Source organism: Protopterus annectens, chromosome 1.part1 (genome assembly GCF_019279795.1).
Source record: "Protopterus annectens isolate FY-2018-M chromosome 1.part1, PAN1.0, whole genome shotgun sequence".
NCBI lineage: Eukaryota > Metazoa > Chordata > Ceratodontiformes > Protopteridae > Protopterus > Protopterus annectens.
The window spans coordinates 58703044-58847222 of record NC_056726.1 but is presented as its reverse complement, the minus strand read 5'-3'; the positions used below and the strand labels follow the sequence as shown (position 1 = coordinate 58847222).

Here is a 144179-nt window from a genome sequence, read left to right as displayed (position 1 = left end):
GGGCATTGTACTCAATTATGGGCCTGATGAGGGATGAGTAAAGAGGCACGATGACCTCCCCTGATCTAGATGTGAATACCTTCATGATTAGGTGGGCTTTATGAAATGTTTTTCTAAACACTTTGGCCACGTGGTTGTCAAATGAGAGATTGCTATCAACTTGGGTCCCCAGGTCCCTTATCACTTCTTCCATACTTAATGGGTTACCACCTATGTGGTAATTTGTGGGCACTTAGTTTTTGCCAAAGGGGATGACTATACACATTTTTGCATTTAGCTTGAGGACATGGCTCTGGCACCAGTTGTCTGTTTCTATGAGGCCATTTTGTAGGATGCTTGTGTCAGCTGGAGGGTCGATTATGGCGCCCAGTTTGCAGTCATCTGCAAACTTGTTCAGCCACAGTCCTTCTGTGTTGGCCTGTACCTCCGAGAAATATATACCAAACAAGGGAGGTCCCATGTTGGCCTGTACCTCCGAGAAATATATACCAAACAAGGGAAGTCCCAGGACTGAGCCTTGTGGGATGCCACTTGTAGCTGGTTTGGGTCTGACATGGCTCCAGCATTTCTGACCAAGTGGGTTCTGTCCTTGAGCCAGTTTGCCACCCATTTAGTGATATAGGGGTTTATATTGAAGCTAGTGAGCTTATCTATAATGACCAAGTGGGGTATTGTATGGAAGGCTTTTGCGAGGTCCAGGTAGGCTGTGTGGACCACCTTCCCCTCGTCAATGGCCTTGGTGACTGTTTCAAATGACTCAACCAGGTTTAAGAGTCAGGATCTGCCCTTAACAAAGCCAAACTGGGTAGGATCCAGTGTCTGTAGGCCCCCAATATCTTTATTTATGAGGTCCATGATGATCCTTTCCATAGCTTTGCAGACCAAGCTAGTCAGGCTTCTGGGGCAATAGTTTGCAGTATCCATTGAGGCACCACCTTTGTGGAGAGGGACCACTGTTGCTGTACACTGCTCTTTGGGTACATATCCTGTGGTAAGGCTGAGATTGAACAGTGGTTTTATGTTTGTGTTCAATTCTTCTTGGGGTTCATGTTGGACACAGCCCAGGACACTGCCTGGTCCCACTGATGCTGTGTGTTTTGCTTTGGAGAGGCTGGCTGTTACCTGAGCATCTGAGATGTCAGGGGGCCAGCACTCTGCTGAGATATATATTTACCCTTTTGCTGGGGAGGGGGGGAGAAGTTTGCACTGAATCTGTCAGCTCGGATGTTGGCAATGTCTGTGGGTTTGGTGTATTGTTTGTCATTTTGGATTAATTCTGAGCATATCTTGGAGTTCCCACCCAGGTTCCTAGCATAACTAAAGAAAGCCTTGTGATTATCCTTAGTGTCCTGTACAATCTTTATCTCAAAGATGGCATTAGAAGATTTTATGTGTGGCCGTAGTTTTTCAATAATACTGATCAGAGATGCCTTCCCTTTTTGGGATTTTGCTCTATCATATAGTAGCTTCCTCCTTGTATTGTATGTTTTTTTATGGCTGGGGTCCACCAGACAGGATGCCTGCCTTTGGAGAATTGGATCTTGGTTTTATTTGGGATTGCATGATCCATGCATTCCTGAAGGTGTTCATAGAATGCGTTTATAAAGGGTTCTGAGGTCCGGGCCGTATTTTCCACAGGCACAGGGGCTGTGAAGGATTCCACCTCGGTTTTGAGGAGTGTGACATTTGCTTTAGTGAAAATTTTTCATTGTGGTTTTCTGGCCATGGGCTGGGGTCGGGATATGAATATCCAGTGAGATTACTCTATGGTCTGATCTTACCAGTGAGGGATACACTTCTGGTCTTGGGCATAGAGTCCCCATGTTGGTGATGATCAGGTCCAGTATGTTTTCCCCTCTTGTGGGAGTGGTAGCAAGTTGTTCCATAGCATTTGAGTTTATAAATTCTAGGAACCTTTGGTCTAGGGTGTTGCAGCTAGGGTAATGCTCCCAGTCTATGTTTGGGTAGTTGAAGTCGCCCAATATAATGGTGTTTGGGGAGACCTTCATATTTTCATGTGTTCTCTAGTTAGCCAAGTGTGGTTCCTGGGTTTAGGAGTGTGGACTGTAGCAGGCTATGAACTGGAAGGCGGTTTTACCCACTGTTAGTTGCACATGGATAGTCTCTGATGCTTCATGCTGTGCCACCAACCTGGAGGTGTGGGTATATTTGACAAATATTGATACTCACCCTCCTTTTGTAGTTTGTTCCATGTTTTGTGGCTGTAAAGCATGGTATGAGGTGTAACCTGTTAGTGCTAGGGTGCTCTTGGGAGCCTTGAACCAGGTTTCTGTTACTGCACAGATATCAACATTCTCCATGCTGAGGAGAGTTTGGAGTGCATGCATCTTGCAGTTTAGACTTCTGGCATTGAATAGCATTACTTCTAGTTTCTTATCCCTTGTGATACCTATGGAGGTGGGTTTGTCTTTTGAGCCTTACCTACAAAAGACACTATGGGGGTGACAAGAGCCTTTGGCAATATCCAACAGGCCACAGGTGACAGGTGGAACCCATCCCTAGTGAAGCATCATGTCTTGTCGAGCATGTCATCCCAGGCTGACAGACATTGGATCCCCTTTCACTGACACCAATACTTAAGCCAATTGTTGTAATTGATCATCTTGTCTTCATATTGTGGCATCATGTTTGGTGAGGGTAGGATGATACTCAAGGTCATCAAGTTTGCATATACTACATGGTGGTAAATGCTGTTTAGCACTACCTTACATTGCTTAACACATGGCAATCATGCCTCAGATGGTGCTGCAGGGCTGCCTATGTCGGATGCACATACTACACTCCCTGCACATGTTTGAAAGCAGGTTGTGTCAACTTAGGCATCCCTTTCACTAAATGTGGGAGTCAGAGAAAGGTATAATTTCCAGGGTTCTTACTGAGCCAGTGTATGTGCTATGCATTGCCTCTTTGCCAAGGCCAAGGCATACTGGTCACTCCTCCTTCTGCCTACTGGGACAGGCTCAGGTTGTTCCTCCTCCGAGTCATGCTTTGCCTGTGATGGCTTTGGCAATGGTGGGGGGCTGTTTGGCCCAGGCCTATGCTGGTCCTGCTGCAGCTGTTTTTGCAGAATCATATTATGTAGCATAGCACATACCATGACAATTTGGGTACATGTAGTTGGTGAGTATTGCAAGGCTCCACCAGATGTGTCCAGGCACCGGAACCGTGACTTGAGCAACCCAAACACACGCTCAATTACATTTCGTGTTTGTGCATGTGCTCATTATGGCATTCCTGTTCAGGTGTGTGTGCATTTCTGATGGGTGTCATCAGCCACGGCTCCAGTGCATAGCCAGCATCCCCCACTAAGTGACCATGTGGGATGTCCCCATTGGCAAATGTCTGGTACAGCTGCGTCAGATGCCAGATATGGGAATCATGGCAGCTTCCGGGGCAGCCAGCACACACATTCATTATTATGCCCTGGGCATCACACACGACCTGGCAGTTGATGGAGGGGAAGCCCTTGTGGTTAATGTAGGCCCTACCCCGCTCACCAGCTGGTACTTTGATGCGTATATTCGTGCAGTCTATTGCACCCACTACCTCAGGGTATTCTGCTATTTGCAGGAAGAGACGCATATTGCTGGCCAGTACCTCACGGGAATTGGGGAAATATACATGATCACCGACATGTGCTGACATGGCATCCAGGAACTGGTGCAGTACCCTGGATGCTGATGCCTGTGATATCCCCATCATATCACCAGTTGGTCTCTGGAAGGTACCTGTTGCTAGTATTCTTAGGCCAACACATACCTTGGTTTTCACCGGGATGGGTTCCCCTCTGTTGGTTCTGTGTGTGAGGTGTGGCCTGCACAGCTCAACAATTTGCTGCAGGAGGTCTCTGTCCACTCTATAGCGCTCCACTATCTCCAGCTCATGTAACCCCTGGTAGGTGACCCTGGGCCTATACACTCTTTTCCGTCTCCTCACTGTGGGTTGTCCGGCAGCATTTGCATTGTCACCACCCTCAGCATGTTGCATATGTCGCCTTATAACAGCAATGGCAGCCCCTAGCATTTTTTGTCTGAGTGAAGCTTTTTCAGTTTTCACTTCTAGTAGCTTACTCCAGTGTTGCAGTGTCTCTTGAGAAAAACAAACTGCACTGTTGTTTGCAGAGTTTTAAGTGCTGGCCTGGGCTAGTGTTCTGCCTGTGTAATTGCCTGATTCTGATTGTTTTCACCTGCTAGCTCTACTAGTATTCCCTGGTAGCTTCCTACTATTTGGTGTGCTTCCTTTTTCCTTTCTGTTTCCTCAGGGGGGAGCGCCGCGCATACAAGCACAAACACACTCACAGCAGCTCACACGCACGCACACATGCTTAGATGGACTAAAACTTGCTTATTCAGGTTACAATGTGCACACACCAGCGCAAATACGCTTACAGGTCTTTAAACAGCCTTATACATGCTTACTCCAGCTTACACGCGCCACTCACGCTTTCACACGCGCACTCTGTCTTACTCGGGTTTACAGGCATGCACACATGCGCATACCCACTCAGCAAGAAACTTTGGTGTTATCCACAGTATACACCTTCCATTTCTTGGCTTTCCCTGGCCTACCTGTTGACACACCTCTTTCCATGATGTCTAACTGACAGCTGACACATGCCACTCTGCTCCTATGAGCTTCACTACTTTCATACGTACCCCGTTGTGATGTCACCTATCTCCTACTCTGTTACTCCCCATATTCTACTCCTACACTCCACTGACTGTGCTCATTTGCTATGTAAAAGTGTGATTCACTATCCTAACACTCATTTACATAGGAGTGCCTACTAATGCTTGGTTACATGTCTTAGACTGAGCTTCTCCCCTTAGCAACCCCTACTCGGTGGCCATGTTGTCTTCAGCCTGCTATTCCCTTACATTGTAATTTAACAGTTTTCATAGATTCCACGTTTGTGGCTTTTATTTTCTTATTTTATGAGTTTTTAGCACCCTGTTTGCGCGCTGCCACGCTTAAACATCGGAAATTGCCAAAAAAAAAAGTATTTTTATTTTAATTTTGCATCTGGGACCATTTCCAATGGCCGTATATTTGGCCATTGGCATGCTTCCTCAACCATATGCAACCTTTATTTGGAGCTGACAAGGCTCCATTGTGCTATTTGCAGAATGGTACTCAGTTGTCAACTGAGTACCTTTCTGCAGCTAACACGGCTCCTACTCGGACAGGTTTGTGCTTCCTGGATCGCAAATTTACCTCATTTGCATGCCTTTCAGCTGCAAGTGAGGTAATTTGCATATCCCAGCCCTGTCCATGTAGGAGACATTTTAGGAGCTCTCTTACACGCCCCTACAAGCTGTTCCTGGATCGCTCATCGGACATGATGGCTGCATGGAGTCTTACTCTACTCGTACACTCTGTCCAAGCCATCGTGAATCCGGCAGACTGTGAATCACTGCTTCTTTTATTTACAATTTTCAGTCAATCATGATTCAGTCAAGTGAGTTTTTAGTTCAGCCACATTTGTTCATTCAGTTTTGATTCTGCAAAGTGTAATTCAGTCAAATCAGCTGCTATGTGCCCATGGTGGGGGTTGCACTCCTTCACCACCTACCAGCTCCAGGATCACATTATGTCAGAGAAAAGGCAAACAGTTTAATGCTCACCTTTTATCCGACACATTTTTTTTCTGATCTGCGCACAGCTATGGTAACTGGAGCAACATCGGCTTGACTAAATGTAAAAGAAACACCCACTGAGTAGGGGTAAGTGGAAGTGCACTGTATATACAAACCATGTATTCCTGTGCTACCTGCCCATAATTATAGCCCATGGCACACAGACTTACAATGATCTGAAAGAGATCTGTAATGATGGACAAGATTGTAAAGGTTAACTGTTTCACTCAGTGCTACATGCCGAATTGAGCTTACAAGGTATGCTAACATATTTTGCTTAAATGTACATTAAACACTGCTGAGGGCTTACAAATATTACACAGAACAGCCGCGTTGTATACTGCTTTCTGAAATTACTAGCAGTGCTAAACTTTAAAAGTAAGACTTTCTTAAAGTACAAGGTTTATCGCTGTGCAAGCAATCTGTTTAAAGCTTTAAGTTATTTCAGTATGAGAACACATATTTGTATATTTCTGGCTGGGATACCTATCACAACGCTGACTACTAAAATTATTTGAGATAATCCAATTCAAATTAGTACACTCTGGGATAACTACAGTCTTAACTAATGGGATTTCACTAAGTTGCAGAGCCTGCAATGTGATCAGAAACAAGTGGTGATTGTTAACATTATTCATAACCCATAGCATAAAGTACAGTTAACAAGCAACATCTTTGATTCAGCATGAAGCACTGATAGAGTGAAACAGTAAATCTTTGCAACCTTGTCCATAATTACAGATATATTTCAGAACATTGTAAGTTTGTGTGCCATGGGCTATAACTATAGGCACCAGAGGCTGCATTAGCTAAGTGAACTAGAAACTATATGATTGTATTCTGGCTTTAATTTCTCCAAGTCTTTTGGGTTTCTAATACCATGATGGGAACGGATTCCATTCCTAAGTCAAACTATGATTAAAGTTTGTGAAATTAATATTTCTTCATTCTTTGATGTCAGCCAAAAGTGCTCTTTTGCAGCACCTGCAATGTGCCCAGAATTGACTTCTACTGAAATTCATATGGATTTACATATATTGGTACCATATTTAAGTATAATTATAAATTATTTTTTAATAAGACCCATTGCTGCTACTCCTTTTGGAACTGTCTGGGTATCCTTTCACACTGCCCTAATTTCTGCCTGTAAACACTGGCATTTTATGACTTTACGTCTCTCTGTATGTAAAATACTGTAGTCACTATGTGTAGCAATTTCAGTGATCAATGCTACTTTTGGCTTCTTTTCATGGACTACTGTATCTGGTTTTCTTGCACCTAGTTTTTGAACTGATGGTAATGTGATATAAACTTCATCAGTTTCTATAATGCTTTGTGGCTCATGTTTCCAATACTTCTCAGCTACTTCAGTATTATAATGTTTGCATAATCTCCAATGCAACAGTATTGTCACATTATTATGCCTTTCAGCATACAGGCATTCTGCATTTAGTATATCACACCCAGCATTGAGATGTGCAACTGCATTCAGTTCTGTTTTACAAAATCTGCATTTGTCTGTTTCTCCCACATGTTCAATGGACTTTGTAAACCAGCATGTATGTAGTCCACTATCCTGGGCCACCAATATTAACCTTTCATTGTTTGGTTTAAATTCACTTCTCCTTAACCATTCCTGCATTTGGTCCTGATCGAGATGAGTTTTTTCCAAGAGTTTTCTGTACTAGCAACTATATGTTTGCATTTTGTACATTTTCTGCCTTCCTGTCTGATCCTTCACTTTATATTCTTTGTTTTTCTTTTTGACACTTTCAGTTGCTCCCTCATTCCTTTTTTATTTCCAACAAACATCTTTATTAAACTTTCACACATGACATAGGCAATCTTACATTTATACAAATGATAAGCAAACAACATGACACCACTTTAGTTGCAAACAGTATATATCACAGACACCATTGAAACAACTGTAGTTGCAAACATTATATACATTACTTATAATCTATCCAGTTATTGTCAGTTAAGCATTATATGGCTAATTGAAATATTGCCTCTTAAACCTCATCCCTGCTCTGCATATATTGTTCCCACAATTCACATTTTTTTCTATGTAGTTTGCTTTCTTCCTTTTATAAAGATCCCAGTTCCAGTTGTTTTATCTGTGTTACTATATTCACTACTTCTAGTAAAGCTGGTCTTTACTTTGGTTTCCATTTTCTAGTAATTGCTTTTTTGGCAGCCACCATAATTAGGCTCAACAAGGCTTTACTATGTCTAGGCAATTCTGATTCTATATCATAACTAAAAAAAAAATCATCTCCCAAGTCAATTCAATCCATTCATCCAGCATCTCCAACAGAGCGGTCTGCAGGGAATCCCTAAAGTCTGCCAGCTCATTATACTCCCAAAAAATATGTTCCCAGCCACCTTTTTCTTTCTCATCACACCTCCAACACTTGCTGTTCACCTGAGGAAAATTCTTTGGAGTCTACTTGGGGTATAAAAATACCTATGTAAACACTTCCAGGCAAAGATCCAAATTCTTCTAGACTTTGTTGCATATTTGGGAGATATACACATATCCCACCATTGTCTCTTTGTCAATTGCTTGTCCAATCTCTCTTCCCAATCTTTTCTAAGCTCCTCTGATCGATTCTTAAAATTATCATGCAGTATTTTATCTAATTTTACTAATTATTCATTTTCTAATAGCAAGATGCTGCCTGATTCTTATCTACTTCTGGTTTTATTTCCATTTCCACTTGACACTGATATGCTTCTGCTAAACTAAGCAGGGAAGTCATCATGTTTTAAAACATACACTATGTTTGGATCTTGTGACATCAGCAGATATGTATGCAGTCCTACAATTGCAGATCTATACATGTAATCAATTTTGTGGAAGCCCATACCTCTTTCAGAACAGGGAATATATAATTGGTATACACCAGTTTTTATAAATTATTTGATAAACATGTAATATTTTTCTTGTTTTCTTGTCTAACTGATCCAATACCTTTTGGGACAAATCAGTCTCTCCAGAACTGTAAGTTAGAATAGGAAGAGCAAATTGGATTATAGCTTGGACTTTGTTCCTATATGTCAGAGCTGTTTTCAGTATTAATTTTAGTCTTCTAAAGTATTCCTTACTGAGTTTTATTCACATTTGTTCATGTTTTATTGTTGATCCTTCACCAATTCCCAAATATTTATACACTCCCTCTTGCTTAAGTTCTTTTATATCACATTTCCATCCCAGACTGATATTTTCTTGGTACTGCAGCTTTCCTCCTTTATGGGTTGCTTTTCACATTTATCAAGACCAAATTATGTCCTTATATCATCTGATAAATTTTTGACCACTTGCAGTTGTGCTTGCAGTTCCTCATCTGATGAACTATACAGTTTTAAATCATCCACAAAAATAAGATGAGAAGAATTTAGACTTTGTTGTTTTCTGGGAGCCAAATTGTAGCCATGACCTAATCTGTTAAGTAGAGAGCTTAATGGGTTAAGGACAAGACAAAAGAGTAGTGGTGAAAGAGAGTCACCCTGGACTATCCCGTTTTCAATTTTTATCCCTGGAATAATAATTTATCCTTTGCTTAATGGCAAAGTGGTTTGTTACTGTTTTGTGGTCATTGGAATGTAATTGATCAGTATAGGGTGTATCTTATACATCTGTAAGCACTCTTTTATCCATGAATGTGCAATGCTGTCAAATGCTTGTTTTTAGTCTATTCATGCCATGCTTAGATTCTTCCCCTTCTTACAGTTCCCCATTATGACTTTATTCACCAAAAAATGATCCTTTGTCCATATGACTTTCTTTTGTTACCCTTTTGTTCTATTACCATGATTGAGTTTTCTTCTAAATGACTATAAACTTTGTCGGCATCAATTCTAGTGTACAGTTCATAAATCATTGTAAGGCAAGTTACTGGTCTATAGTTTTTAGGATACTTTGCAGGATCGCTCTTAGGGAAAAGTATTGTTTTCATGTTTTTAACCAGGTTGGTGTCTATTTGCGGTGCACATATAAATAGTTCTTACTCATGGCTAAATCTTCATGTAAAGATGTTAATACTTTTAGCCAGACGTTAGGTACTGCATCTAAGGCTGGAGTTTTCCAATTAGTAGCTTTTCTTCATTTTGTCTCAGTTTCTCTGGCCATTACTTCATCCCATTCCATATCCTGTACATTTGAACTTCTAATTCTTTCTTTTACTTCTTTTATCCATTCATCATCTTTGTTATGTTCCACAGGATCTTTATAGATATTTTCCAAAACATGTCTATTTATTTTTGGTGGTGTTTCTATTCCTTTTGCCTTGTTTCCCAATTTTCTTTAAACTTTTTTTGGGGTCATCAATAAATTGCTTCTTTTGTACTTTTCTTTATATTTATCTGCATATCTTCTAAGTTTTTCTACCTGGACTGATATATTTAGTTTATTATTTGCAATAGTATATGATAGATCCTGATCTGTTCTGATATTGTGCATTGCTTTTATCACGTCTATCATTCTGAGTATTTTTGTTGATCTGTTCCCACTTCTGTAGTCGTTTAACAGTGACACTTCTTGTCTTAATTGCTTTATAGTTTTCCCTTAATACTTCCTTGATGGCATTTGATTTCGCCCCTTCGTTTCCCTTACTGCCCTGTGTTTTTATGGTATGACTTTACCTGTTAATTTAGCTGCACAGTAATATATCCTATTTACTTCTGTTATATCACATGAATTTCTATGAACAGTCCTATTCACTGTGTTCATTTGTTTTATCAAACCTCTAACATTTTGGGTCTTATTAACTTTCTGTAGACTATTTCTTTCATTGATCTTGATATGCCTGTCTCTATTAGGTCAAGCAACTCTTTCCTTAAATAATTTTCTTCTAAACTGAGGGCAAATATTTTGTTCAACTTTTCCTGTAGACATTCTACAGAAATTTCAGGAGCATCTTCCTGTGCCATATACTCTTCAGTTTCAACATGTGTCATCCATTGCTCTTTCATATGGGAACTCACTGACCTATCACTACACAACAGTCATCAGACAGTCAAGAGGAGAGGGTAAACACTTGCACCACACCACACTCATTACATAGTCCCTCAAAACCTACACCACCAAAACACACACATAGAAACACAAAACACACACCTACATTCATGGAAGCTCTCAATAAAAATCTGCCCAAGCAACAGAGATTGCCAAAGCAGAAACACAAACATCCTCCACCCCCAACACAACCCAAATGACACATAGCCCACAAACTCAGTGTGCCACCCAACTACAGCCCATAAGGAATAACAACATACCCAACACTCTAGTCACAGGTGACTCTATAGTCAGGCACACTGATGTTCCACTCACCAGGTTAAACAAGGAGAAAGTTACTGCCAGCTGTCTGTCAAGTGCCAGGATCTGACACATAATGCACACACTCAGGTCACTCCACAACAAGTACAAATATGACTCTGCCATTGTCCATGTTGGTGTGAATGATCTGAGACATACCTCCCTGGACTACATGAAAAGAGACATGGAGGAGCTCTCCAGTCTTGTAGCCCAGCCAGATATGACCCTAGCCCTGAGTAGCATCCTGCCATCACCCATAATGATACCACAGTGCAAGGAAAAAATGATTGACTCAATAATTGGCTAAGCTTCTGGTGTTATTCTAAGGGGATCCAGTATCTGTCTGCCTGAGATGACATGATCGACAGACCACGATACTTTGCCAGAGATGGCCTGCACCTGTCGCCCTTGGGATTCCGGATACTGGCTAAGGCTCTTGCCACCCTTATAGTGCCTTTTTAGGCAAGGTTCAAATGACAAATTCACCACCATAACAGGTACAAGCAAGCAAAATGGGTAATGCTACTCAATGCTAGATGTCTAAACCTCAAAATGCACTCACTTGAGGGACTCCTTAAAATGGAGAACATCGATATCTGTGCAGTGACAGAGACCTGGTTCAAGGCTCCAGAGAGCACCCCTGCATTACCAGGCTATAATTCATACCACACCTTTCGGCCACCTAACCTGGACCAAAACCCTAAAGGCAGAGGTGTGTCCATATTAATTAAGGATATCCACACCTCCAGGCTAGTAACTCAGCATAATGCATCCGAGATTATCCAAGTGCAACTAACTCTGGGCAAGACCGCAATCCAAATTGTAGCTTGCTACAAATCCCCCACCATGCCCCAGGATTCCCACTCCTCATTTCTTGATACACTGGAAAATATTAGGGTGCAACATAACACCCTAATAATGGGTGATTTCAACTACCCTACCATTAACTTGGAAAACTGCTCATGTACCAACTCTTTTGCCCGACATTTTCTGGAATTCATAAAGTTCAATGCCTTGGATCAACTTATCCACACCCTCACCAGGGGCAGCAGTATCCTAGACCTGGTCATTACCAACATGGCAACCGGTGTTCCACACCATAGGTCAATTCCTCGTTGGTCAGATCCAACCACACGCTAATCACCCTAGACATCCACATTCTGCCCCCACCCCATTAGGGAAACCACCGTAAAAAATTCCTCCTAAGCCAACTACACGCTTGTTAAGACATAAGTGGCAAGGTTCATGACACCCATGCAGATGGACAATAGAGGTACGACTGCTGAATCCTACACAAATGCACTTTATAAGCACTTAAACGAGTGCATGGATCATGCTATCCCTAACAGAATTAAGATGCTATCCTCCAAAAAAAGGAAGCCAATCTGATGGTCCCCTGCCATAAACAAACTCTACAACAGAAGAAAGAAATTGCTGCAAAAAAGAGTAAAATCCCATGACTGGAAGAACTCCCTGGTCAGCCTCAATAAGAAGCTGAGGTCCCTCATCACATCCTCCAAAGCTAGTTACGAAAACAAAATCACCACTGTTTTTAAAGACAACCACAAAGCATTCTATAGCTATGTAAAGAATCTCAATGGCAACACTCAGATCTGCTCTGAGTTACACCGCAATGGTACTAAATATACAGAACCAACTGATATTGCAAACATCCTGGCAGATAGGTTCAGTGCTAACTTTACCCCCCTCTCACCCCCTAAAGGGCCCATCTCTATACTGGAAGAATGCAAAGTTCCTGTAATCATGGCTGCACAGGTAACCCCCCCCCCCAAAGCCAAGAACACAGCATCCATGGGACCTGACAATATCCCAGGCTGCATTCTATATGAACTACAGAATGAACTGGCACCCCACCTAAGTACCATGTTCAATCATAGCCTCACCTCAGGCTTTGTGCCCACTGAATGGCACACAGCAACAGTTATCCCACTACACAAAGGGGGATCCACCATGGACCCCAGGAACTACTGCCCCATTAGCCTGACGAGCCTGGTCTGCAAGGACATGGAACGTATCATCATGGAACTTATAAACAAAGACATTGGTAATCTCAAAACTCTGGACCCCACCCAGTTTGGGTTTGTAAAAGGCAGATCATGTCTCCTAAACCTGATTTACTTCTTTGAAGCAGCCATCAAAGCCATAGATGAGGGTAAGGTGGTTCAGACAGACTATCTAGATCTCACCAAGGCTTTCGACACCATCCTCCAATCTGAAATTATAGATAAACTCACTAAACTATGTATAAATCACTATGTCACAAGATGGGATGCCTACTGGCTCACTGACAGACCCCATACCCTGAAAGTAGCAGACTCCAAATCCGACTTCAGACCAGTGACAAGTAGAGTACCACAGGGGTAAGTCCTGGGTCCTCTACTGTTTGGAATCTACTTCTCTGAAGTACAGGCTAACACAGAAGGTATTTGGCTAATGAAGTTCACAGATGACTGCAAACTAGGAGTCATAATTGAAACTCCTAATGATGTGGACATCCTACAAAAGGGCCTCACTGAGGCAGATGCCTGGTGTCAAAGCCATAGCCTCATGCTCAATGCCAAAAAGTGCATTGTCATCCCTTTTGGTAAGAACTCTGTACCCATTAACTACCACATAGGCGGTAGTCTACTAAACACCAAAAGTGTGATAAGAGACCTTGGGACACAGGTGGACAATAGTCTCTCCTTTGATAATCACATCACCACAGTAGTCAGGAAATCCTTCTACATGGCACATCTCATCACAAAAGGTTTCTCATCCAGGAAAAAAAGAGGTAATTGTTCCTTCTACTCATCACTCATTACACCCATTATAGAGTACAATGACCCTTTTGGTATGTACCTCACAAGAAATCTACAACAACTGGAAAGGCTGCAGAAATATCTTACAAAGAGGATTACCAGCCTCAAACAGTTGCTCTATGCAGACCGTCTCAAAAAACTCCAGCTTTACTCCGTTGCATATCGCCTACTCAGAGGTATCTGCCTAACGTACAAAGCTATGTCAAACCCAGAGCTGTTGGACATACTCCACTTAAAGAAATCCCAATCCCGCCGAGCTACATGCTCTAGGGACTTAAACCTTGTCACCACAATAAACAGAACATGCTGGAGGACTAGATTCCTGTCCCAGAGACTTCCCATACTATGGAACAAACTACCTATCTATATCAAACAAAGCTCCTCATTAGCACTCTTCAAGAAACATCTTGATGATTGCATGGGAAATAGGAAATTCACCCTGGAGATCACTTCTGTGGCTCTGCTTGATAGACGCACAGGAAAATTATTTTCTTGGGTGGCGAAAGCCAGGGTACCTTTTTGGCTAGGTTTATATAGGCCCTAGAGCCAATAGCCTAGTACCTACCTATGAACTGCAACAGAGTTGCCACAGTTTCCTGTTCCTTAACTTGCTGTACAACTCCAACTGAGCTTTTATACTGGTTTCTTATTGAAGGCTCCAGATATCTTCATATGGCAACTGATCAGATGTTTCCAGTTCCACTGGTTTCTCTTTAATTTGGAGATTCATTATTCTATCCTGCTATGGTATTATCAGAGTTAGATTTTCTACACTCAATCCTTCATTTTCCAGGTAATCCATAAATTCAGTTTCTATTTCTTTAACTTCTCCATTACTTAATCCTCCTTTCTGCTTTCTCTCTTTGATTTCTTATTTTTTTTTGTTGTAAACCTTTCCATATCCAGATGTCTTTGCCTGCATTTCTCTACAAATATCTTTGGTGTTGCTCTTTTTGTATTGATTAGTTTTGCTTTCTCCTTTAGATAAATATTGCACCATATTAAATCTCTTTTTCTTTCCCATGTCCATATTTCTTCTTCAGATGTCTCCTGCTCCTCCTACTTCAACTTAGTTAGGGCACTCATTGTTCCATCATGCTGTGATATAACCTGTGTTAGACTTTCTATACTGAATCCTTCACTTTGCATGTATTCCATAACTTCAGCTTCTATGTTTTAATGTCTACTTTACTAATCTTCTGTTCTACATTCCCCCTTTGTGATCATATTTGTTGTGTTGTAAAATGTTCCATATTTGGGTGCCTTTGCCTGTATTTCTCTTCCAGTATCTTTGGGGCTGCTTTATTTGTATTGATTAATTTGGCTTTCTCTTTTGCATGAATATTGCACAGTTTTTCTCATGTCCATATTTCTTTTTTTATACCTTTCAAAAATCTGTAGATGTTTGCACTTCCTCAGTCACTTCTTTTTTACAAATGGCTCAAGGTTTCTTGGTCTGTATAATGTTTTTCATGAATCTGTTGTATTAATGAACACACATTTGCATTTGAACCTTTTGACAGCTTTTCTTGTGTAAGTATTTTTCTTTCCTCTAATTTCTCTGTTAATCTTTTTGCATATCTTCTGTATGGAAATTCTGGTCTTCTTGCATAATAATAACAATAAGTAATTTCTTTTTCATCCTCAATAGTCCACTCTGTCATCTTTATGGGTCTTTTTTGGCCTATCAGATTTTTGTAATCTTTATGGACTACTATTTCTTTCTACAGCAGAAGGCCATCTTCCCTCTAAGTATGGCCTAGCCATATTGTAAGAATGTTTCCATGTCTTGAAGAATGTTTCCATGTTTTTTCCAGCCCTGGCACCCATGTACCTACGAGCACTGGGTACTTTTTTATATCGGGACCCAGATGTCTTTTTTATTTTTTAACTTACTTCTACCCATGATATATGTTATATAAAATACATTCTATACATCAGTGATGTCTTGGTGAGATTTTGTAAAAAACAGGGTCGATCTCATGAAGCTACTCACCAGGACTTGGTGCATTCGGTTCTATTAATACTACTCTCCTTTGCTTGCTGACTTTTTCATCTCTCCATTTGGACCCCTGTTATTTTCCTGCATTCTGTGTTCCATGTTGGTATAGACTCAGTAGATTATCTGTTCATCTGATTGTTTTCTGTTGCTTTTTAAACAGAATGACAATGCATACCTGAGTTGCCTTGTTTTAGCTACACCTGCCAGATCTCTGGTAGGAGCATATATCACTAAATCTGAGATAGAAATTCAAATGACACATACGCCATTCATCTGTGGTGATAATTCTAATGCAAGTACACTGTCTAGCAGCTATAGTACACTGTTCTAATCCAAGAAGTGATGACTAATTGTTTAAAATTGTCAAAAAGTATACATACAAATAGGAGTCTCAATTTCCACATTCCCTAATCCCTTCAGTCTCCTCTGCTTAGAATGCAATTTGTGTAAACTGCTACTGCTTTGTATCCCTTTCTTGTAGAGCTCTGTCTAGTCAAGTGAATTGTTCAGTCACACAGTAGGCAAATGCAGGTGAAGGAAATAAAATCCTGGACTACAGGAAGCAGCCTCATTGATAGTTGTAGCCTTTATCCTCCAAACTGCCTGCCAGATGACATTAGCAGTTGACTAACATGTGAAATTCACATCAAATATTGAGAATAATGTGTTTAGATAAAAAGAAATTATAGTAAGATTTCAAAAAAGAAAATTCAGGAAGTCTGTCTTGAAATTGTATTACAGTTCTATTTTATCCAAATGTACTGTTGTTAGGATTTGGTATAAATTCTGTCAATCTAAACACATTTTCTTGTGCAAGCAACAATGTCATTTAAAATTATATATGGGCTTACTGTGACACATCTTCAATAATTAGACCGCACATTTATTCCAACAAAATGCTGAAGTGACTTTTCATTCCCTCTCAGTAAATATTGTTGAGTAAAATAACTAGAAAATAGAACTAACTTACTCCCCCATTGAATTTTTACCATAACAGACTAATGCAAACAAACTCATTGCCAGCTAAAGCATATCTTCCATACAAAATTTGTTTTTGCGTGTCACAGTCCTGTTACTTAGTGCCTTTCCTTTGGGAGTGTAGTTAAATGGCACAAGCATTGTATACTACAGTGTATAAAATTGAAGTTGGTCACTGTTCTAGTACATTGTCATTGTTTCCGTATTAGTGTCATCTGCTTATTTGTTCATGCAATTATGCTAATAGTGTCTTCTGAGTAGCACATATTGAGTTGCTAAAGGCTATCAATTGCATTGAGGAACCAATCTTTCTGAAAACCGTTTCTTGAAATGGTCAAACAGTGCCAGGGTTCAGTGACAGCAGTTGTTGGCTATGCTATGAAGCAACGTCAGGGGTTTTGTACAGAAATATGACACAGTCTTTTGGCTTGGTCACCTATACAAGCACAGTTTTATGAGGCTACTGGAGTGTATACCACTTTGTAGTAAAGTTAGCTATTATAACTCACATTTTGAGTGGGTAAAAGTTTCTTATAGTAGGTGTTTCCCCCCTACTGCATTTTCCAGGGTATGCTAACCTTCAAAAGCTTGTTTCTTGGAACAAACTTCTGCTTCCTGCTCTTTTACTTTACTAACTGACTTCAAAGGGTCTGCCACATAAACTTCCATCTTATCTATTCTGGGCCAGCCTTTTCAACTTATGCATGTGCTCTTGTCTCTCACTAGTCCAAACTTCACACCCCCCTCATAATATTCAATGAACACCTATCAGCAGTAATGCCAATCTATCTTACCCAGTCCTATGACAGGAATTCGTCCACTGTTAGATAGTTATACGTAGATTTTTGACCCATCATTAGCTATGACTTCCAAGAACACTCAAAACTTACCAAGATCTTTTGGGACTCAGAAAAAAGTAGCAGAAATGGCAAATACCAAGCCCTCTCCATTCCCCTTTCTTTTTAAATTCACATAATTCACTGCATTAATCCAGACAGACACACACACACACACACACACACACATATATATATATATATATATATATATATATATATATATATATATATATATATATACATATATATGTACTAAAGGTAAACCACTCTACATCAAAAATGCAAATGTTAGCTTCCTAGTATGCATGCTTGAAGATGCTTCTAGGCACATGCAAATATTACTTAAAAAAAAAAAAAACACAAAGAACATCCCCTCATGTGTGGAGGGATGCTCCATCCACAACCCTGGCTAATTATATATACTAACTCCCAGACTGCACAATTCGTGGGGAAAGGGAATATTCCTCTACCCGGCATTGTCAAACTCACATGCGTGTGGACTATTTGTAGAGATGACCAAATGTGGTCGATTAAACAAATGCCACCCAAACTGCCTGTTGATCAAACCAACAGAACCTATATATCATATATATATATATATATATATATATATATATATGTGTGTGTGTGTGTGTGTGTGTGTGTGTGTGTGCAGATCTAGATACTGATATGTATTTTCTACATTTACCAACATACTTACTCACCGAACATCTTGTGGTATGGCAAACCTTGCATCAATCACTCCATTTTGATTTTTAATCCTCTCACCTGCAACATTGCAGAATGGAAAATCATTCTTATATAATTAACATTTCCCCTTCTTTCTTACAAAGAACTACATATTTCTTACTCTGTATGCCAGGCTTGCCATTGGTTCCATATTGATCCTTTATGTGAAAACATTCATGCTAACCCAGACCTTGCCATAGGAAGTATAGCACTGACTTCACCAGCTGACTCCCTGTAAAACACTGCCAACTGCTTTACATTAGCTTAGGTTATCAGAAGGAGTATCAACAATAAAATGTCACTATGTGAACCTGGCTACAGTACTCAAAATGGCATCCTGGCCATAATGGTGGCATGGCATTAGCAATATTGTGTCAAATTACCTTTAATCTTTAATTATTTTAGAGTTTATTCCTGAACACACAAAGAAAAACAATGAAGAGCAACATAATCAGAAATTAAGGTAATAAATGACCTAACCAGTTAAAAGTACAAATGATGACTTAGTATCCTGGCACAGAAAGATAAAGCCTGAATTCTCCCCCAGATGACTACACATTTGAATAGTATAGCAGGAAGCTGATGGGAGGGAGAGACAGAAAGGGAGTAAAGTGGCAAGATCAGCTCACCTGCTCATGGAGAGGGATTATAGTGAAGCAGAACTGTGGTTAGTGACATTAAGGGTCATTCAAAAGAAGGAGCCTGCATTCTAGAAAGCACACTGGTCCTACCATGTAATAAATGAAACTGTACCTGAGGTATGAGTATGAACACATACTCCTGATACCAATACTGCAGGCCATGCACTGGCAGTGTACATGCTATCTATTTATGAGGGGTTTTAAGGAGCATTAGAAACAAACTATGTCAATCAGTACTGGCCCCAGCTATAGCCTGATGGTTGATAGTATGGGGAACCAAAGGGCCAAATGGTAAATGAGTGAAGGAAAATAAAAGAGAGAAAACAAACTAAAATGAAACATAATATGGTTTAGAATTAAGGAAATACAATTAATAATTGTCTCCCACTAGAATGAAGTAAAAAGCACTGTTTCCCCTTGGAATGAGGCAAGCTCTCCTAAAAAATTGTACTTTAGGACTTCCTGAATGAGGATCCAGATTCAATTGTAGAAAGGTGTGCTTGGTAATAAATCCCATAGCACATATCTAAAGTAAGCAATGGAACACCCACTCCAAGAGTTTAAACGAATTCTGAGAAAAAGTACCAAACTCTTATAGTGGACTGAAATGAAAGTCATTCAACGCTCCTTTATATACATACAGGACAGGGAGTGTAGGAATCAGTGTGAATGAACAAGGCTTTTACAATTTACCCATTAGCAAAAGGCAGTCAGTGAATCACCAGTGAAGCAGTTGTAAGCAGAGCTGGATCCAGCCCTAGGTAACCTAGGCAGCTACCTAGCGTCTGCGTTATCTGGGGAGTGGCCTGATTTGGCTTGGGGGGTCTATAAAATATAAAATCTCTTCCATAAATAAATATAAGGCTGGAGATGTCAAGAACAGCAAGCCTCAGAAACTTCAGTGTTAGGATGTTGTCCTAATGTAAATTGATGGAGATTTGAACAAACAGCAGATATGCAGAGCAGCCAGAGATTTAGATATAGTGTCTAAGGGACTGAAGCCAAGAGTGCAAATGGAACAGAAGACAAAACAGTGAGTGCAGAGCAGCAGAACTGAAGCATGCACGCGCACGTGTGTGTGTGTGTGTGTGTGTGTGTGTGTGTGTGTGTGTGTGTGTGTGTGTGTGTGTGTGCGTGTGTATGTACACCTCAGGCTTTGTCCCTACCGCATGGCACATTGCTACAGTCACTTCTCTCCATAAAGGGGGAGTGACTACAGACCCTGGGAATTATCACCTCATTAGCCTGATGAGTCTTATATGTAAAGCTATGGAGCGCATCATCATGGACCTGATTAACAAAGATATAGGAAATCTCCAAACTCTAGACCCCACACAATTTGGCTTTGTGAAAGGGAAATAGTTGACTTCTTTGACTCAGTCACCAGGGCTGTGGATTAAGGTAAGGCAGTGCATACAGCCTACCTCAATCTGGCCAAGGCCCTTGATACCATTTCTCACTCAAGAATTATTGATAAACTCACCAAACTAGGCATCAACCCCTATATCACTAGGTGTGTTGTAAATTTATTCACAGATAGAACACACAGTGTGAAAGTAGCAGACTCCAAGTCAGACTGCTGACCAGTCACGAGTGAAGTCCCACAGTGATTGGTCCTGGGTTCTCTCCTGTTCAGCATCTACTTGTCAGAAGTCCAGACTAACACAAAGGGACTCTGGCTGACCAAGTTCACAGATGACTGCAAGCTGAGAACCATTACTAACTCCCCAAATTATGCAGACATCCTACAGAAAGGCCTCACTGAGACCAATGACTGGTGTTGAAACCATGACCATAAGTTTAATGACAAAAAAATGCATCATCATCCTCCCCTTTGGTAAAAACTCAGTTCCCACTAATTACCACATTGATGGGAGCCCACGGAACACTGAAAAAGTTATAAGAGATCTGGGAGTGCAGGTTGACAGCAACCTCTCCTTTGACCACCACATTGCCACTGTGGTCAGAAAGTCCTTCTATGGGTATACATCTCATTACCAAGGGTTTTGCATCCAGGAAGAAAGAGGTCATCATCTCTCTCTACTCTTTCCTCATTAGACCAATTATCGAGTATAATGACCCATTTGGGATGTACCTCACTAGACACCTGCAACAGCTGGAGAGGCCACAGAAGTACCTCATGAAGAGGATCATAGGCATTAAACACATGTCCTACATGAACAGACTGAAAAGACTCCAGCTATTTTCTCTCTCGTATCGCCTACTTAGAGGTGATCTCTGCTTCACTTACAAAGCCATGTCTGACCCAGCTTTGTTAGAAATGCTACATCTAAAGAAATCCCAGTCCCTCCACACCACACACTCCAGAGGCCTCAACCTCATTACCACAATCAACAGAACATGTTGGAGGGACAGGTTCCTCACCCAGAAACTGCCCATGCTCTGGAATAGAGTTCCCATACATGTCAAGCAGAGCACCTTGCCGATCCTCTTCAAGACAGATGCCTGGTGTCAGAGCCATGGCCTCAAGCTCAATGTCAAAAAGTGCAGTGTCATCCCCTTTGGTAAAAACTCTGTACCCATGAACTACCACATAGGCAGCAATCTACTTAACACCGAATGCGTGATAAGAGACCTTGGGACCCAGGTGGACAGTAGTCTGTAGTCAGGAAGTACCTCACAAGACATCTGCAGCAGCTGGAAAGGCCACAGAAGTACCTCACAAAGAGGGTTACTGGCCTCAAACAAATGCCCTACACTAACCACCACAAAAAAACTCCAGCTTTACTCCATAGCATATCACCTACTCCGAGGTGATCTCTGCCTAACATATAAAGCTATGTCAAACCCTGAGCTGTTGGACATGCTACACCTAAAGAAATCCCAATCCCTCCAAGCTACATGCTCTAGGGACCTAAACCTTGTCACCACAATAAACAGGACACACTGGAGGGATAGATTCCTGTCCCAGAGACTTCCTATACTCTGGAACAAGCTACCCATCTATGTCAAGCAAAGTTCTTCATTAGCACTCTTCAAGAAAAGTCTTGATGAGTGGATGGGAAATAGGAAATACACCCCGGGATCACTTCTGTGTCTCTGCTGGACAGTGGCATAGGAAAATAACTTTCTTGGGTGGCGTAAGCTATGGTACCTTGCTGGATAGGCTTACATAGGCCCTTGGGCTGCTAGCCTAGTACCTACCTATGAACCTATAAACCTATAAGAGAAATTTTGATGAGTGGATGGGTAATAGAAAGTTCAGCCCAGGGATCACTCCAGTGGCTCTACTTGATAGAGGCACTGGGAACTAATGTCAGGCAGCATGATGCTAGGGCACTTCTATAGGCTAGGCTAGTAAAGGCTCCAGGGCCATTAGCCTAGTACACACCTATAAACCTATGAACCTGTGTAATTGCAGCATTCATATAATATCCCACTGGACTGCTAACAATAATGTGACATCCCCTACTATCCTAGGTCAGCATCTAAGGAGCTTCAGTCCTCACTACTGACTCCAATAGCAGGCCATCACTTAGACAGGAGTAATATTTCACAATTTTCCCCTAAGAGGACAACAGGAACACACTCTGTAACCTGAGACTGGACTGTATACTTCTGTCCACCCCAAATATATTTCCTTATTACAAACTGCAGAGCAATGTGTCCCAGGTTAAGATCTCTGACCTCTCACACCTTCTCACACATCCAAACACATATGGGAAAGCCTGACAGATTTCCAGCTGAGCCCCTTCCTCAAAATAATATGATAATACATTGCCACCAATCAGAGACTCTACATGCCCTTTTAAATGGGTGCCTAATTATGAAAATTAGATATTAAAACAAATGATAGCAAATGACCTAAAGCAGCCAGGTTTTCTGAGTGGCCCGGGAAGTTATCAAAGCAGGTATAAGCACTCTCAATTCACTAAAGAAAACTGATTGACCAGGTACAATGTAAGTTAATAAAAATAATTAATAATTAACAAAATGATTAAAAATATAAAACAGCAATTTCCAATAAACAAACAGAATGTAATCACCAAGAAAATGAAATCAAAACTGAAGGATAGTAATCCAACATTTAGAAAAACTCTAACTGATTTTTTCTATCTGACTAAACAACACTGTCCCTGATCTAAACTAAATTGTTATTATAACAGAGCAAAGGCAGGCTTATAGTTATTGGTGGGTCTATATCATAATATCGAAGTATTACAAGTTCGAATCACAAAAGATCGAACTTGAATGATCGAACTGTAATACTTCGAAAGTAAAAAAAAAAAAACATGTGAAACATAAGTTTTAAAAAAATTGCCCCCCTGCTTACAACCTTTATGTTGTTTTTCCCCAATGAAAATGCCACTGACATCATTTAAATCTTTTGATAGTTTGATCACTTGAGTTCGATGTTAAGTGATTCGAACTATTAAAAGTTCGATGATGTGATATAGACCCATTCTTGGTGAGTTCTTTTGAGTATCCACTGCAACTGTGAACAACTGACAATTGCAATTGGCAAGTGTAACTGACAACAACTGACTTCGGCAGGCTCTTTTATAGGCTAGCTGAACTGTCTCAACTGTTCCAGTTCTAATTTTCATTTCTTTTTTGAAAATCAACCAACAGCTGTTTGCTAAAGTTCCTTCTTGTCTTTCAGCCTTTGACAGTAACACATAGCAACTGTCAACATTCCAATGACATTATCTGCAGATCAGCTGAGTCTGAGACAGTTTGCATTTAGAATCTTCTTCACAAATATGCACAGCTAGAAATATAAAGAAATACTGTTCAAGTCTTTAAAACATTCTGTACAAATTATAAATCAACATGTAAGAACTTATTTACAATAGTCATGCTAGTCATGCTGGCATAAATTATACAGGTTAATCTGAAATTATGTACAAAAACTTTAGCCAGACATTCTAGCAAATTCCTAAGGATTACAGTTTGATAATGTCAGTCACAGAGTTTCATAGTTGTGTTGTACATTGTCAGTGGTGCAACAGGTGGCATACTTGCCTTTGGTGTAGAAGGCTGTGGGCTCTCTTCTCACACCAGGTAGATTGATTACTGACACTACAGTGTAGCATAAGGGGGGTACTGTACTCCTTAAATGTGCCATCCTTTGGATGAGGTAACTATGAACCTGTTGTCTGTTTATTGGCCATTCCCTATTACATATCACAAGCACACCTCTTTTTATGTAACCTAGGCAATTTATTCTTTAATAGCAGCAGGCACTGAATTTGTAGATGATGCACTGAAATGCAAAGTTGTTTGTCAGTAGCAACATCTTCATTAGCTGACAGGTCTCTTTAATTTGAAATTATTCAGATGACTTTTATTTCTGTAGAGACTGTGCATATTGACTGTAATTGGTGGATTATAGTAACAGCAGTTTGAGTGGCTTTTTATGCTTGAAATGTTTTGAAATGGGTAGCCTTGTCATTATTGGTTCATATGTTCTGTTTCAGTGCTTAGAGGGAAAAATGTTAAAAACTACAAATTTAAAACATGCTCTAACAAATGGTGTATTAAACAAAGAATAATTTAATGCAAACAGGAATGTGAATCAAATAACACATGCAATTATACATGGCACTAAAATGTGTGCAGGGGGCCATGATTTGAAAACAGCTCAAAGGTACACTTTCACTGGCCAGATTCATTTTCTGTGAATGTGGGTTACAACACAGTTTCAATGAATGTGAGTTTCAAGCATAAAAAAGTTTACTGTTGCTCATGCTAATTTTGTTTTCATTGTGGGACTGTATTGTTTTATTTAACACATGGCTATCGGTGCTTGTGCTATAAAATTTGAAGTTTTAAGTTAAATCCAAATATCTGTAATCATTGTGGAAGTAAAGAAGAAAATAGTATGTACACTGACAGGCTTGAACAGTGTTTTATGGTGACTGGGGAGAGAGAGAAAGGCAAGTAATGTGACACTGGAATGGCGGCTGGGCAAGGATGTTGGTGGGGCATGTGGGGAGGGCTGATCCATTACCCTGCCAGAACCCCATTTGTCCATGATCCAGCTCTGTTTGTAAGGTGACTAGAACAAGAAGTATTGGTTAGTATCCTTGTTGCAAAACTCAGAACACACTGAAGGTGAGGATGGTTGGGTTGACATCTAGAAGCCCAAGGTAAAGAATATAGTACTAATCTAGGAGAGAAGACAACATTACCATTGCTAAATCAGAAGAGGATCTAAAGTTTTCAATTTGGTGGTTATTTATTTGGTAAAACATATGATGAGCTGAATACAGGGTCACAGATTTTAGCCCAGGATCATTCTTAGACTTTGCAGTCTTGCTATAAATGTTTTCATCACAGAAAAAAAATGAGGTGAGGAGGTCAGGAGAATGCAAAGGCCAAGAAGTGGTATACTTGAGCATCACTTCAGCCTCCACCAAGCTGAGTCTTGTCTTATTATTATGTATAAATTGTAGGATTTAATGTGGGCTGTCATTAAAGATGGAAAAATGCAGACAAATCCTCTTCAAAAAAGGAAAAGTGTAACTGAATATTGTCATTGCAAAAGTGATATATCTCTCCACTAAATCACAACTTCTAGTGGCAGAATATAAACAATGAAGAGTAGAAAAGCCAAAGATAAACAGTTAGGAGCCCGACAACTCAGTGAGTAGATTTTGGAAATTGGGATGAAAATCACCTAGATGAAGGTTCCCCGTGAAAAAGAGTCAAACCACTTTAGGTCTGTGGAAACTAGCCACAGATAGATGCTCAGGATTCCATGATTCACCATATCAAATACTGCCAAAAGATCAGGGAATATAATGATGAGCTACTGTTGATCCGTTACCATTAAAATGCCATTTACATTCCCTAACTGGACAGCTTTGTTGCTACGTCTGTCGTTAGAATCAGACTAACAAGAATCTAAGAGCTCTAAAACATTACTTAGGAAAGGAAAGTTAAAGATAGAGTAGTAATTCTCTAGTATGCAATGGACAAAATATACCATCTTCAGTACAGAGGCTATTTAAACCTGTTTAAGAATTAATGGAAATATCCATGTCTTTAGAAATGAGCATGTTGTCTGATAAATAACAGGACTTAGAGACTCCAAGTACTTGCTTTGTAGGTCCAGGACAAAGGCACATGTCATTTAGAGCTGAAACAACATTTACTTCCTCAGTGTGGTTAAAGGAGTCAGAATTAGACCAGAAGTAGTCCTGGCATACCACACCTAAGTCATGGGCCTACTCAATGGCTGGAGCAGCTAATCTTTTCAAATTTATCAAGAAAAGTTGTGCACTCTTCACACATAAAGAGGATGAAAAAGACTTCCAAGCAGCAAGATAGGATGGGTTACACAGCCTGCCCACAGTCTGAAAATTCAAACGTGAACAATTAAAATCAGTAAAAATATTACTAAACTAGAACTCTGCCTTTCTTAGATTTCTGAATGGAATACTGAATAATGAATTGTCAAAAAAGCTTGTTCTTTGAGCAGGAATGATCATTACATTATATTTTCATACCTCAGCTTATGTCTATGCAGCTTGCAAAAAGCTTCATAAAATCATCAATCCCAGATAGCAGTAGTCATGTGTCCTAAATGAACTGGGGTGATCTGATTTATAAGTTGCACCAATAATAGTATGGTTATAACCTACCATATGTTCCTGGATCATAGGAACTGTACTCCAGTAAGAACAACTGTACTCCAGTAAGAACTGATTCATCAAAGATATTAGGTTACAGTCAAAGATAAGGGTTAAGTCTCACTCTACGTTATACGAAGCTTTGAAATCAAAAGTTCAAAATGTTTTTTCAGATTTTTTTTTTCAGGGGGCACCCTGCACTCCACTGTCCAAACTTGTTTTTAAATTCTGAGGATGTATGCCTTCACAACAATGGATGACTCAAAACATACTTTTACTTTTCAAAAACAGAACTCAGGATTTTTATGCTGAGGTTTATGATTTTGTCTTAAACAAGATGAAAACATGCAGGACAACAATTATACTCCCATATTTAGCCATCTCACTATGGGAGACTTCTCCTTTGAAAACTGAAACATATACAGATCTAACAGTAGTAATAAAGGCACTCAAAGTGCTGCTGCATCAGTTACAAAATCCAGGAAATCCTTATATTTTTATTTTTATTTATTTACAGTTTGTTGGACAAGGTTAGTCCCACTAAGCTAGTAGCCTTTTTTCAGGTGAGACCAGAGATGGTATTTATACTGCTAGGGTAAATTTGGTAAGGGTATTGGAGGACTTCCCCTACTTTTTTTGCTGTGAGGGAGAACATTTTGGGATTGCACTTCCTGCTTCCGTTTCTGGCATGGAGGCTGTTAACAAAAACAGGGAGTTACAGCAATGGAGTTCATAGCTGTTTGGTGGTGATTTGGAGCAGTAGAAGGCAGAAGAGCCTTCAAATCAGCTTAAAAATGTGTTGAGAGATAGGAGACAAGAGAAGATAGCTGAGCCTTCTGTATCTGTGTCTGAGGTTGGAGAACTGAAAGAGAAGGCATATATGCTTTCTAGTGGAATTTCGCTAGTTGGAGATGATGGTAGGATGACAGTTAAGTCTTCTATGGATATTTTTGAAAGAGTGGAAAGGTGCATAGTTGGAGAAAAGGTAGGTGAGCCTTTTCCAGATTCAGAAGAGATTTTCCAGCAGCAGCATTTCCAGAAAGAGAGCCAGCATGATGAAGGATTTATTATTACAACTCTCCAGTCAGGAGGGTTGCAGGATGTTTTATTAGAGAAATTTTGTGAAGAAAATGAACCTGAGAGTGGCAGTGATGTGGCATGAGGAGATATAATGCACACAATTCAAAACAAAGAGATACTTTTGATACAGAAAACAGGAGATGGTAAGACAAAAACTTATGCTGATATGGTTAAGAAAAAAAGCAAAAAAAAAAAAAAAAACAGCAGAAAAAGAAACTGTTATGAAACAAAGAAGAAATGACACTGTTAATTTTTGTCTCCAAGGAAGAAAGATAAATAGAAATATATAAGGTATGGAATGATGTTATTTCACCTTTAGGAATGTCTCCAACAGAGGTAAGAGCTTTCATTCATATAAGTAAAGAAACTTTTTGTGATATTTTTTTTTTTAAATCAGGCAATGCAAAAATTGTTGAGCCAATATGAAAGTAAGAAAGACTTTACTCCTTGGAATGCTTATGTAGTTAAAGCTTTTTTTCAGAGAGACTAAGAACATTTATGTTCAAATTAGAACAGAAATTGAAAAAGAGACTTTGAAAAGACATTTAAGTAGCATACCTAAAGATGTATTGGACATGTCTAAAGTTTTCTGCAATAGAGGATTATGTACTGAGGGTTGGGATTATAATTGTACTAAAAATGGAAAATGATAAAATCATCCATTTCCCTAGTATTATAAATACAGATGGTCAAAAATATGTTGTTAAATATTGGGGTAAACCTAAAACTTGTTTTTGCTGTGGAAATTCAGATCATTTTATTTTTGATTGTACAAAAAATAAATGTTTTATATGTGGTGTGATAGGTCATGATGCAAAATATATGAGTTAAAATGTTATAAATGCAATAAGGTAGATCATATGTAGATGGATTTTAAAGAAGGGGCAGTAGAAATACATGAAGCTACTGTGTCTGAACATGTTCAATGGGTTATGGAATTAGTAAGTGAAGAAGAACAGGGACAAAATAATGTGTAGAAAAGTACACAAGAACCAGTTGAAAAAATAATGATAAAAGTACGACGCATAAAAAACAAGAATTAAATATAGGAGAAGGTACTGAAGTTAGTGACAAAAGATACATTACCTGGAATATAGCATAAAAAAGGAAAAAGTATATAGGTAAATGAGTGAGAGAGAGAAAGACAAAACTTACTGGATTAAACACAAAGGAAAAGAAGAAAGGTGACGCTTTTTATTATTTTTCCTTAGAACATTTTCCTAAATGGAAATAATGGTAATTGCATGATATTAACATTAAATGTTAACAGTTTTAAGAGCATAATTAGAAGATTAGCTATTACAGACGTGTATTAAAATGTGATAGTGATAACACTATACTAGAAGATACAAGATTTTTAATGAAAGAAGAAAGATTTCAAATAGAATGTATGTGGGGTAATGAGATATACTATAATTTAGGACAAGATTTATGTTGAGCAATGGCAATACTTAGGAAAAAGACAGTTATGATGCTTGATAGTACTATAATTTTTTTAATGGGTAGGATTATGATTATTGATGTTAGACGGAGAGATAAAGTCTATAGAATAATTGCATTATATGCATATGCAACTAGTAAAGAAAGAGAAGATATGTTTGCCTTAATATTGAATTACAGTGCTATTAATATGGGAGTTATAGTAGGAGACGCCACGTGTATCTTGAGAAACAAAAAGAAAGTGAATGATGTAAAAAAGTTATAGAAATTATGAGATGTGGGAAGTTAACAATATGGAAGAACAATTCATGGACATATAGTAGAGGAATATACAGAACACAGAGCATTTTTTGCTCTTGAAAGGATGTGAAATAAAAAGGAAGCCACATTAAAGAAAGGCTTTTCAGACAATAAATCTATCAGGATAGCATTCGGAGACAAAGTTAGTAATGTTAAGACAAGAAAAGGTCTAAAAGAATTAATGAAGTAGACTGGGTAGGTGAGGGTGTACAAAGAAAATTAGAATTATGGGAAGATCACATAAGTATGCAACAGTTCTATAAAAATTGGTCACAATGGTGGATGCCTTTTAAAAAGAAATATAAAAATGTTATCAAGGATGGCAAGTTAAAAAGAAAATGGAAGTGAAAAACAGTTATAGTAAAGTAAATGAAGAACTTCTTTAAAAGTTAGAAATGAATGAAAATGAATATTATAAAAAGAGGAAGTGATATATGCAATACAATAGCCAAGATGGGGCTGGAATTTATTGGAGAGAACTGGTAAAAGAACCAAAGTGATGGGAGCAAATAATTAGAGAGGGAAAGGTAATAGAATGGGATGAGACCAAGAATTTATTTGGACTGCAGGATAGAGATTGCCTTCCCTATCAAGCATTAATATAAGGGTATAGGAAAAGACAAAGGAACAGGGGGATTCTAAGTGAAAGACCAGCACTGGTAGAGTTTTACTAAAATCTAGAACAGCAGCTACTGTTAAAAAGGTATTGTTAGTAGCGCATACAAAATATTGCATGAAAAGTGTAAGAATCAATCAGAGGCAGCTAGAAAGGATTGGTAAGAGAGACTGGATAGGGTCTATGTTTGGCTACTGAAAACAATAGAATACAAATGGCTAAATCTCAAAAAATAGTGAAACAAAAAAAGCAGTGAACAACGACATCATCAAAAAGAAATGCGTCAAAGGCCATAGCCAGCCAGCATCACAAATGAAACCATCCAAAGTGGGGGGCTGTGTCCCCAACACCCCCCCAAACAATATATGCCAACTCCGAGATTGTACAACAGTGGGGAATAGGGCAAATTTAAAAGGTTTTCCTTCACTTACCATATGGATTGCATTACTTCCTGGTTATTGGCCAGCTATAGCCATTTGATGAATTTATTTTTGTTGATGTCCTTGTTCGCTACTTTTTATTTCATTCTTTTCCATTTGAGATTTAGCCATTCGCATTTTATTGTTTTTGGTAGTCGAACATGGACCTGATTGGATAAGCAATTCACAAAGAAACAATGGGGGGTATATGCATGCATCCCAAATATGCAACAAAGTCCAAAAGATTTAGAATCTTTGCTTGGAAGTGTTTAGGTAGGTATTTTTTTACAGTATCAACAAGGCACAAAATCAAACTTGGAAAAAACAACATAAAAAGGCTGAAGGCTGAATCTAGACCACCACACAAGTAATATAAAATAATAAAAGGTTTATTAAATAAAGCGCTTTTTGTCCCACGCAATTGTGGGACTTCTTCAGATAAAAACAATTAACACACCACTGTAATATATACCAGTCACTCCTCGTCACAAGTTCACGACTACCAAAACTGATAGGCTAACATCTCTATCAGGTGTTTTAACTAATCATAAAACAAAGCCAACTACAAACACATTACCTATAATATTAATCTGTACATGCATATATATAATTATGTTAAGACTAACCAATCATAAATGCTACATGTATATATAAATAATCATATTTAAAAATATTTGAAAATATTTATATATACAGCAATGTATAACAATAAATACATGGTGTATATAAATGTATACGTGTATAGTTGTGTGTCTACTTTTGTAAAAATGTTCGTATCTCAACTAATCTAGACAAGTTACCTAGTCAAACTCTTCAATTTCAAAATACATTAATTATTTTTAAATATGATTATATATATTTATATATATTACAGTGGTGTGTTAATTGTTTTTGTGTGAAGAAGTCCCACAATTGCATGGGACGAAAAGTGCTTTATTTAATAAACCTTTTATTATTTTATATGTTATTACATGTGCGGTGGTCTAGATTCAGCCTTCAGCCTTTTCGTGTTGTTTTTTTCCAAGGTATTTTTATACCCCAAGTAGACTCCAAAGATGTTTTCCTCAAGTAGACTGCAAATGTTGGAGGTGTGATGGGGAAGAAAGAGGTAACTGGTAACATATTTTCTGGGAATGTAATGAATTGACAGACTTTAAAAATTCCATGCAGACTGCTCTGTCAGAGATAATGGGTAAGCAAATTGGTGTAAGTAAGGAAACAATTTTTTGAGTTATGATACAGAATCAGAATTGTTTAGACATAGTAAGGCCTTGCTGAGTGTAATTATAGTGACCGCCAAAAAGGCAATTACTAGAAAAAATGGAAATCAAAATCTATACCACCTTTACTAGAAGTACTGAATATAGTAACAGACATAAAACAACTGGAATTAGTATCTTTAGAAAAGGGTTAGAGCAAATTGCATAAGAAAAAATGGGAATTGTGGGAACAATACATACAGAGGAAGAACGAGGTTTAAAAGAAGGCAGGAATTGAATGAGCTATGTAATGTATCACTGGCAATGAATGGATAGATTATAAGTGATGTATAATGTTTGCAACTAAAAGTATGCCAATATGGTTTATTTTCATATATAAATATATGATTGCCTATATCGTACATGATAATTTAATAAAAATGTTTCTTGTTAAAAAAAACAAGAGTTATATGCTTTGAATTAAAAAAAATAAAAAAAAATGTTGTATAAACAAAGATATTTTCTTCAAGGTAAAAAAGAAGACATAGGTTCTTATTTAAAAAAAAAGATTTAAAAAGAGAGCAGAATGTCATGATTTTTTATGAAGACTGGTGATAAGGAAAGTGCCAGTTAAACCAAACATGCTACATAAAAAAGTGAAAGAATATTAATTACTGACTTAACAAAGGGACTGCTGAACATGTTTTTTTGAAATGTGAAATAATTGATACATTGTGGACTATATTAAATGAGAATCATTGTTAGACAAAATTAAGGAATACAAAAATATTACCGTGGCTATGATTGAATATTTTTTTGAAAGATAAAATGTTTATTGAATGGGTTGATAAAAATATTTAATGTTATGTAGATAACTTGGAAACAGAGAGTGAAAGAAATTATGTATAATGCTAAATGTAATTTATCTAATATGGTAAAAAAATAAGATTTTGGTTGGATCAGATATAAATGTATTTCAAATGTAAAAAAAGTGAATATTAATCAATGTAAATAGTTTGTGTATAATATTGTAAATAAAGTAAATATTATTTTATTTATTCAGTTTATATTGTAAATTTTTATGAGTTGTTAATTGAAGGACCCCTACTCTTTTTGATAAGTGCTGTGGGATCTTTTACAGCCATCTTAGCTATCACTAACTCATTCAAACGGGGCTTTGGTTTAGCATCTCATCCAGAGGATGTAGTACAAGCTCCAACTACCAAAATTTGGGAAGCAGTCTATCAACATTAATTTCAAAAAGCAACCACTCATTGGCTTTATCAGTATTCGTTCATCTTTAATGACACATTATTTTTTTAACACTTTTATTAAATTATCATGTAAGACATAGGTGCACATACATTAACAGAAAATAAAACAAACCATATCTTTGTTGCCTCATTCTTGATATTAAGTCAAATAAATTCAAAGTGGGTCTAGAGCTTGGCCAAGGGTGTGTCTTGCCTCACTTTCTGTTTGCAGTTTTCATGGATAAGATATCAAGGGATAGCCAGAGCTTGGAGATGTGAGGGTCATAAGTTTGCAGTTTGCAAATGAACTTGTCCTCTCATTCAAGTGATCTTCATTATGCAGTGGAACAATTTGTTGGTGTGAGTGAAGCAGCTGGGGTGAAAATATAATCTTCCAAATTAGAGGTCATGTTTCTATCCTAGCAGAGTAGATTGCTCTCACCTGGTGAATGGGGAGCAGCTGTCTCAGATGAAAGTGGTTAAGTTTCTTGGTGTCTTGTTTAAGAGTAACAGTAGAGAGGTTTAAGAGATTGGCCATTATATTTCTTCTGTCGTGGCAGTACTGTGGGAAATGCACCAACTTGAGATAGGAAAATGAGAGTTGAGTCACAGGCTGAAGCTCTTTATTTACCGGTCATTCTATATTCATATCCTGTCCTATAGTCATGAGCATTAAGTAGTGAATGAACAGATGAGATTACAGATACAGGCAGCAGAAATTAAATAGCTTTACATGGTAGCTGCTCTCACTCTCCATGACAGTGTGAAGAGCTCAGTGGTCTTGGTGAACTTCTCAGTACAGCTGCTGCTCCAGTATGCTGAGTGAAGTCAGTTGAAGTGGTTTGAGTACATTGTGATGATGCCACAGACACCTCCCATTGGAGATGTACCAGATACAACTCATTGAGAGGAGGCCTCTGAGTAGACTCGTGACATGCTGGAGGGACTATATCTTTCAGCTTTCCTGATAATGCCTGTAGATCCTCTACCTTTCTAGTCACTTACTCCCATAACTGCCTTAGCTTGTACCCACTACTTTTATAACTGACATTCCTTGGATACTACACTAAAAAGTGATGTCACTGGAGTCAGTCAGTGCTGACTCATGGTGAGTCTATGGATAGTCATCCTGTGCTATTTTTTTGTCTTCAGTCAGATGACTAATCACTGGAAGCTAGGCATCCATTGCTGCAGTTAGTGTTCCAATCCATCACATTATGGGTACTCCTATTTTACATCAGCATTAAACTTCACCAAGCATCATGTCTTTTATTAATGACCTTTCTCTTCACATATGTCCAAAGTATGAAAGTTAACATCTTAACATACAGGCTTCCAGAGAATACTTAGGCTTTATCTCATCCAATTTAAACTGATTTCTTTTTCAGCCAGTCGCTGGTATAAGCATTATTCTTCACTAATACCATAACACCATAATTCAAATGCATTAGTTTTCTTCTTGCCATGTTTCTTCACTGCACTAATTTCACATCCATATTGCATTACTGAAGATACCATACTTAGGCAAGTTAATTTTCAGACACAAAACTACAACTCTGATTTGAAGTTCTTATCTAAATCCTTCATAGTCATTCTGCCAAGAGTGATTTGTTGTGGATATCTTGACTGCTTGTCATGTTGTTATTGATTATCGATCCAAGCATGGTGGGACTGTCTAGTATTTTTATTTCTTCTCCATCTAGAATAAATGCATTGATTTTACCAGTTATCAAGATCTTTTGTCTTCTACACATTAAGGTGAAACCTCATTTTGAGACAATGCTGTTAAGTCTTGATAACAATATACTTTTAGCTAGTAATGTAACATCATTAATCAGGCACAGGTTGTTAATACTTCTTCCAAGTTTTACACCTCAGTTTACTTCATATGACACTGTTTCTCTGATAATCTATGTTGTACTAAACAGGTGTGGGAAAGTGCACAATTTTAAATCATTCTATTTCTCTTTGTTCTGTTCAGACTATTGCTTCCTTTTTGATGAAAAGGTTGTGAAAACTATCATGGGCTGCTATACCCAGTGTTCTGCTATACCCAGTGTTCTGTTACACCCATGTTTCTCGCTGTGGCCTGGTGTTTTTCATGATTTACAAAGTCAGAGGTCTTGCTGTTGTTAATGAAACACATGCAGATATTGTCTTGATATTCTTCTGTTTTCTCAGTGATACATCTTACCTAATACATATTAGTAAATACACCTTGCTCTTCCCCTTCTGTTTTATGTTGCACTCTCTTTCCATTTCATCTGAGTGCTCTTCTCTTCTCCTAGCTCATAGTAAGGTACCTAATTCATAATACAGGTACACAGTCTCTCTCTGTCTCTCTCTTTCTCTTTCATCTCACTCATAGCATTTTTCATTCCTGGTGCAACAAAGATACCTGTCCACTCACTTCTCTCTCCTTGGAGGCAGTAAAGGAATGCCTTGCCCTCTTCTCTCTCCTATTGTCTGCCACCATTTCCAAAACTCTTCATCCATCACTGATTCCTCTAACAGTAATTCCCTTTCCTTGGTGGCAGCAAGAGGACACTCCCACTACTTTATTTTAAACAGGACACTCTCACTACTTCCCCCCCCCCACAGGACACTCCCACTACTTTATTTTCCACAGGACACTCCCACTACTTTATTTTCCACAGGACACTCTCACTACTTTTCCCCCCCACAGGACACTCCCACTACTTTATTTTCCACAGGACACTCCCACTACTTTCCCCCCCCCACAGGACACTCCTACTACTTTATTTTGCACAGGACACTCCCACTACTTCCCCCCCCCCCACAGGACACTCCCGCTACTTGATTTTCCGCAGGACACGCTCACTACTCCCCCACAGGACACTCCCACTACTTTATTTTCCACAGGACACTCCCACTACTTTTTTCCCCCACAGGACACTCCCACTACTTTATTTTCCACAGGACACTCCCACTACTTTTTTCCCCCACAGGACACTCCCACTACTTTATTCTCCACAGGACACTCCCACTACTTTATTTCTTCACAGTGACTGCTCTCACTGCTATTCTTCCTTGATGACAGCATGGGATTTCTATCTCATCTCCACTATCCTTTCTTGATAGAGACAATGAAAGTCTTCTTTCTCCAGCACTACAGCTCTTCTCACTTGGAGGCAACATACAAACATGGCCTCACACTCTTTTATACTTAGCAACAATATGCTCTGAAATGGAGCACAGCCTCCTTTTACTTGTTTCCTCTTCAACACCACTGTCTGTAACACTGTCTCTATATTGGCAGCAAGGGGTATCTGTCTGTTATCTTTTTTTCCTTTTAATGACTATGGTGGAAGCACAGGCAACTAGTATATTTTATTCTTTGGAAGACTTCTCCCTGGAAGATAACACAAGCTGCCATTCCTTTCTTTCCTTCTGTTGATGACAGCTAGGGATAATTGTCCAGTATTTTTCTCTCTTAAGTGACTGTGTTGACAGCCTAGGCATTTTCATCTACATTCAGGGCACGTTATCTAATACTACCTGAGTAGTTCACTTGATTTGAGCTATAGCATCCCCTTTCCCTTACTTCTTATTATTCTTTGCATGGTAACAAGGGAATTCTTTCTTTTCTCTTTTCTCCTTCATCTAACCTTTATCACAGCAAGATAACACTTCTTCTTCCTCCCATGGTTCCCTCTCCTCACCCAAAATTTAACCTTACAGTCTCTGTTGTAAATAGACATGATGTTTACACCTCCACATGCCCATACTATGTATAGTTATTTTCTATCAGCCCCATCATCTTGTCACACCCTCTGATGTAACTTGTTATGACCTCTGCTCCTCTACATTCCCATACTTTAATTACTTTATGTCAGCGTCACCGTCTCTTCTTTTCCTCTAACTAGTATGACCTCTGTTCCTCCACATTCCTTTACTATAATTACTTTCTGTCAGTTACCTTCTCTTCTCTCCCTCTAAGTAGTTATGACCTCTGCTCCTCCTCTACAATGCCTTACTATAAATACTTTACTTTAATGTTACCATCTCTTCTCTCCTTCTGTTATAAGTGGTTATGACTTCTGCTTCTCTACACTGCCTTACTATAAATACTTTATATTAACATCACCATCTCTTTTCTCCCTCTGTGAGTACTAGTTATGACCTCCTCATGAGGTGGGTGAGGCAGGAACACCTGCTCACTCACACATTCACCATCCAGCTCCTACAAGTACTTGAAACACTAATGAAACATGTAGCTTGTGCTGTAGTCTGGCCTTGCCCTCTATGACACAGAGCTGAGTTTAGTTTTTCTAATGATCAATATTTACTTGCAACATTTCCACACTTGGTCAGATCAACCTGACAGTGTTTCTATTTGCATATTTTGAATATAGTGTTAATAGTTAACACAGTTTATACTATAGCAATAACTGACGACTTCGGTGTGATATATTGAAGATTTACCCATGGTTGGCATGATTTAATCACAAAGGGGAAACCCGAGTGATTAAATAAAGCCAACCGTGGGTAAATTTCAATATACCACAACCATGCAGTCGGTTATTGCTATTATACAATGACATTATTTAAGAAAAAAAAACTTACTTTTCTTAATGTCTTTGCATAATGGCACATTACTGCTCTTCTGCGGCTGGTGGTATACTGCTTCCTTGTACTGTGCATGCGTATGGGACTTGCGTTCCCACACAGACCCAGTACATCAGTGCTCGGGAAAGTAAGCAATGGAGCAAAGAAGACCTCCATTGCTTTGATTTTCCTTTTTTTTTTTTTCTTTTTTTTTTAAATTAAAAAAAAATGTTCGGGAAGTTTAGGGTAGGAGAGAGACAAAATGGAGGAAATACAAGGGAAATCAGGTACGTGTCTTTAGTTTTAAACAGTGTACCTGATTTCCCTTGTATTTTCTGCATGGTATCTCTCTCGTATGTCTGGAGTCCTGACAACAAATTTTGTTTTTATTTTTGTCGGAAAATAAAAGTTAAAATTAAAGAATATACCAACGGAAAAAAAGTCTGAGCAACTGAACCTTTTTCCATTGGTATATTCTTGGATTTACAATAGGCATGCTGGTTGGGCTAGCCAATCAGCGTGCTTGTTTTAGAATGTTAATGGACAGTCATTGTATAATGTATTATATTGCATCTTTTTGCCAAGATATACACTCTGTTGTTATTTTCTGTAATGCTTACATTCACTTGTATACATGTGTCACCTCTTGTATTCCACCATGTGCTTTACAGTATGGACTTTTTCACATATGTAAACAAACAAACAAAGAACACGTTGTATAGCTGAGTCAGCAAGGATATCAACACAAAGGCTTTGTGTTGATATCCTTGCTGACTCAACTATAGGAGGTGTTCTTTGTTTGGTGTTTTATCTGTTCCTCAGACTTTGGTATTTGTTCCACTTTTCACATCTGTGTTCAGATTGTGGCTGAAAAGTGTAAATTTGACCCATCCACCCACCTGGTTAACAAACAAAAGCAAATAAATAATCAAACAAGTAAAACAAATAAACAAACAAATTAAAGAGCTGTAGACTATTTTTGAGATAGGGAATTCCGGTCTACTCTGCTCAACTTGCTATCATCGCAATTAATCTTGAACAGTTTAGAAACTTATCATGAAGATGACATATTTATTCAGAGCTGTGAGCTACCAAGGTTGGAAATATTCCCTTCTGCAGGGGATACACCTTGAAGACAAGAATTTCCTCTTTGGCAATTATTTTGCAGACATCCAAGTCAATATCCTAGAAGTGTAGTTGACCAAGCTGGCTAATGACAAAATGTACAGTATTAGCAGTTCATCCACTGATACAAAGCAGTATCAACAAAGGCTGGAATATGCAAATGACTGGTAGATCAAAAGAAAGGACTCAAGCGAATTGCAAGAATGTCCAGCATAGTACTGTTTAGTAAAAACATTGCTATTCCTTATTCAATGGTATTCATCTTCCGACAGACACTGTCATAAAGACCTTGATACTTACATGGACAACTCCCTCTGAATCAGTCATCATGTTTCCATGCTGGACTTGAAACACTTTTATCTAGCTCAACTAATTTCCAACTGAATATCTTCAGTATCCAAGGTAGTTACCATATGACTATGTTCTCTTATCAGACCCTTATCAAAAACAATGCCCACTCTGGTATGTACAAATCTAAGTATTCCACTTAACTGGAAAGGCCTCAAAAATTTCTAATCAAGAAAATTAAAGGTTTAAGCCCTTCACTATCCTGAAAGACCTCTCATTATGCTCAATAGTTTACCATGTGGTACCAGTTGATGCAAGGTAAACTGTGACTTGCTTTTTAAGCCCTAAAAGAACAAATCAGATTTGACCACCTACTTGTTTGCAAAATAAATGGCTCTAAAAACACCTGCACTAGGGTCCAAAATCTGCACTAACAAATAAACGATACTCATGGTAGAGATAGTTTTTTTTAACTTAATGAATTTAAAGCCCATGGACAAAGTTTCTTCTGTGGATCAAACAAAATACTAACTTGGCTACCTTTAAGTTTAATCTTGATGATTGGATGGGTAAAGCCAAATTTACCCCAGAGCTGTCATTCATGGCCTGTTTAATTTAGGAGTGCTGGTGGTGGGGATGAGGGTTAGTTAATATGACATGCTTGAAAAGGGTGGCTAGAACTTTTAAGTATGTCTACATAAAAGTATATATGGATAGGTATCTTTTGGTCCCAAGACTGTTTGTGTCATACTGTTTCTATCTTCCTAGCTAATGGGAAAGATGATATGAGAAGAAAGGAAGAAAGGTGGATAGGACAGTGTGAAGGAGTGGAGAAATGCACATAGAACTGTGTGGATAGTCTGGGATAAATGTGCATGCACTAGGATGGAGAGACATGAGATGAACAGAGATAGACAAAGGGCAGAAGGTTGGTGAAGGCACCACACATGAGGCTTGGCAGTAATGGGTGGGGGTACTCCAGCCTGGGAACTCAGTGAAATATGAGCAGTGTCATGATGTCTGTTGCTGCAGACCATAGGAACATAACTGTGATCCTTGATCAACTGATAGGTCAGTGATGCCTGTAGCATAGATCACACTCTCTTGTTACAGCCAGAAGGTCAGGCTGGTTGGGTGAGTGAATCTGTAATTTGCTCCAGGAGACTCTCTATTCTGGCCAGTTCTCGCAATTACAGCTTACATCACCTATTCAGTCTACAGCTGGATCACATTGGGCAGTGTGGCTAGGCTATCTACTAGTGAGAGATACCCCCCGTCTGATGATGCACTCCCAGCCACATCAGCCTGTTTAGCAAAGTGTGTGTATATCACTTGTACAAAAATGATCAGGTATGCACAGATATATGGCCCTGATACACGAGGAGATGCACTAAGTAGCATTTAAGCACCCCAGGACAGTTAAGCATAACTCTACTATATAACAAGCTGAACTTCACAGTAAATGTAGCTGGGAAATGCACTATGTTCCACCACCACCTCACTTAACACTGAAGCAGCACACAGTAGTCAACACATATTTGCTGTGCTGCCTGAGACAATGACTGTGAGTAATTAGAACAGTTTCACATAACTTATACTTCCCCACATGTGGAGATCATCAGGGTGGCGGAACTACAGGCAATCATAACAATGGCTGCACTGCTCCCCTGACATGGTAATGCCTCATGGTTTTGGTGTACATCTCAACTAGGATGTATCAGACATCAGCTTTACAGAATAGATGATCACAGGGGCTCAGCTCCTGTTCTGTGAACTGGCCATGAAGGAGGTAAAGCCGAATCTTGTTTTTCTTCATGAACCATCATGCACATGCTCTCAACTTGTCACTAGCACAAGTAACCATTGCTGCATGAGTACTCTTACACAAAGAGTAAAATGAGGACCTGTAAATATAGCATAAAATCTGATTACTGATTCATAGCTTGTGCATCTTTTTGCTGCAGAGTAGCACAATGCAGAAACTCATACAGGTCTCCTGCACAAGTGCACAGTCATGGTATATCAGAATTATACCTTAGCACCAAACTGCATTTAATGCTGCAGATGTATGGTAGTGAAATACATGCCACACAAATGGTGCAAGGTTGTGGATTTAGAGAATATTTTACCTTTTTGTATGCTAACTAGTGCATATCTTGGAAGCTATATTGGAGGGTTAGATAGTAATACTTGGAGACTTAGCAGCAGTTTCTAGAGTTACAGAAGCTCTGAGGATGAACACTGTAATCTGAAACTGTGTGGTAAGATGTCTTTGTCTACTATCCTAGGGATGTAGAACCTTGCTCATGAACATAGTTTACATAACTTGCAACATGAATATGTGCACTTGCATATTTTAATTGTAAATAGATTGTACTGGCAACAGGGTAGAGCATGATAGCAGAACAGCCTAAATCTGCACATACAAACCTGTTCTTCCTGAGAGGGTGTGCCTGTGTACAGTATATGGGAGCTTATCATGTTGGCTACAGAATTTATATGTCTGCGCTTTTATGTTCCCCCATAGAGCTGTGTTATCTGTTCTTCTCTAGATGTCTTCTAATGTTAGTGTCTGTAATAGCTGCCTTCCCGTCTACATATTTGTACATCTTAACAAAGTGAGTGGACATTGCAGGAACTGCAAGTGCCTGAATGTGTGGCAGGTACATCAGCTGTATGTGTTTCAATATCTATCTTTCCTACTATAGTATGTCCCTTCAGCTACAGTATGATATACCTAAGATACCCCTGTGTGTGTGTGTGTGTGTGTGTGTGTGTGTGTGTGTGTGTGTGTGTGAGTGAGTGTGTGTGTGTGTGTGTGTGTGTGTGTGTGTGTGTGTGTGTGTGTGTGTGTGTGTGTGTGTGTGTGTGTGTATGTGTGTGTGTGTGTGCTCGCATGCACGTGCGGGTGTATGTCTGTGTGTGTCTGGGTCTTTATGCATACATACATGTGTGTGTGTGTCTGTGTGTGTGTGTGTGTGTGTGTGTGTGTGTGTGTGCGCGTGTGTGCAGTTGTCATCTTATCAGTCCCACTAATATACAATTTGTAGGGTTCCTATCAGTTCATCGAAACTTCAGCAGTTCATACACCATATGTCCAAACTGTGAAGTTCGAAAACTGATTATCGCGAAGCCGCGGAACACCAAATTCTTTCCCAGCGGAAAGAATTCGGTGGGCTGTTTCTGTGCCTTCGTGATTTTCAGCACTGTGGTGGAAAGTTACGGGTCAGGTTCAGGTAAGTGTACAATTGTGTGGACATTAGGGTTAGGGCACGGGTTAGGTGAGATGGGGTTAGGGCGTGGGTGAGATGGGTGTACGATAGTGACAGTCTTTAGGGTTAGGGCGGGATAGGTGATTTAGGGTTAGGGTGCGGGTCAGGTGAGTGTGCGATAGTGACAGACCTTAGGGTTAGGGCTTGGGTTAAGGTAAGTGGATAGATAGTAGTGTATGTACAGTTTAGTGTAGGGTTAGATGTAGGATTTTACGTGTATGTGTGTGGATTGCTGTTTTTTTGGTGTGCTTGTGTTGTGTGTGTGTTTCTTGGAACAGCGATTTTTTTCTGAAAACCACTGTTCTAAGCCTTCAATGGATTTGCACTTCGAGGTTAGAAGTTCGAACATATGGTGTTCGAATTTCTGCTGTTTCGACGAAGTGATATAGACCCCAATTTGTACAGTATACAGTATATAGCTACAATTACTGAGGATCCATGGGTGATACTCCTTAGGAAGGGGGGGTGCCAATCAGCCTTTGGGGCCAGATATGGCAGACGCTGGCCTATGATATCAATGCTGTGGAGGGCAAAATGATGTAAGTGTTTCAGTGACATGCAATACTACTCTAAGTCAAAGGCATGTTCCACAGAGGCTAAGAGGTCAGCCATGGTGGGGGTGTGCATCATGGAGCAGCTGGTTAACAGACCTAGAGGAGCTTTTGGAGTCACTGCACACGGAAAATGGTGCTGGGAATTATCTTTGCAGGACTGCACATTTGTCTCAGGATAGAAAATCCCCTCCCCATCTGGTTGGGGATGCACCAGTTTAGTAACACTTACAGTAGGTTCCTTTACAGCAGCTCTGCACACGTAGATGTTTCACTTACCACAGAATACACTGCTTATTTTTGTCATTTAAATAGTAAGTACTCAGCCATAACACTATAACAGCAAAGGTAGTTTGGGGTTGTGTGGTACTACTTGCATGAACACTTTTACTTTGCATGTCACAGGGTCACAGTTGTAGCACAGATGCTCTTGTTCACTCTGGCATGCCTTTTGCTGTGTATGTTCAGGGCAGGTCAGGACTATTACTCCACCTTAAGAAGCCGTGTATGGGCAATAGGCTAATGTTGCCACCCACGTAAGGGCTGGCATTGGTAACAAGATAGCATTCACTTGCAATACAGGGTGAAGGTGTGGCTCAGAATTTACTTCCACTCTCACAGGTGACCTGAGGCTGCACAGTCTGAGAACTCATCATTCCCAGTGGGGGAAGGCCCCTCAGAGGCTACGAATATCCACAATGCTCCCATTGCAGCTGCTATGGAAGACATTTGGTATATACTAGGGATGATTGTGTAGGACTCCAGTGCAGAGTATATTGTTATAACCAGTGTGGCAGTGACACCCAGCCTACACTGGTAGGACAACTCACCAATGTACTCCATACAGGTCATAGTCCTGCAGCAGCAATGCAAACCTTCCTTGAATGGAAGGCCCTGAGTCCTACCAAAGCAAGCCAGGAGAGTGGGCTTATGTCATGGTCTTGCCTTGGCACCCTACTGCCAATGTGGAAGGATATCATTGACACAGATCACTTGTCACCTCAGGAAACCTGTCTTTGTCTCTTCAGACATGTGTCATCAAGTTTTTCAATATTTGTGTTCATGACGATGACTGTGACCCATTCTACCCTCTGCCTTCTATGGTCCCTATGGAGATGTCTGATGCATAATGTAACCTGACCAGGCACTGATGAGCATAGCTTGACATCAATGCTAGAAGTATCATGTTTGCTCTGTGTGACACTGCACTGTGACTGTATGTTTGTCAGGACTGATATTTCTGCACTAAATATTGCTGTTTTACCAGACCTGTCATGTATTGTGCCCATCACTTTCTAGGGAAGGGCTGTGCAGCTGATGCCTGCTGCTTTTCCTCCACTTCACTATCAGTGGTAGATAATTTCACTGCACCTTACATGTCATTCATTTATATACACAGTCTGACTGTGCTCATCCCATGGGGTTGTCCTACTTTTTACCCATGATATCATAATGTAGTATGGTACAGACTGAAAGTATCTTAGCTGCAGCTGGGCCATACTGCATTGTCCCACCTCCCAGATATACTGTAGCAGCACATCGGGGCTTTGAGATTTCCGAACATACGCTCAGTTTGTAAATATGTTGTATTGTACTCAAGTTTAACAGCACCTGATGGAGTCTGTATGTCACTAGTCAGGGCTCTAGCAAATATTCAGCATCACTTGCAGTGCAGTTACAACATATGGGGGGGGTTCTACTCTACCTTGGACATCTTGCATATGTAGTTATTTACATTTATCAAAGCGACAGTGCTTGCAATGATTAGTTAGATGACCCTGTAGAAAGTCACCTTGCAGGAAGTAGTGATATATCTTAGCCATGTGCCATGTGTTTGAATAATCCCAACTGTCTAAGCACTCTGTGAACACATTGATTATTATCCTAAGTTTATCATGTGCTCCCTGGCACTTGACATAACGGTAGTTGACAGTTTACATAATTCTGTGACCATTTTCCAGGTGAGGCCTTTGTTGCTAAAGGTATGAGAGCTATGTGACCTAGTTCCTCAGGGAGGTGAGTGATGTCACAGTAACAATGCATTATGTTGACTCATTTCTCTGCTGTACTAAGAAACCAGATACATTTATCCACATGTAGAATCATTAGATCAAGGAACTTGTTCAGTAGTCTACAGATAAAGGCCACGGAAATATATAAAGTGTCACCTGCAAGTCTCTGAAATGTCCCTGTCATTGGGATAGTAAATGTTTTACACATTCTACACAGGGATAGAAAAGCCATGAATTTTATGGAAGTGGGTGATGCATGTCAAACAATCTGCGTGTGATATAGTGATTTACATGGAACTGGAAACTAATCTGTTGATCAGTAAAGCTATGGAATATTACCCATTACTGGTGCCAGTTTCATTGTTAGCAGATGCCTCGTCATGCACATCTGAAGAAAGTATCAGTGCTAATAGCTACTAGATGCTACAGAAATGCACACATTTATACTGTCTGCAACTCTGGTACTCTTAGCATGTTTTACTCTTTTGTAGTCTGCTATTTTCTGCTGCATGTTTTCCCCTCACTTCAGTTATAAATTACAAATATGTTCACCTTGCATACATTTGCATGTCATTATGGCTTCATCTTTTTTCCCTGTCTGCATTTATTTGCATGTTATTATGCTGTCATGTCTATATATCCTATCCTGTTAACCTCTTCTCGCTGTAATGCAACATAGCACTTTGAATCAATACTAGCATAAATGTAATAGTTTCCCACATCACTGCACAGCTTGTATTACACAGTTTACTTCTTTTAAATCACAGCCAGTTTTTTGGAGACCATTTCATCAATAGCAGCTCCAACTACAATAAACTCAGGCCTTGAACATAGACTATTATCTGGATAACTTTACCACCTTTGAATTGGACATTTGTTTATTTATTTGTTTTGTTTGTGTGTTGTTAACTAGATTAATCCTACTGCCTAGAGCCCATTTCCAGTGAGGGAGCTGGGAAGAAAATTCCACGGTCACAGTAATTATTATAAATTTAAGGTGTGAGTGTATCAGGTTAAATATTCTTGCATGCGAGCACAAAGAATGACATAGAAAAGAAGTACATAAGACAAAACACAAAAGCAGATACAAATCCAAAAATAATGACTACTTTTCCCTCACTACAGCTCGTTTACATAGACAATTATTAAAAATGTCAGCAGACAACCACTGGTTGTACTAATTAATCAGTGTATGCAAGAACATAAGATATCAGTTATTTAGAAAGTACATGTAATTGCACTGTATAATCAGAAACACAATTTTACAGCGTATCTGATTTTTGGTGCATTCTATTCTTAGTCCCATAGCTACGGTTCTAAAAAAATATATACTGTACAGCTGTCAAATCACATCAAACATAACAGTATTCATTCTGATTTGTGATATAGATGCCTATGGCATGGGTATATATAAGATTTTTGTCATTGTACACCAGCTTCCTATATGCAGCCCCTAAGTTTAATCCCCTACCTCTTCCCCACCTCTGCCTCCACAACCTCCCAGAACACTGGAGGCATTAGGTTGCAATGCAGAATTGTAAAAATTGAATGTATTACATAGGTTCATAAGTTTACAGGTTCATAGGTTCATAAAAGTGTACTAGACTAATGGCCGTGGAGCCTTTACAAGCCTAGCCCAAAGGACTCCCTGGCAACATGCCGCCTGACGTTATTTACCAGTGCCTCTGTTCAGCAGGGCCACTGAAATGATCCCCGGGGTGAATTTTCTATTTCCCATCCACTCATCGATATTTCTCTTGAAGAGGGCCAGTGAGGTGCTCTGCTTGACGTGTAAGGGAAGTCTATTTCAGAGCATGAGCAGTCTCTGGGTTAGGAACCTGTCCCTCCAACAAGTTCTGTTGATTGTGGTAATGAGGTTAAGGTCTCTGGCTCATGTGGCACTGAGGGATTGAGATTTTCTTAGATGCAGCATATCTGGCAGTGCTGGGCTTTGTAGGTGAAGCAGAGATTGCTTCTAAGTAGGCGATATGATACCGAGAAAAGTTGGAGTGTTTTTAGTCTTACTGCATAGGGCAAGTGTTTAAGGCCTAGGATCTTCTTAGTGAGGTATTTTTGTGGTCTTTCTAGTTGTTGCATATGTCTGGTGAGGTACATGCTGAACAGGGCATTGTTCTCGATAGTTGCTCTAATGAGGGAAGAGTAGAGAGAGACAATGACCTATTTCTTCCTGGAGGCAAAACCCTTTGTAATGAGCTGTACCACAGAAGGATTTTCTGACCACAGTGGCAATGAGATTATCAAAGGATAGATTGCTATGTTTCCAGATCTCTTATGACACCTTAGGTGTTCAGTGGACTAACATTAATGTGGTAGTTCATGGGTACCATGTTCTTCCCATAGGGAATGGCGATGCATTTTTTGGCATTGAGCTTAAGGTCATGTTTCTGACACCAGTCATTGGTCTCTGGGATGCCTTTCTGTAGAATGTCAACATCATTTGGGAGTTAATAATGGCTCCCAATTTGCAGTCATCTGTGAACTTGGTCAGCCAGAGTCCCTTGGTTTTGGCCTGAACTTCAGAAAAGTAGATGCCAAACAGGAGAAGACCCAGGACTGATCCCTGTGGGACTCCACTCGTGACTGGCCGGTAATCTGACTTGGAGTCCTCAACTTTCACTGTGTGAGTTCTCTCAGTAAGCCAGTTTGCAACCCACCTTGTGACATAGGGGTTAATGCCTAATTTAGTGAGTTTATCTATGATTCCTGAGTGGGGAATTATATTGAAGGCTTTGGCCAGATCGAGGTAGGGTGTGTGAACTACCTTGCCTTCATCCACAGCAATGGTGACTGTCTTGAAGAAGTCTACTAGGTAGAGCAAACAAGATCTACTCTTAACAAATCCAAACTGCATGGAGTCTAGAGTCTGGAGATTCCCTGTGTCATTATTTATTAGGTCCATGATAATGTGCTCCATAGTCTTACATTCCAGACTCATCTGTCTAATGGGGCAGTAGTTCCCAGGATCCATAGTCACACCCCCTTTGTGGAGTGGGATGACTGTAACAGTGCGCCATTCAGTGGGGACAAAGCCTGAGATGAGGCTGTGATTGAACAGGGCACAGAGGTGTGGTGCCAGTTCATTTTGCAATTCATATGGAACACAGCCCAGAATGTTGTCAGGTCCCATGGAAGCTGTATTCTTGGCCTTAGATAGTGCAGTGTTAACCTGTGCAGCTGTAATATTGGGCACCAGGTATTCCTCAGGTATTGTGACTGGTCCTTTAGGGAGTGAGAGGGGGATAAAGTTGGCACTGAATCTGTCAGCCAGTATATTGGCAATGTCTATTGGCTCAGAATAGGAGTTACCATTGTGTAGTAGCTTCAAGCAGATCTGACCATTGCCTTGTAGATTTTTGATATAACTATAGAAGGCCTTGTGGTTTCCCTTAGTATATGTTGCAATTTTGTTTTCATAGTTAACTTTAGAGGATTTGATGAGGGATCTCAGCTTTTTGTTGAGGCTGACAAGGGAGTTTTTCCAGTCTTGGGACTTTGCCTTATTCTGCAACAGTTTCTTCCTTCTGTTGTAGAGTTTGTTTATGGCAGAAGACCACCAGATTGTCTCCTTTTTTTGGAGGACAGTGTCTTGGTTCTATTGGGAATGGCCTGTTCCATGCATTTCTGTACGTGTTTGTACAGTGCATTGGAATATGATTCAGCAGTCCTGCATTTATTCTCCATTTGCATGGGTGTTGTAAAGTTAGCCACCTCAGTTTTTAGAAGCCCAAAGTTGGCTTTGAAAATTTTTTTTATGGTGGTTTCTTTTGCGGGTGTGTGTGGGTGGCATGTGGATATCCACGGTGACAAGCTTGTGGTCAGATCTGACCAGGGAGGAGTTTACACTTGGTGTAGAACAACGGTCACCCATATTGGTAATAACTAGGTTGAGAATGTTGTTACCCCTAGTGGGGATAAGAATGAGCTGGTCCAGGGCATTAGAATTGATGAATTCCAGGAAACGTTGAGCAAGTGTGTTGGTAATTGAGTAGTTTTCCCAGTTAATGGAGGGGTAGTTAAAGTCACCCAATATGAGGGTGTTGGGTTGGACCTTAATATTTTCCAGGGTGCTTAGGAATGTGGAGTGGGAGTCTTGGGTCATGGTGGAGGATCTATAGAAGGCAACAAACTAGATTGCAGTCTTACCCAGTGTTAGTTTGACCTGGAGTATCTCTGCTGCATTATGTTGGGCTGGCTGCTAGCCCGGAGCTGTTCATATCCTTTATGAAAATGGAGACACCACTACCTTTAAGGCTTCAGTCCACATTTTGGGGCCGAATGATGTGGTATGAGTTATAGCCTGGTAGTGCAGCAGTGGTTTCAGGTGCTTTGAACCAGGCCTCTGTTACTGCACAAATGTCGATGTTCTCCATTTTAAGGAGCACTTTGAATGATTGCATTTTGAGGTTTAGATTTCTAACATTAAGTAGCATACCCCTCAGATTACATTTGCTTGTAGCTGTTATTGTGGTATTTTGGTCTTCTGGACATTACCTGAAAAAGGCACTATAGGGGTGGAACGAGCCTTGGCCAGTATACGGAATCCCAGGGGTGACAGATGCAGACCATCTCTGGCAAAGCATCGAGGTCTGTCGATCATGTCATCCTAGGAAGACAGATACTGGATCCCCTTGCAATGACACCAGAAACTTAGCCAATTATTGAAGTCAACCATTTTTTGTTTGTACTGTGCTATCATTCTTGGTGATGGTAAGATACTTCTCAGGGCTAGGGTCATGTCCTCCTGGGTTACATGATCCAAGAGCTTTTCCATTTCTCTTTTGATGTAGTCCGGGGAGGTGTGTCTCATGTCATTCACACCAACATGGACAATGACAGAGTCATATCTGTACCTGTTATGGAGTGACCTGAGTGCATGTGTTATGTGGCATATCCTGGCTCCCGACAAGCAGCTATTACCTTATCCTTATTCAACCTAGTGAGCAGGATATCAGTGTGCCTTACTATTGAGCTACCTATAATATGTGTATTGGGTAAGCTGTTTTGCCTTAGGGTCTTTGGTTGTGTGGCACACTATTTGTGTGAGTTATGTATCTCGTGGTTTGTGCTGTGGTATGTTGGTTGCATGCGTTTCTGCCGTGGAGGTCTCTGCTGTTTGGGTAGATTTTTATTGAGAGGCTCCACAAAGGTGTGTGTGTGTGTGTGTGTGTGTGTGTGTGTGTGTGTGTGTGTGTGTGTGTGTGTGTTTTGTGTTATTATGTGATAGCTGTGAGGGTATGTGGCTATGTGTTCCTCATGGTGTGGTGCTAGTGTTGACCTTTTCCTCTTGACTGGCTATTCCAGTCTTGGCTGGAGAGTGCATGGCTTCCAATCTGAGTAAATAGGTGCATCTCTCGCAAATCTTAGTGTAGTGGGGTAAGAGGAGAGGGTTGTCAGTGTACTTGAAGAAGTTTCTGCATTGCCTCAGAATGTCCACATTCACCAGGTTAATAGGAGAAAGTTAGGGGAACTGACCTTTGGACATGCCTGGAGGGGTGTGCAATTTTTTAAGTACTGAGGCTGTTTCTTTTATAGACAGTTTAGTGCTGGTAGCAGTCTGTTTGCTGCAGTAAATGCTATGGGAAATCTGAAAAAGTGCTAGACTTTATAAGCTAGTTTATGTGCAGAAAAGAAGAGAACTAGCAGGATCTAAGGGAAATTTTGAAGAGTATACTTTCTGGCACCAGTAACAGTTTACCCTACCTTAACGGCACTGTGTGTCGCGCAAACACGGGTTTTTAAGGCAGAAAGCTAAAAGGGATAGAATGCAGCCCAAAATGGCCAATAAGGTAAAATTTCAGAGTTGGAAACCACTCCTCTAGTGGTAGATAGGCTGCTCAGTGTTTACCACTACCACTGATAAGCAGAAAGGCTTCCCTCTATCACAGAAAGGTCTGGGCAACTCAGAAACTCCAATACAGTCCTGAATTCAGCAATTCTGAATCCAGACTATTCTAGTAACAGAAAATGGTGGGAAAATGAGCAAACAGATAGAACTTTTTTTGTTTTTTTAGGAAAATAGTAATAAATACACTTAGAACAACAATAAATTCCCTTTAAACACAGAGCAGGCTAGTGCACTTGAGTGTACAGAAATTATTTCAAATTATCTATTCTGCTCTTGCACTAACTCATTGGTGCATGGGTATAGAGCACTTTCTCACACCACTAGTGAATTTATTTCACCTAGTTGTCCAGATCCCAGACAATTGGTCACAATGAGGAAAGATTAATTGGTTATGGTATACTGCCTTGATTAAGGGGGAGACTGTGATTTGTTCCTGCCACAGCAAATCCTTCTGTCACAGTCCAAAGCCTAATGTTGGCACAGATGGAAGCCCTTCACTCTTGAGGTAATGACAGACAGTCCACAAGGATCATGCCTGCGAGACATGTACAGTTATAGCTTCCTACATCATTGGCACTGAATGCTGTGTACTCATCCTGTTCAGGTGGGGGAGAATAGATACTAAGATAAAATGTCCTTCCCTATAGGTAATATGATACCCCAGTTGAGCACCCAGATCCCTGCGTGCTGTCCTCTCTCCAATTAATTCCATTTTATGTTCTTCTGTCTGCACAGGTAGATGCTACCACGTGATCTACCTAATGCCCATTACTTACAAGGAGGCTCCAGCTCTCATGTAAGCCTGAATATTTTAAATTGGGTATTAAGGACTAAATGAATTAAAGACTATGGTGGTCATAGGAGGAAAACGAATGGGCTAATGTTGGTGGGGGTGATTGTCCATTATCTGTGGTCAGTAAGGGTAGTGGTCTTATAGTGAGTAAGAAAAGTATGTATTTAAGTTTTAATACCATATACCTTAGATTTTTTTTCTATACACAAAAGCCAATTATTGTTATAGGACAGAATAATGTATAAACATTCCTCAAGTTCACACATTGGCTCAAAATACAAAACTAAAGACTAAAATGCAAATAAGTAGTAGTATTTGATTCAGATCATCTTCAAACTCAGCCTTTTTGAAGGTTTGTTCTTAATAATAAACAAAAAAATGCAGCCCGAGTGCCACAAACAAGATATTTAATAGCAGTTTAAGCGGTTTTATTCAATAATGAATTTCCTCAGAAACAAAACCACTCCATGAATTCACTACATCTATGAACATATAAAATTCATGGGACAATCATCCCCACAAAAGGTTTCTCATCTAGGACTCATCACAAAAGGTTTCTCATCTAGGAAAAAAGAGATCATTGTTCCCCTCTACTCGTCACTCATTAGATCCATTATAGTGTAGAACGCCCCTTTTCCTATGTACCTCACAAGACATCTACAACAACTGGGCAGGCCACAGAAATACCTCACAAAGAGGATTACCTGCCTCAAACAAATACTCTACGCAGACCGTCTCAAAAAACTCCAGCTTTACTCCGTTGCATAGCGCCTACTCAGAGGCAATCTCTGCCTAACATACAAAGCTATGTCAAACCCAGAGCTGTTGGACATGCTCCACTTACAGAAATTCCAATCCCTCTGAGCTACATGCTCTAGGGACCTAAACCTTGTCACCACAATAAACACAACATGCTGGAGGGATAGATTCTTGTCCCAGAGGCTTCCCATACTCTGGAACAAACTACCTATCTATATCAAACAAAGCTCCTCATTAGCACTCTTCAAGAAAAATTTTAATGATTGGATGGGAAATAGGAAATTCACCCTGGGGATCACCTCTGGGGCTCTGCTCGACAGGGGCACAGGAAAATAATTTTGGGTGGTGAAAGCCAGGGTGCCTTTTTGGCTAGGCTTATATAGGCTCTAGGGCCAATAGCCTAGTACCTACCTATGAACCTATGAACAACTAATCAACTCAGTCATAAAGCTGTATACACATCATTAGGTACAAAGACCTCTACATCAAGTGTGAACAAAAATTTTATTTTTTTGGTTTATTGGTACCCTGCCGTTTGCATTTTGGTTACTTAGTTTTAATAATAAACAAGTAAGCAGCACAATCCAGCTAAGTATGATGGAGATACTCATGCTAATTTGAATAAGAAAATAATATAGATGCAGCTGAAAAAACGTTATCACACAACATACAATACAAATTGAAATACTACAATCTGAATAATCACATGTCTACTTATGTAAAATTATCTACTTGTTTGTATTAGTGCAGGCAGATTGATTCTGGCTAAGATGAATGTGCAACATACCTAGATTGAATTTGAAGTGTATTAAGTCACACACTGCTGTGTGCTTCATGGGTTTTTAGTTTTGGATAAGTGTTAAGAAATGCATGATATTAGTGTTGCTCTGTTTACATTGCTAGCACTCATAATAATTCAGAAATGACCCGACTCCTGGATATGCAAACACATTTGTATGGTACTATATGAGATGCCTTAGTTACTATTTGAGATTCTAAACTTCTATATACGTGCATTTTAGAGTAGTTAAAAAGAAACAGAGGTATGATGTGGCAAGTCTCTAATATTTAAAATGAGCTCCCTACTGTAACAAGAGAAGAGATCTTACTGTAATACAGATGTGGTGCCACTACTTAACTAACAACTGTATTACCAAATGACAAATTAAGATATAACTTTATTCAGATTCATTTATTACTTTTTGGAAAACTTATTCTGTCTACCAGTTTAAAGAATGGAATTCTTTTTTTTTCCTATTGCTTCTTCACTGACAGTCTCTCACTCTGTCACTGATGATGACCGGCATCTCACAGCTGGATCTCCTGATACTTCCTAGAAGGAATTTCTCCAATTTGTAAACTATATTTAAAATAGCTTTATAGCCATGCTTCTTCCCTTAAAACAAAGGGCATGGCTGTGTAAGCTACCTGTATGTATGTATCATGCTTCCACAGGGATGTTAGCCGTACCCCCCCCCCCCATACAGTGTAGTGGCCAGTCATAACAACCTAAGATGTGAGGGCCAAGCATTTTAATATACAGGTCAATTTATTTTCACATTAATGTGGCTGGTGAATTTACTTCACAGCCTACTTTGCTTGCTGACCAAAGTGCCGATCAGTGACACTCAGGAAGTCAGTCCAGGCACAGATCTAAGAGTAAGCCAAGCAGTTGGCAACACAAAGGAAAACTGCAGTGCAGAAGTGTTAAAATGTGCTTCTGCCAGCCAAAATTAAATAAATTATTTTAAAACATATATGTTATTACATACATGATTCATGTTTACCAATGTCCTTGACCATGGAGTGGACAATGTGATTCAGACACAGAATACATCTGAACACAACTTAAGAACAACGGGTACATTTATGTTATTTCATACATGATTCATGTTTACAGATGTCCTTGACCATGGAGTAGAGAATGTGATACAGACACAGGATACATCTGAACACAACTTAAGAACAATGGGTACATTTATGTTATTACATACATGATTCATGTTTACCAATGTCCTTGACCATTTAAAACAATAAGTGAGAAGGTCACTGAAAAACCAATCAGTAAAAGCAAAATGAAAACTCCAGCAAAGCTAGAACATCCACTGAGTGACCTCCCAAACCTCACGGGATATATGCAAATGACCCTTATGAACATTAGGTGTTTCAGCTAATTGGCGATTCTGAATGCCCATGACTTGTTTCGTTGTTTTAATGGACAATTTCAGGCCAATAAAGCCAAACTACACTAGCTGTGGATATGCATATTTCGGCCTTATGACCTCATCAGCACAGCACAAGCAGAGTGCCTGACTAAGCATAAGAAACACAGGGCTGTTATACCCAGCTGATGTCCATTATCATTAGGGTCACTGAAAAAATATCACAAACAACAAATTAACACAATAAGTTAGAATGTCACTGAAAAACCAATCAGTAAAAACAAAATGAAAACACCAGCAAAGGTAGAACTTCCACTGAGTGACCTCCCAAACCTCTTGTATCAGAGGCACATGGGATATATGAAAATTACTTTTATGAACATAAGGTGTTTCAGCTAATTGGCTATTCTGAATGCCCATGACTTTTGTTGTTTTAATGGACAATTTCAGGCCAATAAAGCCAAACCGCATTAGCTGTGGATATGCATATTTCGGCCTTGTTAAGACCTTGTCAGCACAACACAAGCAGAGTGTTTAACTAAGCATAATCAACACAGGGCTGCTACACCCAGCTGAGGTCCATTATCATTAGGGTCACTGCAAAAATATCCCAAACAACAAATTAAAACAATAAGTGAGAAGGTCACTGAAAAACCAATCAGTAAAAACAAAATGAAAACTCCAGCAAAGCTAGAACTTCCACTGAGTGACCTCCCAAACCTCTTGTATCAGAGGCACATGGGATATATGCAAATGACCCTTATGAAGCACTTAGCTGAAACACCTGATGTTCATAAGGGTCATTTGCATATATCCGATGTCCATGACCATGGAATGGAGACATGTGATTCAGGCACAGGATACATCTGAACACAACTTAGGAACAATGGGTCCATTTATGGTATTACATACTCGATTCATGTTTACTGATGTCCTTGACCATGGAGTGGACAATGTGATTCAGACACAGAATACATCTGAACACAACTTAAAAACAATGGATACATTTATGTTACTACATACATGATTCACGTTTACTGATGTCCTTGACCATGGAGTGGACAATGTGATTCAGACACAGGATACATCTGAACACAACTTAAGAACAATGGGTACATTTATGTTATTACATACATGATTCATGTTTACCAATGAGCTTGACCATGGAGTGGACAATGTGATTCAGACACAGAATACATCTGAACACAACTTAAGAACCATGGGTACATTTATGTTATTACTTACATGTTTCATGTTTACCAATGTCCTTGAACATGGAGTGGACAATGTGATTCAGACACAGGATACATCTGAACACAACTTAAGAACCATGGGTACATTTATGTTATTACATACATGATTCATGTTTACCAATGTCCTTTAACATGGAGTGGACAATGTGATTCAGACACAGAATACATCTGAACACAACTTAAGAACAATGGGTACATTTATGTTATTACATACATGACTCATGTTTACCAATATCCTTGACCATTGAGTGGACAATGTGATTCAGACACAGAATACATCTGAACACAACTTAAGAACAATGGGTACATTTATGTTATTACATACATGATTCATGTTTACCAATATCCTTGACCATGGAGTGGACAATGTGATTCAGACACAGAATACATCTGAACACAACTTAAGAACAATAGGTACATTTATGTTATTACATACATGATTCATGTTTACCAATGTCCTTGACCATGGAGTGGACAATGGGATTCAGACACAGAATACTTCTGAAGATAACTAGAACAATGGGTACATTTATGTTATTACATGCATGATTCATGTTTACCAATGTCCTTGACCATGGAATGGACACATGTGATTCAGACACAGGATACATCTTAACACAACTTAAGAACAATGGGTACATTTATGGTATTACATATATGATTTATGTTTACTGATGTCCTTGACCATGGAATGGACACGTGATTCAGACACAGGATACATCTGAACACAACTTAAGAACAATGATTATATTAATGAATTTTGCAAAAGCATCTGATACCGTCAGTCTCCATTTACTGTTACAAAGGCTTTTAAGATCTGGAACCCTCTCATTCTTCCTACCATGACGTGACCCTGGTTTGAAAACTACTTACCATGATGCGACCCTGGTTTGAAAACTACCTATCAAATATGGGGGTGTCTACATCCTGGAAATCTTCCCTTTCTAAGCCTGTAGAGTATCACAAAGTTCAGTATTGGAATCCATGTGTTTCTAGAAATACAGGTGACAATGCTCTAAACCATCTAAAATCCAGCAATATGCCTCTGTATCAGCCATTTTCACACAGTGAAACAGAACTTTACAAGCTGCTTTCTCCATTTTAAAACCTGGTTGACAAAGTCCATCATTGTTTGTAATGCCTGAGGAAGGACCTTTATAGTGCATTCATTAGTTTGATTGTTTTAATCATTTTTTTTATTACACTAGTATCCTCAGAGTTTGTGGTATCCTAAATGTTCTGCTTTGCTTTGCACAATCTCCTTGGACCCTCGCTGAACAGTCACCTCACATTGTATTCTCCCACATGTAACCTCAGACCCTCCATTATGTTTAACATCAATGTCGAAGAATCATGAGCATAGTAATCCAGTTTTCAGGCAGTGTATAGCTACACATTTCCTCTTAAATTAATTCATCCACATTCAATGTTAACTTCCCAGACAAATGCCCGTCTGTACCTGTGATGTCACCTAATCTTCACAATGTAGCTATAAGGTCCACTGACCATACTATTACAGCTTTAATACCTAGGGAATGCCTACACTATTACAGCTTTTAATACCTAGGGCATGCCTACTCTAACCACACTGTTACAGCTTTTAATACCTAGGGCATGCCTTCAATAACCACACTATTACATTTTTAATACCTAGGACATGCCTACACTAACCACACTCTTCCAGCTTTTAATTCCTACAGCTTGCCTATAATAACCACCCTCTTACAGCTTTTAATTCCTAGGGTTGCCTAGTTATTCATACCTTGCTATTTCTAAGGAGAACTTGGGATCAAAGCTCTTTCCTTGGAACAACTAATCTGTAGAACAACAATGGACGTACTGCAAAAAAAAAAAAAAAAAAAAAAAAAAAAAAAAAAAAAAAGAAATATATTTTGAAAGCTACCATCATAAACTTAGCTTGAACTATTAAATCCCTCACTTGCTCAATACCATCTCTGAATTACATCCCCTGCACCTAAATTCAGACTTACACCTCCTAATAAGATTTCTGTCTATACATTACATTAGCTTTGCAACGTCTGTACTTCCTCAGCATGAAAAGCAAAGAGTGCTTGAAGAAGGACTCATCTTCACATTTTAACATCTGTTTTTCTTCTGCAGCTCAAAACATCTTCTTACAGTTATCTGTATATTAAACTTGTACATCAGAAATGTATCAAGTGGAAAAGGCTGTGGAATACTTCAAATTAGACAGAGATGCTACTATATAAATACCGTGCAACCTACCTAGGCAACAAACAATGACCAATTATGGAACAAATGACTAATATGAAAAGGCAAATCAAATTAAAAGTGATACATTGTATTTTTTGTAGGATGAAGAATGTTATCAGTTTTAGTAATATACATTTTATATATATATATATATATATATATATATATATATGTGTGTCTGTTTTCTGTGTGTGTATGTGTTTGTGCGTAAAACAGAATGAAGATGAGCTATTGTAATTTTAGTTTAACGGTACAAGCTGAAATTAGTTCAGTGGTATACTAATTTGAATATCTATTGTCAGAGAAATGAAAATAAGATTAACTGTTTACTGTTGTAAAGTTATTTTATTTTATTTAAAGTTGTTAAATGCCTCTTATAACAACTCGCAATTAGAGTTGTAAATCCATGCTTTATTTTTTTCAATAAAAAAAAGTAGAAGAAAACAAAACTGCAATGAAGTGTATCCTCACTTAAAAGTTCTAATATTGATTTCAACTAATTAGGCTGCCGTGATAGACCAGTGTACATGACACGGAAGTGACATCTACTATGTCGCATTGCAAGCCATATATATCATGTGGAACTACCATACACTGTTATTTACAGTGACTACCTTTGTAACCCATAGTATCTTTACCAAAATGAGATATAGCTGTGGTCTGCTTAATTTAATCTCCTTTGCATGCACTTTTCATTTATGATCAGTTTCTCAAATAACAAACATAAACAATGCCCAAGAACTAATTTTATCCAGCCCTGCAGTACATATACCCCCTGGTTAACCTCTGCAATCATACCGGCCCTCTTTCCTAATCTTCTAGTTTCTGATTCGGAACTATACCGCTAAAAGTAACTACTGCTTCTTCTAATTTCCAGCTTCCTCATAGTGTCACGTTGAGACTTCGCCCAGCAGTTTGTATCTATACATGTATTGGCATTAAGACATTGCTAGGCACACTGCAGAAGTTTTTTTTTTCCTTTGGATTTGCTTTTATATTTAGTGTATATATCTTACAGTTCAACTCTGTTGTTATATTAACTACAATAAATCTGACTCTGTCAAACTTGTTCTCACTCTAACTGTATAAAATTGCAAAAAATACTAACTTTTTCTTCTATGTATTTAATTTTGAAATTTTCATGCTTAGGTACTGTCTCAATCTAACAGCATAAAACTGTAAAAGATGCTAACTTTTTTCTTTTATGCATCTAATTTAAAATGTTCATGCTTATGTACTGACAATGTAAGTATGATTGCTGCTGCTATACTTCCTCATAATTGCTTGTGATTGATTTTGTGGAACTTTTCTCCCTAGGCCTCAACTGAAAATGGACATGCATTAAGTCGGACTCTCCCGGTCAACAAATGTGAAATAAAAAATAAATATAAGGCCAAATGAAGAAAATAAAAAATACAGATAGAATGGAATGCATTAGAATGAGCTCCTGTTGAAATGTGGGGCATTACAAGAAAGCTAGATGGCTTTATTGCTTTGTAATATATCTTGTAAACATCGAGCCGCTTGATAGCTCATATAATGCTGCTACTTTACTACTGATGCAGACTTTCATACACACAACCCACCAAGTGCTGCATGAAATTAGTTATTGCAGTGTATTGTTTTTGGTTTGGCTTCCATAAAATATACGATTTTCCAAAAAATGACTAAACAGTCAACTCAATAAATGATATCTGAATATAATTTTTGGACTTCTTTTTCTTTAAAAAATGCATTTTACAATGAAATCTGTTACTGTTTTAACTTTCTAAGTAAATAAGAGCAATATGTAAAATCTGTTGCTCTTTATTTTTGGCATTTGTCCCTCATTATTTTTGGCTTCTGTCTTCATTCTTGAGATAATAGGTTGAAAACTATATTCTTGGCTTGTCTGAGAATAAATAGCAAATAAGGCTGAAAGAAACAACATTAAGAAAGAAGGGATGTGTTGTAGCATGTGAAATGTGGTGGTAACCCGATGAGCAGCACAGCAGACTGATGGTAGAGTGAATAAAATAACAGTGATGCATAAGGACATGAATGTGTGCTTAACAAAAGGCTCTCGAAAGTAATTATGTGGCAAAATAATTTATATAGTGTGATCTGGGCAATATAGTATAGTTTTAATGTAGCAGCTCAAACAAATATGCTAAAAACAACAAATGTGAAATGCAACCGTTTAATGTTTTAAAGAAGCTGAATAATGAATGAAAATACTAAAGCAAGTATAAAAAAATGTGTAAAATGGAAGCTGCTACCATTGAATACTGAAACTAAAGTGCACAATGAAATGTGAAAAATGCGAGTTGCCATGAATGACCACTGACTGAAACAAAAATACCAAATGAAATATGTAAAATGTCATATGCCATGACTGAATAATGAAGTATGTGTATAGAGTAAAATGTGTAAAATGGTGGCTGCCATGATTAAATAATGAAACAAGTGTACATAAGTGAATAAAATGGGAGCTGTCTTGACTGAACCCTGAAACAAATGTACAGATTGAAATGCGTGAAGTGGGGGATGCCATGACAGATTTCTGACGTGTAAAAATTGAAATTGTAAAATGGGGTTTGCCATGACAGAATCATGAATAGTGAAAAGAATGAAATGTGTAAAATGATGGCTGAACCATGGCAGAATACTGTAACAATTGTATAGAACGGAATGTGTAAAACAGAGGTTGCCCTGACTAAACACTGAAGCAAGTGTACAGAACAGACTGTGTAAATGATGGCTGTACCATGGCAGAATACTGTAAAAATTGTATAGAACGGAATGTGTAAAACGGAGGTTGTCCTGACTAAACACTGAAGCAAGTGTACAGAACAGAATGTGTAAAATGATGGCTGAACCATGGCAGAATACTGTAACAATTGTATAGAACGGAATGTGTGAAACGGAGGTTGTCCTGGCTAAACACTGAAGCAAGCGTACAGAACAGAATGTGTAAATGATGGCTGAACCATGACAGAATACTATAACAATTGTATAGAATGGAATGTATAAAATGGAGGTTGCCCTGACTAAACACTGAAGCAAGTGTACAGAACAGAATGTGTAAATGATGGCTGAACCATGGCAGAATACTGTAACAATTGTATAGAACGGAATGTGTAAAATGGAGGTTGCCCTGGCTAAACACTGAAGCAAGTGTACAGAACAGAATGTGTAAATGATGGCTGCCTATAGTATCACTTGGTCAGGTAAAACATCAATGTGTATATGGAAGATGTACCTAATGATTTGATGTGCGTAGATTGTCTCAGTATAGTTGATACTGACAGATTAACTCAGCTGGGTCATCAAGTAGATGAAGTAAAATTTAAAATAGGGTCAGACATAGGATCGCATTTTCCTAATACCTGTACAAGATTAAACAATTGTTTCTGTGAAGACGACAAACATGCATGCGTCTGAGGAATACAAATGGAAGACATATCATTGATCTTGTATGCGTACTGCAATGGATGGCTAACTTTGTTTAGACTGGGTGTGGTCACAGAAGAGCAAAATGAATAATATTACATTAAGAAGCTACAAGAAGTAGCATAGACTAACAATATATACTGATAATTCTGCTGGGACACACAAACTATGTTTTGGCAAGGAAATGGTCACAATGATGAGTACAAATGGTAGAATTTAATTGAAGGGCAACATTATCCCGGATTTTCATAAAGTCATCAAGGTGCCCTGTATATATGGGTCTAGCATTGTTGTTAGGTGAAACTGCTACTGTGTAAGGTATAAGACCAACATTAATGTAGTGTTCCCTGAATCACAGTATCCCTTGATAAAAATATAGGGCACAATTACACTACTGTTGGGGGAAGGGCAGACATGCATTTCATGAAAAATGACTTGGAAAAAGATTTTATTCAGTTTGAGACAGAAGAATCCTCCGTACACTTCTTAAGCATTAATAAAAATAAGGGATTGTCTTATGTTTGGGAGTGGGATTTGTGCTATCTATCTAGCAGTAGGCTTGGCCCATTGGTCAGGTGCTCTAAGTAGTTCTGAATAGACAGTGTTATCATGATAGTCTTGTAACATGACGGAATGACGAATGGCATCTAAGTAACTTCAAAATGGTTCTAGAAAGGCTACAGGAATTTGGGTTAATTGAGGAAAATATGAATTCCTCAAATATGAAATTTCTTATTGTGCCCATGGTAGAGAAACGTCACACACTGAAATTCATAAGACAAAATGCAGGCAATATTAAAGGTACTAAAAGTCTCCAAAAGTATGACAAGTGAAGCTACATGTTGAAATAGGTGACTAGTACCATAAATTCCTAACAGAACTCTCATCAAACTTGGACTAGGTAACTAGTACCATACATTCCTACCAGAACTCTCATCAAACTTGGACTAGGTAACTAGTACCACAGATTCCTACCAAAATTCTCATCAAACTTGGACTAGGTAACTAGTACCATACATTCCTACCAGAACTATCATCAAACTTGGACTAGGTAACTAGTACCATACATTCCTACTAGAATTCTCATCAAACTTGGACTAGGTAACTAGTATACCATAAATTCTGACTGGAACTTGCATCAAACTTGGACTAGGTAACTAGTACCATACCTTTCTACAAGAACTCTCATCAAACATGGACTAGGTAACTAGTACCATAAATTCCTACCAGAACTCTCATCAAACTTAGACTAGGTGACTAGTCCCATACATTCCTACTAGAACTTTCATCAAACTTGGACTAGGTAACTAATACCATAAATTCCTACCAGAACTCTCATCAAACTTAGACTAGGTGACTAGTCCCATACATTCCTACCGGAACTTTCATCAAACTTGGACTAGGTAACCAGTACCATAAATTCCTAACAGAACGCTCATCAAACTTGGACTAGGTAACTAGTACCATAAATTCCTACCAGAATACCTATATTTACTTCAATGTTATTGCTAAAAGCCAAAATAAATTACAGTCAGACTGACAAAGAAGGCCATTGCCTGGTCCAAAGACTGAACATGTTGAAAAAGGACTTGTGTAGAAAGAAACTCTACTAGACTGCAGACTATCAGTTTTTGTTATCCATTTTAAACCCAAGAAAAGGTGTTTATGATTACTATAGGTAGATTGCAGTGTTGGGGTTTATTTTTAGGAGTTTGTTTGCATGGTATTGGATGTAGTTGAACCAAGTAACATAATAATACTGATTGACTGTTCTGGCTATCTTATGAGAAACCACAAGTACTAAATGCGAGTGATTTTCTAGGTGCATTGAACATCTCTGTTATTGTTGTTACATGGTTGTTAGTTATGAATGCCACTAACCAAAGAGAAACCAAACGTGACCAGTGGTATTGTAAGTACATGGTTGAAAGAGTGCCCAATGTATGACCATGCATCCCATCCTAATTATGTAGTGAGAAAAGAGAAAATGCTATATGTCAAGGGATATTGCTATGTGGAACCAGGGTGCTGGAAAGAGAAAAAAGCTAACTTTAGAATACCAAGCCCTCTCTGTTTTAGGGGTAATTTGTAATTGTATGAATGAAGATGCTTTCTCAAAGCTTCATGTGAATGCCTGATGTAGACAAGCAAGTGTGGATTTGCCAAAACTTGTATAAAATGGAATACTGTTCAAAATGCACAAGTGCAATCATAGCTGCACCCCTGAGAGTATCTTTAGTGGTGTGACAGTGCATTCAAGTCAGTTTTAGAGGCTACACCATTGCTAGTGTATTCCCCCCTACGGTGGGTGTGTATTCATAATGACCAGGTGGGATTACAGTAGTGGCAGTATTGTGAATTCTGCTACAGGATCTGTACTTCAGTACTTTTTATAGATGTATATGCTTGATTAAAGTGATCTGGTCATCAACATTTTCTCACCTTTGCACTACACGAGGTAGTGTCCAAAGTGCCAACCAACATTTCTGCAGCATTATAAAAGGTGTCTGGCAGCTCCTTTTGCTGGTGGAAAAGCTTTTTATATCTCCAGTTTCCCTACAATCATAATAATGAACTTAAAAAATAAACTTTAATCCCAGTGACATCATGGTAGTGAAGGTGTGAAGTGCATCCATGTACTTTAATGGGAGCACTGCTGCACATGAGTGGAGGTGCACCATTACAGTTTATGGATGGAGAGCATGTGACATCATGACAGACCACAATAGATTTATTTGGGCTGTGGCTTAATAAAAAGTTTATGAAGCTTTTTTATTAAAAAGCAGGCCAAATAAAAACTAAATTATAACATAGCTGCATTGCTGCACTTAACTCACTAGATGCCACAATGCACCTATGAACCTGCTTAAGTTGCATTCCAGCACCTATCTGTTTATCTTGCTACTGTTTTTTCTCCTATTCTTTGAGTGTGCCCCCCCACCCCGAGATATTAAGCTAAAAGCTTTTGAATTTCTAACCACAGGACTTGACAGCTCCAGTATTGGCTTTATTTGTTTGTATTCCTCTCTAACAAGTCTGTTATATTTAACACAGGACTACATCCATTAGGATCCTTAGTTCAAGACTCTGAGGTGTGAGATACAAGTTTTTCATCAAAAGGGAAGAAAAAAAGCTTTTATTTAAATTCTGATTCAGTATTTTAAGTTGCACTTATAGTGACATGTGTGGTGATATTTTTTTGTACTTCTCTTCTTTTTGTCCTTATTTTAGCCAAGAAGTTATCTGTTTGCGTTTTTTAGTTTGTTCTTAGACATTAATTTTGTAACTTCATTTGCATTCTGTGAAGATTAGGTATTACTGCAAGAGTTTAGCATTGCTTACATGTTATACTGCATTTCTATTTGCATAAGTAGAATTAACATGTAAAAAGTAGCTTTTTTGCATTTTTGTACCCACTCTGGGGTATCATTCAGTCTTGTAGCTTCTTTCATAGTTGTGGTAGGACTATGCTCTACTACCAGATTTGAGCCTAATTTAGTTGTTTATTACAGCATTACTGATAAATGTCTGCATAGTCTGGTGCAATAGTCTGCAGTGGGCCTGCAGTAGTGGCAGTATGGTGAATTCTGCTTTAGAATTTGTGCTTTAGTACTTGCTATAGCTGTATATACCTGCTTAAAGTTGCATTCCAGTGCTTGTCTGTTCACCTTTCTACTGTTTTTCCCCTGTTCTTTGTGTTTGCTGCACCATCCACTGCGATATTAAGGTAAAAGTTTCTGCAATTCTACCCACAGGAGTAGAGTCCAGTTTCAATTTTTGCCCAACCCCCCCTCCTTCTCTTGTGGTTTTATGAGTCTGTGTCTCTGGCTTCCACTGTTATGGTAATCTGACTTTCAAAGTCCCTCCCTATCCTCTTTTAAAGTACTTTCCCATCCATTGTTTTCCATATATCCATAAAAATAAGTGCCCACCTAGCAAATCAGTATTGCACTTGAGTAAAACTCCCTTACTACAAATGTTCTCCTGTTCATTTTCCCAGAGCTCCCATCTGCTTGGTTCATAGGTTCATACTAGGCTATCTGCACTAGGGCATTTATAAGCCTAGCCAGAGTGTGTTTGGCTTTCGCCACCCATTTTAAATGAATTTTGCTATTCCCTTTTTCGAGGTTAGTATACTGTGCCTCTGTCTAACAGTGACACATAAGTGATACACAGGGTAAACCTATGATCTCCCATCCACTCATCAAGATACCTCTTGAAGAGAGTCAATGAGGGACTCTGCCTAACCTGGACTGGGATTTTATTCCAGAGTGACAGGAGCCTCTGGGTTATGAATCTGTCCCTCCAGCATGTCCTATTTATTTCAGTGCTGAGGTTCAATTCTCTTGAGCGTGTAGCTCGATGGGATTTGGATTTTCTGAGGTGAAGCATGTCCATTAATTCCAGGTTGGACATGGCTTTATACATCAGGCACAGATCACCTCTGAGCAGGCAGTATGCCGCTGAGTAGAGCGCAGCATATGGCATTTGTTTGAGCCCTTTGATCCTCTTGGTGAGATACTTTTGGGGTCTTTCCAGTTGCTGCAGGTGTCTGGTAAGGTACATCCCAAAAGGGGCATTGTACTCAATTATGGGCCTGATGAGGGATGAGTAAAGAAGCACGATGACCTCCCCTGATCTAGATGTGAATCCCTTCATGATTAGGTGGGCTATATAAAATGTTTTTCTAGCCACTTTGGCCACGTGGTTTTCAAATGAGAGATTGCTATCAACTTGGGTCCCTAGGTCCATAATTACTTCTTCCGTACTTAATGGATTACCACCTATGTGGTAATTTGTGGGCACTTTGTTTTTGCCAAAGGGGATGACTATACACTTTTTGGTGTTTAGCTTGAGGCCATGGCTCTGGCACCAGTTGTCTGTTTCCTATGAGGCCCTTTTGTAGGATGCTTGTGTCGGCTGGAGAGTCAATTATGGCACCTAGTTTGCAGTCATCTGCGAACTTGGTCAGCCACAGTCCTTCCGTGTTGGCCTGTACCTCCGAGAAATATATACCGAACAAGAGAGGTCCCAGGACTGAGCCTTGTGGGACGCCACTTGTAACTGGTTTGGAGTCTGACATGACTCCAGCAATTCTAACCATGTGGGTTCTGTCCTTGAGCCAGTTTGCAACCCATCTAGTGACATAGGGGTTTATATTTAAGCTGGTGAGCTTATCTATAATGCCCGAGTGGGGTATTGTATCGAAGGCTTTTGTGAGGTCCAGGTAGGCTGTGTGGACCACCTTCCCCTCGTCAATGGCCTTGGTGACTGTTTCAAAGAAATTGACCAGGTTTAAGAGGCAGGATCTGCCCTTAACAAAGCCGAACTGGGTAGGATCCAGTGTCTGTAGGCCCCCAATATCTTTATTTATGAGGTCCATGATGATCCTTTCCATAGCTTTGCAGACCAACTAGTCAGGCTTATGGGGCGATAGTTTCCAGGATCCGTTGAGGCACCACCTTTGTGGAGAGGGACCACTGTTGCTGTAAGCCACTCTTTGGGTACATATCCTGTAGTAAGGCTGAGACTGAACAGTAGTTTTATGTTTGGGTTTAGCTCTTCTTGGAGTTCATGTAGGACGCAACCCTGGACACTGTCTGGTCCCACTGATGCTGTTTTTTTTGCTTTGGAGAGGGCGGCTCTTACCTGAGCATCTCAGATGTCAGGGGGGCAAGCACTCTGCTGGGATAGATATTTGCCCTTTTGGTGGGCAGGGGGGGAGAAGTTTGCACTGAACCTGTCAGCTAGGATGTTGGCAATGTCTGTGGGTTCAGTGTATTTTTTGTCATTTTGGACTACTTCTGAGCATATCTGGGAATTCCCACCCAGGTTCCTAACATAACTAAAGAAAGCCTTGTGATTATCCTTAGTGTCCTGTGCAATATTTCTCTCGAAGCTGGCCTTAGATGATTTTATGAGTGCCCGTAGTTTTTTGCTAATACTGATCAGAGATGCCTTCCCTTTTTGGAATTTTGCTCTATCATGTAGTAGCTTCCTCCTTCTATTGTATAGTTTGTTTATGGCTGGGGTCCACCAGACAGGACACCTGCCTTTGGAGGATTGGGTCTTGGTTTTATTTGGGATTGCATGATCCATGCATTCCTGAAGGTGTTCATAGAATGCGTTTATAAAGGATTCTGCGGTCTGGGCCGTATTTTCCACAGGCATGCTTGCTACACTCTGAGGGGGGTCTAGAGTTAATCTTACTCCATCCTTGGCAGATATGAGATTTATTTTATTATTTTGTACTTCAGTTAACTGCTTTATTTGTTGATCTAGCCTTTAAATCATTCTAAAGATCACTAATACTTGAAATTGCCTTCTTTAAGTTGTTTTGTTGTAGCACCACACTCACAAGTCATCTTTCTTGGAGTTATTACATCAAGAGGTTAGCAATGCCCTTTGCAGAGAAAAACACTCAGAAAGTAAATTTTATCTGAAAAACTTTCCCTAGAACTGAAATCTGTAACTTAGTGTGGCTAAACCATAGTCATTGTGTGGAGACAAGTGTAGAGTAGCTAGTTTGCACATTAAACAGCGCTACTATCAAACTTTAGTACAATCTAACCTAATTTAGTGCCAAACTGAAGATACCACTCAAGGACTGTATAACATAATCCATGATGTGCAGTAGCCCACCCAAATACAGGTCTGGACAACATGGATATGCAATTTCCAAATACCTGCATAGCCAGCTTGGTAGACATGTGTATCCTGAGATATGTAGCAGTTGACTCATGTTCACAGACAGCCATTTAATCCTTAAAGAAACAAACACACTATGTGAGAGATGCTCATACACATTTTCACTGGACGTAAAAATCTTGTATACAAACAAAGTTGTTAAGAACACACACACTACATTCACCACACATAGACCAACTTATGCTGAGGCACTATAAAGCAATCTTCCCAAACTTCAAAGACCCCATAAGCATATAAATGTCAATGCCTACTCTCAGCAATCTCTGAAGCACACACCATAATCATGACCATAAGGCAAGCAGACACATTACCTAGGACTCTTCTCATAGGGTACTCCATTGTACACACAGATGACCCTCACACCAGACTAAACAAGGAGAAGATAATGGTTACTTACTTATCTGGAGTCAGGATCTGCCAAGTTACACAGACACTCACGTCACTACACCACAGGTACCAGTATGATTCTATCATAGTCCATGTGGGTGTTAATGACCTGATACATACTTCCCTGGACTCTATATATATATATATAAATATATATATATATATATATATATATATACATATATATATATATATATATATATATATATATATGTGGGATCCGGACACATGCTCGACTAGCATATGTCTGAATCACAAAACATCTAACACACATACACGAAAGAGCTTAACATTGACAAGTGCTTCCGTGTATGTGTGCCTGTTTCGTAGATCGGACTACAGTGCGGGTAAGGGAAAATTCCCTTTTCCCCATTGTAGTGTGATCTCGGAGTGAGAATAATAAAGTAGGGGGTGTGGGGGGCACAGTAGGGTGAAGCTCCCCTGCAGAAACGTAGATTTTTTTTTTTGAACTACAAAAAGATTGCTGAGAGTAGGCATTGTCCAGGAAAGTAAATAATGTGGGAAGAAATAGCCAGGGAATTGTTATGGCTAGGCTTGTATAGGCCCTAGGGCTGATAACCTAGTACCAACCTATGAACCTATGAACCTATGAACCTATACACATACATATAAGTGCTTTTCGATGTTAAACGCTTTTGTGTATGTGTGTTCGATGTTCTGTGATTTGGACATATGCTGGTCAAGTATGTGTCCTAGACACACACACACATATATATATATATATATATATATATATAAATACACACACACATACACACATATATATATATATATATATATATATATACATATATATATATATATATATATATATATATATATATATATATATATATATATATATATATATATATATATATATATATATATATGAACAGAGACATTGTTAATCTCTCTAAATATATGACTCAGGCAGGTACATGCCTTGCATTCAGCAGCATTCTACCTTCACCAAGGATGATGCCACAGTATGAACAAAAGATGATTGACTTCAACAGTTGGCTTAGTTTCTGGTGTCTTTCCAGGAAGGATTCAATACTTGTCAGCACGGGAGAACATGGTTAACACACCATGTTGCTTTGCAAAAGATAGTCTGTACTTGTCACCCCTAGGCTTCAGAATATCAGTTAAAACTTTATCCACTCACTTAGAGCCTTTTTTAAGGAAATGCCAAATTGACAAACCTACCAACATAGCAAAAAACTCAAAAAGAAAGCTAAAGGTGTTACTGCTCAGTGCTAGGAGTCTAAGCAAGAAACTCTACACCCTACAAGCTCTCCTTACTCTAGGGAATATAGACATCTGTCCTGCTACCAAGACATGGTTTAAATCTGCAGAAAGTACTCCAGCAGTGCAAGGCTTCAATGCCTTCTACACATTTAGACCATAAACTGCACAGACAAAGACAACAGGTGGAGGAGCCTCAATCTATAGTAGCAACAAGCATAACTCTGTGTTGGTTAAACAGGATGATGCCCTAAAATGTATCCATGTGTAAATCACCATAGACAAAGTCCCCTACCATATTCTAGCAAGCTATAGGTGACCCTCTATGTCCTTAGAGTCTCATAGCTTGTACTTATACCTACTGGAGACACTCACCATTTAACCAAATACCCTGTTCATGGGAGACTTTAACTACCCAGCTATAGAGTGGGAAACATACACAGCCTCATACTCACAGGCACAATATATCCTGGACTTAATTAACACAAATACCCTTGACCAGATAATACACACACTGTACAAACATGTAAATAGCTGTATAGAGGCTGCTGTACCTACTAGAAGTAAGCCCAAAATAAACTCTAAAAACAAACTACGCTGGAGGAAGTTTAGTAGGGTATATAGAAAAAGGAAAAAATTCATGGTTTAAATCAGAAAGAGCAACCCTGATAATGATAGGAGCTCTCCAATTAAACTAAACAGGAAACTAAAAGGACTAATTAAGTCCAGAAAGGCCCATTACAATGTCAAGATAGCCTCATGGGGTGAAGATAAACACAAAGCATGCCACAGCTATGTCCAAAACCTCAAAGGCAACACACATCAGTGTGCCGAACTGGTGGTAAATGGACCCACCTTCACTGAGTAGATTGACATAACAAATTTGCTGGCATACAAATTCATCTCAAACTAACCCCCCTTCTTCCCCCCCATGAAATACATACCAGCATAACACCCTGAACTATTAGCAAGGAGCAGGTCCTGGTGGCCCTAGCTAATATCAAAAACACAGAATCAATGGGCCCCAACAATATCCCAGGATCTTCCTAATATCTTGAAACACGACTCATCAGGACCACTTGAGTCACTTTTCAACTACAGCCTCAAAACTGGTTTTGTACCATGAGAATGGTGAACTGCAACTGTTATCCCACTTCACAAGGGTGGGCCATCAACTGACCATGAAAACTACAGACATATTAGTCTAACTAGTCTAATATGCAAAGTCATGGAACAAACTATCATGGAAATGATGAACAAAAACATAGGCGACGTTCAGACACTGGACCCAACCCAGTCTGGCTTGCCAAGGGAACGTCATGCCTAATATAATTCTTTGTGAAGGTTTCCAGTGCAATGGATGAGGCTAAAATGGTGTATACTACCTATCTGGACCTGGATAAGTCATTCAATACAATACTCCACTCAGGTATAGTTTACAAACCAATCAAACTGTGCATAAACCTGCATAACTTACTGGATTGCCATCTGGCTCACAGACAGGATCCAGGATGTCAGGATTGGTGAGGCACCTCCACTAAGATGCCAGTCACTGATGGGGTACCTCAGGGCTCCATGCTGGGACCACTCCTATTAGACATCTACCTTTGGCTGACCATGTTTGCAGATGACTTCAACTTGAGCGCTATCATAGATTCCTTCCATGGCACAAACATCTTATAAGGGGGTCTAACACAGAGAAATGACTGGTGCCAAAGTCATGGATTAAACTCAATGTCAAAAAATGCATTATAGTGCCTTTTGGGAAAATTGCCACCCCAGGCTAATTACTCCATTAGTAGCACATCTCAAAGAGATGGCTCGGTAGTCAAGGATCTGGAAAGATATGTAGACAATAATCCGTCCTTCGACCAACAGGAGAGCCAAGGAAGTGAGTAAATCATTCTATGCTGCCCAACTTATAAGTAAGGGAATGACATCCAGGTCCAAGGAAGTCACAGTGCCACTTTATTTAGCCCCTATCAGACCCATCATTGAGTATAATGCCCCATTCAGCATGTACCTTGCCAGACATAAGCAGCGGTTGGAAAGTCAACAAAGGTTCCTTATCAGGGGAAGCCAGGGTATAAACACATTGTCCTATGCAGATTGCCTTAAAGTCATATCTATATATGCTGTCTTCTACAGATTACTGAAAGGCAATCTATGCCTGGCATACAAGGAATCCTCAGATCCAGCTCTAATGGACCTTTGGTGCATCTGTAAAACAAACAGCATCAGAACCACTAGATCCAAGGATTTAAATGTTGTTTGTGATATAAATAAAGCATGCTGGCAAGACAGGTATGTGTCTCAGAGGATCCCCATGCTCTGCAGCAGGCTCCCGATCCATGTGAAGCAAAGTCCATATCTAACCTTATTTAAGTGTAACCTCGACCAATGGATGGGGAATTGGAAATTCACCCCAGTGTTGGCCCCCATGTCTCTGATAGAGGCAGACAGTAATGCCCAAACTAACATACCCCCCCCCACATAACCTGTAGAAACTTCCTAACTCACATACCATAACTTAATAAATGCCCATGATACTTAGGGACACAACTGGGTTGGATTGCATGGCTAGGCTTGTAAAGGCACTGGTGATCATTAGCCTAGTATAAACCAATAAACCTATGCACCAGATATTGTGTGCATGGATTTAATCACCTACTAAAACACAAAGTTAGTCCCAAGGACTATGTTATAATAAATGGGATGCCTGATAATATTTGACTTAATGATGAATTACAGTTTATACTGGAAGAGTTTAAGGGCATCATTAAACAGAAGGAAAAGAACATTTTATATTTGCTCCCCACCACCTAATTAGCAGTGAGCTAGCAGAAACATATGCATAAACATTTAATGAGACAATTAAGGCCACTAAGCAAGACAACATACTTGTACAAAACAAGGCTGATAATTTTCTTTTCACCTGCATATATGCTGCTCATGCAGCCTCAAATGTTACATCTGCCATGTCGTCCTTCAATATGTACCTAAGGTCAAGACTCAGTTATTAAAATTTGATTTGAAAAATGAGTACACACCCACCAGTTTCATCACATAAGTGACTGGCTATTGAGAGGTTTTCCATACAAGTGTTAGCAAAACATCATCCAACTGAAAAATGGCAACTAAGCCAATAAAACTAAAATGTCTGATAAATCACTAGTACCAGACTCCAAGATCAGTGTCTGACCACAGACATTCGGCTGATAAATAGATGACCCGTATAGTACCACTGAAGGAATGGCAAATCCATTTTCCACTGGTAGATGAATGGATGTCTGGAAATATTCTTCACTATCAAACGATAATGCTGCTGGAAGTGTATGACCCCATAGGAGGGGAGATCCAAAGTACCCTTGTAGGTTAAAGTAAAGAGCTTTTGGAACCCCCTGGAGATGATATTGAACTTATGTTGGAAAGATACACTATATTAAATAACAAATCATTTAATTATTAAAAGACAGAGGATCTATGATGTTAATCTAAAGAAACAAAATAGTCCTAGATTTAGTAACATGTGATAGACTCCTGATGCATAAAGTTATTAAAAACATTTCTTCCTGGAGAACATAAATAAAAGGGGATGTATGCGTGTACAAATATACCTCTGTAGGACATGGTGATGTAACAATCAATATGAAAGCAATGGACATGTTGTGCATAAACTCTAGTGTTGTGTTAACTCTAAAAATTGCTAATGTTATGTGTTAGGCAAATATGCTACAAATATCTCAGCAAAACTAGCTTCCATTGAAAACATTTCCTAAAGCTCTCTGACTGTTCTTGTTAATACCAACTAAAATCTCTACCTGATTGTTGTGTTACTATGACTTACAACTACATATGTTATATCTCTGTAGAAGATAACTGCAAAGATTTTCATTTTTTACCTTCACTTAAAAAACAGAATTGAAATGTACACATGCTGTTCGCTTCCTGAATTTTGTTTTATATGCTGAATTGTACTGCATGCAACCATGTACCCTAATATGTTGAATTCTGAGCTGTACTGATAATGAAAAATGTATTCATGGGCCTTATCTGCATATGGATGCCACTCAAAGGACATTCCCTATATCAGACAAAAGTAGAGAAAAACACTAAATATTAACTACTTATATAAAGAGGTGAAAATTGCATGAATATAGAATTTTACCAGGCTTGGATTATTGTTTCACAGATTTGTAAAGATTAATAACATTCCAAAGATTAATTTCATATACCAAACACTTTATTTTTGAGTGATATATATATATATATATATATATATATATATATATATATATATATATATATATATATTATTTACAGTATTTACATATTGCACATGATAGCTGGAATGTTTGTTTTTACATTTAATGTACATGGAGACCAATCACATTAGCTTGTATATATTTATACAAATATGTACTCCACCATGTCTGAAAGTGAGAGACTTGCTCACTAATGTTGGTTCTTAGAATGTTGTTTTCAGCCATTAATTTGCAACTGTATTGCCTGCTTTAAAAAGACAATGTCTTGCAAAGACAAAACACAAGGAAATTGTCATGCAATTTATAATCTGAAGTTGGGGTACAATGTGACCCGAACATTCAAATTCATAAATAAATACTGCTGTTGTACCCCAGCAAACAGTTTTAGACTGCATAAGCATTAACTATACCAAATAACAATAACCAATGCCGCAAAGCATATTCCATCACAATTTTAGGATGCGCAGGTGTCAACAGGACATTTTATGGAGACTGCACATTAAAAAATGTAGAAATTGCTTCAAGATGTTGTCTCTGTGAATAGAAATGTTTATATGTTTGGCAGAAGTGCACTCAGCTGTGAAGTGTGTGTATTTTTAGTACATTGTATAACACCATATACAGTCGACTGTTCTTTGAACATAACAATATTACTACAGACTTGTAAACAGTGCTGGCAACATACAAAACATATGTAAAGGAGTAAATGGAAGTAGTCCATCAGTCTGCAAAAATAAATCTTTGTTCACAATGGAATATGCTATAAACTTATTTAATTCCCTGTTGGCTTGCATGTTGGTTTCCAAGGCACTTTATCTAAGTACTTAGAGTTGGGTTCCTTATACTGTGCTATCGTCATCTGTTAAAAAAAAAAAAAAGTAATACATTAATTTTGTATTGGTCATGAAATCTGACTTTTTTTACATTAATAGTTTTTAGACAATTAAAGTTAGCAATGCAAAATGCAGTGTATAATTTTATGGCTTTGCAACACAAGCTATTTCATATGACCAGTTAAATAAGCAGAAAGGTACAAGACGTTTGTGCATAGTACATATATTATTGCATGCCTTGGACATAATGGGGCACAAACATGAAAGGTAATACCTTCCAGTACTTATAGAATCTATACTGAGCACACAACTAAATACAATGCTGCACTTCCAATATGGGTATCAATATATTTTATGTTCAGATTAAGCAGTTTGTTATTGTATTTTGTAGTAAAGCAGTTAACCCACTAAAGGTAAACTATGATATAGTGAGAGAGATAGAAGAGAGAGAGATAAAAATACATTTCAAGCTGAACTTTAAAACATTTAAAATACAAGTCTTGTTGTTGTCAGGAAAGTAGCAAGGCAAATATTTATCAAGTTTTATAACAAACTACTGGAAATAGCTGATGTTAAAGACCATGCATCCATGAACCTGAATGCATCTTCTCAATTGTTGTAGGAGATCATATTTTCGTAAAATGTTCAACACACTCATATTTAGATATCACTTATTGAAATACAACATACAAATTCAAACAGTGATTTTGTGCTCAATATTTAAAATTGTGATTGAGGAAAACGTGCAGTGTGGTGTAATTTTACTTCCTGGCAATAATTCCATAGATTCATAGGTAAGTACTAGGCTAGCTCCCCTTGAAGGTCATTTTAAGCCTAGCCAATTTCCCTTTTTGTCCTCAAAATAATGATACCATTTGGTTATAGATTGGCTTACCCATCCCATGGTCAATAATTATATATTACCCCTAATGAGAACAACTGGGATCACACCATAGATAATTCGAGGGGACACATGCATGGAATAAAGCATTTAGGAGCTGTCTCTGTCCATTAGTTATACAGGGGGCAGTCTTGGGGTAAATGTTCTGTTTCCCATCCATAGATCTAAATTGCGCTTGAATATGGACAGGGATGAACTTTGTTTTATGTGGATGGGGAATTTGTTTTACATGGATGGGGACTCTGCTCCACAGCAGTGGTATCCACTGTGAGATATACTTGTCCGTCCAAACTATTCTGTTAATTTTGGCAAAGAAGTTTAGATCCCCAGACTGAGTACTTCTGATGGCACTTGACTAGTTGAAGTAAATGGTTCTCCCAAAGATAAGGAAACCTCAAGATAGTACAAACATGATCAAATCAATGTTGGCTTTATGAAGACTGCAGTTTGATCAGTACAATGGCTACTTTTTTAATTCAGTTCCGTAGCATGACTGTATAACATACAGAGAAACGATATTCAGGTGTTAACTCACTTCATTTAGTAGCCCTGGCTTGTTTCTTTCATTATCTACTTACATACTTTGTGAGTCTAAGCAAATCATTAACTAGACTGATGATATGTTCCAGCATAACTCAAGAAAAGACTTATGCCTTACATGATTGATGTATGAATATAAAAGAAAAATATGCTCAAAAATATAAACCCTCAAAGCTGATAGAGTTCAAAAATACAAACTCCAAAGGCTGACTTTTTTTTGAGATTATAATGTTCAGGTAAAAAAAAATTCACACAGAACTATACATGTTTTTGCAAAGATATGAATATATATGCAAAGTTCTAGCCTACCACCCTTTAAATATTTATGTGCCTTTTCTCTTTGTTTATTATAAGTTATCATTGCCTGTTAATTTTTTTCCTCAGCAATAAAAGCATGGGATGGTGGTCACTGAATGATTAACACAGCTTCCTAATTTTTGTTTATGATGGCAAGAAGGTTGGTGTGTCAGAATTTAGTAAATGATGTAGGCTATTAATAAACATGGTGTGCAGCTGCAAAATGCATTCTGTGTACTAGCTTTAGTATACCTCCTACCATTAAAGTGATTGACTTGGACTGCAGTAATGACAGGCAGCATACTGTAGAATGAATGTAGCACATGCATGCAGTGTGGACAGGGGTGTAGTATGTGTATTAATACTACAGATTAAATCATTGTGTAGAAACATATAGGACGATAGTGAAGCAGTGTAACCCCGTTTAGTAAGGTATGATATATCTGATGTATTTTACTCAACAGTTAATTCTCTACTGCGCTGTGATCCACCATCATGCCAAAGAGCAATTTATAAAACTTTTCTGTTCATTAGACATGAGGGCGGCACAGTGGCACAGCATATAGTTTTGTCACCTCACAGCAAGAGGTTTCCTGGTTTGATTCCTAGCTGGGATGCCTTCTGATTGGAGTCTGCATGTCCTCCCTGCGTTTGTGTGGGTTTCTGCCAGGTGCTCTGCTTTCCTCCACATTCCAAAGACATGCTGTAGGTGGACTGGGCACTCCAAATTGGTCATAGGTGTCAGTGAGTGGCATGGAAGAACAACCACGGCAGGGCTAGCCACCTTGGCTCTAGATGATTGTCACTGTTAAAGTGACATCCCAACCCATGTGCAAAAATGGGAAAAAGGGGCTGTGGGTGGAGACTGGCACTTATTAGAATATGATAATGAATCTGGTGCTATGAGACCTCCCATGAGTGGAGCTTAGCTGCATCACTGTGTGGAGGTGGGAACATATGGTTACAGTAGCAGATTTGCCTGAACCACAGGGTACAGCATTCCCTGTAGGGTTTTTGCTACTTTGCAAAGCAAATTTTTGTTTTACAACTCTGCCGGAGTTGCTGCTCAGCTATATAAGCTGCACAGCAAACTGACAGTGAATGAGAGATTATTGCAGTCAGATACACTATATCAACTGTAGGAACATAGTTCTAGTCCCGCAACTTACTCAGCTGGGATCAATCTATATACAGCTGGTGTAGTGTTTCTGACCTGTTTATGATCCTGAGGGAGGGTCATTTGCATACGTGCTCTGTGCATGGAGTACTATGATGACACAGTGTGGTGAGGTCATGTATAGGCTCCCTGCCCATCGTGTAACTGTCTTTATGAATTGCTAAGGGATGTGACATATAATTCTATGGTGTATTAGCCCTTCTCCATGAGGTACAGTGTTCACGAATCATACCAATGCACTTATAAAAGCTTCTCTTTACAGCATTTCATAAACATTTCCCAAAACTGGACAGACTTCCCAATCTCAAGAAAGCAACACTGTCATACTTGTACACAAAACAAGTATTTTTACCTCTCAGGATCCCTTTGGGTTTATATCAATCCTCCATGCTTCTTCTAAACTTTGCTATAAAAAAAAATCTAATGCCATGTACTTCCATGCACTTGCAGTATTCTGTGGAGTCATGAGACATCTTGTATAACACAATGTGCTTAGTGTACAGCTTTTTATTTTAGGGCATTAGGTTGTTTTGCAGGCATATTTACCATAGTAACACCACACATCATGTTGTGCCAGCAATAACTTCTGGAATCCTTTCAGCTATAATCAAATCCATCAACGCAGTTTGCCCTTGGCCTTTCAAACTTTGTATCATGGCAGTATTGATGGCTATGCTCATTTGGCAGAAACATTTTGATGAGCTTTCTGTATTTTGAAAAGAACTTTATGTTGGAACACAGAACAAAGGACTACAATTACAGCATATTTAAATTTCCCTAAGTCATGGCATCTGTAATTACTGTCTTAGATTTATTTCTGTCACTGATTTACTCCTTTTTAAATGATTTAGAAGTAATAACTCCAATGTTATGTCACAATTTCAAAGAAAAGCATACAACACTAATGAAAGCATTTTGTCTTTATTATTAGATTGTTTTCTGCTGCTAACTGTTAGTGGGGCCTTTGTATCCTGGTTTTGTCTATAAGGGCTCATTTTAATAGAACAGCAACTAATGCTGAAATGTTTCTCTTGTATAATGGAATTACATGATGATTAATAAGTATATATTACTTGTCAAAACTTTAAGGGAAACAATGCAAGTTAATATAACTAGTTCACCTATACCGCATTTTATTCCAGGTCACATTGTTTTCTGCCTTACCTGAACTACGTATGCTAAGTCTGGCTTCATCTTTTAATTTCTAGACTAAATATTTCCCTGTTGATCTAGCATAAACGAAAATAGTATAGTAGTACCTAGTATGCGATAAGTAAGCAGTGGCAAAGTAAGTACTAATGTTATTATTATATTATTAGATTGTTTTGAGGGGCAGCCACGGTGGTGCAGTGGTTAGCATTGCCGCCTCACAGCAAGAGGTTCTCCGGTTCGATCCTCGGCTGGGGTGCCTTCTGTGCGGAGTCTGCATGTCCTCCCTGTGGTCGCGTGGGTTTCCTCCGGGTGCTTCGGTTTCCTCCCACATCCCAAAGACATGCTGCAGGTGGATTGGACACTCTAAATTGGCCCTAGGTGTGCGTGAGTGTGCCTTCTGTGGAAGGTTGGGTGCCGGGCTGGCAACTCGACACCGTAAAACTCCACTGCCATTCAATGTGCGGACAAGGCGATCTGCTGTGGCGACCCCTAACCGGGAAAAAGCCAGAAGAAGAAGATTAGATTGTTTTGAGCATGCCTATCCGGAAAGTGAATAATTTTGGTGCTGCAGATGGATCGAGCCCTGATGGAGGCCACAATTGCAGGGCTGAGTGGGTAGGATGACCAAGGAGTTAAGAAAGCATTAGGGTCTGTGGAAGACATCCTCATGGGCAAAGACTCACTGCCTGTCCAACCTTACTGTATAATATCAGCTGTCTAGGTAGATTAAGGGCTAAGAAAATGCCCATACATGCATATAAGCATATGAGAGATTGACAATGGCTTTCTCCACTTCGACGTCTTTTCCTAACCCACTGACAGCTGAGGCAATCCCATCCCTGGAAAGGGGAGTATTATCAGGCACAAAATTTAGGAGTATAGGAGAAATAGAAAACAGCTGATAGTCAGCTGGAAGCATGTCAGGGACAGATAAATAAATAAACAAATAAATAAATATCTATACTACCGAGCTACTAAATGTACTCAGTGAGTGTCTTCACCTTTTCACAGGGTAATTCTTCACTGCTATTTATTATAAATAAGTTGCTTTTTAGCTATGTGTTTTTTTTTATTCTGATACTCATTTTTATAAAATATTACAACTTCCTCTTAAAAGAATTTGTTCATGCCATTTGGGCAAATGTCTGCCTGACTGTCTGTTTTTGGGCTGCCCCCAACCACTTGCAAAGTTAAATAACATTACTCATATTGCACAGATTAATAGAAAGATATAGGAGAAGATATAGGAAAATAAGGAAGATATAAGAGATGGTAAAAAAACAGGAGGACAGTAATAATGTACAAAAGGACAGACAGTAATAAAACCTTACATACAGAGTCTAGAACATTCATTTGTATCCCACTAATCCAACCTGGGAACTGTACTTCAGCAAACATCTTATTGAACAAACCATCAAAAGATTTTACAGTTGTGGAATGTGTTTCTTATTTATTTATTTGACATTTGTTAACTGGGATGGTCCAACTGGGCATAACCTTTTTTCATTGGAGGCCCGGGGAGAAAATCTCCACATAACAACAGTAAGAATAAAATGAGATACTGTACAAGACAAATATTTAATGCATATTATTATTATTACTTTATTATTATTATTATTATTATTATTATTATTATTCATAATACTTATGCACAAAGATGGGCCTGAAGATGGTAAGTTAATAGTGGCCTTGCATTATTTTTAGAGACGAGAACTCTGGCCAGGCTTTTGTTGATCCTCTACCAAAGGCAAGAATGAGAGCTATGCCAATTAGAAATAATATCGGGTTGAAAATAATTGCTAAAGTATAGAAACCCTTTCTGCTTTTGTATTTTAAACCATACAATTTGTAAAATTCTGAGTTCTGAGCAATAGACAACTTGTTTTAGAGACAAAAAGATGTAGAACAATGAATCAAAACATTTACGTACAACACAAGATTTAAAGGTCCAGTTTTATAACATCTTTTTATACAAGCTATATTTTCTTTCATTACTTATTTGAGAAAAATGTTTTAAGAAAAGTGATCTGGATAAATAAACCAAATATAACAGCTCAGTAAATGTGTTTTTTAAGCTGTTGCATACTGTTTCACTGTGACAATGAAATTTAGAAAGAAGGCTCACACAGACGCTTCATGAATGCTAAATGTTTTATCTCATGCATGGGTCCCTCAAATTATCTATGCCATGATCCCAGTTATTCTCATTACAGGTAATATATAATTACAGTCCCTGGTATGGGTAAGACCAATCTATAGCTAAATGAGATAGTTTATATCAAGCACAGAAAGGGAAAATGGCTAGGTTTAAAATGGCCCACAAGGGTTGCTAGCCTAGTACTTATCTATGAATCTGTGAATGATTATACAAGCAGCTGCATCTGCTGCATTAAGCTGCAACATGGCTTAAACAGTTATATCTTACTTAAATATACAGCTGGATATTGCAATGAGATATGAAGGGTAGTGCTCACCAATCAAGGTAGACATCTATTTATTTAACTATTTATGATAATTTCACACATCAATCACATGTGCTACTTCTGGCAGTAAATATTTGTGCAGCACATTATGTACGCAGTGGATTACAGTACTCACTTTAGCCACAGCATGCAATACTGAGCCTAAAGATGGCCGCCATCTTCCTCAAAATTGACAGCTGCCTTTCCTGGATCATTCAGACACTCACCAGAGATTGCTGACTCTAAACATGCTTACCTTCACTAACTCATGTTTTATGAATCAGGAGGTGCCATGCTTTCTTTGCTTAGCTGCAACTAAAAATGTCTGAATTAACACAGGAAATGTAAACTGTTACATGTATTGTCAACTACAGTTCAGTTAAATACACTTTTTAATATTCTGATATTAATCTTGTTTTCTAGTTTTGTATATTTTATATTCAGCTTGCATTTTGTAAAGAAACTGTGACAAATCAGATCTGAAGGATATACAGGAGCACCTGCGGGCAAAGGTCGAACAAATCTACAACAATGTATAATCCAAAAAAAGAAGACTTTGATCACCATAGCAACAAGGAGCAAAGAGCAGTGTAATAAAAACAAACTGAAATAGAAATAAAACAAAACCTTTAATAGCAAAAGGTGAGCGCTTTTGTGGAAAACCACTTCCTCAGATCTTAATACAAAACAGCAAACTACAGACTTTATCAAGAGAGCTGCACCAATTAACACACAAGAGCCTAAAAACCAACTAATAAAAACACATACAGCAGACACATCATTTAAATATGACATCAATAGTGACATCTACTGCTCATTCCTAAAACACAATTACTAAGGCAATCAACTCAATGAGGCAGGCCACACTTATGAAGCACTGGCCTTAAAGAAATACTATACAATGGGTAATGCTGTAATTGGTTAGTAGTGTGGGTAGCCCAGGGACCAAACAAACCAATAATATTTAATATTTATTATACCCACTATGACTTATAACCTAAAGAATAATATACTTTTATAAGAAAAGAAACTGTTACTTTTCTTAAATAGTAACATATGTCTGTTGTTTCGCCTGTTTCGCCGATCCGCGGCACCAAGCGCGGTTGGCGATGTAGATGATAAAAAAACGGAGAAAGAAAATAAGAAAGCAAAGAGTAGATTATATATATTAGCTATAGTTTTATGATGTTTTAAATAATAAACAACGGACAATGTTGTTTATTTGCGTCTATCTCTGTAATGTTAAACTCATCCATTTATATTAAACTCATACTCAAGATCTTGCTTTCTCCTGCTTTGCTCGTTAAACACTGCTCAACACTGCCTCACTCGGGTTAAACATAGACTTTTTAACGATAAGCAAGGTTTATCCTCGATTGCTTGTTTAAAAAGCTGTTTAAAAATAACCCACTATATATAAATACCATAAAAGCTTGTGTATAACGATGGAACTGGAAAAAGCTGACGGAAAACGCCTTTTCCATTAGTATAACTTCGATGAACGAACCGCTGGCCAATCCGCAGCGGCACGCTTTGGGGATCATGGTATAATATCATTTAAGCCAGGTTTAACATTGGCTTGCAATTTAATAATCCAATGCAGTTCTCTGCACTCTGTCTTATTCACAGTATCACCTCCCCATAAATCCTCAGTTAGCATTTCAAAAATGGTAAACTTAAAACAATGAGCAACACCATGTTCCACAAAATTTTTCGCTAAAGTGTTAGCCATCCTGTTATTCCTAATATCCCCTATATGCTCCAGAATCCTTTCCTTCAGCATCCTATTCATTTTGCCAACATATTAGTAAGAATCACATGTTTGACACAAAGCCAAGTAAACAACACTGGCACTCTTTGCAATTGGCATAAAAAACAATATCTATACAAGAATTACAGGCAGAAAGCCCAATACTGCTAGTGACAAATATATACTTGCAGGCATTACAGAAACAGCATGGAAACATAACAAGCCAATTGGAACAAATCAAAGAAGGTTTATGGAAAGTCCTGTAACACAGAACATGCTTATGTGACTGATTGTTGCAAAAAGAAAATTGTGATTCCGAACCCAGAACTTCCTTTAAATGCAGGTCTGACATAAGGGCATGTCAATTCCTTTCAACAATTTTGCACAATATCACTTGAATATGTGAACACCACTCCTTCTCACCTGCCCCATAGAAGTAGTGTACATTGTCAGCTGATCTTTCAGCAAAGTATGGTTTATCAAATGTATGTCTAAGCGCATGGACCTCAGTAACAACTTCCGCAACTTCAGTGAATTCCATTTCAGTTTTTTTTACGCTGCTCTTTGCTGTGGTAGTTGAAGTCTTCTTTTTTAGATTACACAAGTCAGATTTGCTTAGGTTGCCAGTTTTTGTATTTAAGTGTGTGTGTGTGTGTATATATATATATATACATATATTTTATATATATATATATATATATATATATATATATATATATATATATATATACACACACACATACAGATACATACTCAGTATATTTTATACTGAAATATATACATTAGCTATAGATTCATAAAACTGAATTTTTTTATTATTTCATAAGGTGGTACTTTGTATAATGCTTATCAGCAGAACCATTTATGCAGAATATAAACACATCTTCGCCACCAGCACCTGAGTAATAGCAGGTACACCAAAAAGTACTGTGCAACACATAATAATGCTGGAGCAGCCATGCATTGACATGTGTAGTAACGTCTAGTGTACGTATTTGGATGAGAAGGCTGCAAAACTCAGATGATGTAAATGACACAGAGGCTTACATGCACTGCTTTACACCATCTCCTTTGCATGACAGCTGATTCAATAGACTATATAAAACTACAAAGTGGGTTTAATATCAAAGTATTTTCAATGCTAGTCCTAGGTTTAGAGTACACTCTGCCAAAATGCGTGATACATTACAGAGTAACAGATATAGCAGTGCTTATGATGTAGCACATAATAGTTATATTAATTGCCTGCAGTTTAATGGATTCTACTACACTATAAATCTCACACTACAAATATAGCAGGCAATTCATTGTATCAGACTGATTTGCTTCAGAAATAATTATCTTATTACATGAGTTTGTGTACTATGAAACTCATATAAGAAGTGCTCAAGTTCATTAACAGTACAAACAACTGCAACACTTCTAATTCATATTCCCTATATGGAAGGCCAGACCCCCCCCATGTAATTATTCTCACTCTGACGTTGGTGTACTTTGGAGAAAGAGTTAGCAATGATGAACAGTGTGAAGTCTATCTCGCTTTTTCTCTGGACTGTTGTGAGAGCAGATTATCCATTAAGAAGGCACTTACAACCAGTAGCATCCCACTCCTATCTATCTTGAGCAAATGAAAACTCAAACTGTAAATGTGAGATGAGTTTTAGTAATCTAACCAATGGGCTGTAAACTTAATAGTCTAATACACAGTCTGTCTGTCTTGTAGTTTCTGTATTTCCTTTACAAGTTGCTGCACAAAAGGGGTGCCGAAATACTTCAGTCTTTTATTGTGTTGATGCTGACACCCCTACCACAATATCAAGATATCCTGTGTTGTTATGGCTTTTTTGTAAACACCAACAATGACTTTCCTATAGCGAGACATACAGTACTTCTGATCCTCTGTCATCTAGCACTAGAGTGGAAACAGTTAAGGCTATAGGATGACAGTATGCTTCATTCTAATTTACTGAGTTTGATTCCATTTTCTATACTTGCATACTGTGCTATTTGGAACAAGTCACTTAACTAGACTCTTGGGTTATATCTTTCTCTAATCTGTCATACCTGCCTGATAAGACAAATGAACACACATGTAAATAAATAAACAAGACTAGGCTGAATTTAGTCCTGATACATTATAAACTCATATGATGCCTTTAACTGTACTTAAATGAGAGAAGAATCAGGATTCAGTCATGGAAAATGGTTGCAGGGTACAACTTGCAAGATCAACTATGGCAAAAAAAATATGATTTAAAAAAAAAAATAAAGCCTCATTTTTGTCTGTATTTAAAAGTGTGAAATTAATATAGTTCCATAATTGTTGAGACAATGTCCACAATTTTTCATATGCATAGAGGTGTAAGGCATACTTCTGAATAATGTCACCTAAATCACATACCAAAGAACAGTGTTAGACAAGTTTTCTGCCTTCTGTGTTATGACATCTGTGACGTGCCTTCACTGGGCCAGTGATCAAGGAGTCTCAATCCTCACCACGGACACTGGTGAGGGTTGTTCACTTGGAACAAAAATAGATACACAGTATTTTCAGATGCAGCTCTCTGCACCAAGCACAATTTCACTTAACGGCACACAGTGAACACACTCCCTTTCTGGTGCTGGGTTTCACTCTCTCTCACCAGGTCCCAAATAAGACTCTCTACTGACACAGCTGTAGAGTTGAGTCCTCAGCTGAGTTTTCCAAGCCAAGTCCTCCACCACCACTCTCTCTGTGAATTCAGTGTTCTGTGTCCCTGCTCCAAGTAGCTGACACACATACTCTTTGAAGTCTGATTTTCACACACACACACACACACACACACACACACACACACACACACACACACACACACACACACACACACACACACACACACACACACACACACACACACCTGGGAAAGGCTGGCACAGATTTACCAGGTATGCCCCCTTTGCCCAGACTATAAGGTAGATACTCCCACCAGAACACTCTAAAGAGAGCTACTCTAAGGCTCTTACAAGGGTGCCCAATTATACTGAGTAAAATGAATACTAATATAAACGTTAGTGTTTGACCAATGGAGCAAGGCTTTCAGGAGTGGCCAGAGTATCACCAAATGAATATAAGTATTCTCAAAGGTTAAAATGCTTTCTAAAAGACCAGCCACAATGAAAAGTTTAAATATATTTAATAAGTAATATAAGTGAATGAAAATACTAAATATCTATTTACAATAAACACCAGAGGTTCAACCACAAGAAATATTAAAAATAATACAGATGGAAAGGTTCAAACAGATGCATAAATACAATACTTAACTAATCTCACTATATTTTCCAGACTGTTCTAAAGAATTACTGCTCCTAGTTCACTTACTAGAACAAGTCAAGATGAAGTGGGTGAGTGGTCCTTCTTTGTCAAGTTTCACAAACAGACTGCCCTGGGACTTCTGTCTCCTCTAGTATTAAAACATCATTTCAGTGCTAGATTACAGAATGACATCACATACATCTGGTTATCTGACATCTAGTTCCCACACTGCCCCTTCTACTAGAAACTGAGCCAGAATCTTACACATATGTGTTATCCAGTGGCGGCTCGTGATATTGGACTGCAGGACTGTAGCCCCCCCAGCTGTAAACCAAAATAAAAAAATAAAATCCCACCGAAATAAAAAAAAAAAAGTCCCAGCTGTAAACCAAAATAAAATAAAATCCCGGAACTCCATGCATGCATGCTCATAAACTTGAATCTGGGCTTCTGTTTAATCAGTCTGGATTTGGAAAGAAGGCAGCAGTCTACAGATGCCCCAGAAGTCTATGTGGTTGCAACCACATCGACTGGAAGGGGATCAGACTGCAAGGTCTGCAGTCTGTGCATGCTTGGAATGAGCTAGAGGAGGCAGGAGGCACTGCACACACACATGCGTGGCATACCGGCACCGAGAAACAGGAGCTGCAGCAATATGAACTCAGCATGGGTAACTGGCTTATTTATTCCAGGGATGGGGAACTGGCATGAGGCGAGGAACTGACTTGAAACAGGAGCTGCTGTTGCGGACTTTAGAAATGAATGGAGGATGGGACAGGGAACTGGCATGGGATGATGAACTGACTTGAAACAGGAGCTGCTGCTGCAGACTTTTGAATTGAATGAAGGATGGGGTAGGGAACTGGCCATCAGGAGCAAGCTGGATTCACTCAGGTACTGGGATTGGGAACTGGCCATCCAGAGCGAGCTGGATTCACTCAGGTACTAGTGTGTGTGAGTGTGTGTGTGTGTGTGTGTGTGTGTGTGTGTGTGTGTGTGTGTGTGTGTATCTCTGTGTGTGTTGATCGCAGGTAAGTGGGTGTATGTGTGAGTGTGTGTGTGTGTGTGTGTGTGTGTGTGTGTGTGTGTGTGTGTGTGTGTGTGTGTGTGTGTGTGTGTGTGTGTATCCACAACAATCTTAACTTTTTCCCATACCTGTTGTCTCCCACTACCCTTTACCTTTCTTGCTACATTCCTGTACACATTCCTAACCAGGCTAAATTCTACTTTAAGGCAATATTTCTGCACATGGACAGAACAATGATGGCATGGTTATGCTAATGCCCTGCACAGTAGATGTATGATCTCTGTTACTCTGGACACAATTCAAATTGTGATACAGCCCAGTATTGCACTATTATAATATCTAACAAATGTAATAAATATTTAATAATGCTTCATTGTATCTTCTTATTTTGCTATATGATATACTCAGATGCTGTTTATGTATTTAATGAATATATTTATTTATCATGTAAGTTAATTGGTCCAAAGAACTTCTGTAGCCTCAGACCAGTCCATGAAAGTAAAGTACATTTTTAAATATGTACATATGGGTCCTCTATAAATGATTGACATTTCAGAAAGCTGATTTTCTAAAGATATAGTCAAAATGGTTAATGTTTTGAAATGTTGACAGCAAATTAGTGCAGAAAGACTGTTTCCACTGAGATTGCAGAACAGTGGGGATCTGGGAAGTTGCCATTTTGCTCACTGAAGTGCAATCCTGGAGTTGGTATATATAATTAGCATGGGGTGTGGGAGGTGCAGAGGGCTTGTCCCTCTACAAAAACAAAGTGCTTGATGTTTTATCATTTTTAGACATTTCAAAATGTTGACCATTTCATCTAGATCTTTAGAAGGTTGATGTTCTAAAATGTCGATCTTCTGAAGTAGATTCATATAACCAACACAAAAATATTTGCTGACTAATAATAAATATGCATAATTATTAATGTTTACAGTAGTCTATTAACTGTGTGAAAATTATTATGATTAAATTTGTTGCTATTAAATTTTGACATACATTATTTGCAAAATCATAATCAGTAACATGGAAAATAAATTTTCACATGTTCAGAAACAGGCCTGTAAAAAATATGCACAAAATGACAGTAAACTTTAATAGATCAGAACACAGACAAATTTGCTCTGCATTAAATATTTGCTCATTGTAGCTCTTCTTATGTGGGAAAATAACTGAGACTTAGAAAATAACAGCTGAAAATTGTTTTGAATGGATATGGGGGGCAGCTGCATATAGCTAAAACAGGTTTAAATAATCAACATTCAGAAGCAGACAATATAAATAGTGTTCATTTGTGTACATCAGACATAGCTTTGATAATGTAAGATGTATTAACATGTTGAATATGGATTTATATGCTGAATGGGGGCGATAGTTAATATGTAATAATTTGAAAGTAAGAGCTGAAATAACACTTTGTGCTGCTCTTTCAGTCACTGGCATCCACTTGACATTTGTAGGGTAATATAATGATACTGTCTTGTATCAGCTAGGGTAAAACATCTCCAGCCTTTATTTAATACTGTTTTTGGAAGATAAGCACAATTTGTAGAGGAAAGTACTTTGGATGGTAGGGTATATTCAGATGTAGTTTTCCAGATCTATTTATAATAGATCTAGAGCTGTCAGAAGGTCGGAATCTACTCAGTTTGCAGAATCATTTTAATAGATATTGGACAGTCTGTGATTATTTTGGTGTGGTAGGAAAAATAAGGGCTGGGTCTAATCAGATAGGGAGATATTTAAAATGGAATATAATGTTGATTTCTTTACACAGGGTAATTTCAGTAGCAGTAATTCTTTGGACTCTGGCTATTTGCAAATAGTATTGATTATCTTGTAAATGCATTTAAAATGCACACATTAGAAAAAGGCCTACAGCTACATCATCAGCCTAAAGAATTAAGGTGATTAAGATCTGAAGTTAAGCAAATGATATGCAGAGAATAAAGGATGGGTCCAAGGGCACATTTGTGTTACATAACAATGGTGGCAATGCTTATTTATAAACGTTACCTAACTGAACCTTGACTGGTCTGTTTTGTAGACAGTTTATAAACAAGCAAGTGGTCCCTCACCAAAGCTAAGATAATAAGCTGTTCTTCAGAATGGTCAATGATTTACCAAATTTTTATTCTTTTAGGTCTGTGAATAAGACTCCAGTCATTAAGCGTTGCCTATGATCAGTTGTAATATGGAGAGCTCTGAGTATGCTGTAATCCTGCCTGTACCAATGATATGCATGAAGTAACAGACTGTACTCATTCACAAATTCTCTTACTTCAGCACACACCAGATTGCTGAGATATTTTGCAAATTTAAATCCCTCAGGCTAAGGTGGGTCAGAAAAAGGACTGAGCATGGCTGGCATCACATTAATCTGCTAGAGAGTGTACATTTCAACTCATTCCTAGCAGTCAACTTGGCAAATCTTATCACACCAGTGACATACAGTTGTAACTCTCTTAACCAAGACTTAGTATGTCAACATACATTCCTTGAAAGATGACATAGACTGCATGTATCACTGGATGACTTGAGCTCAAGAATCCCTGCATTTACCATTGTAATGAATACCACTCATCAGAACTCAAATGCTCCAGGTTTGAATCAGGGTGTAACATGCTATAAATTGTGTCAAGAGTATGGAATTCTGGTGTACCTCTTGATAACTAACTGAAGGACCTGGTTTCAACTGTTCTTATCTCTCAGTGCTTTCTTCATAGGAATGCTAGCCTCATTAAGGACATAATTCTATGTAAGGGTCTCTCACTTGATTGTTATTTCCTGCATGTATTACTGCAACTCTTTGTATCTGTGACTGCCTAAAGCAGAACTTTACCATTTATAGCTAATGCAAGGCTCCACAGCCCAGCTGTCTGTCTGTCTCTCTTATTCTCCCCAAGCTAAGGGTTCTACAAAACTGCATCCATTACAGTTTAGCAACTGTTCTAGAAGGCAACCTGGAAACTTGTAAGAGGCATTACAACAAGGTTGACTTATTTAGTTTAAGTTATGCAGGGTTTCAAATAGACTTTCAATAAATCTGCACGGATGCTATATAGAGGCAGATGTTGACTAAACTGTAAATTTGTTTGGAAACTAACAATAATTTTGTTTAACTTGCACCAGCAGAATATATTGTTCTTTTGTAAAGTAAATTGTTTTGTACAACTAAATGTTGTTTTAGCTGTGTTCATTGTGATTTGCATTTTTCTTCTGAAGACAGGGAACTCACTGTGATGTTAAGGTGGTTTGTCTGCTTCCAAGAACGCCATGTTTTATCCTGTAGTAAGAGTGACATATCAATGCCAGTAGAAAAACCGAAAGATCTTTGTCTGTAGACTCTGAATTTAAAGTTTTGGAAGTTGTGGATATTTAGCTGTTTATCAGTGAATATTAGTACAGCCAATGAATGTATGAGACTGCATTGGTTTGTTTAACATATTTCTATTAGTGTTTGCACTGTAAATGTAAAATAAAACTTTTAAATGAAATCCAAATCATCGTAGAAGTAAAGCAGTATGCACATTACAGTGTTTATGGTAAATGGGGTGAAACAGCCAAGTAATGGGACATTGGAATATCTGCTGGGTAGAGGACCCATTCCACCATGATTTTGTGAGGGGGAAGAGTGGCAAACTCAAAGATAGCCCCGTCTGAACTATACCTCTCCACTGTCCAGATTTTCACAGAATGAATAGATTTTGCTTCTTATTTTTGGTTTGCTCCTCATAAAATGTGTGGTTTCCTGGCAAATCATTTAGGAATGAAGTCACTAAATAATGACAGACATTGAGTTTCAGACTTCATACCCTTCAGAAAAATGCATGCTAAAGCAAGACCTGTTATTCTGTCAACTGTCTAAGTTTATACAAGAGCAATTGTTAGTACTGCCTGTATGTTCTCCAAATATATTTGGCCTTGTCCAGATTTCCTGTGTTAAGAGGTTGAGAGATACGTGCAAATAAATCACTTTATAGACTTAGGTATATACAAATCTGTCAACTGTCCCCGTCTTTGGCTCCACATGTTGCTCTCCCCCTAATAATCCCTCCGCAAAATGGCAATTTTGGAAGAAAATGTTGAGGGTTTACAATTAATAAATAATTGTAATGATCAGAGTTATGGATTACTTTTATTTCAGAAATGCATGTAGATTCTCTTATTTTGTCAGCTGCTCAACTTAAGAGTACTAAAGTTAAAAAAGTCCCTTCTTTTACAGGTTCCCAGCTGTATTGTGTGGCTATTTTATATTGTTGCATCACATTTGGTCCATTTTTTATAAAATTGTGGTTTTCTGGCAAATTAGTGGCAAATCATTAAAAATTGAAGTTAGAAAATAATGACAGACATTTGAGTTTCAGCTTTCATACCCTTCAGGAAAGTCATACTAATACAAGACCTACTATTCTATTATCTTTCTAAGTTTATAAGAGCAATATTTAAAAATTGTCCTTATTTTTGGGCCTTTGCCCCACTTCTATTTATTGCTTTGTCCAGATTTCTTGCTCTGAGGTTGAGAGGTATGACAAATGTGCAAGGGCCATCACTGTCAGCCAGAGACATTTCAAATTGTGACATACTTGTTGCACCCCACTCCCCCATGTAGTGACTCTGGATGTGGCCAAGCAAGGAAAGGAGCAGTTATGCAGTGTAGGTGTGCAGAGTATCCCCCCATCCAAGGTAGACATAAGTATTACAGTGACTTTTCATCTGTCCTTGATTTTGCAGAATGTTCTGGTTTTCTGTCATATTTTTATACTGTTGATTTATGCTTCTTATTATTCAGAAAATGCATGTTATTGCAGTGCCTGTTGCTCTGTGTTTAAGTAGCAATGCTTTAATGACCATCAGGTAAGCTTGTCTGAGACTGTAAGATGCAAGTAAGCTTTAATAAGCATACTGTTAAAGAATTACCAACACTGAAAGCCTTTTTGTTGTTGCCATGCAGAAAATATTTACATAACTAGATAATGTATAAGACTCAGGTATTGAAATGCACATGACAGTATTTGTAATAAAGGACAGGATTACACTATTTTCAGAAGCTCATTACATTTGTTGGAGACTTGCAGTCATCTTTGCAGGCTTTACCCGTAAACTAAACAGAATGCCAGTCTATCATGTGTGGTCTATAACCTGTGCAGTAATCCTTTAAGCAATGTATCTTGAGTTTGTTTCTTGTTTGCTGTTGAATTTTTTACTTTGATCATGTTTTCCCCATGAAACAAGTAGATGGTTGTTGTCAGGCAGCAGATCTTTTTCGGATAAGAAACATTTGTACAAGTGGGGGTATCACATTGGATTGCTACTGTTAGCATGTCACTTGGTACTTTTATAAAGCCGAATATAAATTATAATTAGAACTGCAGTGCAAGGAGAAATGGTTTAAGTTGAGTGCTGCTTGTTTTTTTTATACTTGATTTTGACTGGCATTCCAGTAATGTATTTAAAAAGTAATTTATTTTTTCATGCCTCAAAGCCTTTTTGTTTCCATCTAGATATTAAATAAGCTGTCATGTAGCCAATGCATTGAAATATTTTTTTTCTTCTACACTTCATTTTGTCTTGATTGGGCTCTCATAATGACAGTTTGGCACCCAGGGCAGCGTATTTAATTAAAAATCCCAGTTTTTGTGGTTTTGTGCATAGCTCTGCCAATGTCTAGTTGGTCACACCCCTTCCTGCTGGTCTCACCCATTCAACTGTCTCCTGGAGCCCCCCTTTGATTTTAAGTCACCAGCCACCACTGGTGTTACCATACATACACATAGAACTTTGCTAAGATGTGTTATAGCATCTGGAAACTATAAAAACATTTCTAAAACTTCCACCCTTCCAGGGTAGCAATTAGTTCACCCCTAAGAACAATACAGTAGGATTCCTAGTCCTGGTTTTCACAGACATGTTGTCTCTGGCTACATTCAGAATTGTAATCTACAATCTTTATGGCCTAAACCAGGTAATTTAATTTCAGACTATTTTCAAAGTTAGCTGGACTGAAATTAACCTCTTCTCTTCCAGCATCCTCTGTTACAATATATTCATTTCAAAAGTTACAATACAGTCTAACATACAGGTTTATTTCTTTTCTGTCCAACAGGACCCACTGTTGGTACATTTTAACACAAGTAGCTTTACAAATACATTTTCAACACAAGCACCTGTATAAATCAGTTTGATATACAAATGACATACAATTCTTTACAAAACTCCAGCTAGCTGTGCTGGCATATGCTCCACATGAATTGCCCTACTCTCTCTGGCATAGCTGCCACTACTTCACATCATCACATCACCCATTCTTATAAAAGTTTGTGTTGCTGATGTTTTTGACCCATTCACCTTCACTATGTTCAAATGGGATTTTCCTAATAAAGAATTGTTGCCCTGAGACATTTTATGCCTCAACCAAACCAACAAAAGACATATTACTGAACTTTACTAGTAAGCAATAGCTCAAAATATAAGACTCCCCTCCACTCATCACACCCGTGAAATAGTTGCAAAGTCAGGCTTTTGTATAATAGAAACCTATGCAAAAATGGCAGAATATTTATGTACTGTGGTGTCATTAAATTTGAAATTTTGGCAATGAATCATGAGAACAGTACATTTTATACTTTCTATAAATTTCAAGTCAGAAATATAAACAATCATTTGGAAACAAATGAAAGAATCTTGATATAATGCAGTCACTCCTCATAATTTAGCAGATCAAGACTGATTCTTATAGCTTTCTGCTACTGCCCCCAAACAAACTATCTTGCAAACCTCGATTCATATTTTAAAGAGCTAATAGTAAATAAACAGCAATATATCAATGGACCAACTTCTGTTACATGGAAATATAATGTTATAGAATCTGATAAAGCAAAACAGGCGGCTTCCCAACAGACCCTTATATAGTTTTGCAAGAATACAGTTTTCTCAGTGAATTACCTCAAATTAGAAACTCAGTCCATGAAAGAGCTTGAAATTCTTTCACTAATAAAATGTCCGCAATACTCCAGATAACTCATCATTGCACTTGCTTGCATATACCAAGTCTGGGATGGCCATTTCTCAGAATATTCCATTTCTCTGAAGTATGGTAATATTTGAGTTGGTGTAAATAAGTTTGAGATTTGTGGGCTGCTTGCCCTCCACATTAAAGGGGGGTGCAGGGGGGACTTTCCCCACTGCAAAAAATAAGTTTAAAGGAGCAAAGCAATGTTCAATATTTGTTTTTTTCCCTGAGTTGTCAGTCTTTTTTTTTTGGGGGTGTGTGTGTGTTAGCACTCAATGTTATGAGTGCCAGCATTTCAATATGCAGCTATGTATGTGTGTGTGTGTGTGTGTGTGTGTGTGTGTGTGTGTGTGTGTGTGTGTGTGTGTGTGCGTGTGTGCGTGTGTGCGTGTGTGTGTGTGTTTGTGTGTGTGTGTGTGTGTGTGTGTGTGTGTGTGTGTGTGCGTCCATATTTATATGTGTGTATGTGAGTGCATATTTATATGTGTGTATGTGAATGTGTGTCTGTGTTTTCGGTTTCATTCAAGTGGACATTTTTCACCGTTAGTACTTCAAAATAATTTCTGTATTCCTTTCACACTTGCAAAAGCTTTCTTAACACCATCCTTTAGTCATGAAGTTTGATATACTCATATTTGGAAACCTTGAATAAACTTAGTCATGACAGCTAGCCAAGAAAGAGTAGCCTTGAATCAACTTAGTCATGATGTCTAGCTAGGAAAGGTTAGCCTTACCACTTTAGGAAAGGTTAGCCTTACCACTTAACTTTTTCTTCTCTTATAATAAAACAGAAAGGCTGTTTCACAAAAGAGGAAATTGTCAGCCTACAATACATGAAGTATTTTTGTCAGGGATTTCGGATGCATGGCTAGGCTTAAAAAGGCCCTTGTGATCACTAGTCTAGTATACACCTACGGACATAGGAAACTATTATGTTGCATCAAATTTAAGGTACACATACTTACTGAATATATTCAATACATAGATGCCCTTAAAACCTCATCCTTTTGGCAAATGGCTACTACTGTTTATAGTCAAACATCTTCTATTTTAAGCTCTGGTAATAAAAACAGGTTACTACACCTGATAAGATCAAGAAGAAACTAACCTATTGAGTATCCTAGCCCAGCCTTCCTTCCTAATCCTCGTAGCCTTGCTCCTAGAGGAGCTACAAGCTGCTTATAAAGTATACTGCCCTGAGGGGAAAGTACCCAAGAAGGTCGCTATATGTTCATAGATTAACTGACCTTGTGGGACATTTAAACCTAGCCAATTACCCCATATGAGACTCAAACTTTGTGCCTTGTGTTTGTAACATAAGCACCTTAACGATTACACCAACCTCTTAAGCATGAGAAGGGCAAAGAAACTTAATATGTAAGACAAATGTAATGTATTACTTCTGTTATCTTATAAATACCTGAGTTCACTGATACACCAGCACACACCTGGCCCTTAAAACACTCATTCACCCCCCTTATGATTTTGCATGTCTAGAGTTTCCCCCATAAATTCACCTTTGGAATGTACTATGCAAGCTATACTTTTTACAACAGTTATTGCTGAGAATTAAGACTATGAGCATTTAACAAACTAGCTCCCAAGGTACAGGGTTTGATTCTGCCAGCTTTCATTTGCCTATTGTGTGACGCTGAGCAAGCTTCTTAACCAGGCAGCTGTTGTGTCTTTCGGCTTTTCCCAGTTAGGGGTCGCCACAGCAGAACTCCAGTTCGCTAATGATTGGCATTTTATGTGCCGAGTTGCTGGCCCTGACGCACGACCTTCAACGAAGGTACGCCCATTCACGCATGTCTCCACACAGAAGATGCTCTAGCTGAGAATCGAACAGGACAACGTCTTACTGTGAGGCAACAATGCTACCGCAGCACCACCACCACAGTCTCTTCTTAACCAGGCAGTGCTTTTGGGAATTTAGATTTGATTTTTAATGGTCTGTTGGACTGTTTTTAGCTAGCAATGATCTATGAACCTAATATTACATTATGGCTTGCAGGCTGATATCCTGTGTGCACTAACTTGGCAGTTTTAGTGTTGCTGATTGTGCTTATAAAGAATTGTTTACAACATAATTACATTGTTACACTGCAGGTGTATGTGTGTACTGTGTGTGTGTGTGGGGGCAGGCTGTATATTTGTATTTGCTTTCAGTAGTTCAGATTTTGTTGTTTGCCCATACTTACTGGTAAATACCATAAATGAACAATTTTCATGATAAAAACATACAGATTCACATTTTATCCATTAAAAGAGAATGTTAAATAGGCCTTTAGAGCCACTTACCATATTAATCTTAGCCCTTCGTACATACCGGACTTACTGCCAATCTGGTGAGTAATCTGACACATCTTCTATAATCTGCCATGGAAACAAAAGATTGCAAAACAAATAAATAAAATGCAGCATTTCATGAGATGGGAATAATTTAAATCAAAGGAAGCAAAGCAGTGTTCTTTTTTTTCTGCCAAATTACTATAAACCTGTGCTGTAATCACTAACCAGATGCATTTTCAACTTTAACTTTCAGCAGAAGCAATAATTCTACATTTAAATGTTGTTGGATATGCTGTCATTTTGAATGAAAATAAGTTTTGTTTCAAGATGACAGGTTTGGAAGGATTACTCTTTTTGACTGCCATTTTAATACAGGAAATGATAAGCTTAGTATGCTGATAGGAATGCAAACTGTACTTCCTTACATTTCATCAAAGGCCTGCCCATCAGAAATGTTATTACTTGTTACATCACTAGTAATTATCTTCTCAATTGTGAAGTGTGTGTTTAGTTAATAACTATTTAAATGCTGTAATCTTAAATACTGTATTACAGTAGAACATAAATTGAACCAGTATGCATGAATTATAATAAAACAATATACATAATTCTACATAAATATCTGGTTTACAACAAGGCATAATAAAGTGCTTCACTTATGGGCTTGCAGCATTTGTTGGAGTTTATTAAGCAATATAATACAAAAAAATATTGTGAAGTAATTAAATTGTGGGCCAGAACCAAAATTATTTTTATTACAGACTTTAGGCTGGGATTCAGAAATGGAACTGCCCATATTAAGACTTTTTTCTGCTGGTGGTAATCTTTTCACATTCTTAGACATCTGTACTGCAGTAATTATCTTGAAGAGGTGAATCACATTGGCAGGCTGCCTGACTTGACCCACTGTAAATGCTGAGGCATTTAAAGAGAGTGGCATATGGTAATTAGCCTTGTGCTCTTCCACTATAAATGCCTGCAGTAAGTACTTTACTTAGCAGAGAGATGGTGTTAGTCGTGTTATGGGAGTTTAGCAGATAGGTACTGTTTGTGGTGTGTGTGTGTGTGTGTGTGTGTGTGTGTGTGTGTGTGTGTGTGTGTGTGTGTGTATATGTACATGTGTTCATTTGTCTGTATGTGTATGGTTGTATGTGTCAGTGTATGTACAGGTATGAGTGGTGTCAGATAAGTATATGTATATGTGTGTGTGTGTGTGTGTGTGTGTGTGTGTGTGTGTGTGTGTGTGTGTGTGTGTTCATTTGTCTGTATGTGTATGGCTGTATGTGTCAGTGGATGTACAGGTATGAGGGGTGTCAGGTGAGTGTGTGTGTGTGTGTGTGTGTGTGTGTGTGTGTGTGTGTGTGTGTGTGTGTGTGTGTGTGTGTGTGTGTGTGTGTCTACCTGGGTGGTCACAGTATGGTGGTTTACAACCACTAGACTAATGTCCAGTGGATATTATACAGGGGTGGGGGTGAACTAGATAGCAGGGACATTCCTAATATTATCCAAATGCACTTTAAAAAGTTAACAGAACTCAGGTTTTGCAGCATGAGAGATGTATGAGGTGAACATAAGACATCAGGAATGCTCTTTATTATTACACTAAACCACTTCAAATTGTAAGAGAACCCTAGTTTTACAGCACAAAATATGGACACAAAGAAATATGAAACATGACTGTCTGCCATGACTGACAGACTGTAGGGGTACATGATATATGGGGACCATGCTGATAATGTCTGGAAAAAGCCAGGGAAGAAACACTACACAACAGTAGGGAGTCATTTTACATATTACTCTACTCTAGCTACAAAGTTAATATTGCCACGGGCTTTGTATTTGGATGCATTTACTGAACACTAAGAAGAGCGAAACTCTAATGTCTGGAACTACTGAATAACTATAATCATCTGAGAGGTGCACTGACAAATCAGAGACATTCTTTTAAATCAGGGACAGGTGAGAGGCATGGTGGCGTGTCCTTGAGTTAAGTGTATGTGTGTATATGTGTGAAAGAGTAAAATGGGGGATGTCTGTGCTGTTCGGTTGTACGGCCATTCCCCGAGATGTAGCAAAAGCACTACACTTAGGTAGACTTTAGTTAAAGTCAAAAGTAACTTTATTGTCATTCAGACCATACACAAGTGTACAGGTGAATGAAATTGTATTTCTCCAAGTTCATGTACAACAGAAAAGCATAGCAACACAGAAACAAAAATACAACAACATTTACAACAACAATAGCAAAACAGTCCAAAAATACGCTGAAAGGTATCACAGCTCAAATGAACCACGAACAGATATAATATCTTTTTATTTCTAAAAAACACAAAAATCAAACCACATACGTTAAGCACTTTCATCTACCACATGTAGACTTCATTAGAACACCATTGTGGTAGTACGTTCCATTTAAATAATTTTAATTACCCAATGGGAATGAACAATCAATTCAAGTCCTTACTTTACAGTGTTGAATATGCATACAATATGTAGTAAAAGCAAGTATATACTCGTGTTTGTTTTTTTAACATATACACTTATCTTTTTTAATATGTTAGGTACAGGAATTGTCAGGAATTTTTATGATGGTTAAAGTATTTAAGTATTTTTATGTATCATTTAGAGTAAACAACTATTGACGTAATAGCATGACTATTTATTAGGTCATGAATATGTAAAGTAAGGACTTGAATTGATTGTCCATTCCCATTGGGTAATTAAAATTATTTAAATGGAACGTACTACCACAATGGTGCTCTGATGAAGTCTACATGTGGTAGATGAAAGCGCTTAACCAATGTGGTTCATTTTTATGTTTTGTAGAAATAAAAAGATATTACATCTGTCTGCGGCTCCTGTGAGCTGTGATACCTTTCAGCATATTTTTGGACTGTTTCACTATTGTTGAGTTGGGGATACGCTGTACTGTGTGCAACATTTGCAACAACAGTGACTGAGCCAACAGTAGGCACAGAAGCATCCATGAACCATTCATGATTCCCACGGACTACAGAAATCCACTTCATCCATGCCACCGCCATCACTCTTTCCACACCAGCAGCATTCTATGTCTCAGTCAGGTCTTGTCAGGTCTCCTCCAACATCACTAACCAAATCCGATTTAAAACAAAAACTGTCAGAAAAAAAATGAACTTCTGCCACCTGCATTCAGCATGATCACCCTGAATGGCCCCAGTAGTTCAGCTATCCTCTCAAAATCATCTCTATACACATCTCATCATCATCAGCTCCATCTCTAACTTCTCCAAAATTCATCAGCAGCTTCTAAATCCAATCTAGCTCCCTCCGACCCAGAAAAATCCAACACCGGACTTTAAAAACAAACCTGGCAGCCAAGAGACTGATTTCAGCATCCCACATTCTGCAACTCACTTAACTCGTCAATGAAGGCCCAAATGTCCATTTTCAGTTCCAGTTTCAGTCCAACAACCCCAATAAACAAAAACAAAGCATCACAGACACTATGGACACTATGGTTCACCTTCAACCAGGCCAAACAGATTAAAATGCACCACAAAACACAACACGCACATCGGGAGCCAGAGAGGCCGTTGCCATCTTCCTTTAAACCATGAAGTAATAATAGAGTAATAATAATGAAGTAATAATAAAGCCTAATGTCTGCTTTCTTGGCCAGCTTTTTTGTTAATATCCAGCTAGAATCACTGAATAAGAAACATATCCATGCTTTAAGAAAACGTTAGCAATCTTTATTGTATCAAAGTGCCCAGGCTCACTAAACAGTTTTAGTCACAGAAGAAATCTGTTATAAGTTACAAAATTCTCACTCACTGCTCATTTGATGTAACAGTAGTTTCATTTATATGCAAGGGTGACTTCAAGAAATGATGTTCTGATATATGGTTTAAGACATGAACATTCCCTGACTTGAAAATGCTGCAAATTGAATCACAACACAGTACAAATCATAGATTTATCAACCAAACCATCCACCATTATGACATAAGGGTTCTTAAGAAACAGCATAATGAAATGCTCCTCTCTCTGTAACTCAAGGTAAATATTTTTCCAATTATCTATGTTTCATGGAAGCAGTATATCTTGGATCAAAAGATACCTGATTGTTTTCAACAAATGTTGATAATGTTGGATATTCATAAGCTGGAGTAGGTGAAAATATTCTGCATTGTCTAGGGAAATAAACAGTTTTGTAAGTGGCTTTACTTTACTAAGAAAAAAATAATAATAACATTTTAAGTATATTATAAAACGGGCAATGAAAACTGACCAGTAATATTTATAGCTTCCCGTGCATCAAATCTGTTCCATGCATGGGAAAAAGCTAATACAGGCAGTCTAGACCTTACATTTAGGTAAAGATCTCTACTCTCCACTTAGACTTCAAAATTCAACTTACTTCTGCCACCATCTTGAAAATCAAACACAGAAATATTACAAAAAAAAGTAATTTATCAAAAACAAAATCAGATAGCAAAAGTAAACATCCCCAATTCAAATGCTTTACTAATCAACATAAAAAATAAAGCAGAAATAGAACAAAACATGACTTAGGACTGTGGCAAAAATGAAACAGATTGTACAGTAATAAAAGCACTAAAACCTCAACATTAACCCCCAGATTCACTAATATTCCATGCAGGACTAGCTTAGTCCTGCAGGGAAGCATCTGTTTAGCAGGATGACAGCAGTATGCCATGCATATTAATGAAAGCGTGCTGCCCGACCTCCTAGGCTTACATGAAGTGTGTACGAGTGCAGGGGGCGTGTCTGAGAGCAGATCCCTCACAATAAACATTTCCCTGCAATGTAGAACAGCACAAAGTGGAAATAAATGAGCGAGACCACTCATAGGTGTCCGCGTATCCCCACCAACAGTCCACCATGTGTACAACAGCAACAGGACATAAAAATCAAAAGAAGAAACCCCTTTATTTTTTTTTTTTTAATCTGAGTACAGTTAACCGTAGGTGCGCAGGTGTGCCCATTGCTTAACTAAGGTTAAAGCAGCTTAAAAGGCTGAAGAGGATAACAAGGAAGATATATGCAAATGAAGCAGCACAGCAATAGTGTAGTGGGCAGAGCATTCGCCTAATGAGCGCAGGCATTCCTCGTTCGAGTCCCACTGCAGCACAGTCTGTCTTACATGGCAAAGCATGGTATAACCAATATTTTTATTGCAAAACCCACTAAATAACATATATTTATGAAATGGAGTACTGCCGGAAGTGCACATGTGAAGAGTCAGTGTCATAATGAATAAGGCAGTAGTAAGGAGGTGTAAGCACAGATAAGCAGTAGTAAGCATATATAAGCACTAGTAAGCATGTTTAAGTGCGTTTGCACAGGGGTAAGCATTGCCTACACAGATTAAGCAAAGTAGAAGCTAAATGAGTGTAAGAAACTATAACCTGAAATAAGCAGTGCTTACCACCGTGCTTACAACTGCTTTAAAGTGCCTTAATCACTCTATATCCAACGGCCCGTGTTCTGCCCAGAAACAAAATAAACAGCCTCTGCAAGGCTCAAATCCAGGACCCTGCAAACCATAGCCAAAGTAATTGACCACTAAGCCATGACAGATATACATAAATCTGATATTATCACAAACATATCATCCAGCACAATCATTCAACAGTACAAGAAATGTAGTAATATCATACCACACAACCTCTTAATGCAAAAATTCTGGACAAAGTGTGCCAAAATGTGGGTACAAATAGGGATATATGTCAAATAGTGTTCTCATACACTTAAAAAATTGCTAGTTAAGCAGTTACATGTATTAAAACACAATATTTTGAAGGAGTTGAAGTCTGAAACACAAAGGTGTCATCAGTAGTTACTGAATTCAGTCCTGAGATCATCCATGTCAATTGCCAAGAGAATGAGGTGCAGGTCAAAATTATGAGCCAAACATGCATGGACATATGGACAAATATATATCTGTAAATGTAGACATAGACAGCTATATCTATATATATATATATATATATATATATATATATATATATATAAAACACAAATAATCATATAACATCAATTGTATATAGATATATAGATAGATAAATATGTTCATACGTGTCTCTCTCTCTCTCTCTCTCTATATATATATATATATATATATATATATGAGATATATGTAATGAGGGATGAGTACAGTGGGACAATTACCCCCTTTCTTCTGGATGAAAAACCCTCAGTGATGAGGTGTGCCACATAGCCTGGTATTGCAGGTGTGCTTTCTGGAGCATTGAACCAGGTCCCATTTACTGCACAGATATCGATGTTCCCCATTTGTAGGTGTGCCTCAAGAGGGATGCCTTTGTAGGTTTAGACGTCTAGCATTAAGTAGCCTTACCTTCAGTTTTGCATGCTTGTATCTGTTATGGTGGTGGTTTTGTCCTTTGAACCTTGCCTAAATAAGGCATATTATGGAGGCCTAATGTCCAGGTTATGTCATCAAATATAACTCCTACTGTACACAACATATGTAGCAGTCTGATATCTCACTGGCTTGTTATCAGATATAATGACACTAATTATGGTGTACAGCACATATGCACCACTTCATGCACGACATATGTACAAAGGTTGACAGAGGTGTGGTTGGAAGCACATACACAGGACCAATAATGACATGTTGCTGTGATAACCTCATATATTTACTGTTGTAACAGGGTTTGTTGCAACATATGTCCTATGAGGGATAAGAAGCCAGTAACTGTCACGTCTTTCACCATCTATAGACTGCAATCCTCACACTACCTTCTGCAGTCCACAGATAGATGCTCCATTGGTAACACATGAAACCAAAGGCACAACACACTGCCCTGTCTGCAGATGACCATGCAAATGGAGATTCCTCATAAACATGGAACTGACATGGCAGGTATTGAGAAATGTAGGACAGTCATATCCACACACACACTGTTACACCAACAGTACTCCAAATGCAGTATAGCAGCATTTAGTCTGTAGTCAGGTCAGGCACATCCCCCTCCTGTGTGTTGCTCTGTTTCCACAGTGTACGTTGTTAGAGTTAAATCTCTAATCCATCTGAGATGCTGTTTGCCAAACAACAGATCTAGTTCCTGCTCACAGTGAATGAAAAGGGCCAACACCAACATGATGTTCCTAGATATTGGAGTGTGTTTCCATGCAACTGGCTAGGGGAATGTTACCACAGCTGTTCCACATGCAATCAGCTAGGGGAAGACTGCAATTCATGCAGAGGCCATCAGCTGATCATGAGCATCACTTAAAATACACATGCTGCTGCCAAGCAAAGCAGGTGTAGGTCTCCACATCCACCAGACAGGGAGTGGGAGAGGCAGACAGAGGCAAAGACAAGTTAGGGAGTGGTGGGAGAGTAAAACCTAAGCATGTTTGTGTCACACACCTACCAGCACAGGGTATCAAACCCTGATGACTATGTAGTGCTATCACAGTTCTATGCAGTTATTGGATGCGCCACATAGTTTATCTGTTGTGGATCCCTCAGAACATATATGTGCTGATGACTGACATCTGCAACAGGGATACGGTAGCTATACGGTAGGTGACATACACATGCCTGTCCACATGAACAGGTGCCAGCATCAACACAGCCACATTATCACAGGGACGCACACACATTGACACACTTAGCAGGGCCAGGATTACAACTCATCAGTAGTGGGATTGCCACAACACATCACTGTGCAGGTATCACATGCACCACATGGGTCATATGGGGGTTTATGGGCAAAGGATATGGGGAGGTGTCTGACATCAGACAGCATGCTTCAGTATGCCTATGGGGGTTGTAGGGAGTGTGATGTGAACATACGCACCATACAACACACACACAAACACACAGGGTGGCAGTACTGACATGCATGGGTGCATGTCTGCATGGGTGTGTGGTGGTCGACTGTGTCAAACAGCTGTACAAGGCTAGGCGATGGGTATACCTTGGAATCAGGCCACATGATGATGGTCTGCATTGTCACTCTGAGCTGTAGTGCCTGCATTTGCCCACACAGGTGGGTATTGTATCCCCCATCCAGTCATCTGGGTGACTATTGTGTGTGGCCAATGCTGTGCATCGCTTGCCATGTATGTGTTCCTTAGTCCATGACATGGACGATGTCTGGGATGTGCCCACTTCCCACATGCATGTACAGTGACATGTGAAACTGTACCTGGGGTGTCTGGCCCATGTTGTGAACACAGATTATCATCAGATGTGCCAGCCTTGCCCACATGTGGTGGGAACTGGTAATGGGCAGCAGGTTTACTCTGCACCTAAACGGATAGCATGCTAACGGCATTCCCTGGTGTCAGTGGCATCTGTCAATACAGGGCATGTTGTCAGGCATGGCATGCCCTTTGTAGGTCACATGTGATGGCACCACAGATGTTTTAGGTGTCCATTGGGGAACATGGGGAAGGTGCACTGTCTGTATGTACATGCATATTGGACAGATGGGCAGGGTGCCATGCCCTCTGTAGCCCACAGCTATCACCCCATAGTTACTATCATTGGCCAATATGCAGTGTACTACCCACATATTGGCTGTTGCCTAGGCATGTGTGTGTGTATGAGACATGGGTTGAGAGTGTGGTCTGGGTAATACTGGGGTTGCTAACTGTGATTGCTTGGCCTTGATGTCACATGTATGGGTATGGCTTTGCACCCCAGCCTCTCAGCTATTTCACATCTGTTATCCTTGTACAGTGGACATTGTGATATATAGTAGGGCCACCATATAAGAAATATGCAAATCCCCCTCCACATTGGCCACTGGTGTCACACACTCACAACCACCTCCACACAGGATACGTGGTACAAACACACACACACACACACACACACACACACACACACACACACACACACACACACACACACACACACACACACACACACCTGTCATGTCTGGGAGTAGAACCCCTACTTAACTAGTTTATTACACTACAGCACCACACAGGTAAAGCATGTGTCATAGAGATTACTGGAGTACTCCTTCCCCAAAGTTGTAGCTCACATTGGATGACATTGGCAGGATTGCCAAAGTAGGACATTCGAATTGTAGTGAGTGTGACTAGCCTAAAATGCATTGCTCCCTACACAGACAGTGACACACACCCAAAACATCCACAGCCAACATGTATGGGTATAGAACCCTTAACAGAGGTCTATATCACACTATAGCATGGAGCTGCTATAGGATGCACCACGGGGATTACTAGGGAATGCCTTCCCCAAAGGTGTATTTCACAATGAATGACATCAGCAGGATTACCAAAGTAGGCCATTTGAAATGTAGTGAGTGTAACAAGCCTATAATGCATTGCTCTGTACATAGACATTGAAACACACACAAAACATCCATAACTACCATGGGTGGGGATGGAACCCTACCACAGTTCTATATCACACTACAACAGTATGCAGTTACAGGACGCGCTACAGAGATTAATGGGCTACAACCTTCCCAGAGGTGTATGTCTAGGTGGGTGACATCAGCAGCCTTGCCAAAGTTGAGTATATGAATTGTAAGGAGTGTGAGTACCCTAAAAAGCATTTCTCTCTACACAGACAGGGTCAGACAGACACACACACCAACACTCACACACACTTGCCAAGTCTGGGGTTAGAACTCCTACCTAACTACTTTATCATACTACAGCAATGTGCAGTTACAGGACGTGCTACAGAGATTATTGGGATACAATATTCCCAGAGGTGTATTTCTAGGTGGGTGACATAGGTGGGTAACATCAGCAGCCTTGCAAAAGTTGAGTATATGAATTGTAAGGGGTGTGAGTGCCATAAAAAGCATTGCTATCTACACAGTCAGACACACACACACACACACACACACACACACACACACACACACACACACACACACACACACACACACACACACACACACACACACACACACACACACACTTGCCAAGTCTGGGGTTAGAACTCCTACCTAACTACTTTATCACATTACAGCAGTATGCAGTTACAGGAAGTGCTATGGAGAGTACTGGGCTACAACTTTCCCAGAGGTGTATTTCTAGGTGGGTGACATCAGCAGCCTTGCCAAAGTTGAGTATATGAATTGTAAGGCTGTGAGTACCCTAAAAAGCATTGCTCTCTACATAGTCAGAGACAGACACACACACAAACAGACACACACTCACACACACAGTTGCCAGGTCTGGAGTTAGAACGCCTATCTAACTAGTTTATCACACTACAGCAGTACGCAGTTATGTAATGCACCATGGAAATTAATGGGCTGTAGCAACTCTCCCAAAGGTGTATTTCACATTGGATGACCTCAGCAGGCGTGTCATAGTAGGGCTATGGGGAGGGTGGTGTGTGCATGGGCCATAACCCATTCATCTAGGGGTTGACACGCCAAATGCGGGCACACAGGGGTCATATGTCACAGGTATGTGTACACAGCTGCTAGATGACTACTTCCTTGTAGAGTCATGTTGCACAGCTGGCACGTGCAGCACATAGTCTGTAATGCTGACAGATACTGGTGGCTAGTATCTGCAGTGAGTGACATCTGCACCTCATGTGTTTGGGGCCCTTTGGCTGTGTGCTGGGTGGGACAGGCCTGGATGGCTCCTTGTCACAGTCACCCTCTTCTACACATCTATGTACGTTTACCTTTGGCTTATTATAGTGTGTTGTCCTGACATATATGTCTGTATTTCTATCCACTGTGTGTGCAAGTCATGAGTGGTGCATACTGACGAATGTCTGCACTAACAACTGCAACTGCCAGATATGTCTAGTCCACTGGTGTTTGCAGTCGTGGCCTTCATGTGGTTAAGTGTGTGAGCATGCCCAGTATGGCTGTCTGTATTGAATGTGTGGATCATGTCCAGGTAGTTTGTACTGCAGTGCTGACCTTTGTGTTGTACACTGACAGGTAGCATACTGTCTCTGCAGGGTATCCATCGATCATTTGGCTTTGACTATTACTACATTTCTGCATAGCAGGGGGGCTCACCTGACTGTTTCTGCATTTCTACACAGGAGTGGGGGGGCACACCTGACTGTTATTACATTACTATGTAGGATGGCGGGCACACCTAACTATTTCTACATTTCTACACAGGGTTAGGGGGCACACCTGACTGTTATTATATTACTATGTAGGATGGGGGGGAACACCTGACTATTTCTACATTTCTACACAGGGTTGGAGGGGCACACCTGACTGTTATTACATTACTATGTAGGATGGGGGAGCACACCAGACTATTTCTACACAGGGTTGGGGGGCACACCTGACTGTTATTACATTACTATGTAGGATGGGGTGCACACCTGACTATTTCTACATTTCTACACAGGGTTGGGGGGGGGCACACCTGACTGTTATTACATTACTATGTAGGATGGGGGGGGGCACACCAGACTATTTCTACATTTCTACACAGGGTTGGGGGGCACACCTCACTGTTATTACATTACTATGTAGGATGTGGGGGGGCACACGTGAAACTTGTACACTTGACTGTACTGGTATGTCAGGTACTACATTTCATTCTGTATTGCTAACTATCATGCTGACTAGAGACATTCCAGTGTACTACAGATCGTGGCTTTGGTTGACCTACATATTATTGTTTGACTTCCTACCCTTCAGAACTTACATCCCACTGCCTGCCCTGCTGTGGTCTGTCTGTGTAGGCCTGGGGGGGGGGTTAACCATAGATATCATTCTAGGGCCATAGCACAGGCTCTGTTTGGGTTCATCTACACCTGTCCTGCTGGCTGACACTGTTGTTGGGTATGAAAACCATCCTGACTGGCATGTGTGGGTCATATGGACACACATGTTGCACGGCACATTTGCTGCAGTGGGTTTTGTCACCCTGTGTAGTGCTAGCTACTATGGTGACGCCGGTATGTACTACAGATGTCATGGTGCCACTATGGGTGTCTACTGTCTGCTGCCATAACATTCAGCCACCCAATTCCCTTGCATGCTCACATCCATACCATAGCTACAGGTAACAACACATTCTACTCCATTTGGCAATTGGTAGGTTGATTGACTTACCTTGAGGGTGTGCCAGACTTGCAGATGGTGCTGGAGGGCTGCCTATGTCAGATGCACATAGTACACTCCCTATACATGGTTGAGCACAGGTAGTGTCATATTTGGCATCCCTTTTACTGTATGTGCAAGTCAGAGAGAGGTGTCATTCCCTGGGTCCCTAGTGTGTCATTGCATGTGCTATGTGTTGCTTCTTTCCCATGGCCAGGACATACTGGGCACACCTCCTTCTGCCTACTGGGGCAGGCTCAGGTTGTTCCTCCTCTGGATCACTCTGTGCCTGTGCAGGCCTTGGCATTGGTGGGGGGCTGTGTGGTCCTGCCCTATGCTGTTCCTGCTGCTGCTGTTTCCGCAGGATCATATTGTGTAGCATAGCACATACCATAATAATTCGGGGACATGAGGCTGGTGAATACTGCAAGGCTCCACTGGATGTGTCCAGACACTGGAACTGTGACCTGAGCATCCCAAACACATGCTCTATTATATGTCTGGCCTGTGCGTGTGCCTCATTATGGCATTGTTGTTCAGGTGTGTGTGCATTTCTGATGGGTGTCATCAGCCACTGCTCCAGTGTGTACTCAGCATTCCCCACTAGGTGACCATAGGGGATGTCTCCATTGGCAAATCTCTGGTACAGCTGCATTAGATGCCATATGTGGGAATCGTCATAGATTCCAGGGCAGCCAGCACACACATTCATTTTAATGCCCTGGGAGTCACATACGACCTCGCAGTTGATGGAGGAGATGCCCCTGCGGTTGATGTAGGCCCTATCCTGCTCACCGGGTGGTGCTTTGATAAATATGTGCATGCAGTCTCTAGCATCCACTACCCCAGGGTATTCTGCTATTTGGTGGAAGAGACACATATTGCTGGTCAACACCTCATGGGTGTTGAGGAAATATATGTGCTCACTGGCATGTGCTGACATGACATGGCATCCAGGAACTGGTGGAATACTCTGGATGCTGATGCCTGTGAGATCCCCATGATATCCCCAGTTGTGCTTTGGGAGGTACCTGTGGCTAGTATACCTAGGCCTACATATACCTTGGTATCCACTGGAATGGGTTTCCCTCGGTCAGTTTGGTGTGTCAGGTGTGGCCGGCACAGCTCAACAATTTGCTGTAGGAGGTCTCTCTCCACCCTATAGCACTCCACTATCTCCAGCTCATGTAGCCTCTGGTAGGTTACCCTGAGTCTGTAGACTCTTGTCTGTCTCCTCACTGTGGGTTGTTTGGCAGCATTCACATCCTCACCACCCTCAACCTCTTGCACATGTTGTTCTATGTTGCCCGCTGCAGCCCTTTTCATTTTGTAGGTTTGTTTGTTAAAATTTCCCCGCTTGTATACACTGGTGGTGTAGAGTGTGGGAAAAAACAGAGGGGAAGGTGTTTGTTTAGTTTATAGTAGTGTTCTGGGCTGAGCTGGTCTGCTGCCTGTGTAATTGGCTGATTCTGATACATTTCACCTGCCAGCTACGCTAGTTCTCCTTGAATACCTTCCTACTGCTGTTTTCCCTTCCCATTGCCTCCCTGTTTAAGCCTGTGTGTGTGCCGAGCAAACAGAGTGCTCAAATATGCACACTTCTGTTATTTCCTGGTTTGACTTCTTTTTTCTTCCTGTAAAACCCGGTGTGTGGCACGCACACCCGCTTACACTTTGTAAAAAGTGCCAGGCAGGTTTAGACACACCCCCTAGCTTAGCTGTGCTAAGCAAACCCGAGCCACGGGCCTCCAATCCGCTTACAGTATGCCTGACACCCTCACCCCATGTTGTCACCTACCTCCTAGTCTTGCACCTAGCTATTCATACTCTTACACTGTTGGGACCTGCCTCACATGCTAGGGAAAACCTGTGATTCACTATCCTTCCCATCATTTACATAGGATTGCCTGCTAATGCATAGTTACATATCTCACACTGAGCCTCCCCCCTTAGCAACCACTACTCATTGGCCAGGTTGTCTTCTGCCTGCCATTGACTTGCATGGCAGAATACTGGTTTTAGTTAGAATGCTTATTTTATGTTTATTTTCTTATCCCCCCCCCAATCCCATTTGCGCGCTGCTGCCCTATGCTTAAACAGCCGAGATCGGCAAAAAAAAATAAAAGTTGATTTTTTTATTGTTTGTATTGTTTGCAATGCCAATGGCCTTATACCTGGCCATAGGCATGCTTCCTCAATGATATGCAGCCTTTATTTGGAGCTGTCATAGCTTCATTTTGGATTTTGCAGAAATATACTCGGTTACTAACCGAGTACATTTCTGCAGATAGCACTAGTCTTGCACGGACTGTTGCAAGCTTCCTGGATTGTACAATCACCTCATTTGCATGAATTTTACCTGCAAATAGGGTGATTTGCATAACAGGGCTTAGTCCGTGCAAGATTAGTGCAGGAGCGCTTGTGCACGCCCCCTGCAGGCTGTTCCTGGATCGCATGGCAGACATATTGCCTGCATGGGCTCCTGCACCAGTCTTGCACTCCGTGCAAGCTTTTGAGAATCCGGGGGTAAGTGTATTTCCTGGTCAGGATCAGTAAATGTCTTTCAAATGGTAGAAAATAACCTCATAAAGAAAGTGAAAGCACAAACTCCAGAAACCGAAAATGAAGCAGTATAGTAGAGACAGGAAGTGAATAATATGAAGCCATAACAGTTACTGCAGTAACAGAAGCAGCTGCATAACCTATGACTCAGACTACATAGACACATAAATTGAGTAGAATGATTCTGTCAGGTATTGTTTGATTTAAGAGGTAACAGTTGAAGATGAAGTACACCAAATTAAAGCACCACATGAATAAAGTCATATGTTAAAATAGAAATAAAACACATACATAACTATTACCACAGAAACCCTACTAAATAAAGGTAACAAGTATATCATCAGCTAAATAAACTTAAGAAAAATGATGGGTGTTGGGGGAGCATTACTGCTTAAAAATATGTTTTTTTTTTCTGGGAGTCATCACCAAAGTAATTAGCCTTGTAAATAGGTTTTAAGGTGCAACAATCATATGATCAGCTAAATCAACTCCTTTGGGCTTGAGATTCACAACATGTATGGGCATGTGCTGATGTATGTAATGTGCACATACCCTTATGTCTTATTGCATACTTACTATAGAGTAACAGCTGGCCATAGTATATGAATAACAAAAATGCATTTTTTTTCAAGCTGTATCTGATGACCCACCACTGGACCAGTAATCAAGGACTAGTAATGATTTCACCCTAAGGACAATACAAAAAGCTCTCTTGTACAGACATTATGTCTCCAGACTAGCTTATAAAGTAATTTAATTTCAGCTATGTTTCTGACGTTAACCTCCTGTATTCCAGTTTCCAGTGTTAAAATATATACATTTAAGCAGTTATAATAGTGCATGCACATCTCTGTTCTCTTCCAGTAGGGCACACTGTGGTTACATTTTAGGCACAAACACTTTACAAAATACCTTTTTAACACACATGCCTGTACAGACCAGTTTGATATACACATGACATACAGTTCTAATACAGTTGTAACACAAGCATTTTATATAGATCATGTTGATATTCACAAATGATATATATTTACAAAAATCCATATAGCTGTGCTGGGAATATTCCCCTTTGCCACACTGTATATGAGAAGCTTCCTTTAGTGTACTCACTTTAAACAAATGTGCAGTCCCTTATAGAATGTATTAAAATGCCATCTATCGTGGCAGAACCTGAGAGTCCATTTTACTGGACGCATTGAAAACCCCATGGTGCATTGTTGACTACATACTGAATGGTTTAAAAAGAGAAAAGAAACCTAGCAATGACATTGTTTTTCTTTGGTGGTAAAAGTCAAACTTCAAAATGAAACCAAGCAGACACTGCTTCACAAAAGCAAACAAAAATGAAGTTTAAACCCACTGATGGATGCTGACTGACTATGGCGGAAGACAATAAAAGAAGAAAAAGATATGGACCTTTGTTTAGATATTAAAACTGACAGCCACAGATGAAATTAACAGCAATACTTTGGAGGTTATTCTTCTGAGTTTTCTGTTTAATGTGAATCAAATAATGGAGGCAATAGATACCTTAAATGCATTATTTAAAACAAAACAGTTCTAACAGTTCTGCTTTAACAATGCAGTACACAAGTATACATAAGATATGCTACTAATCCCTAAAAGTGAATAGGTTCAGTCCTGTAACTGTTGCCCCCCTTTTGTGGATACTGTGAATAAGAGGTAACCATTACTCCTGCTTCAGAGGACTGCTTCCTGCTATGCAGTTGATCAAAGAATACAAACGGAAAGAAAGGCAGTGATATAAACATTAAAATTTTTCCAAACAAGAATATGAATGCCTCCTAATATAGTACCTGCAGTGCCAACCATTATCAAGAGGATGCATGCTTTGGCAATGGTCAAATTTGTAATGCACAGACTGGGGAAAGGGATTCAGGTAAAAATGCTGGCTATATTACAAACAGCAGAGTAAGAATATAACATGATCAAACTGCAACTGGGTAGTACTAATACGATCAAATCTTTCTTAGGCAGAAAGGATGCCATGCCAATTACCATTAATAAATGCTTCCCATCCTTAAAGACACAGAAGAAGAAGATGCAATAAAGTTGACAATGTTTGAAACATATATCATTTTCACAACACTCCAGTGAGGCATGTATTAACATACAGTGAAAGTGTCTTGTTAACTGTTGTTTGAAAAATAGTTTCCCCTACCTTAAACTGGAACCCAAAATGATTCAGGATAAAGAAATACATGCAGACATTTGTGAGTATGCAAGTTTTGTGTGTGTGTGTGTGTGTGTGTGTGTGTGTGTGTGTGTGTGTGTGTGTGTGTGCGTGTGTGTGTGTGGGCGCACTCACGCACGCGAGAGTGTGTGTGTGTGTGTGTGTGTGTGTGTGTGTGTGTGTGTGTGTGTGTGTGTGCGTATGCACTTGTGTGTGTGCTTGTATGTGTCTGTGTATGTATGAACTTCTTGGGGTGTCCGGTCCATTGTTTACTCATTTTGTGATACAGTCATATTGCAAGACTTCAGAAACTATAATCTGAAGTTCTGTACTTTGTGTAAATCTGCTGCACTGAGTTAGTTCACTCAAAGGAAAGGTATTCTGCTATTATTACAGCACTGAAATAATCTAACTGGCAGTGACAGCGAATACATTAACACTAGGTGAAATAGTTTTAAATTAGCATGCTCATTCTGTTTAAAGCTGATTGCATAATAGTAATGGCATATATAGCTACAAGCAACTTGAGATATCCCGCTGTGAGCTTTTAAAATAGCTGATGAAAGAATGCAAAGTGTGATTCTTTTTGCAGGGAATGAAGAAAGGTTTTTTTTTTTTCAATATGTGGCATGATGTTTTTAAAGATTTAACCACCTGCAGGTATTTTTGTGTGGCCATTATGATAGGGTTTACATTGTGTCATAACAGCAATGGTCCTTGAGAAAGTGTAAACCGCCGAGAAGGAGTTCCAAGCAAATATGGTCAATGTGTTGCCCAATTTTCCAAAATGCAAAATATTGTAATTAAGTTATCTAGAAAATTCTGTAACAGTACTGTGTTACACATTTCACAAGTGAGAGCAATATATTGTTTGCATTCATGTTTTATTGTGAGCTAATTTCCTGCTTTACCACATAAGCAATGGATACAAAACAATAACTCTGGCCATACTTCTTCCTTGATATTGCATCTTTCAATTATTTGTTAGAGTTCAGCCTTCCCAAAGACCAGAACATCACACTGAATATATAAATTGGTTTCAGTCATCTGCCCAACTGTCCATCTGTCAGCTCATCTTCTGCCCCTCACTGATATAGTACATTCTCCTGCCACCTAGTGTTTAGACTTTGCAAATGCAGCTTCCACTCCCCACTCAAACTTCTCATTAATGAAAGAGTGAACAAATGAATGAATGAACTGATTAGTTCACCACTATCAATGTTATCCATTTGAGGATCACAGAAAAGCTGAAGCCTAGCTAGCTTTCACTGGGTGCAAAGCAAAGACAATGATCCTGTATTGCATGGCAGTCTGTTGCAGGAAACACCCCGGTACTTAGTCACAGCTGACATGCACACTTGCAGACATTTTGGAGAGTTTCAAATTCACCAATGATATGACTTTGTGAAGTGCTAGGCAGGGGCATAGCCAAGAATTTTTATAATTGTATGCCATCTTCTGGAATGTAGCCCTTCTTCCACTGGTATAGCTCCCAAATCCTTTTGTTTCATCAGACATTATACCTTAATATTAATAATATAATAAAACATATAACTGCCAACAGGAAAAATATGCCTTTGAAAGTATAACATATTTCACTGCACAAAACAAATACATTACTTAAAAAAAAAGTGTATGCTATGTAATATGTCTGGCCACGATCATGGTGTCAGAAAACTGCAGCACTCATGGGAAAACCTATTCAGACACAAACAGGGCATGAACATTCCACAAACAAGGTCCCCAAAGTGAGAAATGAACTGTAGGACCACACACTGTCAAGCAATAATGACAACCACTGTACAATCCTACTGTTATACAAAGTGTTGACAGTGGAACTCTATGTTATTTCCACCTTTTTCTGCGGCGTACTTATGCTGTTGCACACTGTAGCATGTTAACTTCTCTAACATCTACACAAGACTTAAAGGGCACATTTCTTTCTGTTATCTTTCTTCATTTCTTCACTTTTTACTTGTAACTGACGGCATTCATTAAGTGGAACTTTTGCAGACATAAACAAATAAATAAATGTTTTTTCAGTTCTGTTGCATAATGAGTAAAACACTACACCATATGTAAGCAACAAACTGATCAAAACACAGTTTCAATAAGCAAATTAAAAATGTCCTTTACCCCCTAACAGTTGCATATACTCAGAGACTGCAGTGATTATTAGCATTACTTTAGTTGTTACTGCATCAGCCTCAAAGAAGGGGCAATTTGTTAAAGAAGCAAGAAGCTTCCCATGTTATTTGTGCTGTTGTATAGTTTTGGCAGGTGAACTTCCCTTGTATTACTTACCTTCCTGAGCTTGCTACCTGCTGTAACTCACGTGTTCCAACATTTTCTAAACCACTTGTCCTGGTAAGGTTTATACTGGTAGCAAACCAAAGACTGTAGACTGGACTTCTCTAGCCTACCAACATTCTCCATCTTGTCATGTGGTATACTCACATGTTTTCAGGCAAGCTGACAGATATAATCCCTCCAGCATACTTTGGGCCTACCCTGGGGTTTCCTCCCAGCTGGCAGTAACAAGCTCACTTCCAGATGGAGACATCCATGTAGTGATCATCCTTTACAAAGTACCAACACTTTCTTAACTGACTCCTTTCAACAAAAAAGAATCAATGGCTGCACAACCCATTGCTAATTCTTTATTGAGTTCATCAGTCTGCCATGAAGCATGAACTCAGCTATGTTGCAAAACTGCCCAATTTCTGCCCCTTGTACCTGTAGTCATATCCTTTTCATTCACTACCCAAACTTATGACTACAGGTTAACATGGGGTCATAGACTAACTGGTAACCCTTAGCTTTGCAATGTGACTTAACCCTTACTTCACCAAAGTCCTGTACAACCTTTGCAGTAATGTTGCTGTTACACTCATCTAATGTAAATTATCGTCTAAGACTGTTGAAATTCTTAAAAGAATGCAAGGCATGGTGATAGAATGAAATACTGGACATTTAGTGCACTTACATGTTCCTACCATCCCTCTTTCAGAGGATCACTACAGAGATAAGAGAAGGAGTTAGATTAGATACTGTGCTGGGCATATGACAGCTGGCTGCTAACTACAACACTGAGTCATCAGCGATGCTGTGCATTTACTGTGATTAGAATCATTTTTATTCTCATAACTAGAGCTTACCAGAATTAGAACTGTGATTATCCATTTTTCAGGATTTTCTTAGGATTTTATTGTCTTTTTTAACCATGTGTATGGAATAATCTGAATAAAAGGAGAAGGGTCTGCTAAGCATTAAATAAAGCAAACAGAAACATTTTACAAGAGGCAGTTATAAGAAGAAAAATACATACTCTACAGTTATTTTAGTCTGATGTTCCAAATTAAATGAAATGCTATATTTTTGTATTAGAGTATAGTCTCTCCAGATTTTTAATTATAATGGGTTTCCAGGAAAGGCTAAGTTAGTAGACTAGCAGAACACAGCAGTGAAATCAGAATACAACAGTGCTGTCTATTTTTTTTCTAGTATAGCCATGATTAACAATCTAGCTGCTGGCCAAAAAGACAAGAGACCTGGCATGGAAGCCTTAAGACAATAGTTTAAAGGTGTGTGTATAAAAGTCTTATTTTTCATTAGTCACTTGAAACATATCAGCCTTCTGCTGCTTTACCAGTCCAGCTGTCATCTTAGTAAAGGCCTGGCTGTATGTTTCTGTATGCTGAATTTAACAGGAGCAAGGGCCTAACAGGGTGGAATGGTCTGTCCTGAGTGTTCCATCATGTTTACTAATAACTACACTAATGAACATGGGTAACATTATTCCAAGGCACCTGAACTCCTTTTGGTAAGAAGTGATCAGGAAAATGTAACTAATTATGGATTTTGCATTTTATAATGTGTAAATGAAACTTAAATTTAGCAAACAATTTATTTTCCTGTCTGATTTATTTATTTTTGCGATACATTTGCTGTAAGTACATTAGAAGTCACTATGAGGGTCATCAGATAAGCAGATTTTCTTCATAGGTTTATGATAAGTTAAGCATGTAGTTAGTACTAAGCAAAATGTGTATGTTTGTTACATGAATGTGATGTTATTAGTATATCTGCAGAAAGGTTATGCTTCCTGTTATTACTGCTTTTCTAACGGGAGTCATGTTATGACATAAACAGTTTGTGAATGATCAGAGATAAGTTACTTGAGAACTCACACTGTTAACTCTGAAAGGAAAATGGATTAAAGACTGCATTGTCCTGCCCCAAACATATAGTTTAAAAATGTGATAGTTTGAAGTGGATATCCGGTATGCTCATAAATACCACAAGGTAATTAATTGTGTATTCTAGCATACTCTGCTAAGGTGCAATTTTTTTATACCAATTTAAATGGTTCAGCTTCACTACTCATAGCTACCCTGACTGCAAAAGGCAATTACAGAAACAAGATGCATGTGCTCTTTATACACAATTTACAACAACCAAATGGATCATCAGAAATCCCAGCATGCAGTACTGAGCCCCAGGGCTACTGCTACTTAACTCATGACTCAGTACTGTGCAATCTGTTTAGTGAATGACTTGTTGGGTTAGGGTGCAATGTAGGTAGCTTGCAGGAAGTTTCTTTCTGGTTATGCTGAATTTCCAGCAGTTTTGTGAATATTGATTGTCAATTTCTTGTTGCCACAACCACCCTTTCCAGCTAAACCTAGCATCTTCTGAAGCTCACCAATACATTTTATGAGTTGGTGTGTGTGCCATACATTTTCTTCAAGACTATTTTGTGCAATCCTTATATTTTAGCACAAATCAATAAAGAAAGACTTATTTTTTATATCCAATATATCTGTTAACTTTGTTTCTTGCCACTTGGTATTCATAAGCAGTCATATATTTCAATTTGCAGGATAGTTAACAAAATATACTAATTTTGGTAGTGTTAGTAAATTTAGGGTATTGACAGAAATATATTGTTTGCATGGTCAGGCTCCTTTTTTACTGTAGAACTGGTAACCCTCCTCAGAGTACTGTAAACAGAATCATTCTGTCATTCATACAAGAAATAGTAAAACTGTAGAAAACCATGTGAAGTTCTGAACACACAACTACATTATGCTGCTAAAGCAACTTAAGGTTAATTTCCCAAAAGCAAGGTTATTGTGCCAGGTGAAAATGATCATTTTCTCTTCAAATGTTAGCAATTATTTGTCAGCATTTGTACTTGTAAAAGGAAATAAACAACTGAGATGTTTTGGACTTTATACAGTAGAATTTTTGTTAACCCACTCCCAGGACTCTTGACAGTTGGTTTAGTTAGGCTATCACTTTAGCACCAGTTTTCAGTGACACCAAGGTTTGCATATTCACTCACAGCGTGCTTACTGCCATGTAACTTGGGGTGCTTCACTGCAAACTGAAAGTGGCAGGGCTTCCTAAGGAAATGTGTATAAAACAAATTGCTCTGTATCTTGTTTTACTGAATCTATACATAGTTTATGGAGAAGGGATGCAGTGTACATAACAGGTGGTACCATTAAAGAACTAACATGATTGTCAAGAGGTCACTGCATGCTTGAGTTCTCATTTTTCTCTGACATGCTGTAGCATTCATGTTAATAATACATATAGGTGGATACAAGGGGCACAGCTCCTTTCAGGAACAGTGTGGATGGGCTTTCTACCCCCATGTGTGATTGCTTCAGGGACAGTTTGTTCTTCGACTAATGATTCTGAACTGCCATTGACTGAAGGTCAGATAAAAGGACAGAACCTAGCTGGTGTCAGTCATGAGGTACCATTAGCTCTGTTGTAGAAAAACTCACTGTTTATGAGTTATTTGTTCCCTTTACAAATTCGTTAGAACACCAGGACTTGTAATTGCTGAACGTCTGTTAATGGAAGAGGAGAAGGTGATAACATGCAGTTGGACTTTGCATGTTCTTGCACTACCACAATCATGCTACTTCTAAGATGCAGTAATGTTTGCAGCGATGTATCTGCATCAGTTAGGGAGTGAAACCTGCACTGTAATACATGGACCATGATGACTGTACTCAGAAATAGGCAAAAAAAAAAAAAATAATCTTGTTATACACGTTTGTGACTTCAGAAAAGTGCATAACAATCATTATGGAATTTTCAAGGTTATTATCTAGTTTTGTGCTGGCAAAGAAATGAGAGCACCACACAACTGCATAGGAGGGAACCTGCTGAAAGCTTAGAAAACTGTATTTTGTTTTACTTACATGACCAAAGAGGCACGCACACACACACACACACACACACACACACACACACACACACACACACACACACACACACACACACACACACACACACACACACACACACACACACAAATAAGTGAGGCAGAGTGAAGTGCCTATCATTTTTTAAAAACTGTTGGCTGATGAGAGGTGTACTTTGCATCTGGCCTCTGTGTGGCACTGCTAATTGTGTTCCAGACTTTGAAATTATAGAACATTTAGGCTTCTTCACTATTTTTTGTCTTAAAATGGTACTACATCAAGACAGCAACAACTCACCATAAGTTACAAATAAATATGATCTGGTCATAACTCCGGTTTATATTTTCCCAATATGGATTCCAGGATTTACTTCTGGAGCTTTAAACACAAGGTGAATTTCTTGGAAGCATTGCCTTAAACACATAACAAACTGGCTATGTGAGGCTAGCAGATTGTAATCATCTATATTATATTAGCTATAGTACTCTGTTAATGACATATGCAGCATCAGTGGTACAACAAGTAGCACACTTGCCTTTGGTGCAGAAGGCCGTGGTTTCCATTCTCACACCTGGTAGATTGATAGCTGATACTGTAGTGTTGTATAAGGGGGGTTGCTGCACTCTTGAGTGTGCCATCCTTCAGATGAGATATTAAACCGAGGCCCCATCTGCTTGAGTTGGTGACAACTGAGTTGGATGTAAAAGATCCTACGGCACCTATTGAAAAGAGTAGGGGAAGTTCCTCCACCCCTTGGCCAAATCCCTCTATTAGTATAAATACCACCTCGGGTCCCTTCTGAAAAGAGGCCACAAACCTAGTGGTACTAACCTGGTCAGCAAAGGATAAATAAATATTAAATACATGCTCCTGTCCCCAATCAAATGGTGTGGAACTTAATGAAACAGGTTTTGCGGTTTGCTTGACATGGCTGATATAACACTGTTCTAGAACTTAGAATTGCTTCTGTGTGATGGTGCATGCTAAGCACACCTTAGAAAGCACAACTTCAAAAGAAGTTTAAATCAAGCTGTATCAGGCTCACTAAGCAGGTAAAATATATTTACTCTAAGATTTAAGGGGGGCCTGATAAGGATTTTTTCAGGATTTATTTAGGAGGCAACCTGTTTTTTTTTTTTTTTTTTGTAGGTACAGCCTGGGTAACATATGCAGTCACTGCAGCTAACAGCAGAAGTTTAGCTCTTCTGTCATTTTTACTTCAGATTGAAATTCATCAAACATTGACATTTTATTAAATTCACTTACTATAATAAGCTTTTTTAATCAGGAAGTTAAATAATACTACAGAGAGAGTAATGATAATACATGTATACTAAATGATAACATTTTGCTGACTTTATGCATCTCAAGGGGGCTCAGGACCCTTTCCTGGGAGAAATGGGAGGAGTACACTGTTAGAAAGTAAATTTAAAGTATTACATCCAGTTAGATCATCTAATTGTACAAACAAAATTTAGTTTGAATAAAAAGACAAATGTATACATACAGAGCAAGAACTGTTTCACTAATCATGTTCATGTTTATATCCACAGCAGAAAATAAGTTGTGTAGTACTGTTGATTTAACTAGCCAGCTGTACAATAATGTATAATCATTAATGTTCAGGAATGTTAGATTTGACATGTGTTACAATCGTGTGAGGCCATTATAGAATAAACACATACAGCCCTGTTATACTTAACAGAACTTTAAGAATTTTCACACCAACACCTCTTATTTACTGTTTAATAAAACTATCACTAGCATTTCAAGGATACCAGACGTATACCATCACTGTTCCTATTTAACTTTGTTGAGAACATATTTGAGGCTTTTCCTTTTGTGTGCCTTTGACTCATTTCTCTCTCACTCCTTCTTGGTGTGTGTGAATGTGTATGCTTATTTTCATGCTTGCAAGTGTACACTACTTCATTGATGCAGCTAGGTAGCACTCTACCTACTCTACATAACCTGGCCATACTCTTAAATTGTGCATGCATACACTTACCTAGATATTTAACACACTGACTCTGGATATCTCTTATGATACCAGACTTAGAAAGCAATGGTTTCTGCTTGTGTATGTTAATTAGCCCAAGAACTACACTATACAAATGTTGAGAGTATAACAACAGAAAACTGGACAACTTTCAGTTTATAATATAGAGATAAGCAACAAGAACGGAACCTAGCATTCTGGTTAGACCTTAAATTATTATTCATGTGGAAAGGTTGCAAAGACATAGAAAATACATCAGTGTGTACACTATCTAAATAAAGTACTCGGGATTTAATCATATTGAGTTAGATTTTCAAAACACTGTCTGAAAAGGAAATTACTTTCCAAGGCAGTCTACTTCAAAAGAAATGGGAATATTCCTAAATTATTATAAATACTCCAGAAGCAACCAACGTATGATTTATCTATCCTTCTACAGTGTATATTTTTGGATATGAATGCTAATGTATAAAAATAATCATGAAGATAATTTTAAGCCAGTTTAGCTCCACAGTCCTTCTTGAGTTAAACAGTAGTTGATGCCTTTAGACAACTTCATGAAATAAACCAGGGTTCTTATGAATAATCAGATCTTTGACTGAAGCAGCATTCAAAACATCTAAAAAGCTTTGTAGATTACAAAACAGTGACACACAATGTCACAAAGAATAAAATCAATTTTATTTTGTTTGGGACAAAATTCTCTGCACCTCTGATATGAGGGAAAGTCTCCTCACTTTTGAAATATAATTTCTTTAGATTGATGAACTTTGATCAACAGAAAATATGTTGAACAGGTTTATCAGTGATCACTATCATCTAAAAAAAAAAATCACACATCAAACTGAATTGATCAGAAATATAAACAAATGTCGCAAACAACTACAGAGTTTAATTTTACATGAGGGGAGCTTAACCTGCCCCCCCCCCATTGTGGGGGCTTCATGCCACACACCCACAGATTGCAAAACCACAGAGAAAGGAGGACAACTACCGAAAGTATATGCTGACAAACAGTAGGTTCCCATAAACTGAAGGAAACTGGGCAGTACAGTTAAAGCCGTGGTGGTACAGTGGTAGTGTTGCTGCCTCACAGCAAGAGGTTCTCCTGTTCAATTCTCGGCTGAAGTGCCTTCTGTGTGGAGTCTGCATTTCCACCCCGTGGTCAAGTGGCATCTGAATGGCATGTGTGAATGGGCATGCCTTTGCTGAAGGTTGGGTGTTGGGCTGGCAACTCGGCACCATAAAAATTGACTGCCAATCATTAACAGACCAGAGTTCTGCTGTGGTGACCCCTAACCGGGAAAAGACAAACAAACTTGCGCAGTGTTCACTATTGCTGCCTCACAGTGCTATGCTGTTTGACTAATTTGTTGGCTAGTGTCTTCTTTGAACAGTCTAGAAGACTAACTTTTCTCAATTTTTCATTTAAAGTTGCTCTGCTTGAAACTGTGGTGGTGTCAAACATTTTTTGTGAAAGTGTAATTTCACTGTTGCAATATAGACCCGACTGAGCTACTCATCTGTTATATTTTCCCCCAGTGATACATTAAATAAGTTATATGTTACTTGAAGACAATTTTCTAAAATATATGCATTTTAAGTTTCACTTTTTCTCTTTTGCAGGTACTTGTCATGATAGTGGCAGTTTAAAAAAAAAGAGAAGATGGTGTGCAACCAATAGATGTATACTTAATTAATGTGTATAACTGTTAATATTTAACACAACACGCATTTAAATTTATTGTATAGGATTTTTATTATTTTCAGTAATCAGAATATTTACTGAAAGTTGTATGGGAGAAATGAATATTAAAACAATAACACTGAAATGACAGAGCCAGAGATTTATTATAAAACAATAACACTGAAATGACAGAGCCAGAGAGATTTATTAATATTTCTAGAGCATTTCCTCCAATATGTAAGTTATATTCTGAAAATCTTTTTTGTTTATATCCAAAATATTTGTTAAGAATCAAAATGTGAATGAGCAGATAAAAAATATAGATAGACAGACAGATAGAAAGACAGAGATCTTTATAAATATTTTTTTTAATGAGTTCATAGGTTCATAGGAGGTATTTAGGGTAATGGCCCTAGAGCCCTTACAAGCCTAGCCGTATTTATCCAGAGTTACTCCAATTGTCGGTGGTTAGGTAACTGAAGTTCACAGAGGTAATGGTCTATGGTAGTTAATACTGACCTTCCTTTGTCCAGAAGGGACATGGGCACCACCCCAGGAGTGAATTTGCGGTCACCCATCCATTGATATAGGTTGCATTAAAGAAAGTCAGGGAGGGGCTCTGCTTCACATGAATTGGAAGCTTGTTCCAGAGAAGTGGCAGTCTCTGGGAGATGTATCTATCTCTCCAGCATAACCTGTTCATGTCAGAGGCTAGGTTAAGATCCCTGGAGCGAGTGACTTCCTGCAGTTTGATTTATGAATGTGTAGTATTTCCATCAGGACCGGGTCAGAGACTGCTCTGTAAGCCAGGCACAGGTCACTCCTTAACCTGTAGGAGGCAGAGTACAGTGACAGGGCTTTCACTCTTTCTGCATAAGACTTGTTTTGTGTACCCTGTAATTTCTTGGTGAGAAACCTCTGTGGTCTCTCCAATTGCTGCAGGTGTCTGGTTATGTACATGCAAAAGGGAGCATTGTACTCAAATACTGGGCCGAGTATAATGGAATTATAACATCTAGATGCAATGCCTTTACTTATAAGATGTGCCACATAGAAGTATTTCCTTATTACTGTGGATGCGTAGTGGTCAAAGTTCAGATTGCTATCAACCTAAGTACTCAGACCACGTACCTCTGGGTCTATGCTTAGGGGATTGCTCTCTATAAGTAATTAGCAGGTATGTCAGATTTCCCAAAGGGAATAATAATGCATTTTTTGCATTTAGGTTTTATCAGTGGCTTTGGCACCAATCATTTGTCTGCATTAACCCTGTCTGCAGTACATTATCATCACTGAGGGACACAATGATTGGACCAAGTTTGCAATTGTCAGGGAACTTGGTCGGCCACAGGCCATCCATGTTTGCCTGGACTTCTAAGAAATAAATTCCAAACAGTATGGAGCCCATCACAGAACCATGTGGTACGTCACTGGTGAATGGTCTTTTGCTAGAGGTGAAGTCACCCATTTTGTCAGTAAGTGTCCTGTTGGTGAGCTAGTTGACTACTCATCTGGTAATATAGGAGTTCATTCCCAACTGAGAGAGTTTCTCTATAATACATGAGTGGGGAATTGTGTCAAATGCCTTGACTAGGTCAAGACAGGCAGTATGCACTGTCTTTCCCTTGTCCAGGGCCTTGATGACTTTCAAGTCAACCATGTTTAACAGGTATGATCTACCTTTAAGGAATCCAAACTGGGTGGGTCCAGAGTTTTCAGATTACCTATGCACTTGTTAAGAAGGTCCATATTGATTCTTTCCATGGCCTTGAAGATGAGGCTAATCAAGCTTATGGGCCTATAACTCCCAGGGCAGTTGATGGCCCCCCTTTGGGAAGAGGGATTACTGTTACTGTCCGCCATTCTGCAGGAACATAGCCAATTTGCAGGCTGTGGTTAAACAGGGATCCAAATGGATCTGCTAGGTCTTGTTTTAAGTTGCTTAAAAGGCAACCTGGGTTGTTGTCTGTTCCCATTGATGCTGTGTTTTTGGCCTTGGAGAGCACTGAGATGACCTGCTCTCTTGAGATAATAGGTTGAAGAATGGTGGCAAGTATACTTTGGAGGATGACTGGAGGGTACAGTGGGTGAAGTTTGCTCCAACTCTGTCAGCTAGCAGTTTGGCTATTACCTCTAGCTGACTATAGGTGGTGCAATCCACAACCATTTCAGTACATAGCTGGGTATTCCCTTTTAGATTTTGGACATAGTTAAAGAATGCCTTGTGATTATCCTTAGCTAGGGAGGCTATTTTTGCTTTGCAGTTAGCTTTGCAAGACATGGCAAGATCTCTTATTTGTTTGTTTAAGCTAGAGAAGGATTTCTTCCTCTGCTGAGCCATTTCCCTGTTGTTATTGGACATTAGTTTCTTTCTCTTGTTCTATAGCCTATACTAGGGATCGACTAGGGTGGCTTGTTTTTTAGGCATAACCTGGTTTTAATCTGGTTAGATGCAGCCAATTCTAGACAACTGCTTAAGTGGTTATACAGGTCTTTGGTGTACACCTCTGCATAGCACTCCATGTTATCTGTGTTTGAAACTTTTTATACCATTACTTAGTAGGAGGTAATTTGCCTTTGAAAAATTCTTAAGTGTTTTTGAGCTTGATGGGGTATCTGGTGTTATAATTACATCGAATGAGACTGATTTAAGGTCCAATTTTACCAGGCAGGACATGACACGGGGGAAGGGTCCAATGCTCTCCCGTGTTAGTGAGTAGTATGTCCATGCCATTTGAGCCTCTTGTGGGTGTGGTGACTAGCTGTCCCAGAGAATTTGCATTGACAAAGTCCAAGAAACTCTGAGCCAGGATGTTTGTGGTCATGTATGTTTCCCAGCTGATGGTATGATCATTAAAATCACCCATGAATAAGGTGTTGGGCTATATGGCAAGTGACTCCAGTAAGTCCAGGTATGTGATATGCTTTTTCTGTTTCATGGTGGGGGGCCTATAGCTATACCTATGATGTGGTGGGGACTTTGCCTATAGTTAATTGGATGTGCAGAAGCTCAAGAAAATCATACTGCTTCAAGGTGTACTTATCCTTAATGAAGGATACACCTCCTCCTTTGGTTCTTTCATGCTCAGTTTGTGGTATGAATGTATAGAAAGCATTGTAGCCTTGCATGGCCTGGGCGCTTTCTGTACCTTTGAACCATGTCTTGGTGATTGCACAGACATCAGCATCTTCCAAAGTGAGGAGTGCTTCCAGGAGGTACAGTTTCTTGTTTAGGCTCCTAGCATTAAGCAGCAGCACCTTGAGTTTATCTAGAGAGGATTTTGTTATGTTGGGAGGTTGATTACTTTGACACTGCCTAGAAAAGACACAATAGGGGTGGCTAATCTCTTAGCCAGTATCCAAAAGCCTAGACGAGGCAGGTGCAGACCATGTCTGGCAAAGCATAAGCCTGTTGACCAAGTCTTCTTTCTTGTTAATATTTTCATCAATGATCTCCACACTGCAGCATGTCATACTAAAATAGTACAGTAGCCTGATGATTCTAACTCCAGGAACTGATTCAGTAATCATATTCCTTTACAAAAAATATGGCTAGCTAATACACAACTGCTTTTACACCCTGAAAACCTAAATCAACACTTTTTTTACACCTAAACAACTATTAAACCAATAAGCCTCTTTTAACATTATCTCTGGGAACAATACTGTAATTAAACTAGTAGAGCAGACAAAATTATTCAAGATCACCATTGTTGAGCAAATGAAATCCAGTCATCATATATCTCAGATAATAAAAAAGACCCATCAAAAACTTTGTGCACTATACTGAGCAAAAGCTTTCTTCAATGATGCAGCCAGAAAACACAGTCTCTACACTCCTGCTGCCAACTCCAGCTCTATGCTCCTTCATTGCCTAAAATCTAAAACTATCACTGCTATCTGTATTACAACAATACTATAATGAAACTGCCAACTTTGCTGTTAACCACCTCCACAGAATCCATTACTGTCTACTCCTTAAGGAACTAAAATGGTTAGAATTACCACACCTTCCATAAATAGCCCAACTTACCATGGTTCACATCTTAACTTACAGGCTTGAAAACTGTCCAGCTCTAAACAATATTATACAACATTATTCCCCCAAAAGAGGAATACTCCAAAGATAAGTCTGTACTCCATGTAGCAAATCACTTAGTGCAGGAGGCTCCTTATATGCATGTTGCCAAATCACATTTATCCATTAGAGCCAAGCAAAATGTCAGCTCTTGCAAACTGCAACTCAGTCTCCAGCTAACAAACAAGGGTCTTTCTTCCTGCTTAAACCCCCCTTCTTGGTTGAACTATGTAACTTGTCATTCCTATAACATTTCCCTCTACCTGTATGTCAGACTATATATCTAGCTATATATATATATATATATATATATATATATATATATATATACACACATATATATATATATATATATATATATATATATATATATATATATATATATATCTAGCATACATATAATATATATACAAACACACACACACACACACCTCCCGGCTTAACTACACTGTTCTTGCCTTTCTACCTGCACTTTACTTTTATGACTGCAGCCAAACTCAGTTTCTTTAGCTACATTTACTCCTCCATTCTCTGCTATGTTCTATACTCCATACTCATGACAAACTCTTCATACAGTTTCACTTTCATCACTATCATGACTGCTCACTCTTTTTCTTTCTGTTTTACTGTATACTGTAGCTGGTTTAAATGAGCTTTTAACATACTATAACTCAACATGTTAACTCGTTGTAGCATAACATTGTGTTGTCATCTTCTTCAAGTTAACATAAACAATTTATTTGTCCTATTTTTTATTATCTGAGAATATGTGCTGTAAAGGTTATTTATTCCTATTTTTTACCTGTAAAGTTGTAATAAATTCTTATTTTAACATATTTGTATTTTTGTTAATGTCAATAATTTACAGCTTTTCTCCCCGGGCCTCCACTGAAAAGAAAGCATTGACCCAGTCAGAAATTCCAGGTAATCAAAAGCAAAATAAATAAAATAAATAGAAGTAAAATCTACACAGGTGACCATGCATAAAACTAGAAGTGAAACAGTTATTGTACTGTTATAAAAGGAAGGCTCAGATTTGTACTGGAGTTAGTCCTATCAAAAGGCAAACAAAACATGAGAAGGAAATTGGATTGATTGGATTCATTACATTAATTCATCTGCTAATGATCAGATTTCTCATTAACCAGGTTACCTGTTAAAGTAAATGCAAACTATGCTAACACAAGAACTTGACTTAAACTTAGAAATATACGGAAATAGTACATACTATGAGAAAATGTTGTTGTGTCTTTTGGCTTTTCCCGGTTAGGGGTCGCCACAGCGAAACTCCGTTCTGCTAATGATTGGCAGTAGATTTTTACATTCCGAGTTGCCAGCTCTGACACACAACCTTCAACAAAGGTACGTCCATTCACGCATATCTCCACACAGAAGATGCTCTAGCTGAGAATCGAACAGGACAGCGTCTTACTGTGAGGCGACAACGCTACCGCAGCACCACCACCGCAGTACTACATACTATGAGAAAATCAACCCCAGAAAAAAAGTAGGAACTCAGAATGATTTAAACTTTTAACAAGCACTCAGCAATATCATATCTCCTGATCAATGGTCTTGTAATCCTTAGTATGTGTAAAAATATCTTGACAGGTAGCAACCTTAATTATATTGTAGCTCAGTGACTACATTAAATCTCCCCTCTGGCTACACATTGCTACGTTATCACTGGATATCTCTACTTCTTATCCTGGAGCAATAACCTGAAACCTTTAACAGTAAATCATTCTGCAGGTGACCAAACAGTGCATTAAAATGTCAGAGCAAGTCACAAACCTGTGTGATGCCTCACTCAATACATGCATTTACATATCATTCTTATTTTGCAAATTAATGAACTGAGATAATTAAGCCAATAAAATTTATGTAATTAAGTTTTTTTTGTCTTTTGCAGTGAGTCAGGATGCAGAACATAGCCTTAGTAAAAGCACCTACAAGTAATGTGTTCCTCTAAGCAGTAATAACCAGAAAATACATTAATTACAGTAATGCTAAAGAGGAAGGTCTGTTATATATACAAAATATAATCTAGTGATCATAGATCAAGATCACAGACAGCAAATGATGTCTTCTAGCAATGTCTGTAAAAGAAAACAATTCTGTAGTTTTTAACAACACAACTGCAAGCAAATGATGTCTTCTAGCAATGTCTGTAAAAGAAAACAATTCTGTAGTTTTTAACAACACAACTGCAGAGTATTAAATTATCAGTCGAGTAGACTTGAACCTAGAACCTGTACAAGCATATCATTTTAATGTGGACAAAGACTCAGCAGTTTCAGATACAAATGCATCAGGCTTTGCTTAGCACACTTAAATACAGAGTGCATTTAGCTTTATTTTGGATATCATAAAACATTTCTTGATTAACTGTTTCAGTACAGGAACAAAAATAGTCTATGTTAAGACTCTGGGTAGTTATCGTCCAAAAGACATCTACTAGCAAAACCAAAATATGAAAATTTAAATGGAGTATAAAGTTGAAACTTGTTTTAAAAATATTCATATATAGTTTTAGTTAATTAACCAAGAAATTATTTTGTAATCAGAACACACATTTGTTTGTGTGTGTGCGAGTGTGTGTGTGTGTGTGTGTGTGTGTGTATTATATATACTATATACACACACACACACAAACATACATATATATATATATATATATGTGTATATATATATATATATATATATATATATATATTACTACATATGGGTGCACTTAAAAAAACATCTATATGCTGATTTGTCTAAAGTTGACAGAATGAAATTGAAAAATAACTTTGAAAATATAATGCACATGGTCCAAGATATAACTCTTAGCATGCAATTTTAAAACAATATTTTTTGCAGAGGCTCAAGTCCACCTGCACCCCCTATTGCCTTACTACTTATGTATTCTAACTCTGAAATCACACAATAATGGGGAAAGGGTAAATTTCCCAACCCCTATTATGTAGCAATCTGTTACAAAAGTGTGTCAACAACTTAGATATTTACCTTAAAGACAACCAGTTAAACTAACATCTCCCATACATTTATATATCTGCATATGTATATGTATACATATAAGTGTGTGTGCAATCCACTGAGAACTCAACTTGTTCCACTGTGAAAAAGCCAGTACAACTGATTGAAAATCAACTGAAAACAGGTACCGTCTTTTTTCAGTTTAACATTGGGGTACAATGGGGACTGGGGAATTTACCCTTTCCTCACTGTATTACAATCTCAGAGTTGAGATATACACTTAGCAGGGATTGTGGGGGGTGCAGGAGAGGCATTCCCCTTACAACAAACTTTTCAAAAATACTCGTTTGTTTTTTGATTGGATGTTGATCGATCAGTTGAGTTTGATTACTTGCCGTTCAATAGTGTCGGTTTTCCTTGTAGTGTAGTAAACCTGTGTGTATCTATATCTATATCTATATATATGCATGTGTGTGTATGTATGTATATACACACATACACACACACACACACACACACACACACACACACACACACACACACACACACACACACACACACACATATATATATATTTACACACACACACACACACACACACACACACACACACACACACACACACACACACACAGGCTTACAGAGTCTGCTGATATTGCTCTGCACTAATGTAATTCTTTATAATAATATATGTTACAATCCAGACTGATTCCTACCACTGTAAAAAGCAAACTTGATTAAAACAGTAATAGTTCCTAGTAAAAGAATACTTCAGTTTCAGTAGCTTAACTTTTGTAATTCATGTGGCAACAACACTACAGTATTACAGCAGTCAGAAGTCCAAAGTGATACGCAGTTTGGAAAAAAAACAAACACCTACGTAAAGAGAATACATGAAGGTGAATATATTTGCCTAGACCTGCAATAACAAAGATGCATACACACTTCACTCAATCTAATTACATATGTGTATGTGAACTGTACATGAGTTACCAGGTTTCTTTTTTGGGCAGCTCTCTTCTTCTTTTGGCTTTTCCTGGTTAGGGGACACCACAGTGGATCACCTGTCTACTCATGATTGGCAGTGGTGTTTTACAGTGTTGAGTTGCCAGCCCAGCACCCAACCTTCCACAGAAGGCACACACATGCACACACACACACCTAGGGCCAATGTAGAGTGTCCAATCCACCTACAGCATGTCTTTGGGATGTGGGAGGAAACCGGAGCACCCGGAGGAAACCCACACGACCACAGGGAGGACATGCAGACTCCGCACAGAAAGCACCCCAGCCGAGGATCATACCAGAAAACCTCATGCTGTGAGGCAACAATGCTAACCACTGCACCACCGTGGCTGCCTCATTCTATTAAATTATAAAAACAGAACCAGTCTGAAACTTCTTTCTGGCCACACTGCACCAATGAGGACAATTCAACAGACATAGCAGCCTGAAGCAAATGTTTTATTTGTCTGCGTGTATGTTTATCTGGCAGTCCCTTCCCTATTCCACTTCAGATGGATTATATATAGCAGAGTCTGATGAAGATATATAAACAGGAGAAGGAAAGTCAAGCTGGCATTTCCATTGTTTATGCTCCAATAGAATTACTCATTACGTATGGGGGCAGGGGAGCCTCTTCGTGAAAAACTGTTGCCCATTACTTTATACAAATTGCAAATTATCCCAAGTGTTTTTCTACAGGAAAATAGTCATCATTAATCATATAACCAGCAGTACATGAGGCAGTACCTTTACAAAGATTTCATGTGCATTCTAAAGTTCTGCATGTCACATGAATCTTTGGGGGGTTTCTTCAAGTACTTGGCATAGGATGGTATGCCAAATGTATAACACACATGCCATTGTGTATTTTATGTAAGTGTTAACTTTTATATCTACATTGATGAGCAGGCAAATTAACACAAAACTAGTTAGTTATTATTCAGTGGACATTTTCTAGTCTACTCAAATTTAGGTTTTGAGATACGGATAAACTATTTTAGTTATGTAACAGTGGTAAGTGATTGCCTCTGGAGAAAATACCCAAGCATTGATTTTATTTTTGAGAGGTAGACCACCAGTTTAATTAAAATAGACTTGTTTTTGCATTCCCTACACACCATACTCAATCCAGAATTGGATTGATAGGGCCTACCCACTGTTTTTATTCTCTAACAGTGTAGGTTAACCACATTTCCTTTGTAAGACAATATGTTCTGCATTAACCATCTTACCTAGATCCTTTTTCTGTGTCAAGCAGAGTCTTTCACATGCTCCACGTTTCTGACAAGTGAAATTAAACCAGTTTAAAGAAAGTTAGTGAACCTAATTTTTGTTGCTTGTAAATGTCCTATTAGACCAGTGTTTATAGACTTACACATGGAATACAACCTCATTCTAGGCAGGGAACAGCTGTATTTATACATTATTTTATGACATCAATGTGTTACTTCAAACAGTTAAGTTTAAGTTTTGTTACTTGTACTGTTCAGGAGCATTTTGCCCACATTATGCTTCTTGGACTGACTTAATGAATACATGATTGTACTTTTATTTTCTTGCTAAGCTAAATGACACAACACTGGGTAAGAATGTCTCCTTTGAAGGATGACACACTCAGTTATGTAGCACTCCCTTATGTTGCACTGCAGTGTCAGTATTGGAAAACAATTCCAGTTAGTTGGTGTGGGAATAGAACCCCCAGGTTTCTGCACCAAAGGTAAGTGTGCTACTTGATATTATTCTAGGTACAGTTTAGACAATCAGACAGAAAAAAGTGTCATTCTTGCCTGTCTTCTTAAATTACTAACAAGAAACAGAATGCACATTTAAATGCAACAATTTAAGAAATACAGTCTATCTGCTGAAACAGTGGTTCTAAAAATTCTTATTAAACTTATAGGTCTGCATGTGAGAAAGTATGTACAATATACGTTTTGCTGCCTCTTTTGCTGGACAAGTGTCATAATACCATGCAACACTCCTGACTGCATTTATATTTCTACTGATATTCTGGCTAATATTTACATATGAGAATTTATTCTTTTCATAAAAGATGAAATGGTTACTCGTACCACTCACATCTGATCTCTAATATCATTTTATAGTAGTAGAATGTCATGCAGTGATGTTCAGAGCAACATGCAACATGTTCACTTGTATGAAAAAGAAATTAACTGCCAAGAGCATTTGTATCAGCCAAGGAAAGCGGTTAGTTATCGGACTGTCAAAAGGTGAGTAGAAAAAGTTTCATTCATTTCAAAAACTGTTGTAAAATTCAGAGTACTACTGAACAGAAAACTACATAAAACATGTTTTTTTTTTAATTTGTTGAATCCCTTACCTATAAGTAAACAATGCTCAAGTATTTACTTTAAATGAGTTGATGAAAGATTAATAATAATAATAATAATAATAATAACAATGCAAATGTAATAATTATCCTGGGACAGAGAGAAAAAATAATATTCTAAAACATCTCTTACTGTGTGACCTAACAGTAAGCCATCATTTTTATATGTGGAGATTTTGAATTAATCATTTAATGACCGGAATGTTCTACTCTCTATGATTTTTCCTGGAATTTTGTGTTTCTCCATAAATAGCACAGGTGTCAGTACCTACCTGAGCATCCTAGAAAAGCCTAAAGTGAATAGTTTGTTATGTACAAAACTAAACATTTCCTTTACTTTAGTTTGATACAGTCTTGAAGTTAATATATTTATTTTAGGAAGGCGAGCAAAACATCCAATATGGGGAAACTGTGATGCCATCCCAAACCACAAAAACTCTTGCTTGCTATGTTAGTCTCAGTTGTTCAACACGTAGCACACTCACTTTTGGTGCAGAAGCCTGGGGGTTCTATTCCCACACCAACTAGCTGGAATTGTTTTCCATTACTGACACTGCAGTGCAACATAAGGGAGTGTTACATAACTGAGTGTGCCATCCTTCAAAGGAAACATTAAACATAGGCCTCATCTGTCCGAGTTGTTGGTAGCTCAGCTGGATGTAAAAGAACGTATGGCACTTATTGAAAAAAGTATGGGAAATTCCCCAGTGCCCTGGCCAAATTTCTCCTAGTCCGTATGAAAACTGCCTTGTGTCTTCCCCCTGAAAAGAGGCCATTGGCCTAGAGATACTAACCTGGTGAACTAAGTGTAAATAAATTAAAATAAACAGTGAATTTTCTTAAATTGTATCTTCCCGCTGTACCTGTGAATGACTGCCAATAAGGATTTCATATTTAGAACTGTTGCAGTCTGGCACAATTGCACCATGGCATTTGCAAAATGCACCTTATAGAAATAGTTTTGTAAAAAATGCCTAAGTTAATAACTTACTTAAAGTCTTACAGGGTTTTCTTTCACAAACACATCAGATGTTACATATCAGATGTTCTAACGAAAATACAAAATTGCTAATGGATGATTTTGTGAAGGATACATAATTGATTTCACCCATAGTTCATCTCTCTTTATTTCTACTTTTTTTCTGGAGTAGCCATCAACCACTGACTGTTTTGCAATCTGAGACAGTCTGCAACGTAGACTATTTCATTTGAGAAACAGCTTATCAAAGCTATTTCCAGCCTCTAGAACAGCAACTGCACTAGGGAGACAAACTGTCAGATTTCATATCAGGAAGATCCTAGTTATGAATTGGGGCTGCTGAATGCTTTGTGTTCATTTATTTTACTTTAAAATTACAACAAAGCCACATATTTTAGGAGTTAGTATTGTGCAACCTGTGGGACACCTGGGTCAGTATTTTGCAACATGGTAAGAACCAGTTCATATTCTCTTTCACCCTAGCTGGTCTTGCAGTGGTATGAGCCTGTTACAGAGTCCTAGAGCTAGTGTTAACATTATGAGGCCCCTACCAAATTTCACCTTAGGGGTCCAATCAGCAATTGTTGTTATTGCCTTACCTACACACTAGTGATCCACTCTGCATCCATCACCACTATGAGCATCTCTCACACACATCGCCTTTTCTAGTAGAACAGAAATCTCCCCTTTCTCCCCTCTCCAAAGTGCATGCTGTTTTAGGTGATTCTTAGACAAGACTATGTAACACAGATGGAGACTGACTTTTAGTTGCAGTATAGTTAATTAGTTCTATATCACACAGAGTAACCAGTCTTAGAGATGTCCAATAAGATTGTGTAATGTCTGCAAATGCTGTCATACACAACGGGACTTATTATGCACCTCCTTCTCCAGCTCTGGCTGAACAAGCCGATGGAACCTGTGACTATTTGTGTTGTCATGCACACTTGCAGACTTAATTATAATCAACAAATTTAAGTGTGCAAAGCAATATTACTGAAACATCCTTTAATCAGGATTAACTGAGCTGTGGGATTCCTGCAGGATTATCAGTACTGGAGGAACTCAAAGAAGAATCATCAAAATCATGAAGCTGCCATAGTTAACAGATGTCTCACACAAATAAGTCTAGTCTGCCTAGTGACAGTCTTAAGTTCTCCAGTGCCACCATACACTTAAATTGCACTGGGAAGGAGGTAATGCTAGTTACTGTGTTTCTGTACACTAGCCAAATTACTACCAGCATTCTGAATTACCAACACTGACTGTTGCCCACTTTTTTTAGCAAAAATATCAAATAAAAATAAGTTCTGCATTGGTAGTACTAAGCTAGGGCTTGTCCTTTACATCAGTCCTGAGTGACTGTACAGCTTGCTGGTACCTAAAACTACAGGTGCTAAGCTGTAACCATACTGCACATTACTATTCAAACATTGTACCCATGGGCCAGCTGCACTTGTTAATGCATTGTATTGTTACATACCAAGATAAAAATAAATAAATAAATAATCCCCTTACAGGGTCGGGAAGTTATCTTTCCCCTTTCCAGAAAAGACAGCAACAAAATGAAAGTGTCTTCTCTTCCCATATCTTGAGTATGGACTCTCCCTGATTGTTGCAGGCTTTTTTTAATAAAACCACACTGCCTACAAATCAGCAACAATAGAATCTGCCATTTTATCTCACTGTCTCCCAGCAAGGAACAGCACTGCTCACTTCTTTTAAAAGCTAACAGGCTGCGTGTGCAGCAGAGATGTGAATATCTTGGTTCCCTTCTTTTAAGAACTCCTTAAAATTGATGCCAATCCAATTTCTTGCTGGAAGCATCACTAGAAGGCAAACTCCTTAGCAAATCAAATGTACACCCTCCAGTACCTCCACTTTACAAATTCCTTTCAATAACCTCCACCAAAGCAATCACTGCTTCTCAGACCTTGCTTCTAACCTGCTTCCCAATACTGAAAAAAATAACTGACAGATTTTGCTTTCTCGATGGTCATTTAATCTTCTGTGTGACTATAATGTGTTAGGGGGTAGTGTAGGTTATAATACAAGTGTCACAGAATTATTCAGAAATGGAAAATGAAATCAAATGAGGCAGCCTTCCAGACATTTTAGTATGCATGTTTTTTTCTCCTTCATGCAGTTTAGTGAGCATAACATGGAAGTAGCTACAAACAGGTCACATTACATGAATCATTAGCATAGAATCATTGCTGTACCTTGTTCTTTTTATCTTTTACTTCTTATATTTGCATAAATGATTGACTGGATAGTTTGAATATGCCATGTACTACATGTACTCTGTAGCCAGGTCTCTCTGATTAGAATTTTTAAAGCAAAACATACTAATAATGTATGCACACATTGTCTACTGGTAAACCAACATTTCAGTAGCAAACAATGAACTTACATGCTGGTATGGTGCAGTCCCTCGTATTGTGGTAAAGTCTATGAAAGTGCTTACTGCACTTTGGACTGAAAACTAGAGGACCTGAAAACAGAGAAAGCACATTATTAGGGCGTTTACTGGATTACTACTTTAAAATGAAGTACACCCTGTGACAAAAGATCTGTTGAGCCACTCACCTGTTAAATTTTTTAAAAACTTTTCTTTCACTCGAAGGTCTCTAGGAACGATTTCTGCCAGAGAAACAAGAACCAGAGCTGATTATATGCTTATCTGAATCCCTCTGGTTTTATACTTCTGTGCAGTTGTGCATAAAAGTACAGAGTACATGATGCAGTGGTTATAACTCTGTTGGATTTCACCTGATACATTTTCTGTGACCGTCTTTTAACGTCTTTGTACTTTACATGGGTGAGACAGCAAACATTTGAAGGAGGACTCAGGGGATGCTAACCATGTTGATGTTCAAGAGCAAATGACTCAGAAGATGAAGCAAAAATGAAAAGAAAAAGCATTTCTAGTAACCACTCAGATCTTCTTCAGTAATCATTTGTTTGCATTATGGGGATTTAATGGCCCAGTGGCTTGGCTATTGGGTTATTTGGACTTTTGTTACCCAGGTCACTTGTCTTACTCCCGCTCACTTTATTATGAACTAAAACCTGGTATCCTATACAAATAAATTTGGAGGTTTGTATGAGATAAAGATATAGTTCTCAATTCAGTTTCTACAATACAGGTGTCAATGTCAAAATAAATAAACAAACAGTACTGGCAAATATTTAGGAAATCTTCCAAGAGATCACAGTTATGTGATTGTGACTTCTTAGTTCCTTAGAGTCTAGTCCCACTTTAACATGCTTATGGCATAACTAGCAATGTAACATGCTTACAGTGTTTTGCCTGTCAGATTAATGAATGGACAATAACTTTGCTTTCAGAAATACATGCATGCACAAGACAAAAAAGCATGTACGTGTAGAGAGCTATTCAACTTGCTGCAAACACCTTAGGTTCTTCTATTTTATGAGCTCTGTAAAACAAACAATGTGCAAGTAATAGCAACTAGTGATCAGATTCTTGCCCTAACCAGTCTGTTATCTTTTACACAAACAAAGCTCTGCTCACTGCAAGAAGAGAGCTCTATATATAGAAGAACTGCAGGGATGTAAAAACTCTTTTAAAGGAGGCTGTGTTTTAATTGGTAAGGCACTATCAACAAGAAATACTTTCCACTTCTTTCCTATACTAAAGAAGTAGCTTATAACAGCACCCAACTAATGTGACAGGTCTGGTACAATGCAAGCTGCAAAGTACATTAAAATAGTAGCAAACCATGAGTTGTGGACTAGGTGACAATTTCATGACATAATATTCCAGGTTAATAACAGTGACTGTACATAAGGTATAACTTAATCAATTACTGTAATCTTGGGGCTGTTAGTGAAGAGATAACCAGAGTTTTGAGTATAGCTAAATATAAAATATATACCGCAAGTATCTTACATGACCAGTGAAGACTGAAACATTACATCTGCCTCACCTGCCACTGTGTGTGTGTGTGTGTGTGTGCGCGCGCCTGTGTGTGTGTGTGTGTGTGTGTGTGTGTGTGTGTGTGTGTGAGTAGCTACCTATTGTGTAAAGTGCGTGTGCAAGATTTTTTTTCCCACTGTACTTTATCTATAACATATATGTATTCTCTGCATCTATAGGTTTTGTATAGTTCAGTGAATCTATTTCCACTGTAAAGGTCTGGAAAGAAATCTAACTGCTTCTGCCAAAGGAACTTCTCAGAGTTCTTTTAACTTTTACTCTGTTCTCTGTTGACTAAACTGGGTTACACCAGTCTGTTGGCTAAACTGGGTTACACTGGTCACAAGTGCTGCCCTACTCCCAGCAGACCAGCAGTATCTGTGTGGTCTGTTGGTAGACTGCTTATAGCCTTCCTGTGTGGACTGACTATAGCTTTTGTGGCAACTACCTTTCTAGCAAGAAAAAATTAGTGGAAATTCCCTGGGTTCTGTCTTTATTAGTTGATGTAATGCACTGGTTATTGTTGGAAAAAAATCTTCCTTCTTAATTTTGTATCGCATCATGTTCTATTTAATTTCATTTAAATTGAAAACATGCAACAAAATATCTAAGTAGTTATTAAGTTCTACAGACTGACAACAGAACACAAGCATCTTAACAAAAACCTAAAACTAATTTTCTTTATTGCAATGACCATACCAATATTCAAAAATAAGCTGCTGACTTACCCTAAGAAGACTGACAATAAAATAACAAAGTATGTGGAATACATTAAGCTTTCACAGATGTCTGTGCAAAGTGTTTAGACAAAATATATTACTGAGTTAGAAGAGCCACTTACCTACTCTTTGTTGCTGACCTCTTCTATAGTCCGGCAGTTCTGTGGAACCCAAAATATAATCAGTGTCTGCTTTAGGTGAATACTGGACTTCATTTTCTTCTTTGGACTTGTGGTACTTTTCCAACTCAGTCCCTACCATTTCCATTATTAAGTTCCAAAGTGTATCTTTGTCCCTTATTGCTGTGGCTTCTGTCCTGTCTTTGCAGTGTCCAGCTGTAAGTATTAACAATATTAGAAGTCCCAGAAGAGGAGTCAGTCCCCTGAACATTTCTGCTGAAATCAGATTACTTTCAGCCTGTGCTCCTGCCCAGGTTTTTATTGCACTGGAGAAAAGAGAAAGGGAAAAAAAATCACTATTGCAAAAAGTTGAGAGACATTAATGTTATCACTAAGTAGGCATGATTGCTGATGGGATGCTGCTTGTGTTACTTCATATAACATTATTCTCTTCCCCCACTTCTTTGCACCCATGAATTATTGTGTTTTGAATTCCTATATGCATACTAGGTCACTATTTGCTACATATGTATTTCAGCACAGTTGTCTTGTACTGTCTTTAAAGTTTATAAAAAAAGCAACAGTTTTCATAGTGGTGGGTGTACATAGTGCAGGGGTGGGGAGAGTACTTTACGCTCACCCTTCATTGTTGCTAGGTTCTCACATTGAAGCATTTATTTTCTGTTTGTTTACTGAGTGGTTGGGCTGGTCTACTGACCCTTTTCAGTCACCACTCAGGCTCAAAGATAAATCCAGTCAGGAATAAGTATGCAAGATAAACATAATAACGTGCACTGTAGTAACAGTCTACTAACTTGCCATAAATGCAGACAAAATACAAAAGGAAAAGAGAGACGAGAGATAAAGAGATAATGAATCAAGTACATACAGACAGAGAGGCAAAGTAGCACAAAGATAACCTAAATAGAAAATATACAAAAGACACATGCCATTCGCGGAGTGGAAGACAGCGTTAAGTGTTTTTTAGTAAATGAATGTAGTTGGAAACAGATAGCTCAGTCTTCTTAGCCATTGACCCTGAAGTATTTATTTCATTTCAGCTACTAAAACGCAGTCCAGACATTGTTAGAACTTAGTTTTAGTTAGAAATTCTAAAAAGCATCTGAGCTCAGCGCAGAAGAAATAAAAATTGCGAAGTACTCATTCACTTGGAAACTAAGGAGCAATCGCCAAGTTAGGCTTCCAGAAATCTGAAAACAGAATCGGGACTCCTGCAGCGCAAACAAAGTGACATCCATGTCTCCCCTACCTGGTCGTATTTCCTAACTTGCTTGTCTGCAACTCCTGAGCTGTCCAGTGATGTTGTCCCGGACCCCAGTCAGGTAACCGGTCTGCGCATTATATACACCTGGACCTTCTGCGTCCACTTGGAGTAATACAGAACAGGTATATCAACAAGAGCAAACTATGTATATCTGCAGGGCTCTAAGTATAAGAAAGCTCTTCTTCAGCTGCGCTCCGGCTAGTCTTGAGTGGTTGCTGCTGTCCTGGAGCCCATTACTACATGGTGGCAGACCGGGCGAAGCCCCTTATATACATCTCCGACAGACAGCTGGGGCGGCTCGGCTCGAACGCACATTATCGACTTGCAAGTGGGTGGCAAGCAACTCCAGTCCACTTGGCAATCCTATTTGGTGTGTGTGTTTTCGAAGTTTCCCCTCTTGGCAGCGTCACTTTTCTTCTATATCTCCAGTTTGCCGACGTAAGGCAACAGTCCCCAGTGGATTCACCAAGTCGTGTCTTTAATTAGAATCGTCTTATTCAAAGTCTTTAAAATAGCGCTGTTTCCCGCTCTGCAGCATCACTCAGGATCACTCTCAGCAGCCAAACCCTCCTGTTCCCCTCAGACCTGCTCATGTGGCTGAAGGGAAAGCGTTGTGTTTACCCGGAACTTTGGAATCTGGATAAACGGGAAGGCCGGGGGGTGCTGGCAGGGTCATTATTACCGGAGCCCATGATCAGCTGGTAGTTAGCTCGTTAAGTTTCTGGTAAAGGCTGCCGCGATCGATACTGAGCACAATGTTTTATTGCTGTCTTTGTGAACAACTTCTTGCCTGGAAATCCGAGCTGCAGATCTAATTGTCTGTGTATAAGTGTGTGTATGTAAGGAATACATATTAATAAAGTGCTCCAATTGGAAAGTGTCACCAGAAATAATAAACGTGTACGCCGTCCCCTACCCAGCCTCCCAGACACACACACACACACACACACACACACACACACACACACACACACACACCTTTTTTTCTGACAGAAAGGCGTTAACCTCAGTTGGTTGCCAAGTTGGACTTAAAAGAGGAATGACAGTGGAATCTAATCTTTTTTAACTTTTGTGTTTACTTTCATTTGTGATGTTACCACTCCCATTTAGCAAATAACTACTGCTGTGTGGTTACATTTGCACAATGGTCAAAGATCTCTTGGCTGCTTACATGTAACATCGAGTACAGTAATGCCGGAAGTTTTTTTCTGGTTTCGAAGGTATACTTTTCACATTTTGACATTTTCTGTTACATTCTTTTTAAATGTTCACTTGATGCAGGTACACCGCACCGGTTGTATAGTTGGTGGGCACCTGGCTATGAACTGTTACCCTGTAAACACTGCTACCACTGATATTATTAATCTGCGTTTATTGTGGGGTGGGGGCGGTTAGTGGTAAGTCCCTGGAAAGTTACTGCAGCCACTAAGTTGGTAGAGTGAGGTGGAAGACCAATGAAATTATGCATCTGTTTCCTTCAATGAAGGATGCAACAGGACTAGAAGGAAACGGAATATTAAACTGAAATACAGGACTTTTGCTATAACATATTAAAATGATAAATATCAGCGACTCGTATTCAGAGACACTTCAGTCACTCTCATTTCTGAATGTTTGACTATGTTTATAATCATTTTGTTGATAGCTTATACCTTTTAGTCGAATACATTCTGCATTTCATCATGTATTTGCAATTTGCACCCATGTAAGCATTCATTTAGTCATTCTCCGACCTGGTTAATCTTTTTCAATGCTGTTTAAAGAGCTAAAGCTTACTCTGACACTTAGTGGGCGTAAGGCAGAGACCCAGAACTTGGGTAGGACACTGGACACCAGCCTATCTTGGGTAGGACACTGGGCACCAGCCTCGTTGCGCACAGTTGCCTACTTTTAAGATTATAGTGGACTTTTAGGCTTGAAGTGAATAGCTTACCCTTGCACGGCACAAATGGAGCGCTGAAACTACGTTTTATTCAGAGACGTGAGATCCGTCTTTTGTAGATATGGTCAAGGACCAAGAGCACTGACAGAGATGCACAAAGTCTGCTTTCATCCACTACGACCGCTGAACCTCTCAACCTCTTAACGCACGAAGCCAAAAGTAACGGCCCACATCAGGGACAGATTTTAATTATATTTATTATTTAATTTCAGCTGATACCATAACAGGCATTGCAAGAGTGCAACCGAAATGTTGTTCATTATTTAGAGACACTGATCCCCAAGACCACATTTTTTATGAGTAACAAACCAAAAATATGAACCAAACGTGGACATTCTGCAAAAATCTAAACAATTGAGAGGTGTGAATAGCAGCTACTTCAGCGTAGCTTTGTGTACAGTGTTAGAATGGTAACGCACGCTTACAACACCACAGGTTTCTGTTAAAACATTTTGTGTGAGCCCCAATGGTTTATTTACAGTTGTACTACTAACTGCATGCTTTGTCTCCTTATGGCCAGATTCAACAGCTAGGATTGCTGGTGCCTCTCTTTTCTTATCTTTAGAGGAATGCCCCATTTTTGAAGTACATTTGTTTTATATGTTAAATGTCAACATTTACAAATATTTGTCATAGGTATGCCCTTGCCCTCTTTTCTCTGTGTCATCGCTATCAGGTGTACCTCATTATTAAGAATGTTTGTCATTCCGTCTCTTAAAAAGTCCTTGTTCCTTGGAGTTCTACACCGAAAGAATCTGTGACACATTCAGTGTTAAAAATAAAATATATCCATGGTAGACAATAATAACGAATCATATTAATTCATTAAAATAACTTTTTATAAGTCTAAATTAACACATTTAGCCATATTGTGAAGTCCTGATTTAAGCTGTTGACAAGGTTTTAGTAAATACTCCACATTTTGCCCAGTTGTTCCACAATTTAGAGTTAGAAGACTGAGAGCTATGCTTATCCATGCCTCTCAGTGCGTGCGTATGTGCGTGCTTGCGTGAGTGCGTGTGTCCAGTGTTGCGGTCGCGCTGCTGCAGGAGCTGTCCTTTTGTGGCTCATACTTGGAATACGCTTTTTTTTCCCGGGCGAATGCTGCATTTCTTGACTTTTGGGGAAGTAATACGGATAATATACTAGATCAATAAGACAGTTGGGAAATGCAGCTGAGCTCATAATCCTTCAGACTATACTTGTAGGTACGTTACCGCGGGTCCCAATGCGGTTCCGCAGCACCAAAAGCAATATGTTATCCTCACTGTGAAATATTTTAATCTTTTTTTTTCAGGCATGCTTCCTCCACCCGCACCACCTAACACTGACAGCTAAGACCGCCACACCCCTACTAATTATGTATACTAGAAGACTGATGTACATCCAGTGGTGTAGCCAATTAATTCCATTTTGTACTCGCAAATGATTATTGCTACCCCCCCCCCCCAATCTACCTGGCATTTAAAAAAGTGGTCATATCATTTAAG

General features: G+C 38.8%; 1 protein-coding gene across 1 annotated transcript; it reads right to left on the bottom strand.

The window, feature by feature from the left end:
* Window positions 1-73879: 73879 nt before the first annotated feature.
* Window positions 73880-141659, bottom strand: ALKAL2 (ALK and LTK ligand 2). The gene is made up of 6 exons (XM_044073587.1): window positions 140733-141659; window positions 139466-139788; window positions 137271-137324; window positions 137095-137175; window positions 96566-96640; window positions 73880-74677 (listed from the first exon to the last, which is right to left on the bottom strand). Exons 2-5 carry the CDS (start codon window positions 139731-139733, stop codon window positions 96576-96578), a joined length of 468 nt encoding a protein of 155 aa, XP_043929522.1. The 5' UTR covers window positions 139734-139788; window positions 140733-141659; the 3' UTR covers window positions 73880-74677; window positions 96566-96575.
* Between the last annotated feature and the right edge of the window lie 2520 nt (window positions 141660-144179).

Excerpts from the sequence above, each read along its gene's own strand:
- ALKAL2 (XM_044073587.1), bottom strand. The coding sequence starts at position 139,733 with ATGTTCAGGGGACTGACTCCTCTTCTGGGACTTCTAATATTGTTAATA. Across the intron at positions 137,176-137,270 it reads GTTTTTAAAAAATTTAACAG|GTCCTCTAGTTTTCAGTCCA; the intron begins GTGAGTGGCTCA and ends CTCTGTTTTCAG. Across the intron at positions 96,641-137,094 it reads GGACTGCACCATACCAGCAT|ATTATAGAAGATGTGTCAGA; the intron begins GTAAGTTCATTG and ends TTTCCATGGCAG.